This window comes from Thalassophryne amazonica, chromosome 11 (assembly GCF_902500255.1).
Source record: "Thalassophryne amazonica chromosome 11, fThaAma1.1, whole genome shotgun sequence".
Taxonomy (NCBI): Eukaryota; Metazoa; Chordata; class Actinopteri; order Batrachoidiformes; family Batrachoididae; genus Thalassophryne; species Thalassophryne amazonica.
This window is the reverse complement of record NC_047113.1, coordinates 49,871,033-49,999,166: the sequence shown is the minus strand read 5'-3', so window position 1 is coordinate 49,999,166 and position 128,134 is coordinate 49,871,033. Positions and strand designations below refer to the sequence as shown.

Below are 128,134 nucleotides of genomic sequence, written 5' to 3'. Positions count from 1 at the left end.
AGGTTTACTCTGATTCTCAAACTGTTGGACAGAAGTGTGTAACAAAAACAAAGTACTGTTTGGAACAACAGCAACACTTACCCTAATCTGTGTATCTGAGCCCCATGTCAAAGTTGAGCAAGGTCTTAACCAGGTATTCCATTGTGAACAGAACTCCGAGAAATAAATAATAATAATAAAAAAAGGTCCAACTTAGAAAAGTTTACTGGCATGGCCATTCAAGTTGGAAACTCAGGCAAGATGCAGACTTAGTTTGCCGAGCTGATGTCACAGCAGTATGGCAGTTAGCAGAATTACACTTTTTAAAACTTGTATGTAGTGTTTGATTATGGGTTTTGTGCAATACATTTATCCGACAGTACTGACTTGAGTTGTGTATCTTGATGTTGCCATCAGTATGGTGGTGTGTCTCAAACATCTGACAACTCCCCTTTCAAGATGGCCGTGAAAACATAGCAGGAAGGCGCTTGATGTCCCCAGCTGTGAGTTAACTGCAGGAATCCATGTTTTTCCAAGCAAATGCACTGGAACTCATAGATTGGACGTCCGTATAACCGACTCGAAATGATCAGCTTCAGATATGCAATGGAATGCAGCATAAGAAAGGACAGAGTCACCTCCACCTCCTGAGGAGACTGAGATCCTTTGAAGTGAGCAGGCCTCTGCTTAAGACCTTCTATGACTCTGTTGTAGCCTCTGCTCTCCTCTATGCTGTCGTCTGTTGCGCCCCGGGCAGCACAGAGCGGGAGAGAAAGACTGAATAAGCTGGTCAGGAAGTCCAGCTCTGTCCTGGGCTGTCCTCTGGACTCTCTGGAGGAGGTGGCTGAGAGGAGGGTGTTAGCCAAGTTCAAATCCATCATGGACAACTCCTCTCACCCTCTGCACCGGACTGTAATGGAGCTGAGCAGCTCGTTCAGTGACAGACTGAGGCACCCTCAGTGCAAGAAGGAACGATATCGCAGGTCGTTCCTCCCTGCTGCTGTCAGACTGTACAAGAACACTGTGAAATAACCACATGCAATAATATGTCCACAAATCATGTGCAATAACTCGTTTACAAATCACTGCACTAATGTCACCTTATCACATCTAAATTCCACTTCACATATTGTAAATAAGATGCTCCTTGTTCAGTCCCAATCATGTTTATATATATATGCATGTGTATAGGTATGTGTGTACATATATATTTATATACATATTCTACCTCATTTTCTTATTTTATTGTAATGTTACAAGTATTATTACTATTGCTTATCCTTGCACACGCTGTTTGATGAACATTTTCCTCTACTTGCACCCATCTTGTGCGTTTTTTTAAGAGCTGACGTAACATGTGAATTTCTCCTCTGAGATCAAAAAAGTTTTATCTTATAATCTACAGCAGCAAGTTTAATCAGGACCCTTTTGCTGCATTCCATTGCAAATTGGAAGATGATAATTCAGACAGTTCGCAACTTCAGTGCATCTGCTTGGGAAAACATGGATGGCAACAACAAACAGTTAATAGTGTTTTAAAAAGGAATAGTTTGCAACGTGTCATGCTTCATTATCACATTAAGGGGTAGCATATGTCACAGGATCCAATGGACATCAACATTGTTTGACCTTTACTTTGAGGACCAAGCATTCAACACAGTCACAACTATTCCATTTATTAATCCTATTAGTTCAACTAATTTGCACCACTTTTTCTTTTTTTTTAAAAAATCAAAACCAACTTTAACTTTTGACCCCCATACAAACTGAACTTGACCTTTGATCACCATTCTTGCAATTTTTACCCCATATATCCATAACATTCAGTCAAAGATAGTCCAAATTATACCTTTTTGGAATCTTTATGTTCAGACAAATAATGTGGTATAGTTTTCAATATGACTGCAACATATTTAAAATTTTGACCTCTGTGTAATTCCTTAATTGACCCTTTCCTGAGGACCTATTGACTGGCGCTTTGTTTGATCAAAATTTTTTTAAACCTGTGAGACACATCGAAGTGGACACGGTTCGAAAAATTAAGCTGGTTTTCGGTGAAAATTTTAACGGCTGATGAGAGATTTTGAGGTGATACTGTCGCTTCAAGGACTTCCCACGGAGCGAGACTTCGTGCAGCGCTCCCAGGCACCGTCGTCAGCCTGTTTCAAGCTGAAAACCTCCACATTTCAGGCTCTATTGATCCAGGACGTCGTGAGAGAACAGAGAAGTTTCAGAAGAAGTCGGTTTCAGCATTTTATCCGGATATTCCACTGTTAAAGGAGATTTTTTTAATGAAAGACGTGCGGACGGGTCCACACGTCGGGACACAGCCGGCGCGGTGCGGCGGCACAGGAAAAACACCTCCGTGTTGATAACCATTTGTAAAATCCAGGCGGCTTTTGATGGCTTTCAGTGGAGTGAGTATCTGAGAAATTGTTTAACAGCTGGACATGTTCCAACTTGTCCTTAAGGCTTCCAACGGAGGTATTTTTCCTGTGGCGGAGCGTCGCAGCGGCTGCGAGCCGACGCTGCAATCCGTCCGCACGTCTTTCATTAAAAAAAATCTCCTTTAACAGTGGAATATCCGGATAAAATGCTGAAACCGACTTCTTCTGAAACTTCTCTGTTCTCTCACGACGTCCTGGATCAATAGAGCCTGAAATGTGGAGGTTTTCAGCTTGAAACAGGCTGACGACGGTGCCTGGGAGCGCTGCACGAAGTCTCGCTCCGTGGGAAGTCCTTGAAGCGACAGTATCACCTCAAAATCTCTCATCAGCCGTTAAAATTTTCACCGAAAACCAGCTTAATTTTTCGAACCGTGTCCACTTCGATGTGTCTCACAGGTTTAAAAAAATTTTTTTATCAAACAAAGCGCCAGTCTCTCAGCAACTTCTCAGACAAAGGAATTCCGACGAGGGGCTGGACGACTCCTCCCACAAGGAGTGCTCACAGGCGAATGACGCCACCGACAGGCGTGGAAAAACTCACGCATGCGCACGAGGGTTCAAGCATGTCTGACATAAAAACATGAATGAAATCCATATAGTTTTTGAAAAAAATAAAAAGGACCTATACTTTATGGACAGCCCTCGTACATGCAATGAAAGCTGCTGTATCAAGTCAGCGATGGAGCCTTAAATAACATTTAATGTGGATAGTATCAAATAAAACCAGACCATGTTTCCAATTATACTTGTGTGGGAAACTGTCAACATCATAACCCACGAAGAAAAGAATCAACCATGTTTGTGTCCTATAGCAAGTTTAGCTGGACACATTGCAGCAGTTTTAAGGTGGCCACATTTGTATAATGTTTATATTCATTTAGATTATGCAACAACAGGGGACTAACAATTAAGCAATACAAATCCAAAATTGATTAAGTAATAAATATGACTACACTGATACTCAAGCTCTTGAATCAAGCTAAAATATAGGATGAACCAGTCAAAGATTCAATTGCAATGATATAATAAGTAATGTCTCTTCCTGTTGCTCTATTGTTTGTACTCAGGGTTGCCACAGCAGATCCATGGTAGATCTGCATGTTGATTTAGCACAAGTTTTTTTTGCCAGATGCCACTCCACATTACATGGAGAAATGTGTCATGGGTGGGATTTGAACCAGGAGCCTTTCACACAGAAACCAAGTACACTAGCCACCACCACTGCTAACTGCAGTGATAAAGTGGCTGAATTAAGTGTGTTGCACTGCTATTTCAAACTCTTGCAAAAGTTCGAAGGTCAGCACAAGACTCTCAGACCATGCCTCAGACTGGTCATAAGAACGATTACTTTGCAAGGTAAAACAAAAACATCTCTTATGTACCAGTTTGTATTTTCCATTTATTTCACAGTCTGTTACTGTCATACCAGATCAGAATGGGAAAAATGTGCTATGCGATAACAAACATGGTTTCTTGTTCTGGGCTTCTTCAAGATGTGATTGCAGCTACTAATTAGTGCCGCCCCCAGTGGTGAACAAAAAGAGAGCAAGGGCAGGGCCAAGGTTCTGCAGCATGAGCACATAAAAAAAAAAAAAAAAAAAAACTGAAGGAGGTCCCTGTTGTTTCATGAGATACAGTGAAGCAAGTAAGTATTTGATCCACTGTCGATTTTGCAAGTTCCCCCACCTACAACAAATGGAGAAGTCTGTAGTTGTTATCGTAGGTACACTTCAACCGTAAGAGACAGAATCTACCAAAAAAAAAAAAAAATAAATATATATATAGTGTATGATTTTTAAATAATTTGCATTTTATTGCTTGATAAAATAGAAAAATCACACCTTAATATTTGGTACAGTAACCTTTGTTTGCAATTACAGAGGTCAGATGTTTTGTGTAGTTCTTGACCAAGTTTGCACTCTGCAGCAGAGATTTTGGGCCACTCCTCTATAAAGATCTTATCCAGCTCCCTCCAAAGATTTTCTATTGGGTTCAGGTCTGGAGACTGGCTAGGACACTCCAGGACCTTGAAATGCTTCTTACGGAGCCCCTCCTTAGTTGCCCTGGCTGTGTGTTTCAGGTCATTGTGATGCTGGAAGACCCAGCCACAACCCATCTTCAATGCTCTTACTGAGGGAAGGTGTTTGTTTGCAAAAATCTCACAATACATGACCCCATCCATCCTCCCTTCGGTACAGTGCAGTCATCCTGTCCCCTTTTCAGAAAAGCACCCCAAAAATGATGTTTCCACTCCCATGCTTCATGGTTGGTACGGTGTTCTCATCCTCCAAACATGGCGAGTGGAGTTGATACCAAAAAGCTCTATTTTGGTCTCATCTGACCACATGACCTTCTCCCATTCCTCCTCTGGATCATCCAGATGGGCACTGGTAAACTTCAAACAGGGCTGGACATGTGCTGGCTTGAGCAGGGGGGCCTTGCTTTAAACCATGAAGTGTAGTGTTACTAATGTAATCTTTGTGACTCCCAGCTCTCTTCATGTCATTGACCAGGTCCTCCCGTGTAGTTCTGGGCTTTCTCAGAATCATCCTTACCCCACGAAGTGAGATCTTTCATGGAACCCCAGACCAAGGAAGACTGACAGTTGTCTTGTGTTTCTTTCATTTTCTAATAATGGTGCCAACAGTTGTTGCCTTCTCACCAAGCTACTTACCTATTGTCCTATAGCCCATTCCAGCCTTGTGCAGGTCTATAAGTTTGTCCCTGGTGTCCTTAGACAGCTCTTTGGTCTTGGTCATGATGGATTGTTGGAGTGTGATTGACTGTGCGCACAGGTGTCAATTAATACAGGTAACGAGTTCAAACAGGTGCAATTAATACAAGTAAAGAGCGAAGAATAGGAGGGCTTCTTAAGAAAAGCTAACAGGTCTGTGAGAGACAAAATTCTTGCTGGTTGGTAGGTGATCAAATAATTATTTCATGTAATAAAATGCGAATTGATTAAATATCATACAATGTGATTTTCTGAATTTTCATTTTAGTTTCTGTCTCTCACAGTTGAAGTGTACCTACAATAACAACTACATTCCTCTCCATTCTTTGTTGGTGGGAAAACTTGCAAAATCGACCGGATCAAATCTTATTTGCCTCACTGTATTTATTCAAATTTATCATGGAAATGCATTATATTGGATTGTATCATATCATTCATCATTAAAAGTAAATCGTACGATAGCTCATGTTTCTATAGTTTGTTTTTTAGGGGAGAGGTGCACACTCCTGTTAAACAACAATTTAATAATCACTGCAGTTATGAGTTACTATCCACATTATTCATACCTTTTATAAAGTATCCTTTTTTTCTTAGTTAAGCTTGTGGAGTGTAACAGCTGTGTGGTGTAACTATTTTAAAACTAAAGCCATCACACCTCTTTTATGATCAGTATAACTTGGGTATCTCAGATCTTTAGCAATAACATTGTCAATGGCTACAATAAATTAATAATAATAAAAAGTAGATCACAGTGGATCAGTTCACAGTATTCCTTTCAGTTTAATGAACTGGCAGAACAAACAATATGTGCCAGTAAACCATCTCAAGAAAATCTGGGAATTTCCTTTCAAAATCAATCATGTTTCCCTAAAAATGTTTCTTAAATGTTGGGGACTTCCCCAAGAAGGAACTTAGCTTCTGGTTTATTCTTCATGTAGAAAAAGTGATGTGAAAACCTGGGATCTTTCATTTTCAAATGCCAAATTTTATTTACTCTTCTGAATTTGGCACATGGTATCAGATTCACATTTTTATACATTTCAACTTCATAAGGGCAGCACTGTTGCGTCACAGCAAGAAGGTCATGGGATCAATTCCCACCTGTGGCTTTTCTGTGTGGAGTATGTTCTCCCTGTTTGCGTGGGTTCCCTCCAGGTTCTCCAGCTTTCTCCCACCTCTAAAGACATGCAGGTTAGGTGAACTGGAAACTTTAAAAATTGTCCAGGTCTCCCCTGTAAAAAAGATCTCAATGGGACTAACCTGGTCAAATTATATAAGTACATGCACGTAAATCTGGACTGTGTGTGCTTTCTTCCATTCAGCTGAATATGATTTATCAGGACATTATAGCATCTTAGTATGTTGATTCATGTTATTCCAGCCTCTGTGGAGAATGCACAAAAATATATATTTTTGTCCTTCATGCAGCATTTTATTCATCATTTCTTAAAATGATGAATTTTACCCACACACACACACACACACACACACACACACACACACACACACACACACACACACATGTTCATTCAGTTGTTTAATTTTGTAGAAAAAAAGCAGATCACAGACATGACACAAAACTAAAGTCATTTCAAATGACAACTTTCTGGCTTTAAGAAACACTATAAGAAATCAGGAAAAATAATTGTGGCAGTCAGTAACGGTTAATTTTTTTAGACCAAGCAGAGGGAAAAAAAATATGGAATCACTCAATTCTGAGGAATAAATTATGGAATCACCCTGTAAATTTTCATCCCCAAAACTAACACCTGCATCAAATCAGATCTGCTCGTTAGTCTGCATCTAAAAAGGAGTGATCACACCTTGGAGAGCTGTTGCACCAAGTGGACTGACATGAATCATGGCTCCAACACGAGAGATGTCAATTGAAACAAAGGAGAGGATTATCAAACTCTTAAAAGAGGGTAAATCATCACGGAATGTTGCAAAAGATGTTGGTTGTTCAGTCAGCTGTGTCTAAACTCTGGTCCAAATACAAACAACATGGGAAGGTTGTTAAAGGCAAACATACTGGTAGACCAAGGAAGACATCAAAGCGTCAAGACAGAAAACTTAAAGCAATATGTCTCAAAAATAAAAAATGCACAACAAAACAAATGAGGAACGAATGGGAGGAAACTGGAGTCAACGTCTGTGACCGAACTGTAAGAAACCGCCTAAAGGAAATGGGATTTACATACAGAAAAGCTAAACGAAAGCCATCATTAACACCTAAACAGAAAAAACAAGGTTACAATGGGCTAAGGAAAAGCAATCGTGGACTGTGGATGACTGGATGAAAGTCATATTCAGTGATGAATCTCAAATGCCGTTCCAATGAGATTTATAAAGATGACTGCCTGACGAGAACATGTAAATTTCCACAGTCATTGATGATATGGGGCTGCAAGTCAGGTAAAGGCACTGGGGAGATGGCTGTCATTACACCATCAATAAATGCAAAAGTTTACATTGATATTTTGGACACTTTTCTTATCCCATCAATTGAAAGGATGTTTGGGGATGAAGAAATCATTTTTCAAGATGATAATGCATCTTGCCATAGAGCAAAAACTGTGAAAACATTCCTTGCAAAGACACATAGGGTCAATGTCATGGCCTGCAAATAGTCCGGATCTTAATCCAATTGAAAATCTTTGGTGGAAGTTTAAGAAAATGGTCCATGACAAGGCTCCAACCTGCAAAGCTGATCTGGCAACAGCAATCAGAGAAAGTTGGAGCCAGATTGATGAAGAGTACTGTTTGTCACTCATTAAGTCCATGCCTCAGAGACTGCAAGCTGTTATAAAAGCCAGAGGTGGTGCAACAAAATACTAGTGATGTGTTGGAGCGTTCTTTTGTTTTTCATGATTCCATAATTTTTTCCTCAGAATTGAGTGATTCCATATTTTTTTTCCCTCTGCTTGGTCTAAAAAAGTAACCGTTACTGACTGCCACAATTTTTTTCCTGATTTCTTATAGTGTTTCTTAAAGCCAGAAAGTTGCCATTTGAAATGACTTTAGTTTTGTGTCATGTCTGTGATCTGCTTTTTTTCTACAAAATTAAACAACTGAATGAACATCCTCCGAGGCCGGTGATTCCATAATTTTTGCCAGGGGTTGTAGTTGCTTGCATGTATTATACACATATACGTCAGTGGTAATTAATATTTTGTGACGGTATCACCCAAATATGAAAGCTGCTGACGGTGTTAGGCTTGCAGTCAGGCCTGGTTGCTTTCTTCACCTCAGTAAAGAACTTGCTAACAGATGGTCCATTCGTTAGCTGATAAGCTTTCAATCTGTGTTTTTCACCCAATACCATTTATATATTTATGTAGTATGTTCACGTCTGACTTGGTTCTTCTAATCATGTTTTTAGCTTTCTGGTTTGTAACAAATCTGATACATGATCCAGACCGATTGTCATGGTAACGGCCTGATATGGGAAAATATCAGACCGTAAATCACCCAGAGTGTGCATAGCATCGTAGCCATATAATGGGCCTCATGTATCAACTTTGCGTACGTCGATATTTGAGCATATATGGGCTGTACGCCAAAATGGCTGCGCTACTTGGCATTTAGCAATGTGGTCGTTGGCGTACGGTGCGCTGAAAATATACACCAAGTCGAGAGGTGGTGTAAATTATACACCAAAATGAACCAGCACTGGAATCCACATAAAAATGATCAACATGATAAATAGTGCCATTATACAAATCAATGCATATGTTACATAAATAACACTTTCTTGATTATACTACATAATAATTCATATAAATCCCGCCTTTGCAGGATTGTTGGTCTATGGAGCACGAGCCGTGGCCACAGTGCTGACCGCAAAGAAAGCGCTACTCGCCTTTTTCTCCAGACTTCGAGCCTGGAGCAGCGCTGAGCTTAACTTTATGTGGTGTGATCATTTTAGACAATGAAATTGATAATTACAACTGTAGTGTTGTCATTCTCTTCGCCCGTACTGCAATCAGGTTTTGTTTTCTCCATTCGTTTAACATAAAATAAAGAAATAAATTTAAAAAATAAAGAAATCTGAAAAATAAGGCGTGTCTTATTAATTGAGCTAGCAAATATCCACGTCAAGAATTATTGACATGTGAAAAGAGAATAACACTTTTTTTTATTATACTACAAAACAATTAATACGACGGCCGCTTTTGACGCTCTATTGGCACGCGTCGTGATTGGTGAAGTTCTTTTTCTTTGCTGTCTTCCTGGCTTCCATGTCGTGAAATGAGGGTGTGTCTGAAGCGGAGTCTGAATATTTATGGGCGTGTTCATTATAATTCCGATTGTTTTCACCCGCCGCATTTATCAAGGTCATGTCGGGAGTACGCCGGAAATGGGCAGGTGCGCACTGCTTGATACATGTCACAACAACTTTGGTGTACTTCAAATTTACACCGGAAATTTACGCCACAAGCGCGCAACGTTGATACATGAGGCCCAATAAATTTTTTTTTTTTTTTGGTATGGAATTCCTTGTTTCACTGTATGGTGAAGCTGTGATTGGTGATACAACAGGAAAAACTTGCACTATCACCAACTTCTCCAATCACAGCCACAAAAAAGAAAAAAAATTTCTTATTAAAAACAACCCTCAGGATTCATATAAATCTGTTCTTTAGACTACTGTTATTTGTTATTAGGCACGTATAGTTACTGTTTACTACAAACAAATACAGAGGCTTGAACATTTTTAAAAGTGTTCATTCTTTACTGTGTAATCACGTCGCTTCAGCGTGCCACCACATTCAATATCAAAATGCCATCAAATTCATCGCCGGTCAGTATGACAGCAACAAGTGCTGTGCAAGTGGAAGGTTTCACCTAACCCCAAGGGCCTTGTCTAAAAAGTTTGCAAAATTCCTTGGCTCTCCAGGCAGGAAGGGCTGAAGAACAGAAAAATCCATCGTCCTTAGCATTTCTGTGAGGGTGCTAAACATTTCATTCAGGAGACAAAAAAAAGCATGTTAGTTTTCATTTATTAAAGCAGAATTGGTTTGCCATGTAGATACTGTAACTGGTTTGTGAATAACACACACCTACAAGTGCAGTACAGCAAGTGGGAATCTGCGTGCAGCTGTCTAGCGAGCTCCAGCTGGTGGTTGTCCATCAACTTGTCATTGACGACAACCAGCAGAGGTTTGCCTGCACCAAGAGCCTCCAAGCAACTCCCTGCCCCTGGTTAAAATAAGATCAGTTTGCTCATCACATGCAAGTTAGCCAGGTGCAGGTTTCTACTCACGCTTCCATAAAAAATATCAAATAAAGAGTTTAAATGACCTTTAAATTAACAGTTTGAAACCAAAACGCTTTTTTGCTTTAATTTAAAATAAAACGCAGAGTGTCAAGAACAAAAGTACAGTGACGAAGCTGCTTTTTGATGCATGTCTGCTGTAGCTGACTCCAAGCTACCCTGCTTGAATCTTCACCCATTTTCTGGTATACTTGTGCTTGCCTTTGTCTTAAAGTCTACAGCAGAGGTCTCAAACCGGTTCCAGAAAGGGCTGAGAGGGTGCAGGCTTTTTGTGCAACCACCCACTCCAACAGGTGATTTCACTGATTAACTGATTTCACCTGCTCAAAGTGATGTTAATCAGTGAAATCACCTGCTGGAGTGGGTGGTTGCACAGAAAACCTGCACCCTCGGCCCTTTCTGGAACCGGTTTGAGACCTCTGGTCTACAGTCAGTCTCTTCACACACCATTTACCACTAAAAACCACAAGTGCATGCTTTTTTTTTTTATATGCACACCTGCATGGCTGATGACAAGGTCAGCCCGCTTCATGTCTTCTGCTATGGAATTTTTGAATCGAAACGTCTCCAGTGTGAAATGGGGACAATCGTCTTGGCTGGGAAGGCTTCCTCTTCCAACCTGAAGAACCAAATGTTCATATCCTCGAGCTTTTAAAACCTGTATAGAGCGGGGTAAAATTTATTTAACTGCTCACAATTTGCACACACTTTATATTTGTATCTAACACCAGAAATCAACTGATTACTGTGGCTGGACAATAGTCTGCAGGATTTCATTCAAAACAGACACCTCAGGCAGCAGATGAGTGCCTGATGAGCTCTTCCTAAGTGAAAAGCTGCTTTGACAAACATGACTGACCCTTTCTGCTATAAATCAATTTTGCTGGAGTCAAATTACTCGAATTACTTGTCGAATCACTTGTACCTAGGAAGACGAAAACTATTGATGTAATGACCTGACTTATGTGGGTGATTCTTTAACTACGGGCACTACTGGCCTTGTAAATGTAATTTCCACCACACCGTTGCCTTACAATATAAAGCGCCTTGGGGCAACTGTTTGTTGTGATTTGGCTCTATATACATGTGCTCTGATGTCACCATTTATCGCCATAGAAACTACCCAAACAATCTTTCATACAAACTGTTTAAAGGGACATTACAGTGTTGCGGTGGAAATTACGGCAATAGTGTGGGACAACTACATTTTGTTTAAAAAAATCACAACAGTTGTATGACATTGAATACCCCAATTATGTTTTGATTATTTTGCTGATATTTTATTGAGATATTTTAAAAACATTAGAAAAAAACGTTTCTTTACCATTCATTTTTATCATTGAAGATCAAAAGTCTGGGTGTGGGACAAGCACAAAACGGCATTATTTGCATATAATGATGCTGAAAAAAGGTGAAAAAGTCATCATAGACTACTAGAACAAATTTCTTAACACACTTTCATTGTAAAGATAACTATAAAAGTGTGAAATTTCCCCTTTTTCATACAATATGATCAAAGGACATAAGTGCCCGTAGTTTAAGAATCACCCATGTAAAGAAAAGTAGCTGCGAAACAGATGAACAATCACGCTTACTTTAGTTTATCCAAATACTTATGACCTCTGAAAATGTAGGCAGTAGAAACTATGCAAAAGAAAAAAAAAAGGGGGGGGGGCTGGTTCACTTTAACCCCGTCGTGCTGATTGACGTGCAGCAACAATATTACAAAAAAACTATCAGTCTAAATACTTAAGGACTTGATTGTACATGGTTCATAGATTAAAAACTGCCACCTCTATAAATAACCTCAAATGAGTTATATACATAAGTCTAAAGATTTCGATACGCCGAAATAAACCATGAAAAACAGCGAAACCTGACGTCCCACTGATTAGCTTCGTGTTGCTTTTGTTAGCTTTATTTACCTGAAGCGTTTCAGAGGACGTGATGGTGAAAATGAGCTCATCAAACCTCGTCGTACCGACAGTCACAAACACAGTCTTCATGGAACCGTCAGTTAGTTTACACCCTCTTAAATCATTTTATTTCATTTGTAAAAAGGTGCAAACACTTCCACGTCCAAATATATGACATCACAGCCGGAAAGCAAAAGGGGATGAAAACACTCTGCCACCTACAGGCATTGAGGTGTATTATTATTATTATTATGCATATGTCGCGGACCTGAATGAGCGACGCTCATCAGCATCTAACCATGTCATTTAGGTCCTTCAGACTTTTTCAGTAAAATTGTTCTTGGGAGCATGAGCATGACTAAAACCTTTCAACTCCTGGAGGGGCTCTGCTCCCCATACTCCCCACCTTTTTAAAAATATTTCTTTTTTGCTTTTCAGCTGACCCCTCTTAAGCCCCTGCCACTTTAAGCATTTTTTTTATTGTAGATGTAAATTAATATTCAAAGGTTTCAGCTAATTGACAGCAGGACTGAACAATATGGCCAAATTATCGAATCTCAATATTGTCATATAAATGTCACTTATATACATGCTGTCCATATTCTTGAGCTGTTTAGGTGGGTAGAGAGAGTTCCCATGGCATAAAAAAGCTTTTCAACCTACCATCCCTGGTTCTCAAGACCAGGCACCTAAGTGGCTCTACTCTTTTTTTTTTTTTTTTTAAGATATTTATGTGTACCTTAGTAAACACTACTAGAGTTCCACTTTAGATTTGGAATGTATAATAGAAGATATACCTTACTGAATTTTCATATCAATATTATATACAATATGAGTATGATTTGACACAAAGTGCAGCAACAGTGAAAATTAAACATTCTTAAACAAAACAGTAATAATACCACACTCATTTTGCACTCATCATAAGGTTAGGATACTGTGCCCTCCAAAAGTATTGGAACACTTGGAATTTCACATTTTAATTTGTTTATGCCATTTTAAATACTAGAAATACAAAATAAAAAAAATTTACATTTCTAAAATTATCTTCCTCAAACTCAAACTGAAAGCAAATCTCTAAAACTTCATAAAACCTGTAAATAATAATCAGTTTTATTGCCAGTTTTCTTTAGACAAGTCAGGGGATGGAAACATGAACAATATGTCTTGGACTTTATTTACATCAATTATGAAGAAATACAAAAGTTTCTTTCACCTAAACATCAAATCTAGGCTTTCATCTGAAATGTACTTTGTCAAATAGTAGCTGAACTTTCAGGTCTTCTTTTTAAGAAAATCCTCCTCTACACCACTTCATCAGGAAGCTGGATTATATATTTTTAATTAATTTATATCAAGTTGTAGAGATGTGCTTTCAGTTTGAAGTTAAGGAAGATAATTTCAGAAAAAATGTATTTGAAATAGAATAAACAAATTAAAATGTGTGAAATACCAAGTGTTCCAATACTTTTGAGGGCAACTGAGAAACACTGAGAAGCAGCAGCTTACTTTTTATATATAGTGCAGCAGATAAGAGAATATTTAGAGTGGAATCCTGGAAATGGTGATACAAACATCAAATTTGGCACAAATAATCCATAGACATGAACTCTTTAAAAACAATGTGATATTAATCAGTGAAATCACCTGGTGGAGTCAGTGGCTACAAAGAAAACATGCACCCCCTTTCTGGAACAAGTTGCCCACCCCTGGTCTAAATTAAAAGATGCTCCAATCATATAGAAAACGACACCACATTATTTGCCTGATCATATTATTTTGTGTTTTATACTTTAAAAATACATTTTAAGCATAATGTTCTCCACAGTGTCTCCAGACCCTTTCAAGCCTGTCATGCAAGTTGAACCTGCTCTCATCTGTGAAAAGCACAGGGTGTCAGTGGCAGACTTTCCAATTCTGGTGTTTTGTGGCAAATGCCAATCGAGTTCCACAGTGCTGGCCATTGAGCACAGGGCCCACTACAGGATGTCAGGCCTTCAGACCATCCTCATAAATTGTTTTTGTTTAGGCAGAGACTTTCACAACAGTGGCCTGCTGGAGGTCATTTTGTAGGGCTCTGGCAGTGCTCATCCTGTTCCTCCTTGTACAAAGGACCAGATACCAACTGCCTGTCTCTTACAATCTCCTCACTGCTCTCAAGACTGTGATGGGAGACACAGCAAACCTGGCAATGACATACATTGTATTGATGTGCCCTCCTGGAGGAGTTGGACTACCTGTGGAACCTCTGTAGGGTCCAGGTATCACACCGTGCTACCAGTCATGACACTGACCCTAGCCAAATGCAAAACTAGTCAAAGTCAGAAAAGATGAGGGGAAAAAAATATCATAGTGCACGGGTTAATTTCATTAACACCAAAGCAGCTGAAACTGATTAACAACCTCCTCTGTTACTTAACTAATGTCAATATCCCAGAAGTTGAACTGACTTGATGTTACACTCTGATTAAAAAGTGTTTTTTTTTTTTTGGAGCAGTCCATATATACCCATAGAGAATGTCATAGTACTTTTACAGATACTGAAACCTGTGATTTTCACAAAATATGTGAATGCAGTTGTCTGATTGGATATGGTTTGTAACAGGTTTCCTCTCTGTCCACAGGTTAGCAAAAACACCTGTAGGTGGGTGAAAGCCCTGCTCATTATGGACACTAGATGTCTCTGCTGACAATTCACTTCTGGAAGATGGAACTGCAGTGTGGTATCACACTAGAGACTGAAGCTGGGAAAATCCCCCAAATTTAGACACACAGACACACACACACACCACCTAGCAGCTTCAAGTGCAGAGGTAACAGTTTCTGGCTCTGTAAAATGTGCAAACTGATACTGGCATTGCAAGGAATAAATTTGCAAACCATAAAATGATTGCAAAGTTCCACTCTTGCAAATTAAAACGCGCGCGCGCACACACACACATTCTATGTGAATTTGAAGCATATAAGAAGGCCGGAACCTAACTTACAGGTATACCAATTACTGAAAGATATCCATCTATTACATTATATGTATTACTACAATAAGAAGAGCAGGCTCATGGCCAGAACAGAGCTGTTCAATTAGGGGCCAGTGGGCCACATTTGGCCTGTGCTTCCATTGCTTTGTCCCTCCATGGCAACTGGCGAACTCTGTAAGTGAATTTTAAATTAAACAAATTAAAGAGCAGCATTTTACTGACATTTTTTATTTCCTTTAGAATATTAATTTTCTATAAAATATAATACATTTAATTGTAATGTATGTACTTCACAACATTTGAAGCATTCAGATAAATTTATGGCCCTCAAAAGAAAATTTGTGCACCTCTTCCGTACATAGTGTGAAAAACTGCTATAATACGTAAGTGCAGCAGGATGTATCAAAGATAAAACTTACTGTGCTTCATGACAAAAGCATAAAGGCCAACAGAGAACATCACATCATGCCTGCCGTTTTGATGGTGCAAATCAAATAAGAAACTAGGGTACAACACGTTATTTAAGGCTCTGTTAAATTCTCAGCTTCAAAACAATATAATGTGTATCAAGTCACAACAGCAAAAACTTGTATAAAACTTAAAATGTTTAAAACTGCCTAACCATCTTATCTTTTTTAATAAGTAGGTTAGCATGAGGGGAAAAAGTTAAATCTGATTAAGTGTGCCAGAAGGTTTAGCAAACCACAATGCAGTGGGATTGGTGTTGACAAGAATTAGCGCTTCCTGGGTTTAAAACAACAAGCATCATGTCCTCAAACACAAATATGCACAGTGAGCTCCTACGGTCATTCAAAAAAAAAAAAAAATCTCTTATCACGTGGGAACATCCACAACTTGAGAAAACTGACAATGGAAGACCTGTGTCCATATGATTCATGCCTTTCAGAGCAATAATAAATGTGCTCTGCTGTCTGACTAAACAGTAAAATGGCTCTTCCTTGGAACATTTTCAATTCTAAGCATGCACACATTCAGCTGAGCTTGGAGAATTAATGCAACTGCAATTAAAAGTATAATAATAATTTTAAGAAAAATCTTAAACTGTGCAACGTTCTGCAGAAAGAATAGAATAACTGTCATTGCAAATTATAGATGGCAGGGTAAGCTATTTCAGTCAATCATAATGTCTCTGGGCTGCTCCACCAATCTCCGCAGCTGCTGTATTGTCCGAAGAGAATGTTTCAGAATCGGGCAGTAGCCAGATTTTATGTTGTCCAGTTAGGTTGCATTCACACCCACCATGCTAGCCACTATCTCTGGCACAGTCGCTCTTTCTCCATTTTGCTTGTGATGGCTCATTTGTCAAGAGTGGGAAAGAAAAAAAAAAAAAAAAAAACCCTGCCAAACATGCCATCACCTCTGAAATTGGGAACAATGAGGCCACTTCATTCGTATTTGATGTAAAGACTTGGGTTTGAGAAGACAGTGTCAGGGTTTTTTTTTTTTATGACATTTACATCTTGATGTGTTCAACCAAAGCAGACCTATTCTAGAGCAGCATGTTGGTTTGGCTTAAGTGTTACACTAGTTGCCCTTCCTGACATCTCCAAATGTACAAGGAGAACGGGGCACAGGGGCCTTCCAACACCACAGAATAAAGCACCCTTTACAACAACAACAAAAAAATGTTTATAAACAAACATGAAGACCAGAGGAGTGTCTACAGAAGCTTTTTTTGGGGGGGGGGGGGGGGGGGGGGGGGGCAAATCAATCAAAAGAATTACACAATATAACACTGTGAAATATCCTGGGCAGGAGGAGAAAAAATGGTGCACTGAACAACAGGTCAACAAAGGAAAGCAACAGCTGATGTCAGCAGAACAGCCACAGACATCAACAACCTCAACAATCGCCAGTTTGAATAAGACTTAAGAGAAGAAAACATGTGAACCACAAAGCTTCTGTAACAACGTTTTTTGGACTGACTAGACCAAAATGAACCTCGACTAAATGGACTGCATTTATATAGCGCTTTTACATCTGCATCATATGCTCAAAGCGCTTTACACATCAATGCTTCACATTCACCGATGCAAGGCTGCTGCCATGCAAGGTGCCCACTACACACCGGGAACAACTAGGGGATTAAGGACCTTGCCCAAGGGCCCTTAGTGATTTTCCAGTCAAGCTGGAATTTGAACAGAGGATCCTCTGGTCTCAAGCCCAACGCTTTACCCATCACTTCCCCGACTAAAGTGATCAGCTTGTGATCCGAAACATGGCAGAGGTGGTGTCACGGTTTGGGCCTATGACTCACTGACGTTTATTGATGATGTAACTCCTGATAGTTGCAGCTGAATTAATTCATAAGCATACAGGAACATATCGTCTGCAAATGTAGAAAAATGCATCAAAATTAATCAAGAGGAATTTCATGTAATTCACTTGCTGAAAAAGAGATTGAAAGTAGGACTCCCCCTCAACAAACAAAAAAAAAGCTCCAGTAAAAGCATAACAAATAAGAAATCAACAATTTGATGCAATTATTGCAAACAAGGAGCATGGAAACAAATCTGAAGTGATGTTTACTGTAAGACTTATTTGTTCCAATATCCCCCCCACCCCCAAAAAATGGGTTTTCTCATGCAAGAGGTTCTATGTTGCTTCACACAAACTGATGTAAATGGCAGCAACTAAAAGCTGAGTCTCAGTCAAATTTCTGATCTTAAAACAAAAACAAATTAATTGGCCTTGACATTCCAATAATTTCAGAGGGGACTGTCATTTAACCAAATGCCACGTGTCATTTAAAACCAAGCTGTGCCCAATTGTGATTGAATTCAAACATCTACATGAGATGATGACACTTCACTGATACAAGTTGCACCGGAACAACTAATCCACATGTGCAAAGGCAGTCACAGATGTATAACTCATGTCCCAATGAACATGGATGTGGCAGAAAGATTAATCAATCATTTAATTTCAGGAGCCGTGACAGAGCCAGAGTTGGCCAATGTCAAACAAGACATTTAATCCCCATTATAGTTTATCTTGCATGTGTGCCCTGGACCAAAGAAGTTTTTATTTTGTTTTAAGTGACAAGTTTCCTTCATGCGAGTTAGAAAAGGTTTTCTGATGAAACGGCGGATAAATTTGGTAGCACGCTGGCTGTTCATAAGCTCCTGGAACTACACATGCTTAAAAGTAAAAATGTGTCTGAGTTGTGAATACTTGTTTAGATTGCAAACATGAGATAGAATGAAAGTTATAATAAAGTATATAAGATATGAGACAGCTTTAAAAACAAAAGAAAACACTGCTGCCTCATAAATACTCCTGCTCATTGCGTGTCATGAATACCTCCAGCTAAATGAAGGAAAAGAAAAACAGTGAAATTCTGAAATTCACTGACGGTCATTCGAGCTCTATGTAAGTCAGTCCATCTTGTATGGCTGAAGTACAGCTGTATCCTGGATCATCACAAAGGCCATTGAAGTTGTGGCAGAACATCTCTTACAGTTATTAAAAACAGGCCTGACATCTTTCATGTCAGAAGCTGTGTGAGAGACAAGTCTTAAACCATCATTTTAGCAGAAACACAACCAGCCTGGGAAGTTCAATCAGCAGGGTTCAAGTCAATGCGTCTCCAGGTTCATGAATCATCAAAATCCTGGTGGTGATCCTGACAAATGAGGTTCCTGTTTAGAAAAAGAGAAACAATTATTAAACAGGCTATGTCTAATGAGTGCTGTGTAGGCAGCTGTTAACACATGTAATTCGTAAACGGACTCTAAAGTGAGCTTCCTGTTTTGGAAACAAATAACATGCTCAGGATGTCGCATTTGAGTCTTTCAGCCACCTTTAGACCCCCACCACTCAGCCTGAAGCTTCTCACTGTTGCATTCTTCATACCACATTCCTTCTGCGATCTTATGATAAGCTAAAGCAACGGTTTGCAAGAACGAGCACCACCCACTCATCTTTCTCACTTCCAGTGGAATTTCGCCTCTCCTTCACACTGTGCTGCAACACAACAGTCATCCATATGCCATATTTTTCCTCAGCCCGTGAACCATTTTTACACAGACATTTTTTCATGTTTTGCAAAATTAGTAAGCAACCAACTGTGCTGGTGTGCAGAGTATGAATGCAGCCTTCCAAAGGAGAAGCAGTATGCTGGTGCTTGTACCTTGTCTTCACTGTACCACACAGGCTGTGCAGCATTGTTCCTGCTTTTCCGGCAACGTGGAATAATTCATTTGTCGGACTATTTCGGCAAACAGCTCGTCCACCATGGTTTTGCTCTTCGCAGAGGTTTCAATGAAAGGACAGCCCCACTCTTGGGCCAGAGCACGCCCATCTGATCCAGCGACCTCACGCTCAGATTCCAGGTCGACTTTGTTTCCAACCAGGATCAATGGCACCTTCTCGAAGCGCTTCACTCGCACTATTTGGTCTCTCATTGGTCTGATGTCCTGAAAGATGAAGAGAAAAATTGTTGTGTTTCTTGAAAACCATAAATAAAGCTGGGAAGAATAATCAATATGGTAGAACAGTGTGACACATACCTTTAATATCTATTACTGCCAGTGTGCATTGTTTGCCATTTTTAATCAAAAATATACACTGCTTCAAAAATTAAAAGCAACACTTTGAAAACACATCAGTTCCCAATTGGGGGGAGAGATCATGCTGGATATCTTTCCTGATATGGACTGGGTAATGTGTTTTGACTGTAACTGCTACCGATATCATTAGCTTTTGTTTTTATTTACAAACATTTCACTTAAATCATGTAACTTCACTTTTTGGCTACAACAGATTGTCCTTTAACATTAATCGTGTGTTTCTTAAACACACTACCAGACATCTCACTTAAATGTAACCCGTGGACTTCAGCACTACAAAATATACCACACCAGGAACAGAACTGAAACTGTCCATCACTAACTTTACTTATGTCTGTGATGATTAAGCCTTTTTTTTTTTTTTTTTTTTTTTTTTTTTTTTATTTGTGAGGGGCACATTCTTTTTTTTATACTTATTTTTTATTGGAGTTTTTGCAGTAACAAAACAAACACGTGGGTCACTGTTTACATTTAGTTTACATTTTGTGTGTATTCTAACCATTTTTTTCAGCGTTTTATAAAGACATGTCCTTGAAGTCTAAGAGAAAAGGTCAGTTTCTCCATAATGTAGATTTCTTCGATAATGTCCAGCCAGTGATTAAGACTTGGAGGGTCGGGTTTAGTCCAGTTCCTTGTGATAGCTTTTTTCGATGCAACTGACAAAACTAGGTACAAGTCCTCTTTCTGAAAAACCTCTTCTGTTAGAAGGCCGAGGAGATAGATTTGGGGATCCCTGGGAACTGCATATGACAAAATAGTTTGTGTTATTTCAAATACACTGTCCCAGAAAGGTTTTAATTTTGTACATGTCCAAAAAATGTGAGAGTGATTGGCATTCGAGTGACCACATTGTCTCCAACACGGCTGAACAAACCCTTGTACTTTAGCTGTAATTTGAGGAGTAATGAAGAATCGCATAAGGCACTTCCACCCAAATTCCCTCCACCTTTTGGAGCTTGTTGTGGTTTGTTGTGTATTGCACATCTTAAGCCAATCACCCTCTAACAGGACAATGCTGAGTTCTTCCCATTTAGATTTTATAGGAAATGTGTTATTACCTTTTTGTTTTTGCAGCCCTTTATAAAGTTTGGATACTGTTTTACCGGGTAAAAGTTTATAAGCATCTGTGAATACTTTCAAAAAAATATTATTTGTGCTGGGGTCATCAGATTTAATTTCAACATTATAAAAATGACGAACCTGCAGATATCTGAATAAGTCTGAATTATCCAAATTAAATTCTACTTTCAATTTTCCAAAAGATTTAAAAGTATTTCCCTCAATAAATGTACACAGAGCTGATAAACCTTTTTCTTTCCAAGTTGAGAATGTGGAGTCCAACATGCCTGGTTTAAACCGTGAAAAGAAGGAAGGCCAGACCAAAATGCCGACTATCTTCGACAAATTATATTTTCTGATTATTCTATGCCATATAAATAAAGTGTTCTTTACAATACAGTTTTTGCTATTTGGCTTGTTCATACTGTCTCCCAATAATGCCATTGGTGGTATAGGCTCTAAATCTATCTCAATTTGTTTCCATCCTGTTTCAAATTCAGGAGAACACCAACATGCTATATTTCTTAACTGGGCTGCAAAATAATATCTTTCAGATTAGGAACAGCCAAGCCACCAATTTCTTTACATATTTGGAGTGTTTTAAGTTTAACCCTTGGTCTGGCACCTGCCCATATAAAACGTGAAATTAATTTGTTCCAAGTATTAAAATGTGAGTCTGGGATTATAATGGGCAGTGCCATAAAAATAAAAAAAAACAATCCTGGTAAAATATTAAACTTCACTATCTCAATTCTTGAACCAAAATCCAATGTAAATGATGACCATCGACTAATGTCCTTCGGTATCGCAATTATTTTATTAAAATTTAAGGAAAAGAGATTATCAAATTCCTGTGTGATGAACACACCTAAATATTTTAACTGTTTTGTGTCCCATTTTAGTTTGTATTGTTGTCTTATTAAATTACTTGGTTGATAATCGATGGTCAAGACTTGGGTCTTAGTAATATTTAAGTGATAACCTGACAAACGTCCAAACTCTTTTAAAATTGACATAAGTTTTGGAATTGTTTCATTAGGATTCTGTAGGTAAGTGATAATATCATCAGCAAACAGGGCTATTACATGTTTAGTGTTGGCTATTGTGATACCTTGAATTTCATCATTTTGTCGTATTTCCTGAGCCAAAGGCTCAATAAATAAAGCAAAAGAGGGAGGGACTGAGCCCACAACCCTGACGATTTCCCCTATACAACTGAAAACTAAATGTCAGATGACCATTAATTTTGATTCTAGCTACTGGATTGTTATAAAGCATCTGGATACAAGTGATAAATTTACTGTTAAATCCAAGTCGCTCCAGTACTTTGTATAAAAATGGCCAGCTGACCCGATCGAAGGCCTTCTCCGCATCTAGGCTTACTAAGGTCATGTTCAGTTTCTGTTTCTTTGCTTCCTCAATAATATGCAGTGTTCGTCTTATGCTATCATGTGTTTGTCGACCTTTGATGAATCCTGTCTGGTCTTCGTGTATAACCTCCAGTAAATAGTTCTCTAGTCTTTTGGACATAATATGGGTAAACAATTTGTAGTCTACATTCAAAATTGAGATGGGGCGGTAGGATTCGCAATATTCTTTGTTTTTACCTTCTTTGGGTATGACAGATATGATTGCCTCTCTCCAGGATGAGGGTATTTCAGCTCTGTCTAATGTCCAATTAAATGATTTTAGCAATAAAGGTGCAAGGTCTTGTTTAAATAATTTATACCACTCATTAGGGTATCCATCACTGCCAGGCATTTTAGAGTTTTAAGATGGCCAACTGCAATATCTAATTCTTTTCTAGTAATGGGGGCGGTTAGGACTTCATTTTGCGTTATTCCTAGTGAAGACAAATCTAGTTGAGATAAGTAATGAGTGATATCACTTTCCGTCACTGGCGAGGGGCTTGAGTACAATTTTTCATAATATTTTTCAAAGATAGTATGGATTTGCTTTATGTCATGAGTCAATTTACTTGAGGAGGGGTCCCTGATTCCGAGGACTGCATGTTTTTGTTCTTGTGTCCGAAGACGTCTCACTAATATTTTGTTGCTTTGAGGCCTAATTCATAGTAGGTTTGTTAACAGAATCTTAACCATTTTTCTACTTCTTCCTTGACTAAATCATTTATTTGGCGTTTAGTGTGTTTTATTTTATCTAACAATTTTTTGTCACTATTGTGTATTAATTCAAGTTCGAGATTTCTTAATTTTTTTTCCAAATTGTCGTACGTTTCTCTTCTCACCTTCTGTAAATAGGATGTCCTCAAAATGAGTTTCCCCCTCAACACTGCTTTAACTGTATCCCACACCATAGTTGGGCTCACTTGACCATTGTCATTAACCTCTATACATTCTGCTATTTCCTTTTTTATTTCTTTTACTATGGCTTCTTTATCGAGTATCCCAATATTTAATCTCCACAGAGTAACCTTTGGTATGTTAGACAGTTGCAATGACAGGTAGACAATGTGGTGGTCTGATATATCAGATGTGCCAATTGAGCACTCCTTCACTCTGTGGATATCAACAGTATTTAACAAAAAGAAATCAAGTCTTGAGTGCACTTTATGTGTGTGGGAGTAATGAGTAAAAACCTTTTCTTTAGGATTCAGGTCTCTCCAGATGTCGCACAGCCCAGATTGTTTAATTAAGGCCCTCAGATCTTTGGATCTATATGTTTCTGTCTTTTATAACTTGTGTCTAGAGAAAAATTTTGAATTGTATTCCAATCTCCACCACAGATCAGTATTCCATCACTGTTGGTGATAATTATATCAAAGAGCAATTTGACAAATTTTCTATCACTTTCAGGTGGGACACAGACGTTAGCAAATGTGACCACCACATTATCCACCCTCCCCTTTACTATTATATACCTGCCCTCCTTGTCTGCAACTTTAGTGTCAGCTTCAAAATTTACAGAATTAGAGATAAGAGTTATCACCCCCCCCCCCCCCCCCCCCCCCCCTTTGTCTAGTATTTTTACAAGAACTATAAAATGCATTGGTATACCCAAAGCCTTTAAATTTTTCATGCTCAGTCATTGACGTGCGTTTCCTGTAAGAAAGCAACCTGTATTCTGTCTTTTTTAATTTTTGTGAGAATCCTTTTCCGTTTTACTGGACCACTTAGACCGTTTACATTCAAAGATGCTATTTTTATGTCATTTAACATTCAGAAACTGTAAAACTCTGTAATGCACATTTAAAACAGTGACCCCAAGTAACAAATGAACAATAACACAATATGGAACCAGAACAAACATAACAAAAACTTGACTTCCAAAAAGAAGAGTCACCTCCTCTGTTATGACCCTGTTGGGGGGTCCAAGGGAAAACCTCTCAGATAGAGAGGGCCCAGAAAGGATAGCTGATGTGTCTATCTGAATATACACTTCTATCCTATGTGTCCAACTAAAAATAAGTAGTAAGGGTTGCCTTCTCTCCCACGTTTGTGGTTTAGCTGAAAAAAGAAAACAAAGCTGATGATTCGCTGCCCTTTAATCAAGAGGGTGCTCTGCTTCATCCTACTCATCTGTTTCTCTCTGGAAGCTCCGCAGTTTGGTCTTAGCTCTTCGTGTCACTGCAAATCCGCCGCTGTCCACTTGCTGCCATCCCAGAAGCTCCCGGAGCTGGGTCACCGCGCTGGTCACGTTGTCCTCTGGGACAGGCACCTCCACATCAAAGCCACGGCGCCGCAGCTCCTCATAGACGCGCTGCGCGCTGCTGTAAGTGCGCGCGCCCGACTCCCAGTGTATCCTCATATTGGTGAACGGGGTTTGGAAGCGCACTCCTTTTTCTCTGAGTATTTTCTTGATCACACTGTATTCCTTGCGCTTGGCCACGATCTCTGGAGGGTAGTCTTGATCGAAGTAAATAGAGTTGGCGCCCACCTGAACTTTTTTCTTTTTCCACGCTTCTCTCAAGACCAGCTCCTTCATTGAATATTCCAGGAAATTGACAATGACAGCTCTTGGAGGGGCGCCGGGCGGTGGTTTGCTCGCCAGGGAGCGGTGGGCGCGATGGATCCTCAGGTCACGAGGTATTTGCAGGTGTTCTTTGAGAAAGCTCTCAATAAACTGTGGGATGGGCTTATTTTCCTCGATACCCTCTGGCAAGTTAAAAATGCGGACATTATTCCTGCGTGACCTTGATTCAATATCAGTAACTTTAAGCTGAAGTTTTCTCTGCTGCTCCAGACATGTGCACAGCAGTTTGGTGGCTTCTTCTGCCCAGCTCTCCACTTGCGTTGTTCGTGATTCTGCGCGCCAGGATTTTGACTTCGCTCACAGCACTGTCCAGCTTTCCGTTAAAGTCGTTGCCAAATCTGTCCAGCTTTTCATGTATTTCTTGACTTAGTTTGTCCAGGTTAAGCGCAGTGCCGCCTTGAAGTTCCTCTCTCAGCTCTTTTATTGCTCTCAGTATCTCAGAGTCCGTGTCTGGCGTGGCGCTGTTGCTAGCTTTAGCTTGGTCCGAGAGGGAGCTAGCTTTAGCAGATGAAGTGTTCTTTTCTGGTTGAGATTTAGGCATTTTGGCTTTGTTTTCTAGTGAATATAATCCCTAGTAACAATCTTTCCCAGTTAAAGGATAAAAAAAAAAAGTTCGATTTTGGGATGTTCAAGCTTAAAGCGGGAGAGAGGTTCCTGACACGTCTGTCTACTCCATTCGCTCCACCGGAAGTCCGGTCGAGGGGCATATTCTTTTTAATGAAAAGAAGCTTCTCTGCGTTATCAGCTGTGAGCCTGTTTGTTTTCATCAACAATGTGTGACACTGAACTAAACAGCTTTTCACTCTCCACACTATTTTAACTTTTAATTAAATACGTACAGGTAACATACACAAACACATGCCATAATTCCCCCCCCACTAAAAGATGGAACATGTCAATATTGGAGGAGCATGGCGTGCATGCACACGCAGTGTTGCGCGGAATCTCCGCACCACACGGAGGCAAAACGGAGTAATTTTAACATTATTCTTTTTTTTTTTTCCTTTGCGGATCATGGGATAATTTCACCACGTACACACAGAATCACCTGTTGCCTGTGGTAACTGAGACGTTAATGGATGAGGCGCGCAGTGACTCTTTCAACTTGAGGCACAAAGTGCGGCCCATGGATGGGAGCAGAGGCTCCAAACACAGTGCCACAGACATTCAAAAAACGGATTATACCTGTAGTAGACCGAGCCTGTCTCCCAGTCTGGACAGCTACACCAGGGGCTGAAACTCACCAACCTGATGGACAATCTCCGCTGCTGAAACCGTGATCCGAGTTCTGATGGAGCAACTGTGGCGCAAAGTGCGGTGTCACAGAGGAACTTTTTTCAGTCACGACAAGGAATTAAAGTATTTTCAGATAATATTTTCCAAACTCAGGAGGCTGTACAGTAGTGTTCAGAATAATAGTAGTGCTATGTGACTAAAAAGACTAATCCAGGTTTTGAGTATATTTCTTATTGTTACACAGGAAACAAGGTACCAGTCGATTCAGTAGATTCTTACAAATCCAACAAGACCAAGCATTCATGATATGCACACTCTTAAGGGCTATGAAATTGGGCTATTAGTAAAAAAAGTAGAAAAGGTGGTGTTCACAATAATAGTAGCATCTGCTGTTGATGCTACAAACTCAAAACTATTATGTTCAAACTGCTATTTTTTAGCAATCCTGTGAATCACTAAACTAGTATTTAGTTGTATAACCACAGTTTTTCATGATTTCTTTACATCTGCGAGACATTAATGTTGTTGGTTTGGAACCAAGATTTTGCTCGTTTACTAGTGTACTTGGGGTCATTGTCTTGTTGAAACACCCATTTCAAGGGCATGTCCTCTTCAGCATAAGGCAACATGACCTCTTCAAGTATTTTGACATATCCAAACTGATCCACGATACCTGGTATGCGATATATAGGCCCAACACCATAGTAGGAGAAACATGCCCATATCATGATGCTTGCACCACCATGCTTCACTGTCTTCACTGTGAACTGTGGCTTGAATTCAGAGTTTGGGGGTCGCCTCACAAACTATCTGCGGCCCTTGGACCCAAAAAGAACAATTTTACTCTCATCAGTCCACAAAATATTCCTCCATTTCTCTTTAGGCCGGTTGATGTGTTCTTTGGCAAACTGTAACCTCTTCTGCACATGTCTTTTATTTAACAGAGGGACTTTGCAGGGGATTCTTGCAAATAAATTAGCTTCACACAGGCGTCTTCTAACTGTCACAGCACTTACAGGTAACTCCAGACTTTGATCATCCTGGAGCTGATCAATGGGTGAGCCTTTGCCATTCTGGTTATACCCTTGTCCATTTTAAAGCATTGGAGATCATTGTAGATGAACAGCCTTTAATTTTTTGCACCTGCATATAGGTTTTCCCCTCTCCAATCTACTTTTTAATCAAACTACACTGTTCTTCTTAATGTCTTGAACTTCCCATTTCCCTAAGGCTTTCAAAGAGAAAAGCATGTTCAACAGGTGCTGGCTTCATCCTTAAATAGGGGACACCTGATTCACACCTGTTTGTTCCACAAAATTGACGAACTCACTGACTGAATGCCACACTATTATTGTGAACACCCGCTTTTCTCCTTTTTTTTTTCTTTTTTTTTAACCAACAGCCCAATTTCATAGCCTTAAGAGTGTGCATATCATGAATGCTTGGTCTTGTTGGCTTTGTGAGAACCTACTGAATCTACTGGTACCTTGTTTCCCATGTAACAATAAGAAATATGCTCAAAACCTGGATTAATCTTTTTAGTAACATAGCAGTACTATTATTCTGAACACTACTGTATGTGGATCATTTTTCTTCAGGATGATGTGATGATGAATTTCACAATCAGGTAAAAGTTTTTATTTACGGAGAAATTATTTGCGGAGAAAATTCATACATAGATATGAATTTTCTCCACATGAGGACTGTGGCTTTCAGCCAATCAATGGACAGCACTGATGGATGCATTTCGACTTATAATTAAATTACTTGAAAGCCTGTAAAAATCCATAAATTAACCTCATCATTGTTTAAGCTGCAGTGTGCAAAATGTATGAAAAAAGTAGCGGCTTTTAGTCTGGTAATTACGGAGCATACGCGTGAAAATCCCCCATTGAAAGGTTGACATCACGCTGCTGTAAAGGGATATCGGGGTTCGTAGTATCGGAGAAGTTTTATGATTACAAGTACAAGTAAATGAATACAGGATCTGGCCGATACCCAATACTGGTATCGGGATCGGTGCATCCCTAGAAAGGATGCCACATTGCCACGCCACAGGATGCAGCAGTCTTCCCACCATCCAGGACATTTACCACAGTCGGTGCCAGCGTAAGGCACGCAGCATCATTAAGGATCACACTCACCGCGCAAAAGGACTATTCGAACTGTTACCCTCTGGCAGGAGGTATAGGAGTCTGCCAGCCTGTACGAAAAGACTCAGGAACAGTTACTATCCACAGGCTGTCAGACTACTGAACTCTAAATAACACAGAACTATGATAATAACATTGCACTAAGCCACTTCTTTAACACTATGTCTATTGCTGTTATCAATGTGACTGTATCTTGTATGTCACCACCTTACCTTTCATAACTCATCTCACTTACTATTTATTATTACCTGTGCAATAACTTGCTACACAACTGTGCAATATGTCATGTGCAATAATACTATGTGCAATATAAACAATACTACAACCTGTGAATACTACAACCTGACTACTGCTGACTATTTTTTTTAACATATGCTTATATTTTCGGTATTTATATTGCATGCTATTAGTACTTCCTGCGAGTATGAACAGTCCTTCTCATCCTAAGCATTTCATTGCACTGCTGACTGTGTTAACCTGCATATGATCAATAAATTATCTTGTACCTTGTATCATTGGCTGATGGAAATGAAAATTGTCAACCTACTGAGTGCAGTCCAAAGTAAAAAAATGATTTAGGTCAGGCAAGCATTGGAGCCAATGGTGTCAATTCCTTCACCCACCAGGAACTGCCTGCGTACTCTTGCCACATGAGGCTGGGCATAGTCGTGCACCAGGAGGAACTTACTGCACCAGCATAGGATCTGACAATGGGTCCAAGGATTTTATCCTGATACCTAACAGCAGTCAGGGTGCCATTGTCTAGTTTGTAGATGTCTGTGTGTCCTTCCAGGGATATGCCTCCACAGACCACCCCTGACCCACCACCAAACAGGTTATGCTGAATGATGTTGCAGGCAGAATAACGTTTTCCATGGCGTCTCCAGGGCCTTTCAAGTCTGTCACATGTGCTCAAGTTGAACCTACTCCCATCTGAGAAAAGCACAGTGAGTCAGTGGTGGACCTGCCAATTCTGGTGTTCTATGGCAAATGGCAATCGAGCTCCACAGTGCTGGCTAGTGAGCACAGGGGCCACTACACGACGTCGGGCCCTCAGGCCACCCTCATGAAGTCTGTTTCTGATTGTTTGGACAGAGACATTCGCACCAGTGGCCTGCTGGAGGTCATTTTGTAAGGCTTTAGCAGTGCTCATCCTGTTCCTCCTTGCACAAAGGTACAGATACTGGTCATGCTGATGAGTTAAAGACCTTCTATGGCTTGGTCCAGTTACTCAGAGTAACTGCCTGTCTCCTAGAATCTCCTCCATGCTCTTGAGACTGTGCTGGGAGACACAGCAAACCTTCTAGCCATCACATGTATTGATGTACTCTCCTGGAGGAGCTAGACTATCTGTGCAACCTCTGTAGGGACCAGGTACCACACCATTCTACCAGTAGTGACACTGACCCTAGCCAAATGCAAAAAATCAGTTGAAAAAGATGAGGAGGGAAAACATGTCAGTGGCCTCTGCCTGTAAATCCACTCCTGTTTTGGGTGTCATCTCACTGTTTTCATTAACACCAAAGAGGCTGAAACTAATTACCCCCCACTGTTAAGGTGCCCTGACACTTGCACGACTTTGATCAGCGCACTTGCATGCACTCTGCTGTGCACGAGAGTAAACTCATCTTAAACTCGTTGTAAACCACTGTAAACTGCACAGCTTCATGCAAGTGTGCAAAGAAAATTTTCAAATGTTCAAAATCTCCATCACACATTAATTACATGAACTTCACGTGAACATTACGCAAACAATTCAAAAACACTGCGAGTGATTGCGTCAGCGCACCACATCAAGCGCAGCCCATTTGAACGATTATAACGAGATGTTAAATCTATCATAAACATACTTTTACAGCTGCTCAAAAGACGGAATGAACATGCAATTGTTTTACCAAGCCATTATAATATAAACTTGACAAATAATTACCTTTTTAGACGTTCCAAAGGCTTTCTCCACCTCATTCAGCTCACGAGAACGAGAGAAGAAAAAAACAAAAACAAAAAACAAACAAACAAAAAAAACCTGCTGCTGGAGCGGTGTCCTCTGTGATTCCGTAAGTTATTAGAGGCATTTCCAACAGCCAACTCTGAGAAAAAAAGATTAATCTGCTACGAAATAACTATTTTATATATGCAGCACCCAGCGCACAATACGTGGCATCCAGTGGAACAAAGCACGGCGTCCAGCTGGGAATAAAGCGAGTGGGATCGTCATGACAATGTGCGTGCAAGTGCGCGGATCAAAGTCGTGCAAGTGTCAGGGCACCTTTACTTAACTGATCAGATCAATACCCCAGAAGGTGACTTAACTTGATGCTACAACCCCTGGCAAAAATTATGGAATCACCGGCCTCGGAGGATGTTCATTCAGTTGTTTAATTTTGTAGAAAAAAAGCAGATCACAGACATGACACAAAACTAAAGTCATTTCAAATGGCAACTTTCTGGCTTTAAGAAACACTATAAGAAATCAAGAAAAAAAGATTGTGGCAGTCAGTAACGGTTACTTTTTAGACCAAGCAGAGGAAAAATTTACCCTGTAAATTTTCATCCCCAAAACTAACACCTGCATCATATCAGATCTGCTCGTTAGTCTGCATCTAAAAAGGAGTGATCACACCTTGGAGAGCTGTTGCACCAAGTGGACTGACATGAATCATGGCTCCAACACGAGAGATGTCAATTGAAACAAAGGAGAGGATTATCAAACTCTTAAAAGAGAGTAAATCATCACGCAATGTTGCAAAAGATGTTGGTTGTTCACAGTCAGCTGTGTCTAAACTCTGGACCAAATACAAACAACATGGGAAGGTTGTTAAAGGCAAACATACTGGTAGACCAAGGAAGACATCAAAGCATCAAGACAGAAAACTTAAAGCAATGTCTCAAAAATCGAAAAATGTACAACAAAACAAATGAAACTGGAGTCAACGTCTGTGACCGAACTGTAAGAAACCGCCTAAAGGAAATGGGATTTACATACAGAAAAGCTAAACGAAAGGCATCATTAACACCTAAACAGAAAAAAACAAGGTTACAATGGGCTAAGGAAAAGCAATTGTGGACTGTGGATGACTGGATGAAAGTCATATTCAGTGATGAATCTCGAATCTGCATTGGGCAAGGTGATGATGCTGGAACTTTTGTTTGGTGCCTTTCCAATGAGATTTATAAAGATGACTGCCTGAAGAGAACATGTAAATTTCCACAGTCATTGATGATATGGGGCTGCATGTCAGGTAAAGGCACTGGGGAGATGGCTGTTATTACATCATCAATAAATGCACAAGTTTATGTTGATATTTTGGACAATTGAAAGGATGTTTGGGGATGATGAAATCATTTTACAAGATGATAATGCATCTTGCCATAGATCAAAAACTGCAAAAACATTCCTTGCAAAAAGACACATAGGGTCAATGTCATGGCATAGGGTCAATGTCAATGAGCAGATCTGATTTGATGCAGGTGTTAATTTGGGGAATGAAAATTTACAGGGTGATTCCATAATTTTTTCCTCAGAATTGAGTGATTCCATATTTTGTTCCTCTGCTTGGTCTAAAAAAGTAACCATTACTGACTGCCACAATCTTTTTTTCTTGATTTCTTAGTGTTTCTTAAAGCCAGAAAGTTGCCATTTGAAATGACTTTAGTTTTGTGTCATGTCTGTGATCTGCTTTTTTCTACAAAATTAAACAACTGAATGAACATCCTGAGGCCGGTGATTCCATAATTTTTGCCAGGGGTTGTATACTCTGAATATAAAGTGTTCCTTTATTTTTTTTCAGCAGTGTATATATACTATGAACAGGAGTCTTACCTAAATATTTTGGTTATGTTGGGGCAGATGTGCCCTTCCTTTCCTGTACACACTTGAAGGCTTTAACCTTTAAGCTCTTCTGCTTTCTGTTAGTTCACTATTTTATACATGAATGACAGCACTTGCTGGCTTCTACAATAACGCCGCATTGCATATTTCATTGTTGTGACTGGTTGAATCTGAAAACGTAATTATAAAGTGTTTGCTTACTACTTTTTTGAGATACATTTCACTTTTTAGAGGCATTTTTATAGTGGTGCTGGACTGATATAGATTCAAAAATAAGAAAGAAATCTATGATACAGATATATCTACTGATATATACATTTAAAAAGAGCAATAATTGTTAATATTTCATTATTAAACCCTTATAGGAATGAAATGTAATTGGCTAAGACTTGTTTTACAGTTTAAACACAAATTTAATTATAAATAACTATAAATATAGCCAACCAACAACCAACCAACACAGGTCACACTGCCTTGACTCGGGTTTGCAGTGGTCACGTTGTGCTCCTTTGCATAAAATAAGACTTGCATTTGCATAAAATAAGACATTTTTTTTCTATTTTGGCTCCACGTGGCTGATGGCATAGCAACCACTTGTCTCTTGTTGCTGTAAAACACACACTCTGACCCTACGGTCACAACAGTTACAAGCAACAGACAAAAAGCTAACTAACTATTCATTTTCAATCAGAGAAACAAATCTTATATCTTTGCCATTTTCTCATATATTTAGTAAAAATTAGCAAGAAATAAACATTTGTAAATCTCAAAATGCTGTTTTTGTAACCGGATAACACCTCTGAAGTAATTTACAAGACAACTTATGGAGATGTTAGGATGATACCTAGCGATATAGGAACGTGACTGTGAAAGACGTTGGACTGAAACAAATCAAATGAACTTTGGTTACATTAAGCTGTCAAGCATGGAGGGAAAACTCAAAGTAACAGTGTCAGATTATAAATGATGAAAAAAACCTATCATTAAACATTGTGCATATTAACACCCATGTTTTTCTGCATTATTTGGTCAAATATATTTTCATATTGGCTAAAACAACATGGACACCCATATGCTCATGAAAGGCTCATATCTGTCATTATTATCACTTTACCGGGGCGTTGCTAGGCCGGTATCGTAGATTTACGTCGACGCTATCTGGCTATACCCGCTCGCTGTGCGTAAACAAATGACGTCATAGCGCGCGCAGCCCAAGAACTGTCCGCAGAGGGGGAGAAAAAAAAAAAAAAACTGTCCGCAGAGGAAAAGATGAAAACGCGAGAAGTATGTTTTGGTCCCAATATGGATATTCCGGATGATTTTCTCATGGATAGTACGACAATGAACAGCGCAGCCAAAGCAGCCAGCTTGATGAGGACACACTGGCTAAATTGGAAAGCAGCACGCGCCAGCTAGCCGACACGACAAAAGTGAGCCAATTTTTTATGTACGCGTTACGTGTTGTGTATCTCAGTAAAAAGTGATAATAATGCAAATAACATGCTGTTGTCGTGCGGCATGCATTTTCTGAGTCCCTCTGTTCATGGCCAGTCGCCCGCAATGACAGATATTCGCCCGAGTTTGTCATTTTGGGTGACTGGGCAAGAACGTCGGGCCTCTGAAAATGCATACCGCCCTCAAAAAGCATGTTATTGTATTAATATTATTGGCTACACAATATATCAATGTTTTTTATTATAATAAAGATACTGTGAAACAAGCAAAATTACTGTAAAATTACCTGCTAAGGTTCCCGGTGCACATGAGGAAAGCCTGGTCCAGTGACATTCTACATCAGGTACCCCACCTGTTGGGTGATAGCACTGCAACTAAAGTGCTTGACCACATGAAAGTTCATGTGTAAATGCACCCAAAAGGTACCGAGAGCCTACTGAGATCCAATCTGCCAAACCATCTATAGAGGTTTCCAAGGAGATACTGTAACCACCCTGAACACCAGTGTAAATGTAAGTGTATTGACAATACACATACAACTTCTTGGGCAGTATCAAATGGTCAATATGACCCTATTCCCCAACTGTATGGTTGAACACAAGTGCATGTCCCTTCTGGATTACATCAACCCCAGTCTTCCACAAATAAAAGCACACACGTGGAATTGTGAAGGTCCCAATCCTCTCACACCAGTATTGACTACACTTCCACATGCAGATCGTCCTTTGTATTGATCAAAGTTGACAGAGCAGGGAGCTTTGTGGCGTAAGAGTTTGACTTTGATTCTAGGTGTGTACTTGGATCTGTTCATGGACACCAGCCTTGGCTGGGGATGGGAGGTAACCTGTTAAGGACTGGTGGCCCACCCAAGGCAAGTCGTAGCTTTCAGGCTCCTCTCCTGTGGAACCAGCTCCCAATTCAGATCAGGGAGACAGACACCCTCTCTACTTTTAAGATTAGGCTTAAAACTTTCCTTTTTGCTAAAGCTTATAGTTAGGGCTGGATCAGGTGACCCTGAACCATCCCTTAGTTATGCTGCTATAGACTTAGACTGCTGGGGGGTTCCCATTATGCACTGAGTGTTTCTTTCTCTTTTTGCTCTGTATGCACCACTCTGCATTTAATCATTAGTGATTGATCTCTGCTCCCCTCCACAGCATGTCTTTTTCTTGATTCTCTCCCCTCAGCCCCAACCAGTCCCAGCAGAAGACTGCCCCTCCCTGAGCCTGGTTCTGCTGGAGGTTTCTTCCTGTTAAAAGGGAGTTTTTCCTTCCCACTGTCGCCAAGTGCTTGCTCACAGGGGGTCGTTTTGACCGTTGGGGTTTTTACGTAATTATTGTATGGCCTTGCCTTACAATATAAAGTGCCTTGGGGCAACCGTTTGTTGTGATTTGGCGCTATATAAATAAAATTGATTGATTATTCACTTTAAGTTGCAGCACCTGAGTAAGAGCCTAATGGGCCTCAGTGCCTGTACAGGCTTCTCCTCTGCTATTGTGCAAGTTTCTTTCACACATTTATTTTATCAATCTCCTGAAACCATGCTGAATTATAATGTGGTTGATGACGCCGTTTTCGTGCATTGGTTTATGACTGTAATGTAGCACCATGAATAACGTGGGACATAATATTGTAATATTGATATGTTCTTTAAACAAACTGCATGCATGCACATATCATTGTATGTCTGTCAAAACAAACGTGACACCAAAGAGGTTATATGCGAGACCCACCTTCATTGTAGTCATTACGAAGCTGGTGGAGTAGCGATTTATCATCCCTGCTTAGCAAATATTCTGCAATATCCACAATTTTAGACCCTGGACTTCGTCTAACCATCCGTCAATTGCCTTCAAGGGGTTACAAATTTGTTTGTCTCCAACTATCAACAAGGACTGGTAGTCATTTTCGACAGCAGCTCTCGCTTCCTCCTTTGTCAGCACCAATGGTAGTTTCTGTACCGATGCAGCACATGCAAGGGGTGCCAGCTCTTCTTTCCATTTCTGTCTACTGTCGTACGCAGTCCTGGTTGTAACAGGCAATCCGCGGAGCTTACAAAAAAAACACTTTAAATCATCAACTTTCCAGCGGTTGAAATGGTCCAAATCGTAGCACTCCTCGCTGCTTTCCGCCGTCTTTGAATGTGGATTGGTAGCCGAAAAATTTAGCGTACCCATAATGCACCACACGGCCCGAGATGTGCACTTTGCTTATTTCACGATTGGCTTCATGGATGCACCAGCACAAACAAGAGGAAATGACGTGAACTGGACACAGTGATCAGAATCTGATTTCAATGTGGTCAATGGAAACACATAATAAAAGGTGTAAATGCAATCAAATTATATGCATATATAGATATAAATCCATGTGCAAATGGGGCCAGGGATGGACAACCATGTCTCATAAAGAATGAACAATCTGTAGGTTTTTATTCAAACAATCACTCCAGCATCTGATTTAACTGATGGTATGACGTTTGAACCAGAGTGATATTACAGGATTTGACCACTTCCGGGGACAGCCTGCCATTGCGCAACAAACAATGCATCACTTCACACGAAAAGATGGTGTACTGTCTTGTTTTCAGGTGCAATCACTAAAGCAGTTGTGAAAAGTTCAGCTTTTTTGGTTCCCAGTAGAGAATGGAAGACGAGACAAATGGGAGAGGTTGTGTCTGTAAATTAGCAAGAGTTAATGTCAATAATGACAAGTTGAAGGTGGACAGCGTAGTGCGGTCTCTCAAGACTCCTGCACAAGTCTCGACATGTTTGAGCTCCAGGTCATAAACAAACTGCAACACTTTCCACCGCATTTTCACTTTGTCTGCTGTGTAATTTGTCCAAAAACCCAGAGAAAGTGTCATGTTTCTGATGGGGACAGACAAGTGAATGGGCAATAATTAGGCTGTCCCCGGTAATATATTTTATGCATCATATGTTCTTAACTCCTTTATTGCCCACTCAAACAATACTATGGTGCCCAATTACTTTGAATTGAAGTCATTAGTGAAATCACCTCCTAAAGTGAACAGATGGATTAATAACCTGCAGAGTGTTGGCCCTTCATGGCACATAGTTGGTGATCCCTGATGTAGTAGAATGTCACTGGGCCTGGAATGTCTGTGCAATTCAAAATACTACATGGAGAAAGCGCTACATGTCATGATTTTTCATCACTTTGCTATTTAAGCGATTAACTATGCAATAAACCGCAAATAAACTTCCTGGAGCACAAAGGTGATTGCTGGTTTTGTCGCATCAGCAATCCAAAACCGAAACATGTTCAACATGACAGATGGAAAATCAGCAAAACTGTGACCTATGAGATAGTTGAGCAAAGTATGTTTGACACTTTTGTACCTGGAATGACTGCTGGTTGACCAGGCTGTACACCAGGATGAAGCCTTGCCCGTTCTTTATGTACAAATCTCTCATGGAAGCGAACTGTTCTGTGCCCGCGGTGTCGAGGATCTCGAGCACAGAGGGCGACGAGTCCACCTCGATCTCTTTTCGGTAAAAGTCCTCGATGGTTGGGTCGTATTTCTCGATGAAAGTGCCAGTGACAAACTGAACGGTGAGCGCGGACTTACCAACGCCGCCGCTTCCCAGCACGACAACTTTGTATTCCTTCATTGGGGCGACAGAGGAAGCACACCGGCTAACACAGTAGCTAATGGGTTAGCTCGACCGCTAAACTCCCTTTGGAAACATTTTAGTAGTACTTTTAAAGCGATAACAGGCAAACTGACAAATACAAGGCGGTGTAATGTAACGAATCCCCTTCATTCAAAGAATCCCAAGTCCACCATACCGATTCTTTTGCGCAGGTTAACGTCAGCTAGCTAGTTAGCTAGCAACGGAAAGTTAAATTCTGCTGTTAGCTAGCGTTAATGCTAGCTGTGTTTTGGTTAAATTCACGCTGCCCCATGTTCGGCTCTCAAGCTGTACAGATCAGATCCATTAAGTAGAAAAAAAGTCATCGTTGAGTTGGTTGGCTTTAGGCTGCTGAGCATTGTTATAGCTCCTCCACACGCGCATCATGAAGCCCCGCCGCCGGTGTCGCAAAACGCATATCTGTCCGGGCCTGGTTCTGGTTCTGGTTCCGGCAGCTGGGAATCACTGGATAACACCACCGGCAGACGATTTATCACAACCTGCAGCAATCTGTGCTCGATAGTGACCGGAGGAGATTAGTAACTGAAAGTAGAAAAAGAAAAACAGCTTTTTGGAGCTGTTTCTTTAACAGGGTTTTTATTTTTCAAAATAAGGTCCCCTCAAAAGTAAATTACGTACTTTGATTAATAATCATATATATATATATGTATATATATATATATATATAAAAAGATAAAATATATTTAAAAAGATTGTGCTTACCAGGGGCGTAGCCAGAATTCTTAAGGTGGGGGGAGAGGGAGGGTTTGCTGCTATCAGCCACACACACACACACATATATATATATATATATATATATATGTAAGCACGGAAGAAATAAAGAACTATTTATTTATTTATTTATTTGGAAGTGATCCACACAGATGCGGCAGCGGGTGTATATAATTAAAGTGGCCACCTCATTGTGGTGTCTTTTTTTGTCACAGAGAGCTGGGTGAACACACAGAACTGCTGCATTTGACTCTGGAACACAGGTGAACAGCAGCCTGGCGCACTGTGCACACCAGCCAGTGTCGTGCCAAAGTAGTTATCCCTGTCAGAATGTGCATCCCCTGGCGTGGGAGCGCGCACTCACTCAGTGCCGTGTGTTTTTTGTACTGTGTTTTAAAAATGTGACATCTTGAATGGATGCTGTGAATTGAAAACCCACACTTTAAAGGGACCAAGTGTGGGAGGGCTGGAGGTTTGGACCAAACCCATGCCTAAACATGCACCAACATCACATTATCACGGCACTACACGGATCATATGTGGCTTGACGTGGATCATATGGAGGGACATGAGCCATTAGAGGCTGGACGGGGCTCAAATGACAGGTCGGTCGTGGCTCACTAGAGGCTGATACTTGGCACATGCAAGCTACAGAGAGGCACATAAAGGCCCCTTAGTAGCGGATACATGATAGTTTAAAATGTGAATCATTCAAATCATTCAAATAATCGCTGACACACCCATGCGTGGCTCATTATTCATGGCTTATTATTTGGTGTAACTGAGGCTTTAGTATGCCCCTCCCCCCCTTCCCAGAGTGTGGTCTGCTTGAGGTTTCTTCCTCTTCCCCTTATCAGATCTGTATATGGGTGATTCTTAGACTACGGGCACTTATTATGTCCTTTGATCATATTGTATGAAAAACAGAAAAAAGGGGAAATTTCACACTTTTATAGTTATCTTTACAATGAAAGTGTGTTAAGAAATTTGTTCTAGTAGTCTATGATGACTTTTTCACCTTTTTTCAGCATCATTATATGCAAATATTGCCGTTTTGTGCTTGTCCCACACCCAGACTTTTGATCTTCAATGATAAAAATGAATGGTAAAGAAACGTTTTTTCTAATGTTTTAAAATATCTCTGAATAAAATATCAGTAAAATAATCAAAACATAATTGGGGTATTCAATGTCATACAACTGTTGTGATTTTTTTAAACAAAATGTAGTTGTCCCACACTATTGCCGTAATTTCCACCACAACACTGTAATGTCCCTTTAAACAGTTTGTATGAAAGATTGTTTGGGTAGTTTCTATGGAGATAAACAGTGACATCAGAGCACGTGTATATAGCGCCAAATCACAACAAACAGTTGCCCCAAGGCGCTTTATATTGTAAGGCAATGGTGTGGTGGAAATTACATTTACAAGGCCAATAGTGCCCGTAGTTAAAGAATCACCCATATTTGGTATATGTGCATGCGTGAAAAACAGGGAGTTTGATCTGTACTGTGTTTACTCTTTATGCGGATCAAAATCAGGTTTACAGGCGGGTTATTTTTCTCCATAAATTGAAACCAGCTCTTAGTCATTTCCGCACACAGAAAGGGTAAACTCAATATAGAACAAACTTGACATTTTTCACGCACACGCAGATAACTCACACATGCTCAGATAGCGAATATACAAATATGGTACAGGGGTTATTTCAGTCCGTGAAACCACTGTGCCTACATGCTTAATCAAGGCGGTTGGTAAGGTTAGACTTTACCCTTGTAAGGTGCCTTGGGCCACTTATGTTGTGATTTGGTGCAATATACATTTATTTTAATGTGGTCCAGCCCCAGAGGGGGCAAATCAAATCGAGTGCTTGGAAACTGTTGGTGAAGAACTGTTGGTGGCCCCGTTTATAACAGTGATATCCTCAAAGTATTCAATTTATTTTATTTATATAGCCCCAAATCACAACAAAGCTGTCTCAAGGTGCTTCACATGAATAAGGTCTAACCTTACCAAAAGCCCCCCCATCCCCCAGCCAACCAAGCACACCGGTGACAGTGGTAAGGAAAAACGCAGTCTGATGATATTGAGGAAGAAACCTCAAGCAGGTCAGACTCAGAGGGGTGTCCCACTGCTTAGGCCATTCTAACAGTTACAAGGTTTTTTTTAAATTTCATCAAGCTGAAGAAACAGGAAATAGAATAGCATCAAAAACAGAGTGCATTATTGAGGTGAGCACACAGTCATTGGCGTCACTGGCAAGGCATCATGAGATCAGTCCGGTGCTCCGGGGTGCAGGGCCAGCGTCCATCCATCACCTCGTCAGTTTCACTTTAGTAAAAGCTGTCTTCATGGACAACTACATTCCAGAAGCATCTGCAGTGGCTCAGAGAAGTCACCCTCAGCAAGGTGGTCCACGAGCTGCTGCATCAGCTTCTGCCGGGGCATCTCGAGGTCAGTCCAGCACCCTAGGATGCATAGCCATCACCGTGATTATCTTTGAACATGGATATATAATTTAAAGAACAACTAAATCTGTATATGTCGATGTAGGTGAGTGCATTCAAAACTATTTAATTAGCCAGTGAACCTGACCTTTGACATATTTCTAGATACATGTATACAGCTGTATGCAAAAGTGGCACCCCTGGTAATTTTCATGATTTTCCTTTAAAAATCATTGGTTGTCTGGATCAGAAATTTCAGTTAAATATATCATATATAGCAGACAAACACACTGATATTTGAGAAGTGAAATGAAGTTTCTAGTATTTACAGAAAGTGTGCAATAATTATTTAAACAAAATTGGGCAGGTGCATAAATTTGGGCACCCTTGTCATTTTTTTTTATTTGAATATATTTACCACTAATTATTGGAACACAAAATTGGTTTGGTAAGCTCATTGACCCTTGACCTCTTTACACAGGTGATTCCAATCATGAGAAAGGGTATTTAAGGTGTCTATTTGCAAATGTTTCCCCTCTTTGCATCTCTTCTAATGAGTGGCACCATGGGAGCCTCTAAACAACTCTCAAAATGACCTGAAAACAAAGATTGCTCAACATCATGGTTTAGGGGAAGGATACAAAAAGCTATCTGAGATTTTTGCTGTCAGTTTTCACTGTGAGGAACATAGTGAGGAAATGGAAGACCGCAGGCACAGTACTAGTTAAGGCCCCAAGTGGCAGGCCAAGAAAAATCTCAGATAAGCTGAAGCGAAGGATGGTGAGAACAGTCATAGTCAACCCACAAACCTGCTCCAAAGACCTACAACGTGATCTTGCTGCAGATAGTGTCTCTGTGCATCGTTCAACTATACAGCACACTTTGCACAAGGAGATGCTGTATGATGCTGTAATGCAGAGGAAGCCTTTTCTGCGTACACACCACAAACAGAGTCGCTTGAGGTATGGTAAAGCACATTTGGACAAGCCAGCTTCATTTTGGAATAAGGTGGTGTGGACTGATGAAACTGAGTTATTTGGACATAACAAGGGGTGGTATGCATGGCTGAAAAAGAACACAGCATTCCAAGAAAAACACTTGCTACCTACAGTAAAATTTGGAGGCAGTTCCATCATGTTGTGGGGCTGTGTGGCCAGTGCAGGTACTGGGAATCTTGTTAAAGTTGAGGGTCACACGGATTCCAGTCAACATCAGCAGATTCTTGAGAACAACGTTCATGAATTAGTGACAAGGTTTAAGTTGCGCCGGGGCTGGATCTTTCAACAGGACAACAACCCTAAACACTGCTTAAAATCTACTAAGGCCTTCATGCAGAGGAACAAGTACATTCTGGAATGGCCTTCTCAGTCCCCAAACCTGAATATTATTTAAAATTTGTGGTGTGATTTTAAGCGGGCTGTCCATGCTCAGAAACCAACAGACCTGACTGAACTGGAGATATTTTATAAAGAAGAATGGTCCAAAATACCTTAAACAAAATCCAGACTCTCATTGGAAGCAATAGGAAGCGTTTAGAGGCTGTTATTTCTGCAAAAGGAGGATCTACTAAATACTGATGTAGTTTTTCTGTTGGGGTTCCCAAATTTATGCACCTGCCTAATTTAGTTAAAGAATTGCACACTTTCTGTAAATCATATAAACTTCATTTCACTTCTCCAATATCATGTGTATATATCATGTGTTTGTCTGCTATATGATATATTTAACTGAAATTGCTGATCCAAACAACCAATGGATTTAAAGAAAAATCATGGAAATCTTCAGGGGTGCCCAAACCTTTACATACAACTGTATGTACACTCAACAAAAATATAAACGCAACACTTTTGGTTTTGCTCTCATTTTGTATGAGATGAACTCAAAGATCTAAAACTTTTTTCACATACACAATATCACCATTTCCCTCAAATATTGTTCACAAACCAGTCTAAATCTGTGATAGTGAGCACTTCTCCTTTGCTGAGATAATCCATCCCACCTCACAGGTGTGCCATATCAAGATGCTGATTAGACACCATGATTAGTGCACAGGTGTGCCTTAGACTGCCCACAATAAAAGGCCACTCTGAAAGGTGCAGTTTTATCACACAGCACAATGCCACAGATGTCGCAAGATTTGAGGGAGCGTGCAGTTGACATACTGACAGCAGGAATGTCAACTAGAGCTGTTGCTCGTGTATTGAATGTTCATTTCTCTACCATAAGCAATCTCCAAAGGCGTTTCAGAGAATTTGGCAGTACATCCAACCAACCTCACAACCACAGACCACGTGTAACCACACCAGCCCAGGACCTCCACATCCAGCATGTTCACCTCCAAGATCGTCTGAGACCAGCCACTCGGACAGCTGCTGAAACAATCGGTTTGCATAACCAAAGAATTTCTGCACAAACTGTCAGAAACCGTCTCAGGGAAGCTCATCTGCATGTTCGTCGTCCTCATCGGGGTCTCGACCTGACTCCAGTTCGTCGTCGTAACCGACTTGAGTGGGCAAATGCTCACATTCGCTGGTGTTTGGCACGTTGGAGAGGTGTTCTCTTCATGGATGAATCCCGGTTCACACTGTCCAGGGCAGATGGCAGACAGCGTGTGTGGCGTCGTGTGGGTGAGCGGTTTTCTGATGTCAATGTTGTGGATCGAGTGGCCCATGGTGGCGGTGGGGTTATGGTATGGGCAGGCGTCGGTTATGGATGAAGAACACAGGTGCATTTTATTGATGGCATTTTGAATGCACAGAGATACCGTGACGAGATCCTGAGGCCCATTGTTGTGCCATACATCCAAGAACATCACCTCATGTTGCAGCAGGATAATGCACGGCCCCATGTTGCAAGGATCTGTACACAATTCTTGGAAGCTGAAAATGTCCCAGTTCTTGCATGCCCGGCATACTCACCGGACATGTCACCCATTGAGCTTTTTTGAGATGCTCTGGACCGGCGTATACGACAGCGTGTACTAGTTCCTGCCAATATCCAGCAACTTCGCACAGCCATTGAAGAGGAGTGAACCAACATTCCACAGGCCACAATTGACAACCTGATCAACTCTATGTGAAGGAGATGTGTTGCACTGCATGAGGCAAATGGTGGTCACACCAGATACTGACTGGTATCCCCCCCCCAATAAAACAAAACTGCACCTTTCAGAGTGGCCTTTTATTGTGGGCAGTCTAAGGCAGACCTGTGCACTAATCATGGTGTCTAATCAGCATCTTGATATGGCACACCTGTGAGGTGGGATGGATTATCTCAGCAAAGGAGAAGTGCTCACTATCACAGATTTAGACTGGTTTGTGAACAATATTTGAGGGAAATGGTGATATTGTGTATGTGAAAAAATTTTTAGATCTTTGAGTTCATCTCATACAAAATGGGAGCAAAACCAAAAGTGTTGCGTTTATATTTTTGTTGAGTGTATTTGTTGCAGAAAATGATCGTAAAGCATGAAGCACATTACTCGGGATCACAATTACATATTTTATTAAAGGTAAAACTGAAAGCACAGAACCCATTATAGGCACATAATCCAACTTTTAATAGATATACACTGCAAAAAGAAACTGGCAGGTAGCACAGCAGCACATACACACACCACAAGAAGAAATAGAGTAAAACTATTGGTGAGAAACATACAGTAGTCACTTTCAAGTCTGTCCTAGAGTGTCAGAAAGAGTTTTCATATGGCTTTGTCCTGAAAAGTCTTTAGCCCTCACCATCTTATCAGAAGCATCATTTCAGTCTGGCACTTAAATTCACCCAATTTAATAATAATAATAATAATAATAATAATAATGGCCACCCATCACATCTCAGTAAGGAACAAATTCTATTTCCAATGAGGGCAGATGCTTTTTGATGCAACTTAAATATGAAACATGCAGGACAAAACCACATATTCCAAGGCACAAATCTAATATTAAATCAAACTAAGGGTAACAGTAAATCAGTTGAATAAAATCAGGTGCAGGTGACTGGGGAACCTTAAGTCCACAGCACAGGAGCTGCTCCGCGGCAGGTTCTCACATGCACAAAGATGGATTTGGTGAGTTGTATGTTGTATAGAGAGACCTGTCACTGTGCTCAGACGCTTATAGGCAACAATCAACAGTTAGAGGGCTGTGAACAAATTCACCAGGGTGACTCAGTCCACCACTAGGACAAGTGCCATGGCAGCCAAATCACTGGCTTTAAGAGCAAATGAAGTGCACTAGATGTACAAATCTCCTGCACCACAGCGGTGAAAGGAAGCTGCAAACTTAAGTATTATGTTGGAAAACCAGGGTGTTTGCAATTTTAACAGAATTCCTTTGGAGAATTCAGATGTATTGTTTGTTCCGAATGTCAAAAAATGAGAATACAATTACCAGTCGGAGAAAATGACAAACAAAATTCCAACCCTGCGTGCACGTCTGTGATCATGAGTGTCTGTTTTCTGGATCCTTAGCTTTTTGTTTTATACTCAACAAAAATATAAATGCTACACTTTTTAAAAAAAAAAATCAGGGTCATACACTGCTGGGAGGGAAAAAGAGCTTCTTTTAAAGCTTATTATTCTAGCTGGATAATGCAATGCTGAAGCTTATACTGTAATAAAAAGAGACATATCCTTAAACCTAACAATACATAAATTATTTTTTTCTTAATGATCTTTTATCCATATTTATATTTATTCAAAATAAATTTTGAGTATTCTGACCTATTTATGTACAATAAGTGCAAACAAGGTGAACATCACACATTCAGATACACCTCAACAAGGATTGATGTCACCCAGCACAGCTGGGGCAGGAAGAGACTTCTGGACCAGCTCACGGGCCGAGACTGAGACAGAGGAAAAAGCGCTGCAGCACCTCCAGAATGAGGGAAATGCTGACGTCTTTGATTTCACAGAAATAAATCAAGAATTTAGGTCGTATTCAGTCCAAAAGCCTCTTCACCTCCCTGACAGATAGGTGTTTGCTGTACCCCCCCCCCCCCCCCCCCCCCCAAAAAAACCAACTACAAACAGAAACAATTAAGGTCACACAAAGAAAAAAATGCCTGACTTCCACAAGGGACCTTTGGATTTTTTTTTAAAAAAGTAAGCTTTCAACACAAAATGTTTAATGATGTTGCCATACAGGATAAACTCATTTGACATTCCCTTTGTGAATAAGTTAGTGTTGTGTGTTACTTTAATTAATGTGATAAAAGTCACGATCATGATATTACAAAGGTAGATATGTTGTCATTTTGTTGCCACAGCAACAATAACTTTTACAACATAAACAATGACTCCATCATTGTACACACACATAGATCTTTTTTCCCGCCTCACACAAACTATTAACTATAAATGTTTTCATACCCATACTATGGTTTATGTCAAAAATGGACCATTAATACACATTCCCATATGCAGCTTTCAAATCTTGTTACAGTGACTGTGGAATAAGGCCCTTTGATCACGTCCAGGAAAACTGTGTCCACATGCAGGATCTGTTTACAACGATCAGAGTATTTTGCATATTTCCAAGCAGATATAAGTTATGAGAATAAAAATAAAATGTGGAATAAGGTAAAAGAAACCAGGAAATTATAATAGATAAAAAAAGTTTACAATTATTCCAACAAGCCTGTTTCCCCACCTTGAATGGTCTCATACATAACTCAAAATGTATTTAATTTTCTTTTCAAGGAGCACAATTTATGAATTAAACAGTCTTATTTCTGACCAAACAGCAGTTTACAAAAGTATAATATATGAAGGGAAAAAAAGGAGTAGCATTTTTCACCAATGCAGAATAAGTTCCATTCTGGCTTGCCAACTTAATTTGTAATGAATCTGACTAAAAATACACTGGATCAGAAACTCAGACATTGGTTCCCGTTTGGAAATAGGAAATAGCAGGGTGTGAAGTGGGATCCATGATGACATCATCAGTGGGTGTGTATTATTCTGCCTCTTCAGTACATGTCAAGGTGCACTCAATGGGTCCACAATGGTTGCACCACAAACTGACGCAAAGACAAGGCAGTGTGCTTTACGTCACCTTTGTTCCAGCTCATTCAAGAACATTTTGGGAAATATGTGTAGCAGAGGCTAGAGGGAGGGTTTTTATGTGACTGGACAAAGTTAAACCATCAAAACTGTACAGTGTAGGCAAAATATTTTGCCTACACCTTCTACTTTTCAACACTTCTAATATTTTTTTGCCGACCTGAAGCATTGTAGTGAGTTTACCATAAACATGAAGCGAGCTGCAAAAAAAATTTAAAAAATAATATAAGGGAGTAGGGGGGATACACAGATTTTCTCTATTCTGTATAATTTTGTCATTATTTATAAGTATATTTTGGTCACTGTGGGTAAATAAATAATGGTACCATTGTATTCGAAGTGGGGCTACAAAAACAGTCTGCACAGCTAATTCTGCTCTAACTTTTTTTGAAGAGTGAGTGATATTTCTAAAAGTAGTCATCCACTTACATTAAATATAAATCGATACAACAATACACATTATGTCTTAACACAGTATCAGTGTGGTACTTTTGTGAAGTCAGAAAAAATCTACATATAGCGATCATTACATTTCAACATGCCTATCTTTTAGATGGGTATGTTCAGAGTTTTTGCATTAGATACATTCACAACACCAAAATGATTTCAAATGAACAATGTTCATTGGGAAGTGGCATAAAATCTGCAGCATTTTCAGCTCACTAAATGTGTGATTCATTTTGTGTTTCAACACACCTTTGTATGTAGTATGCACACAACTCAGATTGTTTTAACATTAATAAGACAGCACTGCTGTCCCACAGCAAAAGAAAGACACGTATGTTAATTATTATATGCTAATAATAGTAATAACGTCTGATGCATTAACACTGGTCTGTTCTACATTGACAGTGGTGATTTGAGGAGAGGCACATATGAATACAGATAAATGAGTTCAGCCCAACCCCCAATAATATAACGATAGCATCTTAGATAACTACAGAGCAAAAATCTTATTGATTTTCTCCTAAATGAACCACAACTTTATTCTGTTCTACAGACTCTGGCTGCAATATTTAACAAGTGAGTTTTAACAGAAAGGACATAAAAAGACATTTCATAGTCACAGGACATTTTCAAGTTCTCATCTTTGTCCCTGAAAAGCCGTATGACAAATCTTGTGCTGCAAAATCCTCAATTAAGGAGACACAAACTGCCCCTTAAAAATACACTTTTGCCATTGAAAATGAAATGCTTTCAGAGGATTCATTGTGTTAAGTAGCTCAGATCATTGCATATAGATACCACTGCTTTTACCTACACACATTGGTGAAAGAACCAGGGGTGCAAGTAACAGCAGGAAACGAGTTCATAACAGGAAACAATGTGGCAGCGTTGTCATCAGCTGCAAAAGCGTAAATGCCAATAATAAAAAAAAAAACACATAAAAGATTCTCACAAATATGTTTTTGTTGACTATGACTTCAAATGAGATGAAGAAAAGAGTCAGTTTACGAGATTTGTGGCTGAAGCAACCTGTCATTGTTAAATGGGTCATATTGTACAATTCTCTGGGGGCAACATGCAAAAACAATGTTGTGCAACATTTTTTTTAATTTGCACATGATCTTGGATGTATAAAGAATGAATGTGTGGTGAGAATGTGTAAACCTCAGTGTAATTCAGATTATGTGTACAATTGTTTTTCAGGGCAAATCAAGTCTAATATGCTGTAGTGGAAAATTAAAATAATATAAAACAAAGTCACAGAGTTCACATTTTGTTATCATTAAAATATTATTTCCATTAACACAAAAAACTATATTGATATGTAGAATTTGCCATTCCCAAATTGCACTGTGAATATGAAATTTTATCTGCTCTCTTTTTGTCTGTGAAATGGTCATGCAGAAAGATGGATTGAGACCAATAAATAAAACATACTTTCTTTCCTCCAGCTCTCCAAAGGATGTCTAAATTTCACAGTTGGTGAAATTACACTTCTTCTTTGCTGTTTCTTTTTTACTGCCATGTGTAATAAGATGTGGTGCACACACTGTATTTAAATGCAAATGATTAAATAAGGAAGCATCTACATCTATTAATGGCAAAAGATGGGAGTGGAACAGAGGCACGTGCACTTGCTGTATCAGTCTGACAAAAACAATGGATCTGCACATTTCTGCCTTTGTTCATACACACAGATTTGGTGGTGAATTTACAATTTTATGCATTTGGCCCCAGGTTTTTTAAAGCAGATCTCTCATTGCCAAGTTGTGGCACCTGATTACTTTAGTGGCAAAAAAACAAAACACACACACACACACAAAAAACAAAACAAAAATTGGATACTCTATCCATGCATGATATATTGAGTAATCTGTGGTAATAGTGCCTTTGCAGAATGTTCCCCATTGAGATAGCACTGCAGGTTGTGTTTTTTTTTGGGGGGGGGGCAGAGCAATTTCATTGACCTAAGTGGGAAGGGATCATGCACAGCACTGTGTAGTGGCTGTGCATCAGGGGAGCTGGAGAAGAATAGAATGGCACCCTTGACATGCACAGCGGCACTGCTGAGATGCACAGCTGCACCATGAGATGCACAACAGCACCATGCTGATACACACAGCTCCGCTCATTGCTCTGGCAAAAGCACAATGCAGGTTTGCAAACAGAATGTATAGAGTATTTGTTGCATACCAAACTGGTACCAGACCACACACACCGTGTGTCTATTTTATTTGTTCAGTTGGATTTGTTATTATTTAGTCAGTGCCTTTTGAAACAAATAATGTCCATTTGAATGTGGATTGGGTTGCTAAGTTATTTTGATGTGCCAGGCTACAATGTAAACTAAAATTAAAATACAATGCAGATTGTGTTATTTGTGAAGTGAACACAGAGGTCAGCATGTGTCATTCAAAGACTCACCATTCACTGACCTCTTTAAATCTCCTCTGGAAATATAATATACATCCATATTCCCATTCCACACTCTTCAGCAGAAGACAGTTTTTTGAGATGTTAATGGCTACATTTTTAGCTTTGTAACATGTTGATGTAATCACATTGCATGTTTATTCCTCCTTATACAGTGAGCACACGGTGCTGCGTTCAATGCCACTTGGAATCAGAAGTGATCTGATGCATAATCTTGTATGGCATAATGACACACAACTTTAGACGGCTGTTGTGGACAATCAGGCCCGATTATCTCAGATTTGGAATGTGGAGGTCAATAGGGGCCAAAAATTAGTAATGGGAGACCGGCCTTAAACAGATATTAAAATTTACAGTTGAAAATACCACACAGACATGGAATCAATGCATCTAAAATGATGCATCCTAAAATTAGCTGATGTTTAGAACCAAGAACCATCTAAGAACCATCCTGTTTCTTTTGCTGTTGCTTTAAATGGAAAGGAGCTGTTGGCAAATACTACTTTTGCTTCAAAGAGGGGGTCAATATCAGTGTGTCACACCAAGTGTAGACTGGATCATTGGAAGTTTCTCACAGGGCAAGTAGTCGTTCATTTCAGCTCCAAGTTTTTATTGTAGTAGGAAACTTTCTACATGTACTTTTGTAAATTATAGAACTTTGGAAATGTTGAAGATAAAATCGGAATCATGTGACATAAATACACGTATACATAAAGAGATATCGTTTTGCACATTATGACCCTTTTAAGAATGTCACCACCATGATTAGATATCAAATTATGGATAGAACAATTTTTCAGATTGTTAAACAGCTACCCATCACAACAAAGAAATAATCACTAACCAGATGTTGCAACTCAAGACAGTTTATATAATCTCAAGATTCTCCTCTGTTCCTGATTTATGCTGCCTTCATCTTATGTGGGAAATGTGAAGTGGGAACTGTGTTTAAACTAAATTTAATGAGGCCTCAGTGAAAGACGTTAACTTTGCTTCATCTTCAGTCTCAGATTATTTAAATGTTACTTACACAAATTAAATGTGAATACATCTTAATTTTGTACTGGCATGAAAACATTTGAAATCTTGGCTGTCTCACCAGTGAAAACAAGATCCTTCCTGATATTGTCACTGTGTCAAAAAACAAAACCTGACATATTAAGTTATACATAGATGATAAAACTCCGTGTCTGTACGTGAACTGTTTTGTTTACAGAGAACAGAACAAAAGAGTGATTTTAAAAGTAAAGTGGTTATTTTGTTGATGTGAATGACCACGTTAAAAGCAAGAGTTTTCTATTCAAAATTCTGATTTTCAATTCCCTGTTCATCCAAAAATTTGACTTCCCACTGCAAGATGAACTCAGCAAAGACAGAGAACAAAACTGCCTACTTCAGACAATTTTGTTCTTAAATAAAGAGCCACATTCACAAAACTCTTTCAACTCAAATTTAGTGAGGCAACACAAGCAGTGATATAGTGACTCTTACTTCACAGTCGTACAGGTTTATGTTTGTTGTATTAATTATCAATGTTGCAGCTGTTTCTATTATGATTAGATAATATCAGATACTGAGTATGAAACTACAAGAGTGTTCAAATCAATTTTTAACATTTTTTAAGCAACTTACAAATGATTTGAAGAGGCTATATATATATATATATATATATATATATATATATATATATATATATATATATATATATATATATATATATATATACATACAGAGTACTCTACAAAAGTTTCAGGCACCCCAGAATTAGAATAAAATATAATAAAAACAGTGTTTGATGCCCCTCCCACCACACCATTTTTCTGCTGGCATGTCAACATAGAATCAGTTCCAACAGAAGTGAATATGTGGGCTATATTTTTTACTCCATAATTATAATAATAATAATTTATTTGTACTGGCTAGTAGAATACTACATAAACACAGCTGCAAATAATCATGCGATGTTAAAATGATTGTAAAACACAATAACTCATACTTTAAGTCCTGTTCTTCTCAAAAATAGTTTTGAGGTTCTTATACTCTGATGCGACTTATATACCGAAAAAGTACAGGTAAATACAACCCAATTTTCATATTGATTAAAGTTTAAATTCATCACACATTTCATTTATTTATGAATATTTATCAGGTTTTCATCATTTTTAATGCTTCCATTATGCATGAAATGTGCCTAAAACTTTTGCACAGTACTATATATATGTATATATCCATCCATACACTTCCATGATATAAGCTAAAGTACAGTATTGTATGTCTCTTTAATTGCACATGACATCACGTTTGAGCAATCACTCATTCCAAAAAGAGTGCATGCCAAAAATTGGAAATCCAATCCCCTCTGCTGCCAAGCAGAAAAATCAAAGGCACAAACAAATAGATTACAAAAGACACACTTCTTCAGGTAAGATGAGAGTATGGACCATGAAAAGAACTTGCCTGTCACACATGACACAACTCATTTTGATTAATTATCTTGAAACATAATCATGATAATGAAACACTTTCATGATTTCTGCAGGCCAGTATAAGCTTTGCCTTTGCTCTTGTCAGAACTGCTGTCGTTGGGTCACCGTACATAATAATGGCTCCAATCCCTAAACGGTTGTTTCTGTCAAATGTGTGTGCACGCATAGTTTTCAGCGTTTTTAAGGTGTGGGCATGTATGGCTGTAAAAGAGAAGGAGCTCTATTGCTCAGCCTGAAATTTCCTTCTTGACACATCAGGATAGCTTCTTTAAAGCAGCTATAATATGTCCGGGTTTGTATTGCGTCAGCTAATGCTGCCTCGTGGACTTTCACAACACTCCATTCACTCAGTGTGCACTGTTGTTTAGGCACATATGTGCTGCATTCAGTAAGAAGGCTCCACGGGAGCACACGGGCTTCTGGGGCAGACAGAGGATGGTTGATAGGAGTTTAACTGGGGTTTCGGGAAAGGCTTACAGAGTTTAACCCCATCGGCGCTGCCACCACTAGTTTGGGAACTGGGCAGAAATGTGTTTCCATGGGAACACACTGCAGGTCCACTGGGTCAGCAGTCAGGAGCTCTGTTGGATCTACTGGAAGAGACAGAGAACCGAGTGAGGAAAGGAAGGGACAGCGAATCTGAAACTATTACAAAGATTTACAAAAGAGCAAGCTTCACTATAATACTGATTCATTAGATTACATCAAGCATGAAAAATACATTTCTGGAGCAAATCCAGCATGTGCTAAATGCACACGTTATGATTTGTCATATTATGGCCAAATAAAGTAAAGAACTGTTAAGTTTGTTCCAAAACTGATGACACAAGTGAGTCATCTGAAGGGACTGGAAGGTCTTTCATATTATTTTGTTTACGCCTCACCAACCCCATGTAATGGAGTTGGTCAGGTCCTTAGGAGAAATGTACTGAATTTTGGACCTGCACCAAAATTGTGGCACCACATGTCGAGATAACAACATGAACGGATGAAATCTTACATGGTGTGTTATTTTGGCATTAAAATGATGTAACAGCCTCGTGTGGTATTGAGAACAGGTGTTGGTGCAATTTTGGGACAAGTCTAATATTGATTGATACACTTCCACTAACAATCCATTTTTAGACTGAAGTTTCTACTTTATTATTATATTTTTGTGCAAAATTTAAGAGAAAATATTCTTCCACTCATGTCACCTCAAAGGCTCTATGAAAACAAACAGTGCATTTTATTTTTTGTTTCACCTCCTTATTAATGCTCAAGTTTACTCTGGTGCTAAATGCACTAGTTTGGAAAATTCTGCCATGAAATGAGATGAGTGACGGGTGAGTTCAGAATGTACAGTACTGCAAAAAGGGTTTTATAAGCAGGTCGAAATTTTGATAAAAGTGCAATTGACCACAAAATAAATAAATAAACCCAACCCAGCTAACACGGAATGTATTGCACCTTTGCTCAGAGGTCACAGTGTTGTTGCACAAGAAAAACATTGTTTTCTGTAAATTTCCACCGAGTCTTGTCACATGTGTTTTTAAAATTAGTGGAATGTATGCAAAATAAAATACACATGTAATAATAAATTAAATAATATAGGTGCAAATCCAGCAATAGTCGATTTAAATATGATTCTATCATACATATGATAACATTTGTTTATCGTAGTCCTTGCTCATCAGGATTCCAGGCTTTGGCAACCTTTAGTGTTTTTTGTTGTTGATTTTTTTGTCATATCCACTCAATTTGTCTAATTATTAAGAGGGTGAGTGCAGGGAGTCATTCAAATGAAGTTATAATAACATTACAGCAATATTTTGTCACAATACTGGAGGTAAAACATGTTCACATATTATACATATTTAGATTTATTCATAAATATGTATTTTTTGACATTTTTTCATGGTTTTTTAAAGGTTTGAGGCACATTAAATAAAATGGTTGTTTTGGTAAGTGCAATGCAAATAATAGTAGTAGTAGTAGTAATAATAATAATAATACACAAAACAAGGCATTACTAATATATCCATTTCAACCGTCTGTTTTCATAATACAGTGCACCACTAGGGGTCACTCACGAGAGGCATTTTCAGTGTCAATATTGATATTGGTGTGGACTGAAAAGATGGTAGAGAGAGTGGATTTGCAATGAATGAGGACAACATTGTCCCGATTCATACATTCATACATTATCCTGATTCATACATTAAACTCAGAACTGGAGTTTCCCATGATGCTCTGCATATTTTGGCCTATGTCTACCAACCAATAGGTGGCACATTGTATTGTGAAACTGGGCAATTAAAGCACGGCTAAAGTGTCAGCTATCACTGCCAGCTGACAAAAATGGTGTCCACACTTTACATAAAGCAACAATGAATATGGGACACAGCACAGCATGATATGGTTCAACCCCAAACCGAGACATGTAGACAACACACTGTCCTTAAAACTGGGCCTCATTTGCTCACATTATGATAAGAGCCAAAAGATGACAAAAGATGAAATGTGAAATTACAGGCAAAAATCTGTGCAAATGACTCACAACTTACGGTCAAACTCAAAAAAAAAAAAAAAAAAAAGAGAACTGAAACGAACGAGCAAACCTGATTCGAGGCAGCAGATTCAGCAAAAGGAACATTGGTGACTGGTGTCGAGGCCGACGAAACAGTGGAGGTGGTTGCACCGTGCATCATGGGAACTTTTATTCAGGCGGGGTCAGACGAAAGACAAGAGGATGAGGATGTGGGTGGGGAGGAGGGGGAACAGGAATGATAATGGTTACCATGACAGAATGTAGAGGATAAAAAGTCATGTGATATTGCCAGGATGAATTTGAACAAGTATCGAGACAAATGTCAAATGAAGTAAAAACTAAAATTACTTATTTATTTGGGGCGCAAGCCACTAGTAACAAAATGAACAAACAGGTTCACCAACAAATGGTGACTGACCAAAAAAACAAAACAAAACAAAACAAAAAAAACAAGAAGAAGGTAAAACACAGTCATACAATCTAATCAGAGTAGAATATCTGATAATTGTATTCAGGTGGACAGACACATGCATGGAAGGAGCAAATGCTTCAAAAGACATTTAACTCTTATGCACAAACATTTTTGCGACTTTCTTCCCATTCATGTTATTGTAGAACTTAACATGGCAAGAAGAAATGTTAAGTGCAGGTTTGTGTAGATTCTGAAGCATCTGATTTGGGTCAAAGTGAGCTGGAACATTCTGACGAAACTAAACTGAACTACCAGGCGGACGGGCAGGTTTTTCAAGTGCCGCAAAAGATAGGATGGCGGTTTACAGCGAAGTCTCTCTGCCTTTTTTTTCTCTGACCGACATTATCTGTCCTGCCTGCATATTTATGTACATATGTGTACACGACAAGCATGCACACACTGACAAACAGGAGATGGGCATGATTATTTTTTTGTTTCATACAAACAAAAAGCAGACATGCAGATGAGAAAGGCAGAATTGTCACAAGAAGGAAGGCAAAAACCCTCAACGTATCTAGTAAGCGCAAACTATCAAATGACCTTAAAGTAGGGTTGGTTATCTTTTTTTGGGCTCTGCCAACAAAGTTGGGTAGATGTTACATTTTTGCCCATTTGTTTGTTTGTTCGTTTGTGAACAAAGATTTTTCATATATAGTTATGAAATTTTTACTTAAGATTCATATCCTCATAGGCAAGAACTGATTAAATTTTCAATGTCACAGGTCAAAGGTCAAAGTCAGGAAAAATCATGCAAAAATTGGAAAAATCCCTATCATTAACATTAAACAAAGTTTCAGAAATTCATAACTGTCAAAAAAGATAACACTTCTTTCATATTTAACAGCGATATATATATAGGATGGCATCCTTTATCACCCGACAAGTTTGATCTGGATCTGATCCAGATTACAGATTTTGTGGCCATTTAAATTTAACATTGAAAACCCCATTTAATGAATATATTACCTTATATCTTAATCGAAAATGTCTCAATCACTCTATTTGAAAGTGAGGTACAGACTGGCACTCACTATCACCTGACAAAGTTTGATCCAGATCTGATCCGGATTGTGGATTTTGTGGACATTTGAATTTAATGTTGAAAGCCCATTTGGTGTACATTTTGCATTATATCTCAGTCAAAAGTGCCTCAATCACTCTCGTTTGTGACAATGAGGCGCAAACTGGCACTCTCAATGAATAGATTAAGTTTGATTCATATCTGAATTGCTGATTTAGCGGTTATTTGATTTTAACACTGAAAAGCCATTTTGATCTATATTTGTATTATATTATGAAAACCTCTTCTAACAGGACTTTGACCTTGAAAATTTTTTCCAATTTAAGAATTTGCGGAATTGGAAACTAGTGTTGGCGGAGGTTTGTGCTCTACGAGTGCAGTGGTTATTTTTTTTTTTTTGCAATACTGGTGTTAATCAATACTTTTAAAATGGTGCTGGTGCCTAAACACTTTCAGAACCATTATCTTTTAACTTAATCAAAAAAGATAAATATAAAAAATGGTAGCACGACTGTTCAATATACTAAATAATGTATTTTTTTAATTGTCAAGGCAAATCTGAATGTCAAATTGATGAATATCTTAACAGCTCCACTGTGTAGGATTTATTGTTTTATTAGCAGAAATTTAATATCAAATTCATAATCATCTGTCCATTACTGAATGACTGCCTGCAAAAACAGATCAATGTGATCTGCAAAAACAGATCAATGTGATTATCTTAGAATGGGCACTGCATGTCTAAATGGGAGCGGGTTCACTCACGGAGGCCGCCATGTTGCAGCACCATTTTTGATACAGTAGCCCAAAAGGGACATACCTACAAGTTATTCACATTTGGCAGCATGGTTGGCCGGAAGAGTGAAGAAAAAAAGAAGAGGACTCAGTAGCTGCTCTCGCGTACACTGTCTACTGGTTGCTTGTGCAGGATAAGTTTGAGAAACCGTCATGAATCCTGATCAGCAAAAAAAGCAACAACGTGAGGGTAAATGAAACTGCGAAGGGTGAGGACGTAACAGAATTTGCAGCATTACCACTAGATGACAGTCAACCCTACAAACTTCAGCTTTAATAAGTATGTACATGGGAATAAATACACAACATCTTCACATAAATAAAGCCAAACCCAATTACAATCATTTTACACTACATTAGTAAAAGCAATAAGCAGTCACGAGGTCCGGTCAGGATTGGGAAAATGGACTGCAGCCGCCCGACGCTGCATGCACCACACCACAGAACCTGTATAATAATGAGGAAAAATGAATACCTGCAGCAACTCAGACATATGGGCCATTCACATTTGGATAGACTATTTACTGCTTTGCCTTACTTTACATTCTCAAGCCTCACGTTAATACGTAACCAACCGGATTAATTTGCAAGTCATTTATGAAACTTGTGGATGCGTTGGGATTTCAGCAATGCATTCAGGATTAGCACATTAGTGGAAATACCCTTGATTTGGTTCTCACACGTGGCCTTGCTGTCACGAACATTTACATTTTGCCTCTTGTCTCGGTGGTCTCTGACCACTCATTTATTAGGTGTGCATTTATGTTGCCACGTTTAGTGGACCGAAAGCCTTGTCTATTTCTGCGGCGACGCATTAATCCCTCAACTATGACTGAACTCGAAGCCAGACTGCCTGAAATTTTGGCTTCAGGGTTGGAGAATATTCAATCAGTGGATAGTCTTGCGGATGGCTTGAATTCAGCACTCAAGGCTACACTGGATAAGGTTGCGCTTCCTCTTTTAAGGCCACGCCTTCCCAAGGCACTTGGTTCAATTATTACTTGCGTGACCTTAGGCAGAAGGCTCGAGGTTTGGAACGGAAATGGCGTAGTTCTAAATTAGAGGTGTTCCACCTTGCATGGCGTGATGCTGTCTTAGATTATAAGCATGCACTACTGGCTACAAAGCGGCCTATTATTCTGATTTGATCAATAAAACAAGCATAACTCAAAGTTTTTGTTTGAAACTGTAGCATTTCTCATTCATTCCCTTTTCAGCACAGGACTCCTTGGACTATTTCCAGAAGAAAATTGAGGATATTAGGTTGAGCATATCTCAGCAGGCTTTGGTCCAACCACTGCATACTGCTATGGATGTGGATGTGCCCACTGAGGTGTTACCCACATTTACAGAGTTTGATGGTATTTCGCTAGGCGCACTGACGAAGCTCATGACGTCTACTAAAAGCACAACCTGTTTACTTGATCCTATCCCAACAAAACTGTTTAAGGACCTGTGGCCCATTCTTGGACCAACTGTGATGGAAATTATAAATCTCTCATTAACTTCTGGATCTGTTCTTAAATGTTTCAAGTCTGCAGTAATTAAACCATTACTTAAGAAATCCAATCTCGACCCTAGTGTATTGAAGAATTATAGACCGATATCAAATCTATCATTTTGTTCTAAAATCCTGGAAAAAGTGGTTTCGCGACAGCTCGCGGACTACCTCACTGAGAATAATCTTTTTGAGCCACTGCAGTCTGCTTTTAAAAAGTATCACTCCACAGAGACAGCCCTTAGTAAAGTAGTGAATGACCTTTTGCGAGCAATGGACTCAGATACCACTACATTCTTGGTGCTGCTGGATCTTAGTGCTGCGTTTGACAACGTGGATCATCATATTTTACTCAACAGGCTGGAGAATCACTTTGGGATTACTGGAACTGCTCTTGCATGGTTGACGTCATAACTGTCCAGTCAGTCTTACTGTGTATTGTGTAATGGCACCTCCTCTGATCGTAGGGACATGAAGTTTGGGGTTCCGCAGGGATCTGTTTTAGGACCCCTGCTTTTTTCCCTTTATGTAGCACCCCTTGGGAATATACTGCGGTGCTTTGGGATTCCCTTTCATTGCTATGCTGATGACACTCAATTGTACATGCCAATAACTGCTGGTAATCTCATTCACATAAAATCTTTGGAAGATTGCCTTGCATCAGTAAGAAGTTGGATGTCTAATAACTTCCTGCTTTTGAATTCTGATAAGACTGAAGTTATGGTTCTTGGTTCAGCGAGGTATCGGCATCAATTTGATCAGCTAGCACTTAGCTTAGGTTTGTGTGTTATACATCATAAGGATAAAGTGAGGAACCTTGGAGTAATTTTTGATCCTACGTTGTCCTTTGATCTCCACATTAGAGACATTACGAGGACTGCTTTCTTCCATTTGCGAAATGTAGCGAAGATTCGTCCCATCCTGTCTATGGCTGATGCTGAGACTTTGATTCATGCATTTGTCTCTTCTAGACTGGACTATTCTAATGCTCTATTTTCTGGCTTACCGCAGTCCAGGATTAGGGGTCTTCAACTGGTTCAAAACGCTGCTGCCAGACTTTTGACACAAAGCAGAAAGTTTGACCATATTAAGCCCGTTTTGGCATCCCTGCACTGGCCCCCTGTTCCTGCAAGATCGGATTTTAAAGTACTGTTATTAGTTTATAAAATTGTTCATGGCCTTGCACCTCCCTATCTGGCTGACCTGGTAAGCCCCTATGTACCAGCTCGGGCCCTGCGTTCTCAGGGTGCAGGACTTCTGTGTGTTCCCAGGGTGAATAAAAAGTCTGCCGGTCACAGAGCTTTCTCCTACCGTGCCCCAGCTCTGTGGAACGATCTCCCGGCACACATTCGGCAGTCGGATACTGTGGAGACTTTTAAGTCACATTTAAAGACTCATTTGTTTTCCCTGTTTTATCAATAGTGTTATGATGTGTTTTTATTTTTGTATTCTTTTATGGTTGTCTTTCTTTTATGGTCGTCTTTTTATTGTGTTTTAAATGTTTTGTTTTTTTTTTAATGTTGTGTGAAGCGCCTTGAGACAATTTCATTGTGAATTGGCGCTATATAAATTAATAAATTTGAAAATTTGAATTTGAACCACCAACATGGCACCAAAATCTGCATTGTGATACGGTCAGGTAGATACCAATGGCAGAGGAACCAGCGCACGAACAGTTTTGGAGCCCAACCCTCTCAGTCAGTGGAACATACAATAATAACTGTAAAGGAACTTTTTAAATTGTAAGTACTGCTCACAAGTTTTCCCAAAGGTGATCATTGCAAAGATCGCCTCAGGACGAAAAGCGCACACTTGTCCTTGACACATCTGCCTGATCAGCACATTAGTCTTCTCCTTCATGTGGTTTTGAACTGGCTAATTTTTTTTTACAGTGTCTGCAAAGCCAACACTGGCACTAGAGCTGCAACTAATTATTTTTGTAATTGATTAATCTGTTGTTCACTTTTTAAATTAATTTAAGAACTGTTTTTCCAGTTAATCTATTGATTATTTTCAGACTTTTAGCCATGTCAAGTGCTGTGCCCACATTCATTAGACTTAAAAATGGATGAACACTTTTAAAATATTTTGTACACTTCCTAAGCTATTTATTGTTCATTTATTATGAACTATTTATTGTGCTTGCAGGTTTTATTTCCACTGTATGCTATATGTGATATGTGTGTGTGGATAGTTGATCTGGATGCACACTGACGCTCTTCACATACAACATTCCTAATGGAAAAATATTCTCTGAGAAAAAAAAAAAAAAAGAATCATTTGATTAATCCTTTGGTTACTTTACCAGTAAATCATAACCATAAATTCTACCAATAAATTTCAAACTTATTTTATTTTGCCATAAAACCTATTAAGAAATAATAAAAATAACAATAACAATAATAAAAAAACAAACAAACAAACATATAAAGGATTATAAAATGGCAGAAATGAAAACGGTATCTGTGGGAAAAATATAAATTAAGAAAGAAAATCTTGCACAGAGCTTTGTCTCTTCCTGACAAACAAAACAACACAGACAACTAAATTGCGCCTTATATTATACGGCCGCAATTTATTATTCTTTTTAACATCAATTAATCTGCTGATTATTTGGATTAATCAGTTATGTAGTTCTTTGGTTCTTAAATGTCAATCAGTGTTTCCAGAAGCCCAAGATGTCGTGAAATGTCTTATTTTGTCCAGAACCCAAAGATATGAGAAGAGGAGGAAAGGAGATTTGTTCTCAAAACAATTAATCCATTATCAAAATAGCTGCAATTAAATTTCATAATTGATTAATCATTGCAGCTCTAGTTGACAGGAATATATCGATAGTGGGAGGAAACTCATGCAAACACGGAAAAAATGCAGACGTCCACACAGACAGGAACCAAACCCACCACCTTCTTGCTTTGTGGCAGCACTGCCAATCACCACTGCACCATCCTGCCCATGAAAACGAAGTAAAATGCAAACTGAACCTAAAACTAATTGTACATAAAGCTGATTGGACATAAAGCAGTGATGGCCAGAGGTTTAGTGAAGCAGGCTTATGACAAAGAGGATCAAAGATTCAATTCCCTGATGCCAACAGGAAAATCGCTAAGGTGCCCATGAGCTTGAGTTCTGTACTTTTTGTGTGGGTGAAAGTTATGCATGACTGTAAAGCATTTTGATCGTCTGCATCAGATGGAAAAGGGACATAGAAATGCAGACCATTTACAAAATGTAAAGCTAATTAAAACATTAAGCTTAAGTTATAAAAAAAACAATGAAAAACCCAAAAGTGAATCTAAAACCCAATAAGAAGTTAAATAATCGTAAAACAGAAGGAAGCTAAAACATGAATAATTGCATCATCAGAATTTTACAGACTTCTGCTGTTCAAAGCACTTCAAATAAAATAATAAAACATGAAAATATAGCCTAAATAGTAAAATCATCAATAACTAATCTCACTCAGCCATGCCAGTCTCATAGAGATAAATGTGTAGCGCTACGATGCAGTGAATGGTCCATAAGTTTAAGTTCTACAAGCAGAAACCTCTTTTGTTGTTCGTGGTACTTCTGTTGTGCTGTGAAGCTTTGCAGTGCACCTGTGTTTTTTTGGGGGTGTGTTGTGTGAATTTACAGCATTTTTGATACGTCTACTTGTTGAATGAATGCACTTTTTGTGTGTGTGTGTGTGTGTAAGGTTTTCTGCATTTGCTAGTGTCTGAATTTAGAAGTGTTGTGGCTTCTGTTAGCCGCTGTACCAAGCTGATGTTGGATTAAATTATTTTACGTTACTACACGTCACTATGCTGTCTGTCCATTTTACTGCCTACCGTAACATCTCGGTGTCTGACGTTTGCACAGACTCACCAGTGTGGATGAAGGCCGGCTGCTGAAGCTGCATGTTAGTCAGGGTTTGCTGGTAGTGGAACACACTGGGGTTAAAGACTGCAGCAGATCCATTACTCTTCTCTAAGACGGGCCTCTTTGGTAGCGTCTGCACGGCTGATGGTGGCAGAGACTTTCCATCAAAAGAAGCAAAGGGGAAAAAACAGAGTAACCCAAGGGAGAAATACACATCTCTCAACACAACTGACTGATCATCGCAGTGCAGAAAGACATTAGCTACATAAAAAAAAACTGCATTTGGAAACGTTACAGTATCTCTGAGTAAATACACTGTTATTTCTGTAAATGCTGAAAGAAACCACAAGAGGACGCTGCATCTAAAATCAGAAAAGACCAGAGCAGAATCATAAGAACACAGCCCATCAGAAAACAAGCATAAAAGTATATATAGCAAAAAGCTGTCACGTTTTATTTCATTTCAGATTTACATCATGTACAGTGTTGTTTAAAAGTTTTAGGCATCCTATAATCTTGATTATCAATTAAATGTTCAGTGCCTTCCCCCATTAGTTCTTTTTATTTATTTTTTATTAAAGAAACTAACCACTAACCTATTATAAAGTTACATCCATAAAACAAAAAAACTATTTTCACTGTAGATATATAACCCAGCTGAGGACAACATTAAGACAGCAAGGTGATCATTTACAGGTAAAATCACTAAAAGCATGAGTAAATGCAACTCCATTCTAAACATAAGTTGCAAACCACCCCCACCCCCCAAAAATGTAGTTTTTCCATCTAAAATACTACACAGATAGCAGGTTTCTATATTTTTCAACAAAAATTAGGCATAGCAAAGTTGTCTAGAACTTTTGCACAATGCCATACAGTTAAAATATTGAAACACTGAGTTTAATTTAAGTTCTACTGTCAACAGTTTCCACAAATTGTGTAATGGGTAGTTAAAAGCAAGAACAGTTATGTCCACCAAGGACGTAATAAAATCACTTGCGTTTATTTATTTATTTGTCGGTCTATCTGACTTTTAGCAGGATTACGTCAAAACTACTGAACAGATTTTGACTAAATTTTCACCACAGATAGATATTAGGCCACAGAAGAACCCATTAAATTTTGGAGGTAATTGAAATCCAGATCCGGATTCTGGATCAAGTTTCACTTTATATAGGCTTTGAAGGATTACTGTTAGAAGGATTACGTCAAAACTACTACATGAATTTTGACGAAAGTTTCAACACAAATACATATTAGGCCATGGAAGACTCCAATACATTCTGGAGGTGATCTGGATCCGGATCTGGATTCTGGATCAAGATTCACTTTATGTAGGCTTTGAAGGATTATGTCAAAATTACTTCACAAATTCTCACCAAATTTTCATCACAGATACATATTAGGCCATGGAAGACTCTGCTAAATTTTGGAAGTGATCCAGATTCAGATGCGGATTCTGGATCGAGATTTACCTTTGTATAGGCTTTGAAGGATTTGTTCAAAGTAATTCACAGATTCTCACCAAATTTGCACAACAGATAGATTATTAGGGCATAGAAGATTTCACTGAATTTTGGAGGTGGTCCAGATCCGGATTGGTGGACGTCAGAAATCTTTGATTGCTCTTATTAAAAATATTTTCACTTAAGAAATATGTATTTCAAGTAAACTGTAAACACAAAGTTTATAGGAAGTGCACAACAAACTTCATTTACTTTTTTGAGTGTAAAATATAAAAACTGTCATTATAAAGCTAAATTAGCTTTCAATTAACCCGAAATTGCATCCTCTTGTAACTGCATGTCTCACTTTGTTTTCTTAAAAATAAAGTTTGTCTCCCACAGACTTTGTAGGCATATCCACAGAGTTTGGAGCACATCACTGGGTATGTCTCACAAGTTCAGCTATGACCTTCTGTGACATATGTTAGGAGACACTAAGGAGACATTTCAGGGGTAAATTTTGGTTCCAGCAGAAGTGTATCATCTTGCAGGGCAAAATTGTTGAACTTTGAAGAAGTTTAACATGAAACCTCAATTTCTGTATTTTACTGGAAAAAATGATTAAAACAATTTTCCTGACCCCTTTAAACTCAAACTCCATTATCATCAAAATCCCCAAACAAAACAACTTCATGCCCAACTGTGTTTTTTTTAAATTCTGAAATAATAAATGTTGTGTATATAACACACTGGCACTATTTGCTTTTGTCAAACTGTTTGCTACGTACCTACGATGCAGAATTATTTATTTTTGTCCTTGTTTACTGGGGGTATGTCAAGAAGTCCAGGTCACAGGTGATTGGCTTCACAAATAAATTTATTTCTCCACATTCCCAATGAACAAACAACACACTGGCCACATAACAACTCTAACACGAGTGCACAAACCAGGATGACCATATCATAGATATTAATTATGTGCACCCAGCATGCACAGTATTTATTTGGGCTATGGCTATGTGCAGGGATCTCTGTCAGCAACAGACAGGTCACCCGAGTGTAGGAAGGGTACTCCAAATGAAAACAAAATTATTTAGGTATTTCTAGCGCTGCCAACCGTCCCGCATTAGGCGGGACAGTCCCAGTAGTTACGCTTCATGCCCTTGGCGCTCGCGGTGTCCCACAATGGTAAATCCAAATGTTGGCAGGTATGTATTTATGGTTGCAAATTTATAATAGCAGTAACTGTGTGCACAGACCAGAGTTACTGCAGAAAGTAAAGTGAGATCACAGGAGAAAATGCATAGTGACAGGTTAACAATGCCAATAAAGACTAGATTACCATAGTCAAATCTCAGCCACATGGAGTGTGCAGCCAGTACACTCTGAGTACTGGTCCCAAGCCCGGATAAATGAGTAGGGTTGTGTCAGGAAGGCCATCTGACACAAAACAAGCCAAAAACAAAGATGTTGTGCAAAAGAGTAGTAGAAGCTAGGCTTAGAAAACACGTGAAGATCTGTGAGCAGAAATATGGTTGTGTGCTGAGAAAGAGCACTACAGATGTAATGTTTGCTCTGAGAGTATTGATGGGGAAGTATAGAGAAGGTCAGAAGGAGTTACATTGTGTGTTTGTGGATTTAGAGAATGCTTATGACAGGGTGCCAAGAGAAGAGCTGTGGTATTGTATGAGGAAGTCTGGAGTGGCAGAGAAGTATGTGAGGGTAGTGCAGGACATGTAGAAGAATAGTGTGACAGTGGTGAGATGTGTAGTAGGAATGACAGATTCATTCAAGGTGGAGGTGGGATTACACAAAGGATCAGCTCTGAGTCCTTTCTTGTTTGCAATGGTGATGGACAGGTTGACAGGTGAGATCAGACAGGAGTCTCCATGGACTATGATGTTTGCAGATGTCACTGTGATCTGTAGTGAGAGTAGAGAACAGGTTGAGTTCAGCCTGGAGAGGTGGAGATATGCTCTGGAGAGCAGAGGAATTAAATTCAGTATGAGCAAGACTGAGTAAATGTGTGTGAATGAGAGGGAGCCCAGTGGAATAGTGCGGTTACAAGGAGTAGAAGTGGTGAAAGTAGATGAGTTTAAATATTTGGGGTCAACTGCCCAATATAATGGACAGTACAGACAGGAGGCAGAGCTGAAGATGTTGTGATTGTCTTTGGGAGTGACGAGAATAGACAGGATTAGGAATGAACATATCATCACAGGGGCAGCTCAGGTGGGATGGTTTTGAAACAAAGCCAGAGAAGCAGGATTGAGATGGTTTGGACATGTGCAGAACAGGTTTATGGATGTGCTGAAGGAGGACATGCAGGTGGCTGGTGTGACAGAAGCAAAAATAATCCTCTCCTCTGCAGTGACATCACAGCACCTCTCTGGAAATGTAAGAGATTTTCAATTTTAAAGCGCTCAGAACAGGCACTCAAAAAAGTGGTCTAGTCTAAAAAAAAGATGCTGGGTGCGGTGTTTTTTTTTATGGTGGGGGCTTCCTGCAGCCACAATGCACTCAGTTCTCATTTACAGCAACTGAAAAAAAGATGCTGGAACCCAGAAAAAAAAAGGTATTTGGACACAGGGCATAAGCCACGGATGGCAGTGAAAATAAGCCCCCCCACTACTTATAAAATGCTTCCAACAATGCTTGTCTCAAATCGCGACTGACAACTAAATCAATCTCCTGGCCAAATGTGTGGTTTAACTCCGCAACCCCAAGGTACTCTTTCTACGGTCAGCACTGGGGCCTTCAAATCACTCGCTTCTGAGTGACAAAACTCAACATTCTGCAATGGCAATGCTTCCAGAAGAAGGAAAACTCATACTTCAAACCTCCGCTGCCTTGTAGTTATACTCAATCATGACAAAGGATCTGGTAGTAAATCCTGAGGAAACATCAGGAGTAAGGGATCCCGTTGTTGCCTAATGTCTACATTCTTATTCTGGCAATTCCTGCTGTTCCTTCAGGGACACAGAGAAGGAGGCCTTGCTTGCTGCATTAGCAATAGCCTGTCATCCATCCAGCCATCCATGATCCACCCACAAGTAACAAGTTACTCCAAATTTACTACAATGATATCTGCAAAAAGGACATAAAGGCAACTGACATTGATTCCTGAGATGGTGCCACAGTTACAGCAGGGGCCAAACAGAAAAGAATGTAACGACTAACAGATGTGGTCTATGCACCTGAGAAGGCATAAGACTGATCAGCCACAAGTGACCCTGCTCCAGTTTGATGATTACGAAGGACATGCAAACAGAGAGAGGCCTTCAACCCCTCCACCGAAGTGTATTTTTGGGAAGAAGGAGAAGAAGAAAGGACAGGACTCACCAAGGCTGCAGAGGTGGCGTTTTGACAAGCCTGGTGCTGTGCAGCCTTGATCCTGGCCTGCAGGTGGGCGGGGGGATGGAAGTACTTGCACTTGTCCCGGCTGCACCGACCCTTGATGTAGTCCATGCAGACAATGACGGAGTTCTCGCTGCAGTCCACCATACCAGCCTCCAGGGGGTGAGCGTAGCGGCAGTCACTCTCCCCGCGTGTGCAGTTACCACGCTGGAACTCTCTGCAAACCTAGCAAAGGGGGGGGGGGGGGGGGGGGGGGGGTTGCAGGGATCAGCATTTCAGCCAAACATAGAAACACAACAACTACATGCACAGCATGTACCTCCAACTTGTCTGTGCGCACATGTTTTTGTGTGGAGGTGCCGTTGTCCATGGTTGCCAGGCCGGTGGGACTTCCAGGTACCAGCAGGGGAGTACTGGGCAGCAGTTCAGGCATCAAGCCCATGCCTGGGGCCATGTGGCTCAGATACGGACTGAATGCCATACTGGGACTCGTTGCCAAGGAGGGCGTTACAGGGAATGTTGTCTGAGAGAGCTTAGACAAGAGAGGCAAAACAGCACGTTGTGAATTTTGTGTTTTTACAGAAGCAGTGCAATTACCAGGATTAATGCAACAAAATAAATGACCATTTAAAAAAACACAGATGTGCAAAACATAAAAAGCATTTTTTGGATTTAGGACATTTTCCATTCTCTTACAGAAATAAGATTCAGATGGTTATTTCCGTGATGTTTCTTTGCTCTAACCACACCTGATCAATTAAATCAGGAGTTTCCAGTTTATCAAAACCTCTTGACGAGATGAACACACCTGGTTTAGCCAATGTGGTGTGGTTAGTCAGCAGAGAGTTTACATATTGTGGTCTGGAAGGCCAGAATTAAGATCCACTGGTGCATGGAGCACCTGATCATTAGTGCTGCAGTCAAACATGAATTTCTTTATCAACCCTGTTGCGAGACTTTGACATGCTGGTTCGCTCATTCTAGTGCTTCTTCACTGGATGACTAGTTCATGCTGCTTTCTCTTAGTTCCATAATGCAAGCCTGTGTTTGCTTTTGCCTTCATAATGCATTAATCTGTAATTTTCCAGTATCCTGGTTGAATTCAGCTATGACTGTTTCATTAAAGCAGTGGGACGTGCATTATCATGGAAATGTACTGGTTCAAAGTGTAAGGTTTGATCAGCCTCATCAAAATACACACACCAACACAAACAGGGAATGCCAAACACACACACACACACACACACACACACACACACACACACACACACACACACACACACACACACACACACACACACACACACACACACACACACACACACACACACACACACACACACACACACACACACACATTAGTGAGGAGATAAAATGGCTGCATGTTGTCATATTAATGATTACCTATTGTGTTAACTGACCAAGTAGAGGCATACAGTAGTGTTCAGAATAATAGTAGTGTTATGTGACTAAAAAGATTAATCCAGGTTTTGAGTATATTTCTTTTTGTTACATGGGAAACAAGGTACCAGTAGATTCAGTAGATTCTCACAAATCCAACAAGACCAAGCATTCATGATATGCACACTCTTAATGCTGCGTTTACACATAACGACAAGTCACGAATGCCACGAAGTACACATTCTTTGCCGCTGATCACGAATGTGATTATTCGGGGCAGAGGCGTCAGGTGTCCTCAGGAACTGCTGCAACCTGTTACCACACGTTATGATTAATGGCACATGTTGCCGGAGAATTATCAGGAACCATTACGCACGGTCAAGAATAGTGTTCCGTGTTGTTACGCGCTATCGCGCGCTATTGCACGTAACAGCGCATCGTTAAGTTCTGTCACGTTGTGAACGAGGTGAATTGTCTCCACACACACACCCATATTCAGCCAACCGAATTCAGATCGCTCCAGTTTTTCAGAAGAACTTTGTGACTGCATGCGTAGTTGGGCTCTGTGCCATGGAGTGGCGCAGAGAGGAGGAGGAGGACAGCGCCAGATGTGTGGCTTCATGCGGCTCTCGTCTGGCGCATTTTCCCAAACATCAGGCACATGCAGCAGGTGGAACACCTGCAGGAGCGCGCTGAAGAGCACCGAAATTTGACTTTTAGCCAACTTGGTGTCAGCAATCAAACTGAATGTTGTGCAGCAGGGTTTAATTGTGCGCACGCTTCTTCCTCCGCCGAACTGGAGGAGGTGCAGAGATGTCGGGCAGCACGTGAGTCTCCTCTTGCTCCTCTGGTTGCTCAGACTCGTTCTCCCGCTCATCAGTTACAACAGCAGGTGGAACACCTGCAGAAGCATCCTGAGGAGCTTCAGCAGGAACTGTGGACCGACATTTGGAGCAGAGTTTAATTGTGCGCACGTGACAGAAAACTGATCCGTCGTGGCGCGCAGTGAAATGTGACGCCGCGTTACAAGTCGTGTCAAAACTTGACAGTTTCCGTGTCACTTCGTAATAACGCGTGACAGTTTGGGTTCCAACAACCATCACAGGAACCACTACGAACGTTGTCACGTTCTATTAAGGATCAATACTCATCAAGACAGATCAATACGCTCAGTTGCGACCTCCACGACGTGAGACGAAATGAGGGTGGAGTGTGACATTCGTGGAAGATTTTTTGACAGGCAAAAACATGCTCCACGAATATCAAGAATATCACGCACCAGCACGCACTATTAAGAAACCTATTCAGATGCGTTAAGTCACATTAAGAATGTCAGGAATGTGTCACGAATGACAGAAAAATGACATTCATAACGCGTCTTGCTTATGTGTAGACGCACCTTAAGGCTATGAAACTGGGCTATTAGTAAAAAAAAAGTAGAAAAGGGGGTGTTCACAATAATAGCAGTGTGGCATTCAGTCAGTGAGTTCGTCAATTTTTTGGAACAAACAGGTGTGAATCAGTGTCCCCTATTTAAGGATGAAGCCAACACCTGTTGAACATGCTTTTCTCTTTGAAAGCCTGAGGAAAATGGGACGTTCAAGACATTGTTCAGAAGAACAGCGTAGTTTGATTAAAAAGTTGATTGGAGAGGGGAAAACTTATACGCAGGTGCAAAAAATTATAGGCTGTTCATCTACAATGATCTCCAATGCTTTAAAATGGACAAAAAAACAGACGCGTGGAAGAAAATGGAAAACAACCATCAAAATGGATAGAAGAATAACCAGAATGGCAAAGGCTCACTCATTAATCAGCTCCAGGATGATCAAAGACAGTCTGCAGTTACCTGTAAGTGCTGTGACAGTTAGAAGACACCTGTGTGAAGCTAATTTATTTGCAAGAATCCCCGGAAAGTCCCTCTGTTAAATAAAAGACATGTGCAGAAGAGATTACAATTTGCCAAAGAACACATCAACTGGCCTAAAGAGAAATGAAGGAATATTTTGTGGACTGATGAGAGTAAAATTGTTCTTTTTTGGGTCCAAGGGCCGCAGACAGTTTGTGAGATGACCCCCAAACTCTGAATTCAATCCACAGTTCACAGTGAAGACAGTGAAGCATGGTGGTGCAAGCATCATGATATGGGCATGTTTCTCCTACTATGGTGTTGGGCCTATATATCGCATACCAGGTATCATGGATCAGTTTGGATATGTCAAAATACTTGAAGAGGTCATGTTGCCTTATGCTGAAGAGGATATGCCCTTGAAATGGGTGTTTCAACAAGACAATGACCCCAAGTACACTAGTAAACGAGCAAAATCTTGGTTCCAAACCAACAACATTAATGCCTCACAGATGTGAAGAAATCATGAAAAACTGTGGTTATACAACTAAATACTAGTTTAGTGATTCACAGGATTGCTAAAAAAGCAGTTTGAACATAATAGTTTTGAGTTTGTAGCGTTAACAGCAGATGCTACTATTATTGTGAACACCCCCTTTTCTACTTTTTTTTTTTACTAATAGCCCAATTTCATAGCCTTAAGAGTGTGCATATCATGAATGCTTGGTCTTGTTGGATTTGTGAGAATCTACTGAATCTACTGTTACCTTGTTTCCCATGTAACAATAAGAAATATACTCAAAACATGGATTAATCTTTTTAGTCGCATAGCACTTGTTATGTGGGCCACTGAAGAGAAGATACTGCTGGCCCACCACCAGATGGCGCCCTGCCATGCTGGCATCTTTTGGGCTCTGGAGGGCGCACTGGCTTTTTGATTTTACCAGGTGCGCACTGTTAGGCTGTCAGCTGTTTTCCATCATCATCATCTTCACCATAAAAGCCTGGGAAGGACACCATAACTCTGCCGAGTTATCAGCTTACCACACAGGTAAACCGACTCAGCCGTTTTATGCCGTACGCACATTCATTGTAACTGAAGTCTTTGCAGTTGTGACTTATACTTGCAGCTTGTAGCCGAGTTTGTGGAAGTTGGAGGAGTTGGTGTCTCCACTCCTCACTTCTGACTTACTGAGTATAACATTTGACACTGCACGTCCTCCAGTTTTTCCTCTGCACTCTGGGAGTATCTGGATTTATTCCTCCAAGACGATAACTGTGAGTTGCTGACTGTTTGCTGGGTGTACACACACCCACCTTAACCTGTTTTTGCTCCTGCCAGCAGTACCGGTCTGACAGCCTTGAGCGGTGGCCACCTGGGGTACCAGGACTTGGCGGCTCTGGTGTGTTGCAGGCCTCTGGCTGGCGGTGGAACTTCATGGATTCCGGCTCTTCTCTGGATAGGCGTCTCCTACCCTCGGGCCTGCCCACGTGTCACCATTTTGTTATTAATTGGACTCACCATATTTGTCTTCTGTTTGCACTTTTGCATAATAAATCGTTATTTATTGGAATTCCTACTGACCGCTCATTTACGCCCCCTAACGTGGGTCCGTGCATTCACTTTCCCAACAGGATAACTCGGCCTTCATCATGGACTCCGAGGGGCGTTTACCACCTACTGACCGATCAATGGAAGTGCAAGGTGCGCAGGATCCACCAGGAGGATCGATGGGTGAGCTGCAGCACATTCTGTCTAACCTCACTGCTCGGTTGGACTTATTAACTGAGCAGGACGCTCTCCTCAGCCGTTGGATGGAGGCTCTCACCGCGCAGGTAGACGCGCGCGTGCCAGGCGCAGCTGCAGCCGCTGCCCCTCCAGTGGATCAGCCGCCAAACAGAGTTAATCCAGTGGTCATTCAGAGGTCCCCCCCTCGTCGCCCGAAGCTTACATAAGTCCCCCGGAACCGTACGGTGGTTGTGTTGAAACATGCGCGGACTTCCTGATGCAGTGCGCACTCGTTTTTTTCACAACGGCCCATTATGTACGCGTCTGAGCACAGCCGGGTGGCTTACGTAATTAATTTACTTCGGGGCAAAGCACGCGCTTGGGCTACGGCGCTCTGGGAACGAGATTCACTGGTCCTCTCTACTTATACTGAGTTTATAAGGGAGTTTCGACTAGTGTTCGATCATCCCAACAGAGGCGAGGCTGCTTCAAATATGCTGCTGTCAATGAGACAGGGACGACGGAGTGTAGCTGATTACGCAATCGACTTCCGCATCGCGGCAGCAGGTCCGGTTGGAATGCAGTCTCACTCCGCGCCGCCTTTGTAAACGGGCTGTCTCCGGCCCTAAAGGAGCATCTGGTGGCTAAGGATCAGCCGCGGGATTTCGATGGGCTTATTGATCTGGTTATACGCTTAGACAATCGGCTTGAGGAATTCAAGCGGAAGCGAGACGAAGGGCGTGGCCGGGTGCGCACTGTCCCTCTCCCCTCCAGATCCGAGTTAGTGCCGTCCTTTCCCCGCTCCAAAGCCAGGGCTCTCCGCGTTCCACCAGCTCCCCCTGCTGACGTTGCTATGGAAACGAGCAGGGCGAAAGTGACAGTAAAGGAAAAACAAAGGAGACTGGCACGTGGAGAGTGCGTTTACTGCGGCTCGAATGAGCATGGGCAGAATAAGGGGCCCCAGGTGGTTAAACAACAAAGCTCAACCTTAGAGACTGGGCTAAGAGTGAGCCATACAAACCACACGGGTGTCCCACGCAAATGCGCACGACTCCCAGTCACAATCCTCTGTGGGGATTTAACCCTTACCGCTCCAGCACTGATCGACACAAGATCGGAAGGGAACCTACTGGACAGTAGGTGGGCTAAGGCTGTGGGGCTCCCTCTGGTGGCCGTTCCTTCACCATTGAAGGTGCGGGCACTAGATGGCACCCTACTACCAGAAATAACACACCAGACACAGCCTTTAACCTTGGTTGTCCCTGGTAATCACAGGGAGGAGATTGTGTTTTATGTAACACCTTCTACCTCCAGAGTTATTTTGGGTTATCCATGGATGATAAAACACAATCCCCAGATTGATTGGCTGTCTGGGGTTGTGGCTCAATGGAGTGAAACCTGCCACCAGGAGTGTTTGAGATCCTCAGTGCCACCTGTCGATGAAGTTAAAGAGGAGGTCAGAGCCCCCCCCAATCTCACGGAGGTGCCAGCTGAGTATCATGACCTTGCTGATGTCTCCAGCAAGGATCTGGCACTCACCCTGCCCCCTCACCGACCGTATGATTGTGCCATTGATTTGGTTCCAGGTGCTGAGTATCCATCCAGCAGGCTGTACAACCTCTCACGTCCTGAACGCGAATCAATGGAGACCTACATCCGGGACTCATTAGCTGCCGGGCTAATCCGAAATTCTTCATCCCCGTTAGGTGCAGGTTTCTTTTTTGTGGGCAAGAAGGACGGTGGTCTCCGTCCGTGCATTGATTATAGAGGGCTGAACGAGATCACGGTTCGCAACCGATACCTGTTACCTCTATTGGATTCAGTGTTCACGCCCCTGCATGGAGCCAAAATATTCACAAATCTGGATCTTAGGAATGCTTACCATCTGGTTCGGATACGGAAGGGAGACGAATGGAAGACGGCATTTAACACCCCCTTAGGTCACTTTGAGTACCTGGTCATGCCGTTCGGCCTAACCACCGCCCCCGCGACGTTTCAAGCTTTGGTTAACGACGTTCTGCGGGATTTCCTGCACCGACTCGTCTTCGTATATCTAAACGATATCCTCATCTTCTCCCAGGATCCTGAGACTCATGTTACGCATGTCCGTCAGGTCCTTCAGCGGTTATTGGAGAACCGGCTGTTTGTGAAGGCCGAGAAGTGTGAGTTCCATCGCACCTCTCTGTCCTTCTTGGGGTTCATTATCTCCTCCAACTCTGTCGCACCCGATCCGGCTAAGGTAGCTGCGGTGAGAGATTGGCCCCAACCGGTAAATCATAGGAAGCTGCAACAGTTCCCAGGGTTCGCCAATTTTTACAGGAGGTTCATTAAGGGCTATAGTCAGGTAGTTAGCTCCCTTACAGCCCTGACCTCCACCAAAGTCCCCTTCACCTGGTTGGATCGGTGCAAAGCCATGTTTAGGGAGTTGAAACACTGGTTTTCAACTGCACCAGTTCTGGTGCAGCCTGATTCTAGCCGCCAGTTTATTGTTGAAGTAGATGCCTCTGACTCAGGGATAGGAGCCGTGCTGTCCCAGAGCAGGGAGTCCGATAGTGTTCTCAACCCTTGTGCTTACTTCTCCCGCAGGTTAACCCCCGCCAAACAAAACTATGACGTTGGCAATCAGGAACTCCTGGCTGTGAAAGAGGCCCTTGAGGAGTGGAGACATCTGTTGGAGGGAGCTGTGGTCCCATTTGTGGTTCTCACTGACCACCAGAACCTGGAATATATCCAGACCGCTAAGCAGCTGAACCCCAGGCAAGCCCGGTGGTCATTGTTTTTCGGACGCTTTACCTTCAAGATCACCTACCGCCCCGGAACCAAGAACGTCAGGTCTGACACCCTGTCCCGGGTGCATGAAGAGGAAGTTAAAGAAGGCTGTTGGACCCACCGGACACCATCATACTGGAATCCACTATCGTCGCAACCCTCACATGGGACGTGGAGGGAGTTGTTAGGGAGGCCCTGACGCGACACCCGAATCCCGGAGGTGGACCAACCAACAGACTGTACGTGCCACCAGACGCTCGGACTGCCGTGTTGGACTTCTGTCACGGTTCCAAGCTCTCCTGCTATCCGGGGGTGCGAAGGACCGTGGCAGTGGTCCGGCAGCGGTTCTGGTGGCCGTCAGTCGAAGCCGACACCTGGGACTACATCAGGGCATGCACTACCTGCGCCAGGGGCAAGGCTTCCCACCAGCCAGAGAGGGGGCTCGTCGCCCCTGGTCCCACATTGGAGTGGACTTCGTCACAGGTCTCCCTGCCTCCCAGGGGAAGACAGTCATCCTGACGATAGTGGACTGGTTCTCGAAGGCGGCCCACTTCATGGCCCTCCCGAAGCTCCCGACTGCCCAGGAGACTGCAGGCCTCCTGGTCTACCACATCGTGCGTCTGCATGGTATCCCCACGGACATCGTATCAGACTGTGGTCCTCAGTTCTCCTCGCAGGTCTGGAGGAGTTTCTGTAGGGAGCTGGGGGCCACGGTGAGCCTGTCTTCCGGGTACCACCCACAAACTAACGGTCAAGCAGAGCGGGCTAACCAGGACTTGGAGCATGCCTTGAGATGTGTCACCTCTGCGCACCCAACGGCCTGGAGTCAACTGGCCTGGATCGAGTACACACATAACAGCCAGGTGTCGTCATCTACCGGCCTCTCCCCATTCGAGGTCTGCTTGGGGTATCAACCCCCATTGTTTCCGGCCGTCAAGGGAGAGGTCAAGGTGCCCTCGGTCCAGGCCCACTTCAGGAGATGCCGTCGGGTGTGGAAGAAAGCCCGTTCTGCTCTCCTGAAGGCCTGGACGCGGGCTAAGGACCATGTGGACCACCGACGTGCCCCGGCCCCAACATACCAGCCCGGGCAGGAGGTTTGGCTCTCCACAAAGAACATCCCTCTACAAACGGACTCCCCAAAACTAACCGACCGTTACATTGGACCCTTCAAGATCCTCAAGGTGATCAGCCCGGCCGCGGTGAAGCTCCAGCTCCCAGCTTCACTGCGGATACACCCGGTTTTTCATGTTTCCAGGATCAAGCCGTACCACACATCTGACCTCTGCACCCCCGGACCGGCGCCGCCTCCTGCCCGAGACTTCGACGGAGAACCAGCATGGACGGTGAAAAAGCTCCTAGATGTTCGTCGGAGGGGCCGGGGGTATCAATACCTGGTAGACTGGGAGGGTTATGGCCCAGAAGAATGCTCCTGGGTGAAGAGGAGCTTCATTTTGGATCACGCCCTCCTGGCGGATTTCTACAGGGAACACCCTGACAAGCCGGGTCGGGCGCCAGGTGGCGCCCGCTGAGCGGGGGGGGGGGGGGGTCCTGTTATGTGGGCCGCTGAAGAGGAGGTATTGCTGGCCCACCACCAGATGGCGCCCTGCCATGCTGTTTTGCATCATCACCATCATCATCTTCACCATAAAAGCCTGGGAAGGACACCATAACTCTGCTGAGTTATCAGCTTACCACACAGGTAAACCGACTCAGCCGTTTTGTGCCGTACGCACATTCATTGTAACTGAAGTCTTTGCATGTGACTTATACTTGCAGCTTGTAGCCGAGTTTGTGGAAGTTGGAGGAGTTGGCGTCTCCACTCCTCACTTACTGAGTATAACATTTGACACTGCACGTCCTCCAGTTTTTCCTCTGCACTCTGGGAGTATCTGGATTTATTCCTCCAACAGGATAACTGTGAGTTGCTGACTGTTTGCTGGGTATACACACACCCACCTTAACCTGTTTTTGCTCCTGCCAGCAGTACCGGTCTGACAGCCTCGAGCGGTGGCCACCTGGGGGACCAGGACTTGGTGGCTCTGGTGTATTGCAGGCCTCCGGCTGGCGGTGGAACTTCGTGGGTTCCGGCTCTTCTCTGGATAGGCATCTCCTACCCTCGGGCCTGCCCACGTGTCACCATTTTGTTATTAATTGGACTCAGCATATTCGTCTTCTGTTTGCACTTTTGCATAATAAATCGTTATTTATTGGAATTCCTATTGACCGCTCATTTACGCCCCCTAACGTGGGTCCGTGCATTCACTTTCCCAACAGCACTACTATTATTCTGAACACTACTGTACGTAAGAAATTTAGATGTAGTCCTTAATGTGTGTAGTATTTGTATTTTCTTTTGCTCATTTTCACCTTTTCTTTGCCTTTCAACAAAATTGATATCACAACCTACACATCTGTTTGATAAGATTACTAACCACAACAGCCGTAATTGTTTTCACATTTTTGGCTTCCCTCATTCTAACTGACCTGATTTTAAAGACAGAACCCCAAAACAGACCCAGTAATGCTCGACCTTAGACATTACATTAAAAAAATATATTACTTTGCATCTCACTTTAGTTATGCAGTCACACACACACAAAATAGTATAAGTGCAGTGTTAGCCTATCTGTCAACAGCGAAACAGCATTTCTTGCAGTGTTTAATGCTCACTATAGGCTGCAGTTGTGCACCGGGCAGCATGAAGTGCATTTGCTGGGCCAACATGGCTGCTGCGGCCTTCTGTTGGATCAGGTTGTTCCTCCCATTGATTTCCAGCTGGGTTTTCAGGTGTGGAGGTGGGTGCAGGTATTTACAGTTGTCACGCGTGCAGCGTCCCTGAAAAAGGAGGTGAAATACATAAGGACCTTACAATATATGTATAAGGACATTACAAAATATAGTGATGAGTGAGCCCCCCACACACATACACACACACGTGCACCAAACAAAATGCCTTCATAAAGCATAACCAAAAATCCTGACATAAATTGTAGGCTGGGGACAATTATTGGCACCCTTTCTTGAATTGACAGTAAATCATCACTTTTACAGCCAGTTTTCTTTCGGCAAGTCAGGTGATGGATACATTAACATTTCCAAGTCATTGAATATGTCTTGGACTTTATTTTCATCAATTATGAAGAAATACAAACGTATGGTACTGTACGGTGAATCTGTCTGGAGGAGGCAATTCTTAAAAACTAATACCACCGTCACACATAGTCGGAATCACGCAGAATGGCATCGGAGTCATGAATTGGCGCACATCCGAAAAGTGTCAGATTTCAGCTCCACAACGTTCTGACAGCCATCTGTCGAAGTCCACACAGTTGGTCAAAATCAGCCAGTGGCCCCAAGTCTGAAGCACATGTTCATAATTCTCCAGGTGCGGTCGGGATGGCACTTTGGCTTGCCTCTACTGGTGGTTGGCTCTCACTGCGGTATTGTATCACTTCCTGTTCCGGGGCACAGCGGTGTTTTGCTGTATCTGTTAGCTGTTTAATCTGCGCAGTTAGATTGATCTAGTTAACTAGATAACGATTTGTTTCACAGTGTAATCTTCACATGCCTTAACAAAAGCACTCCCTCTGCTGAATCACCTCTAAATTATTTACACATTATTCACTTTGTGTGTTTTTAGGAATCCGCTAGCTTAGCGCAGCTACTAGCTCTTAGCCGATTTAGCATGGCGGCTTCTCCTGTCTCTCCCGCACTTTTCTGCTCTGGGTGTGAAATGTTTAGTTATTCCTCGGCCTCCTTTAGCAGTAATGGTACTTGTAATAAGTGTAGCTTGTTTGTAGCTTGGAGGCCAGGCTGGGCGAATTGGAGACTCGGCTCCGCACCGTGGAAAATTCTACAGCTAGCCAGGCCCCTGTAGTCGGTGCGGACCAAGGTAGCTTAGCCGCCGTTAGTTTCCCTCTGGCAGATACCGAGCAGCCGGGGAAGCAGGCCGACTGGGTGACTGTGAGGAGGAAGCGTAGCCCTAAACAGAAGCCCCGTGTACTCCGCCAACCCGTTCACATTTCTAACCATTTTTCCCCACTCGGCGACACACCCGCCGAGGATCAAACTCTGGTTATTGGCGACTCTGTTTTGAGAAATGTGAAGTTAGCGACACCAGCAACCATAGTCAATTGTCTTCCGGGGGCCAGAGCAGGCGACATTGAAGGAAATTTGAAACTGCTGGCTAAGGCTAAATGTAAATTTGGTAAGATTGTAATTCACGTCGGCAGTAATGACACCCGGTTAAAATTAACATTGAATCGGTGTGTAACTTTGCAAAAACAATGTCGGACTCTGTAGTTTTCTCTGGGCCCCTCCCCAATCGGACCGGGAGTGACATGTTTAGCCGCATGTTCTCCTTGAATTGCTGGCTGTCTGAGTGGTGTCCAAAAAATGAGGTGGGCTTCATAGATAATTGGCAAAGCTTCTGGGGAAAACCTGGTCATTGTTAGGAGAGACGGCATCCATCCCACTTTGGATGGAGCAGCTCTCATTTCTAGAAATCTGGCCAATTTTCTTAAATCCTCCAAACCGTGACTATCCAGGGTTGGGACCAGGAAGCAGAGTTGTAGTCTTACACACCTCTCTGCAGCTTCTCTCCCCCTGCCATCCCCTCATTACCCCATCCCTGTAGAGACGGTGCCTGCTCCCAGACCACCAACAACCAGTAAAAATCTATTTAAGCATAAAAATTCAAAAAGAAAAAATAATATAGCACCTTCAACTGCACCACAGACTAAAACAGTTAAATGTGGTCTATTAAACATTAGGTCTCTCTCTTCTAAGTCCCTGTTAGTAAATGATGTAATAATTGATCAACATATTGATTTATTCTGCCTTACAGAAACCTGGTTACAGCAGGATGAATATGTTAGTTTAAATGAGTCAACACCCCCGAGTCACACTAATTGTCAGAACGCTCGTAGCACGGGCCGAGGCGGAGGATTAGCAGCAATCTTCCATTCCAGCTTATTAATTAATCAAAAACCCAGACAGAGCTTTAATTCATTTGAAAGCTTGACTCTTAGTCTTGTCCATCCAAATTGGAAGTCCCAAAAACCAGTTTTATTTGTTGTTATCTATCGTCCTCCTGGTCGTTACTGTGAGTTTCTTTGTGAATTTTCAGACCCTTTGTCTGACTTAGTGCTTAGCTCAGATAAGATAATTATAGTGGGCGATTTTAACATCCACACAGATGCTGAGAATAACAGCCTCAACACTGCATTTAATCTATTATTAGACTCAATTGGCTTTGCTCAAAATGTAAATGAGTCCACCCACCACTTTAATCATATCTTAGATCTTGTTCTGACTTATGGTATGGAAATAGAAGACTTAACAGTATTCCCTGAAAACTCCCTTCTGTCTGATCATTTCTTAATAACATTTACATTTATTCTGATGGACTACCCAGCAGTGGGGAATAAGTTTCATTACACTAGAAGTCTTTCAGAAAGCGCTGTAACTAGGTTTAAGGATATGATTCCTTCTTTATGTTCTCTAATGCCATATACCAACACAGTGCAGAGTAGCTACCTAAACTCTGTAAGTGAGATAGAGTATCTCGTCAATAGTTTTACATCCTTATTGAAGACAACTTTGAATGCTGTAGCTCCTCTGAAAAAGAGAGCTTTAAATCAGAAGTGCCTGACTCCGTGGTATAAGTTGGAGAGGAAATGGCGTCTCACTAATTTAGAAGATCTTCACTTAGCCTGGAAAAAGAGTCTGTTGCTCTATAAAAAAAAGCCCTCCGTAAAGCTAGGACATCTTACTACTCATCACTAATTGAAGAAAATAAGAACAACCCCAGGTTTCTTTTCAGCACTGTAGCCAGGCTGACAAAGAGTCAGAGCTCTATTGAGCCGAGTATTCCTTTAACTAGTAATGACTTCATGACTTTCTTTGCTAATAAAACTTTAACTATTAGAGAAAAAATTACTCATAACCATCCCAAAGATGTATCGTTATCTTTGGCTGCTTTCAGTGATGCCAGTATTTGGTTAGACTCTCTCTCAGATTGTTCTGTCTGAGTTATTTTCATTAGTTACTTCATCCAAACCATCAACATGTCTATTAGACCCCATTCCTACCAGGCTGCTCAAGGAAGCCCTACCATTATTTAATGCTTCGATCAAATATGATCAATCTATCTTTATTAGTTGGTTATGTACCACAGGCTTTTAAGGTGGCAGTAATTAAACCATTACTTAAAAAGCCATCACTTGACCCAGCTATCTTAGCTAATTATAGGCCAATCTCCAACCTTCCTTTTCTCTCAAAAATTCTTGAAAGGGTAGTTGTAAAACAGCTAACTGATCATCTGCAGAGGAATGGTCTATTTGAAGAGTTTCAGTCAGGTTTTAGAATTCATCATAGTACAGAAACAGCATTAGTGAAGGTTACAAATGATCTTCTTATGGCCTCAGACAGTGGACTCATCTCTGTGCTTGTTCTGTTAGACCTCAGTGCTGCTTTTGATACTGTTGACCATAAAATTTTATTACAGAGATTAGAGCATGCCATAGGTATTAAAGGCACTGCGCTGCGGTGGTTTGAATCATATTTATCTAATAGATTACAATTTGTTCATGTAAATGGGGAATCTTCTTCACAGACTAAGGTTAATTATGGAGTTCCACAAGGTTCTGTGCTAGGACCAATTTATTCACTTTATACATGCTTCCCTTAGGCAGTATTATTAGACGGCATTGCTTAAATTTTCATTGTTACGCAGATGATACCCAGCTTTATCTATCCATGAAGCCAGAGGACACACACCAATTAGCTAAACTGCAGGATTGTCTTACAGACATAAAGACATGGATGACCTCTAATTTCCTGCTTTTAAACTCAGATAAAACTGAAGTTATTGTACTTGGCCCCACAAATCTTAGAAACATGGTGTCTAACCAGATCCTTACTCTGGATGGCATTACCCTGACCTCTAGTAATACTGTGAGAAATCTTGGAGTTATTTTTGATCAGGATATGTCATTCAAAGCGCATATTAAACAAATATGTAGGACTGCTTTTTTGCATTTACGCAATATCTCTAAAATTAGAAAGGTCTTGTCTCAGAGTGATGCTGAAAAACTAATTCATGCATTTATTTCCTCTAGGCTGGACTATTGTAATCATTATTATCATGTTGTCCTAAAAGTTCCCTGAAAAGCCTTCAGTTAATTCAAAATGCTGCAGCTAGAGTACTAACGGGGACTAGAAGGAGAGAGCATATCTCACCCATATTGGCCTCTCTTCATTGGCTTCCTGCTAATTCTAGAATAGAATTTAAAATTCTTCTTCTTACTTATAAGGTTTTGAATAATCAGGTCCCATCTTATCTTAGGGACCTCATAGTACCATATCACCCCAATAGAGCGCTTCGCTCTCAGACTGCAGGCTTACTTGTAGTTCCTAGGGTTTGTAAGAGTAGAATGGGAGGCAGAGCCTTCAGCTTTCAGGCTCCTCTCCTGTGGAACCAGCTCCCAATTCAGATCAGGGAGACAGACACCCTCTCTACTTTTAAGATTAGGCTTAAAACTTTCCTTTTTGCTAAAGATTATAGTTAGGGCTGGATCAGGTGACCCTGAACCATCCCTTAGTTATGCTGCTATAGACTTAGACTGCTGGGGGGTTCCCATGATGCAATGAGTGTTTCTTTCTTTCTTTCTCTTTTTGCTCTGTATGCACCACTCTGCATTTAATCATTAGTGATTGATCTTTGCTCCCCTCCACAGCATGTCTTTTTCCTGGTTCTCTCACTCAGCCCCAACCAGTCCCAGCAGAAGACTGCCCCTCCCTGAGCCTGGTTCTGCTGGAGGTTTCTTCCTGTTAAAAGGGAGTTTTTCCTTCCCACTGTCGCCAAGTGCTTGCTCACAGGGGGTCGTTTTGACCGTTGGGGTTTTTACGTAATTATTGTATGGCCTTGCCTTACAATATAAAGTGCCTTGGGGCAACTGTTTGTTGTGATTTGGCGCTATATAAATAAAATTGATTGATTGATTGACTGTCAGACAACGACCCATGTGTAATCTGACGACCATCTGACCACAATTTACATATTCTGACGGCATCAAAACAGCATTTGAAAAGATCTGCTCGAGGTTGATTGAGAGTTGAGATCAAATTGGTCACAGCAAAGCCTGCCGACATGTTGTGCCACGTTTGTCCACCTCCACTGGACCCCAGCCAGAGAGGATTAAGGAAATGTTATGTAATAACATGTATGTAGCACTGTGCGCGCATCAGAGGCACGGGGCGGAATGCAGCTGAATGGGATGTCACCGCTGTAATGCACGTATTATTACACGTACACCTCCTAAGTCTGTAGCAGGTATGATGTGGAAATGTTTGTCCAGCACATGACATAAATAAACATGTAACTCACCTTCGGTACCTCACGTTCCACAGTGCAGCGCAGAGAGCTGGTCAAATCCCTTTCACCCGTCTGCACTGTGTGCTGGCAACGTCGATCACATGACAAAAGCATAATCCACCTCTGGTTTAAATAAATCCCATGTGAAGTGTTGTCCCGCAACTATAATCCAACTACAGTTGTGTTAAGATGCGTATCAAGTGAAATGGCCACAAAAAAGAGTTTAAAAAAAGAGAAAAGAGAAGGTCCAGTGGCTACATCTGAAAGTTGCGCACATGTGGGAAGTTGGCACATTGACAGCACAGTTCATCAGCAGTTATGGAGTCCAGCCGGACAAATAAAATCTAGCAATGTAAGTGTATACTGATCAAACACCTAAAGGGATTTTTCACCAGACTAACAGCAGATGATCAGTGTGACACCTGTCAGCCTTTTTGTGCGCTCTGGATGGACGTGTGCCCCATGTGCGCAGCGGCTCCTTCAGACATTGTGAATACACGCTCGTTGCTGAGTGGACACACACTCACCACTCGGATCACCTGTTCTACACACGTACACGCACACACTCCGTCATGTGAGACACACACTGATGAGAGGTCAGTTTAGCTCTGGGAATATGAGGACGAGCAGAGATTTGATTGCGTGGGTGAGTGAGTGGGTGAGTGACAGCTCCAATGTCTGTGCCGTCTGACAGCAGTCTGTGTCATCTGACTGTTGTCTGAAATATGTTTGGGCTGCATCCTGCAGGCGTGGATGAGGCAGTCCGGATGCGTTTGGACCATGGCTGGCCACGCCTCTTTTCCTCCCGACTGCGTCAGATTATGGAAATATTTGCCACATTGGAATAGTTCCTCCACATTCTTGCAATGAGTGACGGGGTCTTTATGAACACGTGCGTCACACTCGGGGCCGCCAGCCGATTTTGACCAACTGAGTCGACTTCCACAGATGGCTGTCAGAACGTTTTGGAACTGAAATCCGACACTTTTCAGATGTGCGCCGATTCATAACTCCGACGGCACTCTGTGTGATTCCGGCTATGTGTGATGGGGTTATTAGGGACAGTGCAAGAAGGAGACTAGTGAGGAAAGCCACCAAGACACCCAGACAACTCTGATGTGTATCTTCTGGCAAACTGTAGCTGATATTTCACATCATCTTTTAAAGAAAATCTTTCTCTGTGTCACTGCATGACACTGTATAACTGGTGATGCAAAATTCAAAACTTGTACTATGCGCAATTTCTCCAATCACAGCTACAAAAGCCTATAACTTCTTCAGGGTTGTCTGGGTGTCTTGGTGGCGTTCCTCACTCGTCTCCTTCTTGCACTGTCCCTTAGTTTTTAAGAACTGCCTCCTCCAGACAGATTTATCATAGAATACCATATTGTTTGTATTTCTTCATAATTGATGCAAATGAAGTCTAAGACATATTCAGTGACTTGGAAATGTTCATGTATCCATCCCCCGACTTGTCTAAAGAAAACTGGCTGTAAAAGTGACGATTTACTGTCAATTCATCAAAGGGTGCCGAAAATTGTGTCCAGCCTACATTTTATGTCAGGATTTTTTTATTTCTCTTCATGAAAGCATTTTGTTTTGTTCTTGTTGACAAATAACTTTGGACATTTAAAAAAATATTTTGATTAAACAAAACTGCTTTGCTAGCATTTATTTCTGACTATATATTAAAATGTGTAGATAAAATACAGTGATACCAAGAATTTTGTCCACATGTGTATACTAGGGCTGCAGCTATTGATTATTTTAGTAATCGAGTATTCTATCGATTATTCTGGCGATTATTCGAGTAATCGGCTAAAAAGTACTTCTGCATTTTTAAACAACACTGCACCAAAGTGTTGGCATTTTGCCGAAATGGTAATGTTATGTGGCTTTCTGTTTTGTTTTCTCCAACTTGTGAAATGTAAGGGTTTTTTTTTTTGTTTGTTTCATAAAGGTTGATGGACTGGGTCCCTGTGTGATTTTTTTTTTATCCCTCTTTCTCTGCAATTCAACAGTTGCATTTCAGCTGGAGGTTCAACATGCAGCCTCGCAGTCAGTTTTATTATTATTTTATTTAAGTTACCATGTTTGTGTTGTGTGTTGCCCAAAAAAGCAAAACTTAAAAAGTCAAACACTCAGTGTGAGTCTGAGGGAAACACAGAAGAAAGAATGGACTTCTGCTGTTTGTCAATGTAGCCGGGGACAGAGCTGTGCCTCGCCCGGTCTGAGAGCTCCTCACACTGAGCAGAGAGACAGCAGCCGGCCGCCCGGTCAATAGTCCCTCCACACGTAGAGCAGACCGTGTGTTTTTTAAAAATAGACAAACACACTGCTTCACTTTAAATGCACAGTAAGTCTATTTCAGATGAACAGCGTGGACTATCTTTCTCTTAAAAGGCTTTATTTTACTCTGTGTCACGTTGGAAAGCAGTAGTTATCATTGCTATTTTGATTAGCTGTTATGCTCCAGTCTTCTTCTGGGTTTTTTTTTTCCTGCAGACGTTGCAGCACCACACACAGGCCTGGCATATGTACTACAACGTTAAACGAAGCTTCGGCACAGAATTTACCTCGGACATTTTTTGTAATCGAATTATTCGAGTTACTCGACTAATCGTTTCAGCCCTAGTGTATACACACCGCTCATAAAGTCTCCATTTTTCTGTCAACTTATTTGGAAGATGTATGTTGATATAGGACCTGATAGGAAATTTTGTCAAAGCATTACCATGGTAACGGCCAAAAACACCACATTTCAGCTACTTCTAAGATGCCAGTAACCACTGAGACTACAGAGAAGGTCTAATTTACTCAGCAACTCTAAGTTTCTATTTGATCCAACTGAACATTTTAATGAAAATTCATGGAAAGCTTTTGATCTTTAGCCCCAGCGAATCACTTTCCTGCAGCTAAGAAACAATCAAGGCTACTTGCTCAGACTCCCAAGTTTCTATTTGGTGCAATTAAAGATTTTTTATCCCCCAGAAAGCATCCATCAATGCCCATTGCTGTATCTCAGCAACCACTGTGGCTGGAGAACAGATTTTGGGCTCAGTTTATTTAGGGACACCAAGTTTTGTATTCGCTCCAGTTCATGGTTTTTCCTGACCAGATGACCAGAACTTCCTGCTTTGAGGCTTGAACATGACCCCTTGTATTTCAGTAATACCAAAAGTTTAATTTCATGTCATTAATATTTGTCACAGCAATGTGAAATAGCAGGTGGAATATAACAGATAGGTTTGAGATTTTTTTTCACAGCGTAAAAGTCAAATAAACACGAAAAAAAGATAAAGCAGGAGAGTGAAGACACATGCTGGACTCTCAGCTTCTGTCTCACTATCTGCACGTTATCAGTCAGCCAACAAATACCCTGAAATATTTATTTTGTGCTGCTGGAAAGTGCAACACGTGTACTGATCATGTTTGGTTCAGAGAACCGAAATAAGGTTAGATGAGGTAAAAACAAACAAACAAAAACATCCTAATTATTGATTCAAATAGGTAATGTTTTTGTGCACTATTAATCAAACGAAAACGAAATGTCACAGGATGGAAAAGTTGGATTTGTGGGTGCTGTGACGCGAAAACTTATGAAAGTGTGTCCCTTTAAGCAGGTGGAATATTTGTTACGTGGGGTTTGTGACCCCACATCTGGTCATTCAAATGTTTGTTAATTTTTTATTTCGTCTGCCAAGGACGTAATAAAATCATAAGCGTTTATTTATTTGTGCTATCTGTCTCTTAGCAGGATTACGTCAAAACTACTGAACAGAGTTTTACAAAATTTTCACCACGGATACATAGTAGGCCATGGAAGACTCCATTACATTTGGAGGTGATCCGGATCTGGATTCGGGATCGAGTTTCACATTATATAGGCTTTGAAGGATTACTGTTAGCAGGATTACGTCAAAACTTCTGCACGGATTTTGCCGAAATTTTCACCACAGATAGATATTAGGGCATGGAAGAGTCCATTAAATTTTGGAGGAGATCCAGTTCTGAATCCGGATTCTGGATCAAGATGTCACTTTATATTCGCTTTGAAGGATTATGTCAAAACGACATGAATTATCACCAAATTTGCACCACAGATAGATAATAGGGCATGGAAGACTCCACTGAATTTTGGAGGTGATCCGGATCCGGATTGGCAGACATCAGAAACCTCTGATTGCTCTGTGATTGCGCTCTCTTTATTTTTACAAAGGAGCATAGTAACACCTGTGTTTGAGTGTGTTAAAAATGACCCAATAACCATCATTTATTAATGCGAACTGACATCACTCTCAGACACACAGATGACATATTGGAGAGGTATGCTGTCAGATCAGACGTTGATGAGCTTACGTGTATAGTCACAACATTTGTCTTTGTTCTACATGCAAAACAACACGTGCAGCTTTTAGAAGTGGCAGCCAACAGTTTCTATGAGTGTTGCCAAAAAAAAAAGAAAAAGGCAGCTGTTTAAAACGGTCACACTGCACGCTTTCACAACAAGCTAGTACAGGTCACTGTGTCTTAAAATATGATATCAAAGTTTGCAGCCAAAATGAACCCATAGATAATGAGGCCATGTGTTAAAACATAACACATTTTAAGGTCTTTCAATAAACTGTTTGGTTCCAAAATTTAATTTAATCAATAAAAAATATATCTTGGTTCAATAATTACCTGCGTGACCTCAAGCATAAGGCAAGAGGTCTACAAGAACGGAAATGGCATCGTTCAAAATTAGAAGTATTCCACCTTGCGTGGCATGATGCTATTTTAGACTATAAGCATGCATTATTGGCTACAAAGTGGACCCATTACTCTGATTTGATCAACAAAACAAGCATAACTCAAAGTTCTTGTTCGACACTGTGGCAACACATTCATGGATAACCACGTGTAGTTCGCTCTCCTTTTACAGCACAAGATTTCCTGGATTACTTTGAGAAGAAAATAGAAGACATTATGTTAAACATATCCCAGCATGCCTTAACCCAGCCACTACACCCTGCTATTGATGTGGGCGCCACTACTGAGGTATTACCTAGATTTACAGAATTTGATAGTATCTCACTAGGCATGCTGACGAAACTCGTAACGTCAACAAAAAGCACAACCTGTTTATTTGATCCTATACCAACAAAACTGTTTAAGGACCTGTGGTCCACTCTTGTGCTGACTGTGCTGGAAATGATTCATCTTTCTTTAACTTCTGGATCTGTTCCTAAATGTTTCAAATCTGCAGTGATTAAACCATTACTTAAGAAACCTAATCTTGACCCTAGCATATTGAAAAACTATTGGCCGATCTCCCTGCGTCAATAAAACAGTCAGATTCTGTGGAGACTTGCAAGTCCAGACTTAAGACGCACTTATTTTCCCTTTCATTATGGCTAGCATACTGGTATAGTTTTGTTTTCCGCTTTTTACTCTTAATTCATTTTATTGGGAAACGGAGCGAGCCGCGGTCTCAACTTTACCTAAATTCTGGGTCTTTTAGTGAAGCTTAGGGCTAGTAGCCAGCGATCACCTTAGTATTTCCTGTTTTTCTTGTTGTTTAATGCTGGCAAATTATACTGTATTTCTTGTCTTTCTGATGCCTGATTCTTTTTCTCTGTTTAAGGTGCAGCTCCATCCAGAGATGGGAGTTGTATTTGTGCTGGCGACCCTCCTGTCCTGTGCACCAACTGCATTTCCTATATATTCGTTTTGTGAATTGTTCTGTAATTTATGTCTGTAGCATGGCCCAAGCAGAGGGTCACCCCTTTGACTCTGGTCTGCTTGAGGTTTCTTCCTCAGAGGGAGTTTTTCCTTGCCACTGTTGCTCTGGGGGTTAGTAAGGTTAGACCTTACTTGTGTGAAGCTGCTTGAGGCAACCCTGTTGTGATTTGGCGCTATATAAATGAAAATAAATTGAATTGAATTGAACAAAAATATAACAAATGATAAGCTTCTGCCCAATTATTATTTATTTTTGCTTCTGGTTGTCTCTGGTTACCACAGTGCAGTGGATATACACTGGGATTTGGCACAAGTTTTACACCAGATGCTCTTTTAATGGGAGAAACATGCCCATTCTTCCTGATGTTCCCAAACAGCCTGCAAACCAAATACTAACCAGGACCTCCTCTGCACTGGAGATCTGACAGGGTCAAATGTGCTCAGACAGAAAATTATATGATAAATTATAGTAGCAAGAAATGCAGTTTCATGAAATCTATTAAATGCCCTTGAATGGCGGCACAAAATATGAACTCACCATAATGATTTCAAAATGTAGGTGTTGGGACGTTATGTAAAATGTAAATAAAAACAATACAATGATTTGCAAATCCTCTTCAACGTATATTCAATAAAATACACCACAAAGACAAGCTATTTAATGTTCAAACTGATAAACTTTATTGTTTTTGTGCAAATATTTGCTCATTTTGAAATGGATGCCTGCAACACATTTCAAAAAAGCTGGGACAGTGGTTTGTTTACCACTGTGTTACATCACCTTTCCTTCTAACAACACTCAATAAGCGTTTGGGAACTGAGGACACCAATTGTTGAAGCTTTGTAGGTGGAATTCTTTCCCATTCTTGCTTGTTGTACGACTTCAGTTGTTCAACAGTCCGGGGTCTCCGTTGTCGTATTTTGTGCTTCATAATGCACCACACATTTTCAGTGAGCGACAGGTCTGGACTGCAGGCAGACCAGTCTAGTACCTGCACTCTTTTACTACAAAACCACACTGTTGTAACACGTGCAGAATGTGGCTTGGCATTGTCTTGCTGAAATAAGCAGTGACGTCCCTGAAAAAGATGTTGCCTGGATGGCAGCATGTGTTGGTCCAAAACCTGGATGTACCTTTCAGCATTGATGGTGCCATCACAGATGTGTAAGTTGCCCATGCCATGGACACTAACACACCCCCATACCATCACAGATATTGGCTTTTGAACTTTGTGCTGGTAACAATCTGGATGGTCTTTTTCCTCTTTTGTCCAGAGAACACGACGTCCATGATTTCCAAAAACAATTTGAAATGTGGACTCATCAGACCACAGCACACTTTTCCACTTTGTCCATTTCAAATGAGCTCGGGCCCAGAGAAGGCGGCAGCGTTTCTGGATGTTGTTGATGTATGGCTTTTGCTTTGCATGGTCGAGTTTTAACTTGCACTTGTAGATGTAGCGATGAACTGTGTTAAATGACAATGGTTTTCTGAAGTGTTCCTGAGCCCACGCAATAAGATCCATTACACAGTGATGTCGGTTTTTAATGCAGTGCCGCCTGAGGGATCGAAGTTCATGGGCATCCAATGTTGGTTTTCGGCCTTGCCACTTACGTGTAGAAAGTTCTCCAGATCCTCTGAATCTTCTGATTATATTATGGACTGTAGATGATGGAATCCCTAAATTCCTTGCAATTGAAAGTTGAGAAACATTATTCTTAAACTGTTGGACTATTTTTTCACACAATTGTACACAAAGTGATGATCCTCGCCCCATCTTTGCTTGTGAACGGCTGAGCCTTTTGGGGATGCTCCTTTTATACCCAATCATGACACTCACCTGTTTCCAATTAGGTGTTCTTTGAGCATTCATCAACTTTACCAGTCTTTTGTTGCCCTGTCCCAGCTTTTTTGAAACGTGTTACAGGCATCCATTTCAAAATGAGCAAATATTTGCACAAAACAATAAAGTTTATCAGTTTGAACATTAAACATCTTGTCTTTCTGGTGTATTCAATTGAATATATGTTGAAGAGGATTTGCAAATCATTGTATTCTGTTTTATTTACACAACGTCCCAACTTCATTGGTACTGGGGTTGTATGACTGCAGCACTGTGGGCCCTATCTTGACACAGATCCACAATGTAAAGTCCATACCGCAAGTGCATTTGCCCACCTCCAAATTGCTATTTATACTGCATGTAATCTGGAGTGCATGCAGGGTGCCATTTAGTCACTGAATTAAAAATGGGTGTGTTTTCAGGTTAACACAAATTAAACCAATTACATTAGCATTCGTCATTCCCATTCAGAGCGGCGTGCACTTGAAACTAGTGCACTGTTATCTGGATGGTGGATTCAGTGGGTGACTGTAGTGAGAATATTTCTGGCAAGGGAGCAGACGGACCATCCTGTTGCCACCTGTGTTGGTACCACGCGCTATGAAGAAAACCAGCGTAAAAATATGGTACACACCAGAATTATTAGTTTTGAGAGGGCAAGGGGTTTAAAGCGGAATCCCCCCCCACCAGTGTAAAGTGTATCTGCGCATCAAACTTTATAAATAGCAGAAAAACTCCATGCTATACTACAGACTAAGTTTTTTTTTTAAATCCACGGAGCAACTGCTTTACATTTTCTCACGTTTAGCGTACATAAACAATCAAATGTATGTGTGCGGATGTTTTAATTCTGATGTGGGCCATTATTACGTTCAACTAGTAATAATTGTGGATTAATTGCTGTATATTTGTCTGAGGTAATTGAGTGTGAAATGAATTGCCCTTTTAGGGATCAATAAAGTTGTCCAAATCTAAAAGGACAACAATCCAGAAGAACTGCACCTGTCCACACCTTATTTTAAGCCTCATAAGCGCACACACATTATATTTACCTCCTCCTACGAAGTTAGGCAGAGATTGTTTTCACCTGTTTCCTTGTTTGTCTGATTGTGAAAGCGACCCTTGGTTGGAGTAAGCGGCTGAAGATGAGCGTGTGAATGAGTGAGTGGTGTTGGAAGTTTACTCCACCAACATGAAATTGGAGGTCAACTTGAGCAGTGCTCAAGTTGTTTATGGTTTAGTTCTGTTAATTTTCACTTGCAGTGTTACTGTTTTGAACTGTCTCCCTCTGGTGTCCATGGGTGGGGTTGCACTATTTCCTGTCTGTCTCTTTTGTGACACACCTGCTCTTCATCCAGTTATGTTTCACACCTGCTCTTAGCTTGACTATCAACACTATTTACGTCCTGTTTTTCCTGCTTGTTTGTCAGTTAATCTCCTTCCTACGGCCCATGCTTCGTTCTGTGTTTTTACTCATCTGCTTCAAAATGTACACCTTCTCCCGCTCACTGGTGATAAACCTCTTAGTAATTAATCCCTTCAAATGTATTTGCTTTTATTGTGGGTTCATATTATACTAGTTTACACTATTTTCTACCCAGCAGAAGATAGGGCCCTTTGTTTAAACATATCATACACATTTTTCTCCTCGAGGTAAGAAACCTTGCAGTTTGTTCTCCACATCTACAAAAATGTTGGTTGTGCAGGTTGAACATTTCAGTTTTGAAGGTTTTCGTGAGCCACAAAGTCTGTGCTTGGTTTTACTTCACATCGGCAATACCTGCCTCAAAGCATTTTGGGAAGATGTCATTTGTTTCCAAGCTACGTTTTCCTATTTTAGATTCTTCATGACCACATAATTTGATTTTAGCCATTAATCTAAAAGAAATGTATTCATCCCACGAAGCAGCATCCTTCTTCCTGCCGGGGTGGGAGTGTGAGGCGGAGATGGTGCTGCAGGATCACTGCAAGTCAGCGCACACTCAGAGCAGGAGCCGCAGTCTCCATTAACCTCTGACATAGCTGTCTGCTGCTGGAGAAGTGCTGTTACCTTGCTATACACCACCATAATGCTTCATCACCACATTACCTTGCACCCAACAGTCCCAACTCATGCGGAATGATCACACAACACTAATGCAACAGAAAAGAAAAGAAAAACTACTGGAATGCTTATGATGAACCTGCAGTCTGTAATGAGGAGTGAGTCCCACAAGACCAGAAAGCCTCATCAAACTCAGAGGGAAACAAATTCCTTGCTAATGATCTACTTTATGCACAGGGTGCACAACAAAACTAAATGCTGGACTAATGCGCTGTCTGAATGTGTGGAGTTTGTTTTCTGGAGCACATGGTGTAGCTGCACAATGATCGGAATTAGAGGCTTTTAGTAACATGATATAAACAACACAAAAAAGATAATCTCTGCACAGTAGCATGCTGTTGGCTCTTTAGTGGAAAGAGAAATGTGCAGCACACCATCTCCAAACTTCAAGTCAAGATCAGGTAAAATGCATCATGATGAATCAAATGAAATTAATCATTTGGGCCGACTCCTCACTACAGGAAGAAACTATGCAAGGCGCGTTCCATTTGTCATCAAGCAGTCAGTCGTGCTTGATGTAAGTTTTCCGATGGGTAAGGTGCCATTGCACATCAGTATTTTAACCAAGGCTGTGAAAAGGTTCAAGGAACAAAAAACAAAGCAAGAAATGACTGATATATCACAAGGAACATAAATAAAATAATTCCTTCATTCATTTTCTGCCGCTCACAGTGGCAGACCATGCAGCTCATCCCACACTTCCCTATCCTCAGCCAAGTTCTGTAACTTTTCCTGGGGGATCCTGAGGCATTCCAAAGTCAGTTGGAATCCCTCGAGCATGTTCTGGGTCTTCCCCGGGGCCTCCTCCCAATTGGACGTGCCTGGAAGACCTCCTTAGGGAGATAACCAGGGGCTTTCCTCACTGGATGCCTTAACCACTTCAGCTGGCTCCTTTCGATATAAAAAAGCAGTCCCTTTGAGTCCCTCCTGGATAGTCCAGTTTCTCAACCTGTCCAGGAGGGTCAGGCCAGACACCCAATGGAGGAATCTCATTTCCGCTGCTTGTATCATGACCATAGGTGAGAACAGAAGCGTAAACTGACTGGTAAATTGAGAGTCTCAACCCCCTCCCTCCAGCAGTAATGTCCCAGACTTCCATGCAACACTGGACAGTGCATCTAGAAAGTATTCAGTAGTAGTGCTTGACGTTTTCCACATTTTATATTACAGCCTTATTCCAAAATGGTTGAAATTCATTTGTTTCCTCAAAATTCTACACACAATACCCCATAATGACAAAGTGAAAAGTTTTTTTTAGATTTTTTCAAATTTATTAAAAACAAAAAACTAAGAAGTCACATGTACGTAAGTATTCACAGCCTTTGCATGAAGCCCAAAGAAGAAGAAGAAGAAGAGGAGAGAAGAAAAAAGACCCCAACACAACAGCAGCTTTAAAAAAAACAACAAACAGCTTAACAGGATGGCAATGTCTTCTTAAAATACCAAAAAAAGGTGCTTAATAATTATTAAGGTGCTTAATGCTTAGTGAAGTAGTACTGTTTTAGATATGTAACCAGACTATATTATTTATTGCACATGTTGATATCCGTTACTGAATGTCTGTGTTTGTGTGTGTGTGTGTGTGTGGGTGGGTGGGTGGGGGGGTGATGGAGGCTACAGCTCTGGGAAAAAAGCTGTTCCTTAGTCTATTCGTCTGTATCCTAATAGGGTGGGACCTCATCCCCAACGGCAGAGGAACAAATAGGGAATGGCTGTTATTGGGTGGCTGTTATGCTTGCAGATGGCCCATACTTTCCTCTGCAAGCGCTCAACATACACAGAGTCTATGTCCGGGAGCTCAGACCCTACAATCCTCTGTGCCATCTTTACCACCCAGGACAGATGAGCGGCAGGCGATAAAAGTAAAATGTGTAGTAAAATTCAGTTGACTGGACTGATTTGGAAAGGCACATTCCTGTCTACATATAAGGTCCCACAGTTGACAGTGTATGTCAGAGCACAAACCAAGCATGAAGTCAAAGGAATTGTCTGTACACCTTCAAGACAGGATTGTCTCGAAGCACAAATCTGGGGAAGGGTACAGAAACATTTCTGCTGTTCTGAAGGTTCCAATGAGCACAGTGTCCTCCATAATGTGTAAGAAGTTCGGATCCACCAGGACTCTTCCTAGGTGTCTGTTTAAACTGAGTGATTGAGAGAGAAGGGCCTTCGTCAGGGAGGTGACCAAGAACCTGATGATCACTCTGTCAGCGCTACAGCATTCCTCTGTGGCGAGAGGAGAACTTTCTAGAAGGACAACCATCTCTTCAGCAATCCACCAATCAGGTCTTATATGGTAGAGTGGCCAGACGGAAGCCACTCCTTAGTAAAAGACACATGGCAGCCCACCTGGAGTTTGCCAAAAGTTACCTGAAGGACTCTCAGATCATGAGATGTAAATACCAGGTGTCATGTTTGGAGGAAACCGGGCACCATCCCTACAGTGAAGCATGGGCAGCATCATGCCGTGGGGATGTTTTTCAGTGGCAGGAAAGGTTTGTACAGGGAAATATCAGACATGTTGTCAGTACAGACCGAGCATTAGAGGTCCGTGCGAAAACATAGAGGTCAGATATCCCTGTACAGACGGAAACTATCAGACCAGTAATAAGAAAATCAGAGTGCGCGTAACGTTGCAGCCATATAACAATTTCTTTTATTATACATCTGACTGAAATCCTTTGTTCTGATTGGCTGATTCACGTGTAATAATTGCAATACTTTTCACAATAAATTATCCAAAGTTAACAATAGCCACATTATTGACTGATTCTGCACCATTTTGGGCAACATTATGAGTGATTGCGGACCGATTCTGTCATAACGGGGCAACGTTTCGCGCATGCACAGGGGTGTTGCGTCGCAGACAAATTAATTATTTGTTTCTAGTAAAAATAACCAAAAATAAAAAGCAAATTTTTCACACAATTGTAAAGATAAATTTATTAACTACACAGATGTACAATAAAACAAATGGTGACTGGTTTATAGGGCAGCATAATGGAATGTCACCCCGGACGCGGGCAACAATGATCCCTCGGGGTGACATTCCATTATGCTGCCCTCCAAACCAGTCACTATTTGTATAATACATCTTATAAATGGTGGTCTCAGACAATAACTTCATCAATGTTTGGACAGGCTAACATGAAAAGAGAAATATTGTTGGAAATAGTTAGCTAGCACCAGTTAGGCTAAATGGTATGCCTACTATATCTTAGCTTGTTAACTGCGGCATTAGCAGTAATCTATAGTCTAAAATATAGTGTGTGTGTGTGTGTGTGTGTGTATATCAATAGACATTCGTATAACATCCATAAAAATACAGCCTTACATGAACATCATTAACCAGTGTTTCATTTGGTTTTAAGCGGTTCCGGGTATTAATTTGAAGGTGGAACGCAAAACTGGAAGCATTAAGTTACAGATTCTGTTTGGAACAAGCAGAGTGAATGAAAAATTTGGATTTGAAGTGTTCATTTTAACACAGTCAGGTCATATCAGGTTTGGGACTATGCCCTGACGCTGCACGTTGCTGCATCTGCCACACAATGGAAACACTAAGTTCTGGCTGGCAACCATCCAATCAGAGCAATGCTTCATCCTTATCTCCCACAAATGACCATCTGTCTGCTGCAGCAAGGTGATACCTGGACATGTCCTTGAGCTGGTCCAGTTTCTGGAGTCCTCAGCAATGAGCCGCCTGCATGATGTATCATGCTCAGAGAAGAGCACCACACGGTCGCAGCGCTGCTGCAGCTGATGTCCTTCACAGCTCATGTAATAGGTCTCTTCTGGGTCTTTGTAAGTTTATGCTCAAGGTTTACCAGATATGTTTTTTCTGTTCTACTTCTTGTGGCTGTGGTTAATCGTTATCTTACCATCCAGAATAGGAATCATTTTCATCACTTTCACAAAAGTAAGACAACTATTTCTTCCAACAAAGACAACCTCATCCCCCACAATTTGCACAACAACATAGAAGGATACCTTTAACATCACTATGGTAACAACCAAGGTGTTCAACAAATAATCATGATTTGATGCCTTGAGAATGGGATGAATTATATTAAAGCTACAGTGTGTAGGACTTAGTGTCATGTCGTGGTGAGGTTACAGGCTGCATTATTTCCGTCACCAATCATGATATTGTTTCCCTTGATGTTTTTGCTTCTTTGGTGGTGGGACTTGCTCCCTCGCCTTCTCAAGTGATAAGCAATATGTATGCCCCCCCACCCATTTCACAAAAATAAGGGTTTCTCAATTTTGTCAGCCTGCAAGAGGCACTAGTAGACTGTATATCAGTCAGCAACCACTGATTCCTCTTATTTTTCCTCAGTCTACCAGGAATGCTGTAAAATGCAAAAGTAAGCATAAGTACGTCCCTTTTGGACAACTGTATCAACATGAATGACTCATTCTAAGCTCATGAGAACACATCGATTATCCACTCATTAGCAGGTGGTTATGAAAGCTATATTCCATTTCTACTATTAAACGTACCTAAATCCTTCACACTGTAACCTCACGGCAGAAAAAAATAACTTCAGAGTGACATCAGCAACTACAAGCTGACAACCTGATGAGCACACTTTAGTACAGGCAACAATTTTTCAACCTGAGCCTTATTTTGACATGTTTTTGGATTCACCCATGTTTGTTTGTTTATTGCTTTGTCACTACGATTATTTATATGGACCTATTTTCATGAAACTTTATAAAGCAGTGGAGCATGAAACGAAGAACTAACTTTGGTGCAGATCTGGATCGAGGATTTACAAAACAAAATCAACAGTGAGTGTTTGGGTTATGATCGGGGTTATTGTGGATGTGCACTCACAGGCCTGTTGTGCCTGTGAGTGCTGTTCTAGTTGGTTTATTCTTCCCCTGTGGAAACATAAATTTATTTGCAGATAGAACAAAAATAACTGCGTGCATTAATCGACGGCATTATTAAAATATAACACAATTCTAAAATACCCTTGGTCATATGAACATTAGCTTCTTTATAATTTGCAGTCATTTAATTGGTATCCCATTGCAAAGCATATATATATATATATATATATATATATATATATATATATATATATATATATAGGCTCCTCTCCTGTGGAACCAGCTCCCAATTCAGATCAGGGAGACAGACACCCTCTCTACTTTTAAGATTAGGCTTAAAACTTTCCTTTTTGCTAAAGCTTATAGTTAGGGCTGGATCAGGTGACCCTGAACCATCCCTTAGTTATGCTGCTATAGACGTAGACTGCTGGGGGGTTCCCATGATGCACTGTTTCTTTCTCTTTTTGCTCTGTATGCACCACTCTGCATTTAATCATTAGTGATCGATCTCTGCTCCCCTCCACAGCATGTCTTTTTCCTGGTTCTCTCCCTCAGCCCCAACCAGTCCCAGCAGAAGACTGCCCCTCCCTGAGCCTGGTTCGGCTGGAGGTTTCTTCCTGTTAAAAGGGAGTTTTTCCTTCCCACTGTAGCCAAGTGCTTGCTCACAGGGGGTCGTTTTGACCGTTGGGGTTTTACATAATTATTGTATGGCCTTGCCTTACAATATAAAGCGCCTTGGGGCAACTGTTTGTTGTGATTTGGCGCTATATAAAAAAAAATTGATTGATTGATATATATATATATAAATTTGCATTAATTATTAAGATCCTGTTGTCTTACTTACAATTTGTACATGTTCAATAAAGCCCCTCTACCAATCAATCAATCAATCATAAACAAAATTTATGTTTTATGATGTCTGCAGTAGGGCGTGTGTGTGCACATATATGAGCTTTTGACAAGACCAGTTAGCTTTGAGTTTGCAGAAGTTAGCGTGCACACTGACATCTGCGAAATGTCTTGTAAATGACCCCAGAGGTGTTATCAGGTTACGAAAACAGCATGTTCAGTTTTAGAAGTGTTTATTTCTTGCTAGTATTTACATAATATATGACAAAGAGATTATATTTACACACAAACGAAACGCAGTTTGCAGCTAGCTAGACCAGCCACTGATGTCATGGTGCCGCTCTACTCTGATTGGCTGTCACCCCCACCCCTCAAAAAAAAAAAAAAAAAAGGAACAGAATGAAACAGAATGTGACGTTTTAACATCTTAAAATAGGTCAATGTAATGTAGCCATCTTTGAACTTGTCCAAGGTCTGTGTCCCAAGAATGTTCCCTGTGAATATGAAGACCCTGGCGGTAGTAGGACTGGACTTATGCTCAGCACAGACAGCGAGACAGACAGATGGACAGACAGATGCACGGACAGACGGTTGCAATGTCTTTGCAATACCTGATGATTATTTGATGGCCTGGGGTAAAAATGTGCCAAGGTGAAGATTTTTGACTCATTAGATGCAGATTTGGGGTTGAGAACAATGACAGTGATGTCACCCAAAGGAGACGCACGCAGCTCGCTGAATTACAATTGCGTGCTGAAAAGTGGGATGGTGGGCAGATGTGATGGCCTCACTAATCATTTAAGATGACAGCAGCACTTCAGTTAACAAGGTAAAAAGTGAGGCGGTGAGCTCCCCCGCCCCTCCTGCAGGCTTTGACAGAGCAAATGGAGGAGCGGCGGTGAGCGGCAGCAGTCGACTCGGACCGGGCTGGAGATGGTAGATATGGGAGGAATGGCGAGGAGGCGGGCCATTAGCAGATAAAACGAACAGACAGGGGAGGGGCATGTGGAGAGCAAGAAAAAGATGTTGCACAATGGTTCTACTGGGACGGAACGTGGTGTTTCTTTGTTTTGTTTTGTTGTTTCTTCTTCTACTCAGCTGACTAACACACCTGCTGTCAGCTGAGCCACGGCATAATCCTGAATGAGTAGACGAGCTAAAGTACTGCTGTTATGGCTTGTGATTAAAAGCAAAAAGCCGATTTGACCTTCAGGCTGTCAGGAATTTCAGTCCTGTCTGAAAACTGTGACCTACTGGCTTCAAACGTGACCTTTAAGGCGCGTTCGCTGCATTCGGCACAAAGCAGATCGGGTCTTACTCCCGTCACTTTAACCAGTAGAGCACCAGGCTGTTGCTCTGTGCTAAAAACAGCCGTGCCACTCGGGAAGCTCAAACTATCCAATGGGTACGCACTGCTGTACTGTTGCTAGGCCCTCCTCTCCTTTCCTCTCCTCTCCTCTCCTCTCTCTCTCTCTCTCTCTCCCTCCTGCTCTGGACGACATAACACAGAAAAATGGCTGAATAATAAATTCTAACTCAATAAACGAGGAGACAGCAGCTGCACTCAGACAGAAAGACCCTTGTCTGGTTTCATTTTTTGAAAGCAGGAAAAGTGAATCTGTGCCCACGTGCACACGCGCCAAGAACTCGCACACCAACGCAGCAGCAGTCTGGTTTCTATTTTAGCACAATTCTTCAAGTAGCGTTGGGAGTCCTGTCCAAACGATGTTTTTCGGTTTCGTCCTGCAGTGTTCCGGTTCTGTGGTAGAACAGATGACGACTGCAGTGATGTTTAGGGAAGGCAACCGACTAACCCACATCAGAGGGGCAGGGACAAACTGTCAGCACAGCACCTTTATGACCTGAATTAGACATAGGTGCAAAGTAAAGCTACAAACTCTACAGCAACCAGAAGACACTCTGCTCCCATCTGTCCAGGTATGCAAATGCATGATGAGCTCATCACCTTGAATTCTGAACTGTTTTTCCATGATGAGGATCTAGATCCTGCTTCTGCTTCACAGTCCTGGCTGCAGATTTAGCACATATTTGCTGATTTTAACCAGGTGGAAAGGTCATAAACATGAGTGAGGTAATACCAGAATAGTAGATGCACAGTTTGAAAGATGTCTCAGCTGAATACGTCTTGATTAAATCTGAGTTTTAATCCAGATTTATACTGTGTTACAATGTAGGAAAACTGATTGACAGATAATAAGTATAAATGTCTGGTTTGATCGAAGCTCGGCAAACAGGAAGGCAACTGTTGCACAGCTCCATGACATGAAATCAGTTTTGTCACTGTGGGCTCGAACATAACAGACATGCTCGCATAAAGATAAAAATAACAGCTGAACTGTGGGCTCAGCTACATCATCATGGAAACTGCTGATTTTAGAGAGTGCTTTAAATTAAAATGCGTTTTCTGCCCCCACTACCCAAATGGACCTGAAGAAGTGTATATTTCTGCATCATTTCAGAAAGTAATGGAGAATCAACCACAAAACCTCCATCATGCTGCACTTTACTACTGCTGAAATGTATCTTTTCCATTTAGGGATTTTTATTTTTTTGTAATCAAGAACAAGTCTGTTTTTCCTGGAAGCATGAACACCACAGCTACTAAACTATGTGCCAATTCTAAGATCCACCCTTACATTCTTTGCACAACTTTTGCACGAGTGAATAAAAAAAGTTCGTCCTAATTTGAAAATTAGCCATGGTCCCTCAGTGGAAACAAAGAGTTCCTCCGGAAATCAAGTTCTATTGCTGACCTTTGATCCTAATCATGAGCTTCGATACTGATTGTTGGCCTTTGATCTTAATCAATCATCTTTGATTCCCATAGCTAATCTTTGGATCAATGAGATTATATCGTTAGATTATATCTTTGTTACAGTTTGTTTAGCTGTCTTGCTTTGATCCTATTGACCTTTGGCACGACTGCCAAAGTTGTCAGCTATACTGAGATCAAAGGGATCAGTATGAAAGACCAAAGGCAACTTCATAATCAAAGGAATCTGATCAAAGTGCAAAGTAAACATACATACGTTAAACTCTTCATTAACCAAAGAGCTAACGCTGTACCTCATTTCAGTGAAATGTATTTTTCCTTTTGAGCAGTTAACGATAGATACAGTGACTAATTTCACAATCATAATGATAAAAATTTAATTTGAAAAGCTTATATCTTTGTAGGAGGTTGAAAGTCCAAGTCTTCAGAGTCCTGGTGTTTGCAGGCTTATGGCACAGTTATGAGATCTGGATGCTAACCACTGAGCTAACATGGGGAATGGATTGTTTTAATCTAGATTAAAGCCTCATCTGTTCTCTTTATGTATTTTATAATTGACATAGAATTAGTTGTATTGTATCACTGTCTTTCCATTCAACATCAGATATTCCATTACTGGTGGAGAAAAAGTAATTTCATCCAAATGAATGTTAGCGAAGCTTTGGACACTTTTGACACAGAACATATTTGCATTTTCTCTTAGTTCACTGTTGTAAAATGGTGTTACACTGAGCTGTTCATTCTGATTGACCGACTTCTGCTTTGCTGTCTGTCCGAACTTAAGCTGCCGATGAAGACCACCAGTGAGACATGCCTGGGATATCCTGTGTGATGTCAGTGCATTTTGGAGCTTCATAGATCCTTCTGTCCATCCATCAGTCATCGATCTTTGACTCTAAGATTCCTGCTGAACTGGAACATGCGAGATCTATGCAGGAGCTGTGGAGGTCTGGAGCATGCTAATGTGACGGAGGCCAGCAGGAGGCGCTCTGCGTGTGGTAGTCAATGGGCCTCACTCCTCAACAGCCAAAGGATGCTCTGGCCACTCAGTTCAGAGCATCCTTTGGCTGTCGGGACAGAGCATCCACCTCCCATGCCGGAGATCGTGGATTTGTGTCCCGATGGCAGAAGGCGGGATGAGCCACAATCATAACGCAGAGCAGACCCGCTACACTAAGGACTTGTGGAAGCATTGCGTGGACGGGGTCTTGGGGAGTGGAGGAGCTATGAGTCTTTGTGAACACTTGGCTGTATATGTTTGCTTAACTGCAACATTGATGTCTTTGCATGTGTGACAATTCTTTGTTGTCCTTTGTTGTGTTATTTTGTTATTGTAGCAGAGCTAAAGCAGATGGTCACCCTGCCGAGTCTAGTCTGCTTGAGGTTTCTTCATATAATCGAAAAAAAACGCATGAAGGCTTTTTCTTACCACTGTTGCCAATGTGCTTGCTCAGGGAGGGTGAGCAAGGTTAGGCTTTACTTGTGTCAAGTCCCTTTAGGGCACGCTGTACAAATAAATTGAACTGAATGTGTTTGGTACTGTGTCTCTGTGTACAGCTAACTTTTGATCAAATGGGCACTTACTTACAGAACCCCACACTATTTTGTGCATTCTGATGGAGCATCAGCTACAACAATACATCTTCCTTTTTCATTTCCTTAAACATGATCCAGAATGGGGTGAGGCCAAGGGGGATGCCACATGGCACCTGGGTGGTTGGCAATTAGGACCCAAAGCATTTCCACAAGATGCAGCACCAATACACACTCCCAGACTGAAATAACATCTGTGTCGATAACAGATTAACACTTGTCATCAAAATGTATCACTCGATCAGTCAGCAGCAAAGGATGTGAGATGTCTGGCAAAGATTAATGTGTGCCGTGTCTGCTGCATTGTTACCTTGAGTGAGTCAAAGCAGGCGATGACTCGGCCGTTCTCCACATGGCAGCTCCGGGAAGGGTGGGCGAACTTGCACTCAGCATCAGTCCGTGAGCAGGTTCCTCTCTGGAACTCGCGACACACTTCGAGGGTCAGCCATTTGGTGTCCCGTCCCATGGCCATACTGACAGCCATCACAGCTACTCACAAAACCCCAAGCGGCAGCAGGGGGAGGTGGAAAACTGCCTAAGTGCAAGGTTAACTAAAATGATTCTGCAGAAAAAAAATCCCCAGTAAAGCATGCAAGGAGTAAAAATATTTCCGTTTCCTTGACAGAACCGATCAGTGAGTCCTTTTGGTTGGTTTACTTTCGGTGGGTGGGTGGGGGTTATTAGTTCTACCTGGGAAGAATGGCAGCTGAGGTTTCACTGGAGGGCGTGTGATATGTCGGCCCTCGACTTTGGGCAGAGGCCAGCTCTGCCTGTTTAAAAGAACACAAATTCATCTGAGGACATGACTGTTGTTTATGTATTTATGACAAGACACTACTCCAGCGAGAGAGAGAGAGAGAGAGAGAGAGAGAGAGAGAGAGAGAGAGAGAGAGAGAGAGGCACTGTGATGACTGCGTCTGTCTCAGAATGTCAGTGGCCCCCACGTCCACCAATGACCACCGTAACTCAGCGTTACACTCACGTCAACATCTCCAAGGCTGAGTCGGTCACAGCAGAGCTCCCAAGACAAGATATTTCATAGGAAATAAAAAGCAGAACCTTATAGAATGATGTCCTTGTGCTGATGAGGAGAGATGGCGGCTCTCCGGGTATGTACAGACTGCAGCGCAGCAATGTGGAATGGATGACTGGAAAGATAAAATATAGTTTCCATTCAAGACTGAACGCGCAGTGAGCTCTGCACTGCAGCTCAGCGGGGTCAGACAACAGACGACTCCTCGCAGTAGGCACTTTGGACTTCTTCTTCCTCCTCTTACTTCAGCCACTTTCTCACTCCTCCTCCGTGGTCTGACCGTATCTTATTCTTCGACTGCCATCCTCCTCACTGCCCTTTCTTCTGCATGTCCTTGATTGTTGCAATGCTCTCGCTGTGGATCATAAAACAAAACAAACCAAATATGTTTAAAAACCAGTAGCAAAAAAGACGTTAAAAATGAACAGCTAAAGTCATATTTTCGGCTTCTTTACAGAGATAACGAGGTGCAGAGGACCACGAGGCAGAAGGGTGGAAAGGAAAAAGAGAAACTAACTGGGGGAGCAGAGCGTGCAGGAGGGAGGGAGGCAGCAGTGAACAGGAAAGGGCAAGCTATGTCTTGATTAAGTGATACAAGAGAGGGAGAGAGGGAGGATGGAAGGAGGTTGAAAGCAAGGCTGCGATGTCACTTTAACTTCCCTGAGCTGCACAGTGAAGAAACTAAACGGCTAACTTGGTGCGAACTGCACCGTAATACTCTAGCGAAAAGCAGTGCCCTTGAAGCCGCACAGGCTGGCACGTGCGGCTGACGCCAAAACTGACCGCGCCAGGCGGTTATCAGTGTCGGGGGAAGGAGAGAAAAGGCATTTCTAGTATTTCTCAGCAGCAGCTGCTCTGCATGGAGCAAAGCTGCAACCAATCAGATGTGTGCTTGCAAGCAGGCAGAGCTCATCCCCAGCCAATCAAAGGGCAGGTTTTGACAGTGGCTCCTCCCTCTACAGAGCTTGTCCTTGTTCCTCACAGGCCTTTTTTTTTCTACTGTCATGGCTGAGCCATGTGCTACTGTTCCCACTGTATGTCTGTGAAGTGATTGTCAACAGAGGGATAAATTGTAACGAGTGGACGTTTGCGCTGCTCACCATGCAGCAAAGTAACAGGTCCAGATGGTGATTACAGATAAAGAATTCGTGAGGCGGCTGGTTAAAGCTCTGTGCAGAGAAGACGCTCCCTTCACGGAGAAGGGTAAAGTCCAAACTGTGATTTGGACTTCTTAGGAAAGACGAAGGTTGCTCTGGACAAAATTCAAGAATGCAGAAAATTCAAGCACAATGTGTGTAAACGAGATCTGTCCTGAAAGACCAGTACCTCCCATCAAACTGTAAACTAGGGAATGGCCTGGGGCCCGAAACTGGACCCATGCAGAATGGTTTATCACATTATCGTACATAATCCACAGCAAAGATTTAGTTGGAGACTAAAATGATGTTCATTAGGGGCAGGTGATGATGATTTCCCTTTTAGTCCATTTCTGCCTTGGGCCCTCAGAGTCCAGTGAAATGGAGCTGTCATGTTTGTTTATTAAGAACAAGTTTACGCTTGTTTTCCATAAAGTCACAAATCAGGTTTTTGACTTGTTTCAAAACTTCAGTTAAATCAAGGGTCTATATTATTATAGCATGTGCAGCATGGTGGCTTGGTGGTTAGCACTGTTGACTCACAGCAACAAGGTCAGGGGATCACTTCCCACCTGTGGCCTTTCTGTGTGGAGTTTGCATGTTCTCCCCATGTTTGCGTGAGTGTGAATGTTTGTCTGTCTATATGTAGTCCTGCAAACAGACTGGTGTCCTGTCCAGGGATAGTCTCCAGCACCTCTCCCCCACGTTCCTTAACTGGGGTAAGTGGAGATAGAAAAGGGATGGATTTCTATAGGACTTTTACATCTACTTGAAGCGCTTTACAATGAGTCCTCACATTCAGGTGGGGGTGTTGCTCTAATTCAGCAATCTGGGTTTAGCTTGCTAGCTTTTGGGGGTCTATAATATGAGTGAAGCGTCACACAGTGGCGCGAAGCTCACTCATGGTACAGGGCGTCCTAAACAGGAAGTGCCAAAATTCAAGTCCACAGTAAAACAGGAAATGTTAAAAAAAAATGCTTAAAAAGACGGGGTGTCTGGGGGGCCTCTGCCCCCCAGAAGCTGAAAGGTTTTTGCTATGCTAATGCTCTGCTGAAGCATCTACTCAAAATAAAATCTGAAGGACCTGGTGAGATGCTGACGAGCTTCGCTCCTTCATGTCCACGACATATGCATATTATAATTTGAACATCTGACTCTCTGCTCTCCCTAGGATACTGTGTATACAGTTGTATGCAAGTGTTTGGGCGTCCCTGATGATTTCCATGATTTTCCTTTATAAATCATTGGTTGTTTGGATCAGCAATTTCAGTTAAATATTTCATATAGCAGACAAACACAGTGACATTTGAGAAGTGAAATGAAGTTTATAGGAGTTATAGAAAGTGGGCAATAATTCTTTAAACAAAATTAGGCGGGTGCATAAATTTGGGCACCCCAACAGAAAAAATACATCAATATTTAGTAGATCCTCCTTTTGCAGAAATAACACCCTCTCAACACTTCCTATAGCTTTCAATGAGAGTCTGGATTTTCATTGAAGGTATTCTGGACCATTCTTGTTTACAAAACATCTCAGGTTTGTTGGTTTCCAAGCATGGACAGCCCACTTAAAATCACACCACAGATTTCAATAATATTCAGGTCTGGGGACTGAGATGACCATTCCAGAACATTGTACTTGTTACTCTGCATGAATGCCTTAGTAGATTCTGAGCAGTGTTTAGGGTAGTTGTCTTGTTGAAAGAATCCAGCCCCAGTGCAACATAAACCTTGTCACTGATTCATATTGATTGAATATTGTTCTCATGAATCTGCTGATATTGACTGGAATCCATGTGACCCTCAGCTTTAATAAGATTCCCAGTACCTGCACTGGCCACACAGCCACACATCATGATGGAACTACCTCCAAATTTTATTGTAGGTAGCAAGTGTTTTTCTTGGAATGCTGTGTTCTTTTTCAGCCATGCATACCGCCACTTGTTATTTTCAAATAACTCAATTTTAGTTTCATCAGTCCACAGCAACGTATTCCAAAATGAAGCTGGCTTGTCCAAATGTGCTTTAGCATACCTCAAGTGACTCTGTTTGTGGCGTGTACGCAGAAAAGGCTTCCTCTGCATTACAGCATCTCTTTGTGCAAAGTGCGCTGTATAGTTGAATGATGCACAGGGACACTATCTGTAGCAAGACCATGTTGTAGGTCTTTGGAACAGGTCTGTGGGTTGACTATGACTGTTCTCACCATCCTTTGCTTCAGCTTATCTGAGATTTTTCTTGGCCTGCCACTTCGGGCCTTAACTAGTACTGTGCCTGCTGCCTTCCATTTCCTCACTATGTTCCTCACAGTGGAAAGTGACAGCTGAAATCTCTGAGATAGCTTTTTATATCCTTCCCCTAAACCATAATGTTGAAAAATCTTTGTTTTCAGGTCATTTTGAGAGTTGTTTAGAGGTTCCCATGTTGCCACTCATTAGAAGAGATGCAAAGAGGGGAAACATTTGCAAATGACCACCTTAAATCCCATGATTGGATTGGATTCTCCTGTGTAAGGAGGTCAAGGGTCAATGAGCTTACCAAACCAATTTTGTGTTTCAATAATTATTGCTAAATGTATTTAAATCAATAAAATGACAAATTTATTCAAATTTATGCACCTGCCCAATTTTGTTTAAATAATTATTGCACACTTTCTGTAAATACTAGAAACTTCATTTCACTTCTCAAATATCAGTGTATTCGTCTGCTATATATTTAACTGAAATTTCTGATCCATACAACCAATGATTTATAAAGGAAAATCATGAAAATTATCAGGGGTGCTGAAACTTTTGCATACAACTGTAGCCAAAGTCAGAAGAATAAAAATCAACCATGTTATTTTGTGACCATATATACGCCCCTGGGCTCATATTCTGAGTTCTTTGATGAATTTGGTGAGTTTATCTCTCATTTGGCAACCCATGCAGATAACATTCTGATCATTGGTGACTTCAACATTCATATAAATAAGCCTTCTCTCTCCCTCTGCAAATCATTCATCAACATTATGGATGAATTAGGATTGCAGCAATGCATTTGAGGTTCGACTCACATTAGTGGAAATACCCTGGATTTGGTCCTCGTCCTCGGTATCTCTGTCAGAAATAGTGATATCGTGCCTCTTGCATCAGTGGGCTCAGATCACTCACTTATTAAGTTTACAGTCTCGTTGCCATGTTTACTGGAACAGGAACCTTATTTATCATCACGGCGACTCATCAATGCTTCAACTACAATTGAAATTGGAGCCAGACTGCCTGATATGTTAGCGTCACTTTCAGAAAATGACCATTCAGTAGACAGTCTTATGAACAGTTTAAACTCAGTGCTCACAACCACGCTCAACATGACTGCTCCACCTAAATTAAAACTCCGCCCCCCCCAAAAAAACATATTCACCTTGGTTCAGTGATTATTTACGTGGTCTCAAGCATAAATCTACAGGTCTAGAACAAAAATGGCGTAGCTCAAAACTAGAAGTATTCCACCTCGTGTGGCACGGTGTTATTATAGACTATAAGCATGTACTACTGACTGCAAAGCGGGCCTACTATGATTTGATCAACAAAAACAAGCATAACTCAAAGTTCTTGTTTGACACGGTGGCAACACTTATTCATGGACAACCACCTGTAAGTCGCTCTCCTTTTACAGCCCAAAATTTCTTAGATTACTTTGAGAAGAAAATAGATGGCATTAGGTTAAACATAACACCTTAGTATTGTCTCTGCTTTCCTGTCAATTTACTGCTGCTTACATGTAGTTTTTCCAGCCAACTGATTCTGCTCTTTTTCTATCTGTCCGAGGTACTGATGACATCGCACAAGACAGCTGCAAACCACAAGGTGCTGGACTGACCACAAGATGCCATGCCTGACGCAGCACACTGCAGTCTGCATTTAGAATAAAGTTTGCCGCAGTAACAGGCCCACTGACGGCATGAGGAATGAACACTGGCCCTGCACCCCAGGGTGCTGGATGACCCCCTGTCTGTGGCATAAATGCTTGCATGGTCATCTCAACAACTGCACCTTGTTTTTGATGTTATTTTGATTTCCTGTTTTCTATTTCTTCAGCTTTGTAAAACTTTGCAAAAACCTTGTAACTGCTAGAATAGCAGTGGATCACACCTCCGAGTCTGGTCTGCTTAAGGTTTCTTCCTCAAATAATCAGAGAGAGTTTTTCCTTACCACTATCGCCTGTGTGCTTGCTCTAGGGGTTGGTAAGATTAGACCTTACTTGTGTGAAGCGCCTTGAGGCAGTTTGTTGTGATTTGGCGTAATATAAATTAAATAAATTGAATTCACCCGTTCATACGCATACCACTGTCATTGTACTGCGACGCAAGGCACTCACCTGCACACTGGGAGCAACTTGGGAATTAAGGACCTTGCCCAAGGGCCCTAAGTGATTTTTCATTCTGATGGAGTTTTGAACCTCTACTCACAAACCCACTACTTTCACCATAAGATTATCATTTCTCCAAGTTGATCATTTCATGCTTATTCCTATCAAACAAATGATAACAGACAAAATCCATATCTCAGCCTACTGTCTCATACACTCTACTTTAAAACCATTAACAGTTGAGATCGTCTCTATTCTCTCGCTGTCGCAAATGAGACAGTCAAAAAAAAAAATTACCTGCACCCTTAAGTGGACAATAAATCAACAGCTGCCGATAGAGCATCATTAAATATGTGCACATCATGTTACAGAAGATTGCAGATAAATGTACTCTGCAAACATCAGGTTTGGGGTCTCAAAAGAAAAATAACAACTGAACTTAGAAGAGTTATTCACATATCTGTCCTGGTTTTGCACGTTCTCTTTTTATTTATTGCATTTTTGTGTGTTGGATTTATGCTATATTTGACACATTATCGATGCTTGAATCTGTATTTTTTTCATACTTGTGTATCACTGAAACTTTAGTCAACAAATTTGTGAAATAAAAAGAACTTACTTATGATTTTCCATGAATAAATCACATCTACTTTGGAAAAAACAACTCAAAATGCACCAAATCATTCAGCAGGAATGATTCTGTGCTCATTCAGTTCTTATAGGCTCTAAAAAGATGATTTATTATTAAATTTGCAATATTTTCCTCAAGACAAGAAACCAAGAAATATCAAAATTAATTGGTTAATATTGAGACTATTTTATTATTAGGAATTTTACTTGTAAAAATTGAACAGACAAGAAATTACAGGGATGTGGAGAAAAAAACTGCAATGTTGCACAAATAAAGTGATGAATGCTTGAATTGTAGTAATTCCTGTAGTCACAAGAATCTAAATCTCCAGAGGGTCTATATAATTTGCCTTTTCTTATTATTATTGCAGTACTAGTTGGGACTTTAATCCTTATGGGCCCAGAAACATAACAAAACATTGGTGAGGACTCGCTGGAGAGTCCACGAGCCCCTGAGGGTTAAGCAAATGAAGAGTGTGTTTGAATGACAGCATTCGCCCTATTGAGGTTTCAAATCTCGCAAAACTTCGAAGAGGTCGCCGCTCTGCGAGATGTCAGTAGCACTGAGACACCTGATCAGGCTGTACTTTAACTGCTGCACATGGACAACAGCATTAACATTGCAACATAAAACTCTTTGTATATTGTGCCTAAACCTCTTGTGAATATGTTATCTAGGTTTTTAGATGTTGTTATTGTGTTTGTTTTATGTACAGTTGTGCTCAAAACTTTACATACCCTGGCAGATTTTTTGCTTTTTTGGCCATTTTTAAGAGAATATGAATGACAACACAAAAATGTTTTTTTTTCACTCATGGTTAGTGGTTGGGCGAAGCCATTTATTGTCAAACAACTGTGTTTCCTCATTTGAAATCAAAATGACAAGAGAACTACCCAAATTAACCTGATCAAAAGTTTACATACCCCTGTTCTTAATACTGTGTGTTGCCCCTTTAACGTCAATGACAGCTTGGAGTCTTTTGTGGTGGTTGTGGATGAGGCTCTCTGATGGTAAAGCTGCCACTGAATATGTTTCGGACTTTATTTACATCAATTACTAAGAAATACAAACAATATGACACTCTATGGTAAACCTGCATGGAGTAGACAGTTCTCAAAAACTGAGTGACAATGCAAGAAGGAGAAGAGTGAGGAAAGCCACCAAGAGACCCAGACAACCCAGAAGAAGTTATAAGCTTATGTGGTTGTGATTGGAGAAATTATGCACAGTGCAAGCTTTGCATTTTGTATCACGTTATCCATCTTCATAATGAAGTGGTATAGAGGAGGATTTTCTTAAAAAGACCTGAAAGTTTAGCTACAAATTGCCAGAAGGTACATCTGAGATGCAAGCCTGGATTTGATCTGTTTTGGTGAAAGAAAATCCTTCTCTGCTCTACTCCACTATGAAGCTAAGAGTAGTGGTGCAAAATGCAAAATTTGCACTGAGCACAATTTCTCCAATCACAGCCACATAATCCCATAACTTCTCCTGGGTTGTCTGGGTGTCTTGGTGGCTTTCCTCACTCTTCTCCTTCTTGCACAGTCACTCAGTTTTTGAAAACTGTCTACTCCATGCAGATTTACCATAAAGTGCCATACTGTTTGTATTTCTTTGTAATTAATGTAAATAAAGTCCAAGACATATTCAGTGGCAGCTTTACCATCAGAGAGCCTCGTACAGAACTACCACAAAAGACTCCAAGCTGTCATTGGTGTTAAAGGGGCAATACACAGTATTAAGAACAGGGGTATGTAAACTTTGGATCAGGGTCATTTGGGTAATTCTCATGTCATTTTGATTTAAAAAGAGGAAACACAGTTGTTTGACAATAAATGGCTTCACCCAACCACTAACCGTGAGTGAAAAAACATTCTGTGTTGCCATTCATATTCTCTTAAAAATGGCCAAAAAAGCAAAAATTCTGCCAGGGTACGTAAACTTTTGAGCACAACTGTAAACATGTGAGAAGCTCAGGTTGTTTCTCCGTTATTTTCAATGGGAATCGCTGTGAGCCACCATCGCTTCCTGTTCATGTCGTTCTGGGGGAAAGTGAAGTTTGCTCTTTAACGTCCTGCTTATTGTCCTTTACAACACTGTTTGTCCAGTTTGTTCTTGAGTAATATACATAAAATGTCTGAAATATGTTTTGCCTTTATTAAATTCCACACAGGTTAAACGTAACAGACACAGATTATTTGGAATATTTATTTTAGCAAGTTTTCAGGGTCTCTTATTAACGTGATGAAAAGCATAAAAATTACATTTTGGTAGCATAATGTTCATTTGCAATTGCCATCGTGTGGTTTCTCTATGTTGTTTAGACTGGAGTGACTCTCTGGCGCACGAGGGATTATGGGATATCTCAATAGGAGGAATACAGTTGCACCGCTCAGAAGAAGACTGCAGTGGACTGAAAAAACAGTAGATGCAAACTGAAGTGATACATTCACATTCAAACAGATGCACATATTAGCCAAAAAAAAGAAAAAAAAAAAAAATGGAAGCAGTGAGCGAGGAGCAGGTTTGCTTTGCCATCTTAAGCATTATGGCCGTGTGTGTTTCCACGCCTACATGCAGATCAATACAAAGTTTTCTCAGGGGAGGACAAGACAAGCTTTCCTCCTGCAGGACAGGCCACGTTGCATCCGCTCCCCGTGTCATGCAGCCTTGCTTACGAACAGATGCTGCATCTCAGCAATGTGCAAACTGCATTATCAAAACGATCCCATCGCTTGGTGTTCGCCTTCTCCACAATATATAGCACACGGTGCATCAATGCCCTTACAGCTGTTCTTCGAAAGCTAAGTCGGTGATCCTGAAACTCCCCCAAAAGCCATTTTAATTTCTAATGCACATTACACTGAAATGCGTATAGCAGGGCACTAAATGAGCTTCCACTTGATGTTTTCTGTCTTTGATACATGTTCAGTGAGACATGAAAAGTGTTTAACACAACAGACTGCAAACCATGAAAGCAATTCCTAAGATAATAAATGAGACATTTCAGAAAAGCTCATAAGTGAGTGTAAAAGCAAAAGAAAAAAACAATCATCAGTGGCCCAATACACACATTAATGAAATAATAATTTACAATCAACAGGAGGCTGACACAACCGCGCGAGTAAATCCAATGTTACTTTGTCATTTTTTACAAAAAGTGTTGGATTTCATTTCTTGTACTGATAACAGTGATAACAGTGGAGGGCTTGTCCAACAAAAATGTAGATCAGTAGGTGGGTGCGTTTGTCCATTGCAGTCACATGGTTCAAGCAGTAACTCAAAACCAATAACTGGTATTATTTTGTACATCTCTAACTTATTTAAAAAAAAAAAAAAACAATTATGAGGACAAACTGATAAAAGCTGGTGAACTGTCATGCACCACATCAATAGAAAACACTATTTTAAATGTTTTTAGCAAGGGCCAAAGGCTCGAAATCCCGTTCAGGGGGGGTCTTCCCCAGAAATCTCAGACGCATTCTGGTGCATTTTCAGGTGTATTTACCCACCAAAAAAAAAAAAAAAAAAAAAAAAAAAAAACCCTCCTAAAAAATTAATTTTTTTGTTGGGTCAGGTCAATTTTTCCACCCCAGAGAAGAGCCTTTTCACACAACTTGTATCATCGCGACAGAGCTGTGTGAAAAGACTCTATTTTCCCACATTAGCAGGATGACAAAACTATAATACACAGTCTATCACATGGATTAGAATACAGTCTTATAACTATTTCATAAAACCACATATTTGCATTTGACTGCTTCTGTTCCATCTCTACATTTATCTAAACATTTGACAACTGAACTGATAGTGTCTTAAAATAAACTAAAATAAAATATGATACAAGTAAAGCTGCATCTACTCTTCATTAAGTCACCAGTATAACTTTTAGCTCTTTTTTTTTGGTACAATTAGAATGAAAGTTTCTACCCAACTGCTGTTGCATGAATCAAATGACCATGTCACACGCCACACTTTAAATAGAGTGCAATATTTATGTGGAATATCCACTGCCACTGACATATCTATAGTTTTGTACATACTTTTCTCTTAATATGCTTTTCTCAATATGCAATCTGTTTTTTACTACTATGTTCTTAGAATTTCTTTCTTTTTTTTAAATTTGCGCTCTGGAAAGACCTCTTTCATTTGGTTAAATTTTATGTTTATTTGTCTTTTCTTCTCTACACCTTTCAAGTTTGCGTGTGGTTCACTCTGGTTTATATTTGCACTGAAAGGCTTGCACCTTAAACTCCCATCACACATAGTACGAATGTGCACAAAGCAGCAGACTGAGGTTGAAATGGCAAAAATGGCAATAATCAAGACACAGTTGGGAGGCACAGACAGTTGGAATGCCATGTACAGCTGCCAGATGACCACTTAGAAAATGGGCGGATCCAGTCCGGACTGAGTTGTGCACACCCACACAAACGCAACGCAGCCCAAACATTGTTGGACAACAGTACGAAGACACAGACTGTTGTCAGACTGCATCAGAATCATAAATAAAGCACCCAGACTACCGGATGGATGTGCTCGAGTGCTGTCACTCACTCACTGATTCGCTCGCCCACTCGCTCCTTCGGGTGCACTGACGTCTGAGCAGGACTGTACGCTGGCAGGAAGGACATGTGTGTTCCACACATGATGGACTGTCAGCACTGTGATAGTGATGTGATGAGCACACGGAGTACACGGAGGGGCTGTGCACCACACTGTCAGTTGGATCCTCAGCTCGCCGTGGGACGGTGCTTGACATGTGATATTTCTATGTTGTGGTGGACGAGGCATTTGTGAGCCGATGTTGTCAGCACATGGTGCAGCTGGGTTGAGAGGAGCTTCACCACAGGCTGTAGCCCCTGGCCACTGCCCTCCCTGTGCTGTAACACTCACCTGGGGCCATACTGGAGGTGAGTTTACATGTTTATTTATGGTGTCATGGCCTGGCAAAACAGTTTCACTGTTATTCCTCAGACAGCGTTTGATGGCAAACATGTCATAATATGTGTATTACGGGGGTGACATCCCGTTCAGCTGCGTTGCGGGCGCCGAACTTCTGACGCGCACAATGATGATAGACAGTGCTTCCACTTTGGTTGCGCAATGTTCATGTCCACTTCGCATGATGGATGTGTGCCACATCCAAGTTGCATATCGACATTTCCTTTGCACTCCCTTAATGGCATCCAGTGGAGGTCCACGTACGTGGCACAAGCGGGATATGCCGGCAGGATTTGACATGCCCGATCCATTTCAGGGTTCCCCTGACCACAATTAGATTGGTCCCGATGCTGTTATGACACTGTACGAATATGTAGATTGTAGTGAGATTGAGCTCAGGCTGCCGTTCAATGGGTGTCTCACCTGGACTGCATTACAAGTGTTTTGGACAAGTGCAAAACATTTGAGGCAGCCGCGTGAATGGACCCGTCTGTGTTGACTGCTCTGAGACAGCTGCCGACGTTTTCAGACTTTTCAAATGTGGGTCGATTCTTCATTCAGACACCAGTCGGCCTCATTCATGCTATATGTGACGGGGGTCTTACGTTTCACTGTACTTGTTACAATGATAAGAAAGAATCTGTATCTCTCAGGAACACTGATTTGGGTTTAAATTTGATTCTTATTCACTTCTATAAATGGGAAACAGAGTTGGATATACAACTCCAATTCCAATGAAGTTGGGACGTTGTGTAAAATGTAAAATAAAAACAGAATACAATGATTTTCAAATCCTCTTCAACCTATATTCAACTGAACACAACACAAAGACAAGATATTTAATGTTCAAACTGACAGATTTTTTTGTTTTTGTGCAAATATTTGCTCATTTTGAAATGGATGCCTGCAACACGTTTCAAAAAAGTTGGGATGGGGCAACAAAAGACTGGGAAAGTTGATGAATGCTCAAAGAACACCTAATTGGATACAAGTGAGTGTCATGATTGTGTTATGTGGGCCGCTGAAGAGGAGGTACTGCTGGCCCACCACCACCAGAGGGCGCCCTGCTTGGAGTGCGGGCTCCAAGCACGAGAGGGGGCCAGACCCAGAAGAAGTGACAGCTGTCATTCATCCTCAGCACCAGCTGTCACTCGTTCATCATCATCATCATCACCATAAAGGCCGGACTGCAACTCCACCTCCTCGCCGAGAAATCGACTACCGAAGAGGTAATTTCTCTGCTGACTCAAACCGTTGAGTGATAATCTGAACTTCTTTTGCAGCCGTTATCCTGTGGTGTTCGTCCTTATCTATGGGATTGGCGTTTGGTGTGACAGCGACGGCTTCGCCTCACACCCCAAACCAGATAAGTGGATTAAACAGGAGCTGCACGAGTGTGTGATTGGAGGTGGAGGTGCTCCCTCCTAACTGTGTGCAGACTGTGGATTACTGAGTGTGCGGACTCACACTCATTCATCTTGTCTTTGCTTTCTGCCAGCAGTACCAGGGTCGACAGCCGAAGACAGAGGCCACCTGGAGACTTGGGACTTGGCGGCTCCGGTGTTCTTCAGACCGTTGGTGGTGGAAGCCGTGTGGGACGCGGCTTCTCTCTCGTCGGGGGTCTTCTATCTTCGAGCCTGCCCACATGTCACCTGGTGTTAATTGACTTTACAAATTTTGTGTATTTAGTTGTGTGTTGTCACAACATTAAATTGTTACTTTTTGGCTTATTCATTGTCCGTTCATTTGCGCCCCCCGTTGTGGGTCCGTGCTACGACACCTTCCCAACAGATTGGGTATAAAAGGAGCATCCCCAAAAGCCTCAGCTGTTCACAAGCAAAGATGGGGCGAGGATCACCACTTTGTGAACAACTGCGTGAAAAAATAGTCCAACAGTTTAACAACATTTCTCAATGTTCAATTGCAAGGAATTTAGGGATTCCATCATCTACAGTCCATAATATAATCAGAAGATTCAGAGAATCTGGAGAACTTTCAACACGTAAGCGGCAAGGCTGAAAACCAACACTGAATGCTCGTGACCTTTGATCCCTCAGGCAGCACTGCATTAAAAACCGACATCATTGTGTAAAGGATCTTACAGCGTGGGCTCAGGAACACTTCAGAAAACCATTGTCAGTTAACACAGTTCATCGCTACATCTACAAGTGCAAGTTAAAACTCTACCATGCAAAGCGAAAGCCATACATCAACAACATCCAGAAATGCCGCCGCCTTCTCTGGGCCCGAGCTCATTTGAAGTGGACAGACACAAAGTGGAAAAGTGTGCTGTGGTCTGATGAGTCCACATTTCAAATTGTTTTTGGAAATCATGGACGTCGTGTCCTCTGGACAAAAGAGGAAAAAGACCATCCAGATTGTTAGGAGCACAAAGTTCAAAAGCCAGCATCTGTGATGGTATGGGGGTGTGTTAGTGTCCATGGCATGGGCAACTTACACATCTGTGATGGCACCATCAATGCTGAAAGGTACATCCATGTTTTGGAGCAACACATGCTGCCATCCAAGCAATGTCTTTTTCAGGAACGTCCCTGCTTATTTCAGCAAGACAATGCCAAGCCACATTCTGCACGTGTTACAACAGCGTGGCTTCATAGTAAAAGACTGCGGGTACTAGACTGGCCTGCCTGCAGTCCAGACCTGTCGCCCGTTGAAAATGTGTGGCGTATTAGGAAGCACAAAATACGACAATGGAGACCCCGGACTGTTGAACAACTGAAGTCGTACTTCAAACAACAATGGGAAAGAATTCCACCTACAAAGCTTCAACAATTAGTGTCCTCAGTTCCCAAACGCTTATTGAGTGTTGATAGAAGGAAAGGTGATGTGACACAGTGGTAAAGATACCACTGTCCCAGCTTTTTGAAACGTGTTGCAGGCATCCATTTCAAAATGAGCAAATATTTGCACAAAAACAATAAAGTTTATCAGTTTGAACATTAAATATCTTGTCTTTGTGGTGTATTCAATTGAATATAGGTTGAAGAGGATTTGCAAATCATTGTATTCTGTTTTATTTACATTTTACACAACATCCCAACTTCATTGGATTTGGGGTTGTAGCACTCTGTGATGGGAAACCATCCCATGCTGATGTCAGCATTGTGCAAAACGACGCACAAACGTTTTTCTGACTTCTACGAGCATGTTAAATATTTATCATATTTTCCTCCACATGAATATTTCACACAAGAAACCATAAAATGCAGATTTAGCAGGCAAACATATCACGTTTGCATGGAGACTGTTTGAAGTAAATTTATTCCAAAGACAGAATTTGATTTGTGTGAAATAACTTGAATAGCATCAACTGACAATGAATTCTGTCAAAAATATGATATAATATAAAATCAAAGACCTACCGGGGATGTTAATGTTTCCATATAAATGATGATTAAAAAAAGTCGGGTCAGTGTTTTGGTCCTTTTGGTCAAACTAGCTATGAATTTATTCATGATGAACATTAAATCGTCTCCCGGCAGCAGAACGTTTCATCCATTTGGTTTGTAGTTTCAGCATGTCGCGGAATTCACAGTAAAATCTGTAACAGTGTCTCTCATTCGCTGCATTACAGTCTTGGATCAGGACGTGAAAACATGAGACTTAACCCTCTGGGGTCTGAGGGCATTTTTTGGACAGTTCACTCGCCTGGAATAAATGTTTTATTATTGCTGTTAACAGCTCTCCTTGCATCCCACAATCAATTTTTATGTATCTTTTTTTCAGGACAACCTGTGCTTTCAGAATATATATCTTTTTGTTGTGTTTTATAAGTGTAATAAAGGTTTACAATCAAAAATAGGCAAGGAAAAAATAAAGCGAAAAATAATTTTCCATGCTTCAATCTTAAATATGATCAATCTATCTTTGTTAGTTGGTTATGTACCACAGGCCTTTAAGGTGGCAGTAATTAAACCATTACTTAAAAAGCCATCACTTGACCCAGCTATCTTAGCTAATTATAGGCCAATCTCCAACCTTCCTTTTCTCTCAAAGATTCTTGAGAGGGTAGTTGTAAAACAGCTAACTGATCACCTGCAGAGGAATGGTCTATTTGAAGAGTTTCAGTCAGGTTTTAGAATTCATCATAGTACAGAAACAGCATTAGTGAAGGTTACAAATGATCTTCTTATGGCTTCGGACAGTGGACTTATCTCTGTGCTTGTTCTGTTGGACCTCAGTGCTGCTTTTGATACTGTTGACCATAAAATTTTATTACAGAGATTAGAGCATGTCATAGGTATTAAAGGCATTGCGCTGCGGTGGTTTGAATCATATTTGTCTAATAGATTACAGTTTGTTCATGTAAATGGGGAATCTTCTTCACAGACTAAAGTTAATTATGGAGTTCCACAAGGTTCTGTGCTAGGACCAATTTTATTCACTTTATACATGCTTCCCTTGGGCAGTATTATTAGACGGTATTGCTTAAATTTTCATTGTTACGCAGATGATACCCAGCTTTATCTATCCATGAAGCCAGAGGATACGCACCAATTAGCTAAACTGCAGGATTGTCTTACAGACATAAAGACATGGATGACCTCTAATTTCCTGCTTTTAAACTCAGATAAAACTGAAGTTATTGTACTTGGCCCCACAAATCTTAGAAGCATGGTGTCTAACCAGATCGTTACTCTGGATGGCATTTCCCTGATCTCTAGTAATACTGTGAGAAATCTTGGAGTTATTTTTGATCAGGATATGTCATTCAAAGCGCATATTAAACAAATATGTAGGACTGCCTTTTTGCATTTACGCAATATCTCTAAAATCAGAAAGGTCTTGTCTCAGAGTGATGCTGAAAAACTAATTCATGCATTTGTTTCCTCTAGGCTGGACTATTGTAATTCATTATTATCAGGTTGTCCTAAAAGTTCCCTAAAAAGCCTTCAGTTGGTTCAGAATGCTGCAGCTAGAGTACTGACGGGGACTAGCAGGAGAGAGCATATCTCACCCGTGTTGGCCTCCCTTCATTGGCTTCCTGTTAATGCTAGAATAGAATTTAAAATTCTTCTTCTTACTTATAAGGTTTTGAATAATCAGGTCCCATCTTATCTTAGGGACCTCGTAGTACCATATTACCCCATTAGAGCGCTTCGCTCTCAGACTGCGGGCTTACTTGTAGTTCCTAGGGTTTGTAAGAGTAGAATGGGAGGCAGAGCCTTCAGCTTTCAGGCTCCTCTCCTGTGGAACCTGCTCCCAATTCAGATCAGGGAGACAGATACCCTCTCTACTTTTAAGATTAGGCTTAAAACTTTCCTTTTCGCTAAGGCTTATAGTTAGGGCTGGATCGGGTGACCCTGGACCATCCCTTGGTTATGTTGCTTTAGACGTAGACTGTGTTTCATAATTATTGTATGGCCTTGCCTTGCAATGTGGAGCGCCTTGGGGCAACTGTTTGTTGTGATTTGGCGCTATACAAGAAAAAAGTTGATTGATTGATTGATAAGGGTGGCTGCTGTTGTACTACAGAGCACTGCGTCCCTCATCAAACACAGTGCACCAAATGGCTACCTGACTGCATGACCTTCACCGGAGCTCTGAGGCTCTCCGACTTTATCACCTCACAACAACAGATGATACTATACAGTATTATCATCCTGCAATTTGAGCAACATTTGTCTGCTTTACTACACCTCCCAGGATCTGAGCCCAATTTCCATCAAACTTAGCATAATGCTGAAGGTTAACCCTGGAATTAGCCTTAACCCTCATGGGACCATGGACTCACCGGTGAGCCTGTGGTTAAAGGGTATGTTTTGGCAAAGGTCAAGGTAATTGGGGACAAAGGTCTAAATTTTGATTCTTTACTCTGATGCCCACCAAACATATGAAGGTTGGTTCTCGAACTTCCCATGCACACCTACATTTTCAAAAGGGTAATCATGAGTGCTAAAAAAGTGCTAAAAGTGCTAAACAGTGATTGGCTTAGTAATCCATTATGTAAACCTGTGGACCCTGAACAGAGTGTCTGAAATGCATTTGTCCTGTCGTGAACATCTGAGATTACCTTATGCTACCCATAATGCATTGCTGCCTGGCACAGCATGTGCTCACAAAACCTTAAAAATTAGCACATTACTTTAAAACGAAAACATATATCTGATATTTTCACTTTATAAACTTCAGACATGACAATAATTTTAAATAACTTGTCTAAAATGAGTGGTTAAAATTTGAACCATAAGTTAAACATGTATGCCTCTGGATGACTTGGTGACATTGCGATTATATTAGTATTGTATTAAAGGAAATGACTTTGTTTTTGGTCACCAGCTCTCCTTTGCTTACAGAGGATAGAGTGGTTTCTGTTTGCAGAGGGTAGAACAACATGCCTATTAGGAAACTTTTAACAGGTAGGTCTCAACAGCTTTAACAGTTTTAAAAATGTTTTTCACTGTTCAGCTTAGTTTAGTACGTTATCGGTCTAAAAGTTATCGGACGGTAATTCATCGGAAGATAATTACTCCTATGATGGTTTTTAAATTTATCTAAAAAGATAATCAGATAATGAAAACATTATCTTCGATAATTATCTGTTATCGGATTATCGGAAGTGTGCCCACCACTGCCTATTTGTACATATTATAAACAAAACATGACTAAAATACTGTAGAAGATGTTAGCTAAAAAGATTAGAAAATATTATCATAGTCCATGACCCAGTAGTCAGTTTTGACCAAAACATTACCAAAGGGACTAAATGACACTTACAATCCAGCCTCATTAAACTATGACCTACACAAAAATACATACACTGGCCATCCCAGGGTGGGAGCTATAGCCAAGTTGGGGTCAATGAAGAATGACACAGGGATCACAATTTAGAAATGCTCCAATCATACTGAAAAGTATACCACATTATTTGTCTGATCATTAAGATTGCTATGGAGTTATGGGGTAAAAACAGCAAACTTAGTGACAAAGGCCAATTTGAGTTTGTACAGGGGTCAAAAGTTAAAGTTGCTCCAACTTGGTAAATAGTGGTGTAAATCATTAGTTGAGCTAATCGGATAAATAAATGGAATAGTTTTGACTGTGCTGAAGATTTGGTCTCCAAAGTAATGGTCAAATAAAGTCAACATCCATTTGATTCTATAATACAGGGGTGCCCAGTATGTTAATCAAGATCCACTGGCCAATCGCAATGATAGTGTAGGTAAATCGCATGGAAATAAAACTCAACTGACCACTTTACCCACTTTACGCATTTGATGCTGCAAGCTGTTCATCTGCTGTTTTATGCAGCAGCTCCGAGTTGAAAAAACAGTTGTTGTCATGTCTCTGTCTCAAAGCGCAGTGACGGCTGCACACCTGACATTTTGACACTTTTTTTTTCTTTAAAACTCTGCTGCTCTGTGAGTGTCCTCGCTGTGGTTAAACTAAAAACAGCTAAGGACCCATGACACATTAACAACAAATACAAACGCTTTTTATTTGTCAGTATTCCTATGGTTTTTACTACAGTTCTGCACTAACTTTAGCTGAGAAGACAATGTATGCTTAGTGTTCGTAATGTAGGCAGATCATTTTAACTTGGTCATTTTAAAAGTAGCTCGCAAGCCAAAAAAATGTTGGCACCCCCGCTACAACATATGACATATATTACCCTGTAATGTGATAACAAAGCATGACAGATTGTGCAAGCTATTTCTTAAAAAAAAACAAAAAAAAAAACTATTTATGACAGCCAATTCTCTGTCAGACTGTCAAATCTCTTGCCTTATTCCTTTACTGGCAGCACCTGTTTTGTGATATTTACACTGCTGCTAACAGTCGGTTTGTAGAGCGCTCGACCTTAGCCTGTTTATTAAGCCACCTCCAACTGGGTTGGTTTGTTTGCTCTTATTGCTTGTTTTACAACAAAACTGATTTGGGATTTTGCACATGCCTCTTTGGATTACTCCTGGATCAGGCATTTTGCACATCTTTAATTATATCAGCACTTAAATAAACATTATTTACATGCATGCGTGTGATTAAACTCTTGCTGGTTGATTGCAGCACCTGCCTCAGAATACCCTGGCTATGCCCCTGAGACTGTGCATGTTTTTTTAGAGCATTTACAGCCAAGAGTTCATGTCCCTACGGTGAGACGATGAAAGTGAAGCGTGAAAAAAACCTTGCCAGTACTGTCAGCACTGTAAATATATTTCATTTGTTATTACAGCTATAAAATTAGAGAGAGATTTTATTTTCTGCATAAAAGTTTGAGGATCCAAGGTAATGAGTTTCAGAGTTACAGGGGAAGTGAAAGCAGGTTACATGGGAATCATGTACTTATGCATCTGTGTGTGTGTGTGGGCGTGTGCATGAGACAGTTTAACTAGGCAGACTGGTGCAGAGTCCATAGCCCGGGAGGGGGGGGGGGGGGGGGGGGGCATGCCTTGACTGGCTGTGCTGTCAAAATGTGAAAACAGTGAAATACTGGGATGTGGACATTTACAGCAAAACCCACACACACTCATCTTCAACTGCTTAGCCAACTGTTAAAATTAACACTGTAGATGTGGGTTTAACTCCTGGTGTCGCAGACTGAATGGTCCCCTCTAAAAATTCTTCCGCCCTGCCTTCACTGCACATGCGTCATTTGGGACCACAGCAGCTCATTTGAGTCTGACTCTCTGGAGTGCAGTTTTAAGCAGAAACGAGGTGATAATTGATGAACCGCGGTTAATGCACAGAAATGACGCATCCACAGTGAAAGCAGGGTGGACCGTTCGGTCGGCGACACCAGGTTTATATCCTATCTGTGTCCTTGGATAAGACACGTCATTTGCGTTGTCTCAGTCTACTCAGCTGTAAACGGGTACTGGTTATGATTGGGGAAGTAAACTGTGTGAGACGGGTGTCCCATCCAGGGGGACTTATATTCAATTATTTATGCAGCGCCAAATCCCAACACAAGTCACCCCAAGAAGCTTCACAAAAGATTTAGTATAACCTTACCACCCCCCTCCCCGAGCAAGCACATTGACAACCATAGTGAGGACAAACTCCCTCGCCGTCTCTCTAGACTCTCATCTGCTTCACGCTGTGGAATCCGGGGGTGATCACCAGCAGCAGTGAGCGTCAGGGTCTTTACAGGACTCGCACCTTGTTCTTCACTGGATCCAGTTAAAATTAGAATAATGTCGAAACATTAACCCTTTAAGTGCAGTTGCTGACTCTGAGGAAAGTTCCAGTCCTGCTAACAGCTGTGAAAGACCCCATGGGGGTCATGTAAGCCCAAAAGGCCAACCATGATCTTGGACAACATACAGTAGTGTTCAGAATAATAGTAGTGCTATGTGACTAAAAAGATTAATCCAGGTTTTGAGTATATTTCTTATTGTTACATGGGAAACAAGGTACCAGTAGATTCAGTAGATTCTCACAAATCCAACAAGACCAAGCATTCATGATATGCACACTCTTAAGGCTATGAAATTGGGCTATTATTAAAAAAAAAAGTAGAAAAGGGGGTGTTCACAATAATAGTAGTGTGGCATTCAGTCAGTGAGTTCGTCAATTTTGTGGAACAAACAGGTGTGAATCAGGTGTCCCCTATTTAAGGATGAAGCCAGTACCTGTTGAACATGCTTTTCTCTTTGAAAGCCTGAGGAAAATGGGACGTTCAAGACATTGTTCAGAAGAACAGCGTAGTTTGATTAAAAAGTTGATTGGAGAGGGAAAAATGTATACACAGGTGCAAAAAATTATAGGCTGTTCATCTACAATCATCTCCAAATGGACAAAAAACCAGAGGCGTGGAAGAAAACAGAAAACAACCATCAAAATGGATAGAAGAATAACCAGAATGGCAAAGGCTCACCCATTGATCAGCTCCAGGATGATCAAAGACAGTCTGGAGAAACCTGTAAGTGCTGTGACAGTTAGAAGACGCCTGTGTGAAGCTAATTTATTTGCAAGAATCCCCCGCAAAGTCCCTCTGTTAAATAAAAGACGTGCAGAAGAGGCTACAATTTGCCAAAGAACACATCAACTGGCCTAAAGAGAAATGGAGGAATATTTTGTGGACTGATGAGAGTTAAATTTTTCTTTTTGGGTCCAAGGGCCGCAGACAGTTTGTGAGATGACCCCCAAACTCTGAATTCAAGCCACAGTTCACAGTGAAGACAGTGAAGCATGCTGGTGCAAGCATCATGATATGGGCATGTTTCTCCTACTATGGTGTTGGGCCTATATATCGCATACCAGGTATCATGGATCAGTTTGGATATGTCAAAATACTTGAAGAGGTCATGTTGCCTTATGCTGAAGAGGACATGCCCTTGAAATGGGTGTTTCAACAAGACAATGACCCCAAGCACACTAGTAACCAAGCAAAATCTTGGTTCCAAACCAACAAAATTAATGCCTCGCAGATGTGAAGAAATCATGAAAAACTTTGGTTATACAACTAAATACTAGTTTAGTGATTCACAGGATTGCTTACTGTGAACACCCCCTTTTCTACTTTTACAGTGACAAGGCAACGTGCCACTGGTGAGTTCACTGTCTGTGATCCCTGTGGGAGAAACAACTACTCAACCTCCCTGCGCTGCACAATCACTCACCTTCAGCCCAAAACAAAAAAACCCACAAAAACCAAGATCATCTTCACTTCAGTCGGCTGCATTGGATTTAAATTCAAGATCACAGAGAGCCAATAACTTCACAGGAACGTCGGCGTTTTGTCATACGAAATGACGTGTACTAACCTCACTGCGCACGACAGCTCCTTAAAAATAATTCGACTAAAAATTACGCAGCACAGAAGCGCGTCAAAAGTAAAGATTACTGCAAGCTGTGCCGCTGTAATTACGTATCTACTTAACACTTATAAACGTCGCACTATACCGACGCATACCAGGTATCATGGATCAGTTTGGATATGTCAAAATACTTGAAGAGGTCATGTTGCCTTATGCTGAAGAGGACATGCCCTTGAAATGGGTGTTTCAACAAGACAATGACCCCAAGCACACTAGTAACCAAGCAAAATCTTGGTTCCAAACCAACAAAATTAATGCCTCGCAGATGTGAAGAAATCATGAAAAACTTTGGTTATACAACTAAATACTAGTTTAGTGATTCACAGGATTGCTTACTGTGAACACCCCCTTTTCTACTTTTACAGTGACAAGGCAACGTGCCACTGGTGAGTTCACTGTCTGTGATCCCTGTGGGAGAAACAACTACTCAACCTCCCTGCGCTGCACAATCACTCACCTTCAGCCCAAAACAAAAAAACCCACAAAAACCAAGATCATCTTCACTTCAGTCGGCTGCATTGGATTTAAATTCAAGATCACAGAGAGCCAATAACTTCACAGGAACGTCGGCGTTTTGTCATACGAAATGACGTGTACTAACCTCACTGCGCACGACAGCTCCTTAAAAATAATTCGACTAAAAATTACGCAGCACAGAAGCGCGTCAAAAGTAAAGATTACTGCAAGCTGTGCCGCTGTAATTACGTATCTACTTAACACTTATAAACGTCGCACTATACCGTGAGCTGGCAAAACGTCAGCAGCATTAGTGTAATAATAAGTGCAATCAGGAATAAATGTTCTTTCTGTGCGTCAGGGAGCTGTGCCAGAACAGATCTCTTACCTGTTTATAATCCAGGCGGTAGACTGTCGAAGGCTCAGCGCTGATTTAATATTTGACTGTTTATAGTCGCAACAGCGCCTGGAATGGAAAGAGGAAAAATTAAAATGCTGTTTTTTGTTTTTTTTTTTGGTTTGTTTTTTTTTTATAAAGAAAAGAAAAAGCTGCAGAGGTGCGCTAACTGCTGTCTGCAGGAACAGAAGCAGCGAAATGTGGCGGCTGCAACTCCATTTGTTCGACTGCACAGATTTTAAAAAAAGAAAACAAAATCGGGGGTGGAGCTGACTGTGGGTGGGTTTGTTTCGTTTACTGGATAATATCATAATTATGCGAGGAAAATCAAAGTCACAACGCAGAGAGTGTCACAAATAGCGTGGACAGAAAATATTTTCTGAACTCGAATTGGTTGTTAAGAGTCATATATCACATGTTTCAGCTCAGAATATAAAAATATAAGAATTAGAAAGCAATCAGTAAGGGAAGCCAAACAACACGGATTTCTCCCAACCAGTAGGGGGAGCTAAATCTCAGCAAGAATTTTTCACATGAAACTAACTGGATAATATTAGGGCTGCGCAACGTTAACGCGCTAACATTGCGTTAATTATTGAGGTCATTATCGCCGACAATTTTGTTCCTCCCCTTAACGCTGCGTTTTTTTTTTTGTTTTTTTTTTTTAGCCTTTTATGACTGTTGCTCGTTGCCTTTTATTTTGAAAGCGTCAGTCGGGGGCGAGCTTAGAAAACAACACGAGGATCGAGAAAAGTAGAGGCTATGCAATGCACAACAAAACAAAATGCAGAAAGACGCCGAACTTTTGAATGAACATTTTCGGTACAAAGTTCTACAGGATCAGGCCCGGATCCAGACTGGTTTGGACAGATGCAGTTGCATCGGTCAAATTTTTTTTTTACGCATCGTTCGTCATCGGTAAAAAAAAAAAAAAATCTTGAATAATCTCGAATAGCCGAACGTATCCCCGCGGTGAACAGCTTTTCGGTGGTTTTCATGTCAACCTATAGTCCGTAAATGATACGGATTTTTCCGAGTTTCAGAGTCATACGGACGTACAAATAAAGTCGGATATTCAGGCTTTGGTCTGTAATAAACTATTTCTGCAGCGCGGCTCCACTTTGAAACCATGAACCATTGAAGCAATGCTTCGATCCAGTAGCTCGTTGGTTCTTTGATTCACTGCTCTTCAGAAACGGCAAGCCGCTTCTTAACCCCTCGCAAAGACATTAAAATATCGTCAGTCACTTTTGTGTGGATTAAAGTCACTAACTGGGACTCTTGTCTTGTTGCTGTCAAGAAACGAGAATCGTCCTCCGTTCCGTTCACACAGCTCGAAACGCTGCGCGGGTGAGACAGTCCGGTCGGAATTAATAACTTCAAAATGAATCGCCGCTTTAAATAAAATGACACCTCTTATCAAACGTTGTAATACAGACAAGAAACTACAATCGACTAAAACGTTTTTTTTTCCTCCCAAAATGAAACGTGCTGTATTTTCTTTTCAAATTACATCCTGAAGTGAAACACAGCAGCTGTAAGCTCAGCTCAGATATATGGAAACACATTCATGCCAATGTCTGAAAGGAAATTTTTGACAAAAACTACAGATTTTGTTTATTCCTATTTATGTCCAGA

The 128,134-nt window shown here is 41.0% G+C and overlaps 3 protein-coding genes and 1 long non-coding RNA gene across 7 annotated transcripts; 1 reads left to right on the top strand and 3 right to left on the bottom strand.

Annotated features, from left to right (window-relative positions):
- Window positions 1-9,826: 9,826 nt before the first annotated feature.
- On the bottom strand, window positions 9,827-12,538 carry zgc:92907 (uncharacterized protein LOC436733 homolog). Its single transcript, XM_034181586.1, has 4 exons — window positions 12,364-12,538; window positions 10,937-11,096; window positions 10,224-10,362; window positions 9,827-10,116 (listed from the first exon to the last, which is right to left on the bottom strand). The coding sequence occupies exons 1-4, from the start codon at window positions 12,442-12,444 to the stop codon at window positions 10,005-10,007; spliced, it is 492 nt and encodes a 163-aa protein (XP_034037477.1). The 5' UTR covers window positions 12,445-12,538; the 3' UTR covers window positions 9,827-10,004.
- Window positions 12,539-17,912: 5,374 nt separating this feature from the next.
- On the bottom strand, window positions 17,913-37,810 carry rap2c (RAP2C, member of RAS oncogene family). The gene is made up of 3 exons (XM_034181585.1): window positions 37,015-37,810; window positions 19,486-19,771; window positions 17,913-18,994 (listed from the first exon to the last, which is right to left on the bottom strand). Exons 1-2 carry the CDS (start codon window positions 37,285-37,287, stop codon window positions 19,493-19,495), a joined length of 552 nt encoding a protein of 183 aa, XP_034037476.1. The 5' UTR covers window positions 37,288-37,810; the 3' UTR covers window positions 17,913-18,994; window positions 19,486-19,492.
- A 13,780-nt stretch (window positions 37,811-51,590) lies between these two features.
- On the bottom strand, window positions 51,591-126,718 carry mbnl3 (muscleblind-like splicing regulator 3). Of its 4 annotated transcripts, none has more exons than XM_034181583.1 (8): window positions 126,488-126,718; window positions 103,079-104,156; window positions 77,315-77,479; window positions 67,216-67,428; window positions 66,882-67,121; window positions 62,101-62,251; window positions 54,518-54,612; window positions 51,591-52,507 (listed from the first exon to the last, which is right to left on the bottom strand). In XM_034181583.1, the coding sequence occupies exons 2-8, from the start codon at window positions 103,250-103,252 to the stop codon at window positions 52,490-52,492; spliced, it is 1,056 nt and encodes a 351-aa protein (XP_034037474.1). In that variant the 5' UTR covers window positions 103,253-104,156; window positions 126,488-126,718; the 3' UTR covers window positions 51,591-52,489. The 4 variants fall into 4 exon arrangements, with proteins under 4 accessions (XP_034037474.1, XP_034037472.1, XP_034037473.1 ...); XM_034181584.1 differs by having other exon boundaries at window positions 52,374-52,510; XM_034181581.1 differs by lacking the exon at window positions 54,518-54,612 and having other exon boundaries at window positions 51,591-52,510.
- On the top strand, window positions 99,578-102,707 carry LOC117520264. The gene is made up of 2 exons (XR_004563587.1): window positions 99,578-100,319; window positions 101,960-102,707. It is a non-coding gene; the product is annotated as an uncharacterized LOC117520264 (long non-coding RNA).
- Window positions 126,719-128,134: the final 1,416 nt, after the last annotated feature.

Coding starts and splice junctions, on each gene's coding strand:
- zgc:92907 (XM_034181586.1), bottom strand. CDS start 12,444: ATGAAGACTGTGTTTGTGACTGTCGGTACGACGAGGTTTGATGAGCTC. Junction 11,097..12,363: donor CGTCCTCTGAAACGCTTCAG/GTAAATAAAGCT, acceptor CGCTCTATACAG/GTTTTAAAAGCTCGAGGATA. Junction 10,363..10,936: donor CCTTGTCATCAGCCATGCAG/GTGTGCATATAA, acceptor TATTTTAACCAG/GGGCAGGGAGTTGCTTGGAG.
- rap2c (XM_034181585.1), bottom strand. CDS start 37,287: ATGAAGGAATACAAAGTTGTCGTGCTGGGAAGCGGCGGCGTTGGTAAG. Junction 19,772..37,014: donor TCAACCAGCAGTCATTCCAG/GTACAAAAGTGT, acceptor TTCATCTTTCAG/GACATCAGACCAATGAGAGA.
- mbnl3 (XM_034181581.1), bottom strand. CDS start 103,252: ATGGCTGTCAGTATGGCCATGGGACGGGACACCAAATGGCTGACCCTC. Junction 67,429..77,314: donor GTGCACAACTGCAGCCTATA/GTGAGCATTAAA, acceptor CTCTTGTCTAAG/CTCTCTCAGACAACATTCCC. Junction 52,511..62,100: donor GCCGGCCTTCATCCACACTG/GTGAGTCTGTGC, acceptor TGTCTCTTCCAG/TAGATCCAACAGAGCTCCTG.